General features: G+C 45.0%; 1 protein-coding gene across 1 annotated transcript; it reads left to right on the top strand.

Annotated features, from left to right (window-relative positions):
* The first annotated feature begins 34,794 nt into the window (after nt 1-34,794).
* Nucleotides 34,795-118,007, top strand: TNR (tenascin R). The gene is made up of 21 exons (XM_065874042.1): nt 34,795-35,293; nt 37,184-37,660; nt 45,451-45,714; nt 49,006-49,121; nt 51,345-51,495; nt 56,882-57,151; nt 62,572-62,757; nt 74,759-74,848; nt 75,932-76,195; nt 76,807-77,076; nt 78,304-78,423; nt 79,337-79,483; nt 82,046-82,165; nt 84,728-84,871; nt 85,542-85,672; nt 86,572-86,704; nt 105,742-105,893; nt 107,324-107,420; nt 112,006-112,167; nt 116,777-116,940; nt 117,888-118,007. The coding sequence occupies exons 1-21, from the start codon at nt 34,795-34,797 to the stop codon at nt 118,005-118,007; spliced, it is 4,077 nt and encodes a 1,358-aa protein (XP_065730114.1).
* Nucleotides 118,008-144,179: the final 26,172 nt, after the last annotated feature.

Below are 144,179 nucleotides of genomic sequence, written 5' to 3'. Positions count from 1 at the left end.
GGAAGATCCCACATGCCGCGGAGCGGCTGGGCCCATGAGCCATGGCCGCTGAGCCTGCGCGTCCAGAGCCTGTGCTCTGCAACGGGAGAGGCCACAACAGTGAGAGGCCCGCGTACCACAAAAAAAAAAAAACCAACTAATAAAAAAATAGAGAAAACACAGAAATTGATCGTGTCTCCTAACAGGCATTGTAAGAATCATAGCAGAGACCATCGTCTTGAAGTCCCAGGGGTTTTGATTGACAAAAGCACTGGGACTTTTTGCTTTGATGTTTTATAGAGAATGTATTTTCTACATTCCAAAAGTTTGACTTGGATTATGAAGAGGCAGAGCGGGAGGGACTGGCTGCTGAAAGCATCTGCCAACAACAGGGACTGGGAAGAAAGCAGGATGATGAATGGTTTAAGAACGATGCCTTCCTCCCACTCAGTCAAAAAAAAAAAGGGAGCAGGAATAAAATAAAAAGGGATGGTGGGAGGAGAAGGAGGGAGAAGAAGCAGACAATCTACAGAGAAGCAGGCGGAAGACCAGAAAGGAGAGGAACCAAATTCACTGTTGGTGCAGGTCTCTGAGAGGAGCCAGTGCTCTCTCCTCCCCACTCTCTCCGCACCCACCCTGCACCCTCTCCATGACACCACTACTTTCAGAAGATGCAAGAAACCCAGCTGAAGTGTTTCCTGGGTTTATGCTGCAGGGAGCAGCAGAGGGAGGTTTTGAGCCTCCGGAACACACACACATACACAGACACATAAACACACACAGACACACAGCAAACGTCTGGGGCACCCACACACCCTGAGTGCCAGGGGTGGGGGCTGGTCCCGCTAGATGTCTTAAGGGCTGTCATTTCTCTCCTTCCCCCAGCTCACTGTGATGGCCAGGTCTCTTGCTCTGGGCACCAAGACTGACTGGGCAAGTGTTTTTCTTTCTTTGCTTTTTTATTGCATAAATAATTCAGTATATTATAACCTGAATAACATTTTCATGGCAAAAAAGAAATTACAGTTAAGCAAAAGGAAAAATAATTAAAATCCCGCCATCCAGAGATGCTCACTATTAATAATTTGTGTGTATGTGAATGTCTACCTATAGATCTATGCAAATTAGGTATATTTTTATAGCAATACAGTTTCCAACTGGTTTTACAGTCAGATTGGGAAGGACTATAGCCATAAGTTAGACTATGTCACCAGTAATTACAAGGCTGCCCTTAATTCAGGAATTTCTATATAGTCCCATAAAGATAAAATAAAGGAAAAATCATAGCCATCTTGTGGCTGGACGAATGTACCTCAGGGGAAAGAAGGGACGGAGCCCAGCTTCTGACCCAAGGATACAGTGCAGACCAGGCCAGACTCTGAGCTCTGGTCCTGATGCTGGGATGCCCTGGGTGCCAGTGTCAGGCCCAGCGGGGCCGAGCTGTCATTCTCTCCCTGTTGCCTGCAGACCCAGGACTTGGTTCATTTCCAAGTATGTGCAATGCCTTCTTGTAAAATGCCCTGAGTTAGAAACCCTCCTCTCAGGATCAGAGAGCTCTGCACTGGGGAGCAGAAGGGGGAAAGTTGATCCCTAAGACAGTGAGAGCCCCAACTCTTTAGACCCCCAGAAGCTTGAGATCAACATCCCACCACAGTCTTAGAGACCCGTGTGAAAAGACTTGAAAAGCCAGGCACACAGGAAACATGTGCTCCCCATAATGGTTCAGATGAAATTATATTGTCCAGAACATTTTAAAAGCAAGCAGCTTATTTCAAACAGGGGCACACAGAGGCTACTGATGTGCACTGTGAAAACTCAATAGAGGAGAACATCTAATGAAAACAGATAAAACATACCACTGCAATCACAGGTCAGGCATGAATGATCAACCTCGGGGAGCTTTCTATCCGTTCTGAGGACTATGGATTGAGTCTCTGGTACACAGTTTGCCAGATACTGGTTCTCCATTTCATGTGAGAGAGGTTGAAGCAGGAAATGTTTTTATTTCTTCTTTAAATACATACTGTAATTGCCAGTCCACAATGACTAAACGTTATTATCCATCTGTTGGTTGTTCAAGGACCTGTAATCAGTAAACCTTAGCAGGTTCACGCCACCTTCTGTAGCACAGTGGCTGGGGCATGTACACCCAGGTAAAGTACTGAGAATTTGTTACTGAACATTTTTATAGAGACAAGGAAATGAAAACAGCCTTGAACAGGTTTAAAACTTCTGCTCAAAATTTTTTGATGAATTCTCACTGCAATCAGAATAGAATGTAAACTCTTTCGTTTGGTTTATAAGGCCTCCCATGATCTGGCCCCCTACTCTGGTGTCATATCTATCGCTTCCTGACCTTCTCTGCATCAGACATCTTGCTCTTCAAGAGTCTTCAAAGGTGTCAAGTTCTTTTCCAACTCAGGGCCTTTGCACATGCTTTCCCCTCTCCCTGAGCCATTCATCTCTGCTCCCACACTCTCTGCCTGACTTTCTCTTTCTCTTTCTTCAAGTCCCAGTTTAAATATCACCTCCTCAGTGAGGTCTTCCCTGAATGCCTTTTCTTAAGTAGCTTCTACCTGCCCACCAATATCATCTCAGCATCCTGTTGGTCTCCTCTAGGTCCCTGCTTGCAGTTTAGAGTGGTTTAGTTGTGAGTTTACATGCCAGGACTATGTCTCTCCCAGGGATGGCAGAGATTGTGTCTGTATTATTTACCACCATAATTCTAACAATAAGATGGATGGGTGGATGAACCATGCTATTTGCTGCTATTTGTTATTTTGGGGATGTAATGTGTAAATGGCAGATTTGAGTCAGGACCTATGACACAGTCACAGGGATTAGAGTCCAGGAAGCTCTGCCCACAGACCCAGAGGTAAGGCACCCAGGGGTGGACCAGCTGTACTTCGTGTCTCCCCCATTGCACCTGTCAATGTGGGCCTCTCTTTTGCCATGCACCCAAATTTCCCTTAGCCCTTCAAAATCCTTAGCTCTTTTAAGTCCCCATCAAGTCGCATTTCCTCCTTTAAAAAGGTTCTAGGTTCCTCAGTCAGAAAATCAAGAGACTCCTTAACACCCTTCTTCATGTTACAGGGCTCCTTCCTATCCCTCTAACAATCATGGCCCTAACTCTCAATTCACTACTTGTGTTCTGTCTCTATCAGGCACCTTGGCTTTGTATGCTGGTTGTGATTTTCCTACCAGATGATAAGTATTTTGATTAGAGTCTCTGATTCTGGTGCCTCGCTATCCTGAGAGTTCTAGCTGTAGTGGACGCAGACCTCCCCCGCCCCAGACGAATCCTAATGCTCTCCCATGGGCTTGTGGTTTCACGAATCCCTCTGCCTCAAGCTCCAGTCAATGAGGGATTCCGGTTTTTTCAAAGTTTCCTTTGAAGAGGAGTGCCCCTCAAAAAATCAACGCCCAAACAGAACATTTATAGGGACAGTAAAACTTCCTGAAGGTTTTGGAAACCGCAAAGAAATAAATCATATCTCAATTCCTGGAGCAATCAATCTCAGAACCCATCTATTTGCATTCCTTTCTACCCGATTCCTTTCCAACTATCCATCCAGACTCCATAATCTTTCCTTAGGGTCCTCTTTTCCTTTAGTTCCCACCTCTCCTTTTCCCCCTCTTTCTCGGAACCAAAACAATTCTCCTTGTCTCTGGCAGAGAAAAGTAGTGATTATCTACGGAAGCTGAAACACGCATTAGGGGTGTCTCACACTCCACTCCAGGCTCAACATAGCAAAGCCTTTTTAAAATGTCTCACCTCAGCTTATGATCTTGCTTCAATATCCTCCACCATCTCTTCCAAAATGCCAAGCACACAGTAGGTGATAGAAAAGACTTGCTGAACATTGACTGGAGGACCTGGTTGACCTGGGGGGTCCTGGGGGGTGAAGCGTAAATATCATGAACGCTTGGTAGTGATAGAACATTCTAGGCTAGCATTCATGTCCCTGATCCTCCTGGTGTGAAAAGTAAGAGTTCCCTTTTCCAAAACCATAAGGGCAGTGCCATCCAGAGACAGGAAATCCATAGTTCAAATTAAAATAAGGTGGCAATAAAGTGACACACAAATACCCAGTTGTAAACGTGGAAGGGACTTAACTTAAGCAAAAGGGCACAGCTTTTCTATTGCAGCATAATGGAAAGGCGTTTTACTACACTGGCAATTGGGAAAAAAGTCAAATGACTTTATGAGGCTTTTTCTAAATTACCTTTATTAATGCATGTAATATTTTTGAAAAATTATGCTACAGAGTAAATGTTCCATTGAGCTACAAGTTGCCTGCAGGAATGTGTTTGAAATATACATGGCGAATATGTTACTATCTTTACAACTCATTTCACACTGACTTCACCCTTCTGAAACCAAACTAGCACTGAGTACTTGGAAAGGTATGGGTATTTTACAACAAAGTATACAGCATGGGTAAATTTGCAGATCCTGGAAATACACCAATTGTCAGAGTGTGAGAACGTATTTGGGAGTTTTCTCTTAGGACTTCTTTTCCCAGATCCCTTCATCTTTCTGATATGTAGACATTTACTTTTAAAAACTCTTCCAGCTGATTTGAATAAATGTGTTTTGGGGCAGCTGACAGGGCTTTTCGTATTTATTGTACTTTTTAACGCTTGGAAACAGAAGATCTAATGGCTGAGGTGTGCCAGGAAGGATGCGGGTGAAAGCTTTTGCCTCTTTCCTCTGGTCGTTCTGTATGCATCTATCTTGATAGACAGTACATCTAGTTATGGTCCAGGGATTCCAAACACAACCTCTCTTCACCTCTGTAGTTGGCTCTGAGACCACCCTCTCACTTTGAATGTGCTAGTAATCCAGCCAATATAATTTCAGAGCCTAGGATTCAACATCAGTGTTTCAACCCAGATCTCTCCCGCCTTACAGCCTGTCGTGAGGCATGACCCCTGAGCTACTCCCTGCCTTCATTCACTTTCATCTTGTTTCTGCTTAAGTCTCCAATCACTTTCGTGGTTCTAAGTCAAACTGATGGGAGTCATCTTGTCCTAATTTATGAGGCTATTTTACATATCCTGCTGCTTGCTATTCACAGTGAATTCTATAAACTGGTTGGAGAAGGAGAAGGGAGAGGGGAAAAAAAACAAGAGTAAAATAAGATGTAAAAAAAGGTAGGTCAGTGAGGCAAACTAAAATTGACTGCAGTGCTTTACCTCGTGGATTCCTCCAGAGCTCCCACTTCAGAGAGGAAAAACATGCCGCCTCTCTGCAGACTGAAGCTACAACATCCCCGAGAAGCCACCATCAGCCAACGGATGTCAGGCTTTGCCCCTCTGTTCCCACTGCAGCTAGTTCCAGACTAGGAAGACTTCCAAATGCAAAATATGTCACATTTAGACATAACTTTTAAATTCTGTTTTTTAGTCATTCACACTCCCTTTCCTTGCTTATCTAACCCGCACCTTGGTTTTTCGATTCATTTTAGAAGCCCTTCTTCATATTCTTCTTTGGCAGGGTGATAGTGTATTAGAAGTATTTGGATCAAGTCACTGATGAGTAGCTGGTTGGAAATCATCAGCTAGGAAGGGGAACCAGGACCTTCCGCAGCCAGTGTTAGGGCTGGTGGATGAGATGTAGTGATTTCCCTAGTGTAGCTCAAGGGGTTACCTTGAGGTCCCCTTCTCTCACCATAGCTCCTCCACTGGCCTCTCATGGACCTGCCTTCCCACAGTCCTTTGAAAGTCAGTATATTTCTACAGCTGGCAGAATGTTGCCCATGGCTATTACAAGGAAGAACAATGATCTAAGATGCGTTTATCTAATATATAATAATTGATAATGTCTAAATTGGTTTAATTTTTAAGTATGTATATGTAACATACATGTAATATATATGTGTATATAGAAGTAAATATATTTACATATAGTATATGAATATGCACACAAATTTTTGATCAAAAAGCATTTTGTTTCTCCCATGGTATCCCATCTTCTCATCTTATACTATGCCAGCAAGTGTTCTGACCACACAAACAGCACAAAACTAGAGTGGTGTTTCATTTCCCAGATAAGCAGAAAACGCCAAGTCACTGGATAGAGCTTAATCCATCCACCATGTGGTGATACCAACCATGTGCTAGGCACCATGTTAATTCCTAGGGACACAGAAGTGAATAAGATCCATGCCTTGGTCTTCCCTGGTGGCGCAGTGGTTGAGAGTCCGCCTGCCGATACAGGGGACGCGGGTTCGTGCCCTGGTCCGGGAAGATCCCACATGCCGTGAAGCGGCTGGGCCCGTGAGCCATGGCCGCTGAGCCTGCACATCTGGAGCCTGTGCTCCGCAATGGGAGAGGCCACAACAGTGAGAGGCCCGCGTACAGCAAAAATAAATAAATAAAAAGATCCATGCCTTTACCTTCACTCTCAGCTGATGACCTGCTTCTTTGAGAAATGCAAGCAATCAGAAGAGAAATTCTATCCCCTCCCACTTTCCCATTTACCAACCCACTTGCTTTTACTCTGCCTTCCCTCCAGTGAGTAGGCTCTTACCTAAATCCAGCTCTCTCCGTTTGAATACTGGATCTCATCCTCTCTTGCCCACTTAAGGACACTAGTCCACTGAACATCCTCTCTATTCTGCATCATCTATTTTCCTCTGCTTTGACGTCACTTATGACTTCCACATTGCCAAATCCAATGGTCAATTCTCAGTTCTCATCTTACGGGATAGATTCACAGCTCTTAACACAATTGAATCCTCCCTGCTCCTTGAAACACTGTCTTCCCTTGGTATGGATGAGTCCACTCTCTCTTGGCTCTCCTTGTGCCTCAGTAGGTCCTCTTTCTCATTCATCCTTGCTGGTTCCTCATCATTAATTACATCTCTAAATGTCAGTGCACCCTCTGCTTCCATCCTTGGAATCCCCTTCTCCTCATACACTCACTCCATCCATTTCCATGAATATTCACTGATAACTTTCAAATATATATCTCTAGTCTAACATCTTCCGTGAATTATAGACACTTATATCCAACTTCCTTCTCAGTATGACCTCTTGGAGTTCTAATAGTGACCGCTAACTTTATATATCCCCAAATGAACCTCCATGCTCTAAACCTGGTCCTTCCTGGCCTTTTCCATCCTAGTTAATTGCGTTGCCATCCTTCTATTTGCATAGAGCAAAAATCTTGGTGCTATCTTTCACTCTTTATTTCTCTCACTTACCATATTCAATCCATCAGGAAACTCCATTAGTTCCTCCTTCAAAATGTTACATAAGTCACATCATGTCACTCCTCTGCTCATAACCCTCCAATGGTTCCCCATCCTACCCAGAGAAAACCTGCCGTCCTAACTGTGGCTTCCAAGGCTCTACATAATGGGCACTGCTTTCAGACACTTCTGACTCTATCTCCTATCACTCTCCTTCTCACTTGCCTTCATACTATTCTCAGAATACACAAATATAATCCCACCTCAGGATCTTTGCACTTGCTGGTCTCTCTGACTAGAATGCTTCTCCTCTACATATCTGCATGGTTTGTCCCACCACTTCCTTCAAGTCTCTGACTAAATATTTCTCATAAGAGGTGTCCTTAGACCTCCTAGCACCACTTTACTATCCATGTTTACTCTATTTGAACTTTCCTTATAGCACTTATCATACTTGGTATAGTATATTTATATATCTCTTTTCTCTCTTCCACCCCTGGGGTGTAAGTTCCTTGGGAGCTACTTTGTTCATTGCAATGTCCCCATTACATAAAACATACTAGATACTCAATAAATACAGATCAGTGAACAGAATTACAAGCTCAGTCCTTGCCCTTAAGGAGCTCATAGTCTAGCAGAGCAGCCAGAAATATAAAAATACACTCACAAGGCAATGTAGGAGGTCAATGACAGAAAGCTCTGGAAGCAAAAAAGAGACACAACTACTACCCCAAATTGGGGAAGATCATAGAAAGCATCCTGGAAGAGGTGATAATCAGAGTATTAAAATTAAGGAGGAGTCAGCTAGGTGAGATACCTTGGTGGAGAGAGAGTAACGAATGGGAAGCACCATCAAGAGCTTTTAGGCAGAGGGTCAGTGGGAGCAAATCCAGAGAACTCAGAAACTCTGTGCTACATGCCAGAACATGGTAGGAACCAGAAAAGGTAGAAACATATTCCTAAGTATAAACCAAGAGGACAGGAGTGGCAAGAGATGAGGTTGGAGACCGAAAGAGAGTCATATCATGGAGCACCTTCAATGCCCAGTTAATGAGCTTGGGATGTAGATGACAGTGAGACATTTCAAGGTTATATGCAGAGGTATGATGGCGTTATTCACTCAGGAACTCAATAAACTTCTTTTGAATTAATATGGGCAACGTGCCAACTGCTGGGCAAATGGCACTGCGGTCACAGTTATGGTCCAGTAGGGATGTCAGTGAGCAGCTACAGTGTAGGCAGGAATGGAGTACGATCTGAGCCAGATCACCTCCCCAGCAACATGGAGGATGGCTGGGAGGGAAACACACAGGAAGGAGTGAAAGATCAGCTGGAGGACTCATATTCCAATTCAGGCAAGAGATGATAAATTATCTAACCCAGGGAAGGAACAGTGTTCTCAGAAACAGTTGACACCCCGTATGTTGTGATCATAAAAGGTAGAGTTTATCTGGAATCTTCACTCCTCTTCCAGTACTTCATCTAACACCTGCTCTCTGGAAATGGATGTATGTTACCTCACAGGCTGCCAGAACCTTCCTGGGAAACCAGCACGTAGATGAATCTTGAAAATTCAGTCTGGCTACATCCTGAGAATTTCACATGCTGCTTCTCTGGGACCACACACTGAGACACTTTGCAAGAAAATTTAACAGAAAACAGATGGCAAATGTCGTGGGGCCTCACACAACAGAGGAAGCAAAGGAGTAAACCCAGAAATGAAGCGCTAGGAACAGAGTTCCTAGAGCAGGCAAGGAAGTGGTCACCTGCCCTCTGCCCCTTGACTTGGTACGACTGGGAGGGGTACTGACCTCCTGCAGGAGCAACTCCCGTCTCTGTGACCCAGTGGATGGGTTGGTTCTTAGACTGATGGATGATTTGTCCCACATCCTTTCCTTCTGTTCCTTCACTCTGAATATTCTTTGAGCTCATTACAACAGCTCAGAATGAACACTCTAAATTTAGACCCAAACTATTGCATGTTTCCAAGGGAACTGTAAATTACTTTGTGAATGTACATACAACACAGCCAGCAAAATCTGCTTGATGAAGCCCTCTCTTACATTCAATGTCTGAAGGTGCCTCATCAATTGTTGCCCTGTCCAGGCTCCTGGACAGCTGACAGCCTCAGACAGATTGTCTTTGCTTCCCCATAGGACATTTCTCTAGGACACTCTGCTGTGGGTACAAGGGACTCAAACCTTCAGCTGCTACAATTCCAAACTCCCCAAAGTTCTACATTGTGCCTGTGAAGGGTGTGTTGGATGGACTACAGTCAGGGATGCTCCATTGTTTGTGACGAGCCATCTAATATGAGAATGACCAGACTGCCCCTTAAAGCCTCGTGTCCTACCTGATAGTGAAGAGAGAAGGGTCAATGACCTAGGAGGGGTTAATGGAGCACGGGAAACAGTTTTTGGTGAGGTTAGTGGATCATTTAGGACTGAGTTCAGCTATGGGACAGAGACTGGAAATAACAATGGCTAAAACTTAAAACTTTATTTCTCTGTCACATATAAAAAGTCCAGAGACATCCAGTCCAGGGCTAGTATAGCAGACACACAGTGTCATCATGAACCTAGACTCCTTCTATCTTCTCTCTACACTTCTTATTGTGTAGTTTCCATCCTCAAGTTCACTGCATGGTTCAAGACGGCTTCTGGAGCTCCAGCTGTCAGGTCCATGCTCCAGTCAACGGAAGAAGGAAGGTGGAAGGGCAAGAAGGATGCAATTCTCAGTGGCTCAGCTTCCTTTGGGCAACTTTTCCAGACTTCCACACAACACTATGCTTACATCTCACTGGCCCTACCTTGATTACCTGGCCACTCCTAGCAAGAAAGATTGGGAAATATAGCCTTTTAGTTGGATGCAATATGGCCCCATATAATATTATGTGTTTGCCACTAAGAGAGAAGAGGAAAATGAAAACTGGGTGGAATCCAGCAGTCTCGGTTACGGTTAGGTTGTAATCATATGAGGAGCAGAGGACCCTAGCCCCTAACCTGATATCATGGAACCTAAAATAACAGCAAATTCTCCGCAGAGGGAATGAGTCCAAGAAGCATGGAAGGATTGACAGGAGAGGAAGGAAAGAAAGAATGATCAAGGAGGGAAGGAAATGGAAATGAAAGGAAGAAGGGGAAAAAGGAGACTAGAAAAGAGAGCTGGAAATCAGAAAAAAAGGAGAAACAAAAGAGGGTTAAAGAAAGGAGGAAAAGGAAAATGTAACCCAGGTGTTTCATGGTGCCTCCAGTTTCCATTTTTAGGAATGACTTTTAATACCAGGTAAGTTTTGGCTTCCTCTTTCGCAAACCTAGGGTCTTCTTCTGTGCCTTCCTAGGAGTAGGGCTCCCTGCTTCTGCTTGTAACCATAGATGTTCCAGCCCCTTCTCCTGCAATGCCTAGGAAATGGGGCCAGCCAGGTTCCTCTATCTCTGTCCTTGACCGTAAGCTTTCACCAAACCAAGCACCCCAGTACCCGATGTACATACTCGGGGTTTATTCCTATAGCATCAGGCACACCTCCAGTGTGGAAGTTGCTGCTACCTTAGACAGCCCCTTCTGGACTGGCCTCTGCAACATGGTGTTCTCTGTGATTGCCTCCTTCACCCAGGACATGTAGCCCCTGGGTAAAGAATCCCAGTCAGCCACCCAGCCCCTCTCCAGCCCTCCACACAGCAGGAGGCTCATCCACATTCCTCTTTGCATCTTGCCAGTTGAGGCAACGATGTGTTAAGCTTTGGCAGAGGGCACTGGTATTCTCACCTCCATCAGTAGCCTGCAGAGGGAGAGACAGATTAAGGTCCATAGACAAGGGGATGTGGATGCCCAGTGAGGGCTGAAGACTGACTGATGCCCTTACTAGGTTGCCTATCGAGTAATCACCTTTCACAGAGGCAAGCTTTGGTTTTCCTCAGCTTTTGACCCTGCCCTTTAGGAATAGAAGACCACCATCACGGTCTTGACCCCTTTCTATGATTGTTCTGAGAGGCATTGATTCTTTACTGCTCTGCCTGAGGCCGGGCCCCAGTACAAGAGAAACATCACAGCAGAAGCCCTCCTGGCCACTTGAGAGGAAAAGCACCCATACTGATTAAATTATTTTTATTCTGGACCTTCCTAGAACCTAAAGCACTGGGTGGAGGCTAGTTCATCCCCCAGTGGAAGGAAGGGAAGAGGAGAAGGGAGGATGTCGCCTATGGTATCACCATAGTTAGAACATAGAACGTTCTGTAGAACAGAGACTGAGATCTTACATCTATTTTATATTACCCTCAATACCAACACAGTGCTCTCCTCACATGGTAGACAGTTGATAATACCTGTTAAATAAACATATGAGAAAATGTCTATTTTCTCAGCTCCACATAGCTGAGACGCAAACCTTAAATTTTTTTTTAAATAACAAGTTAATATGAAAAACTTCCTAGGAAAAGGTTCAGGTTCTGATTTTTCTCCTGACTGATTCATTCCTCCCTAAACGTCCATTTGGTACAGGTCCCCAAATGAAAAGGCAGTTTTGAGGATGTCCGAGGCTGAATGTCACACAGATGATTATGCAAAAATGCAGGCTGCTCCCTGGGCTCTGTGGGGAGCTGTGAACGATTCAGTGCCTGGAATAGGTACTTATATGAGGAAAAAGCAGATGATGAGGTCAAATGTCTCCCCCAGTTCATATCTATACCTGCAAAATAAGGATGCCCAGATTGGGCCCAAGAGAGACTCCAAAATACTTAGAGTGGCACTAAAACAAAATGTTCCTTCTCCTCATCAAAAATGATGTTTTCTTCACTCCAAAATATGAAAGAACTCATTATTGCAGTCACAATTTCCCTTTAAATACTGATGTTTCACTGGGTCCTCTTCTCTATACAGTAGATATAAACAACTTTTATCTAAAGACTGTGAAAGGGAAGTAAAGAAGAAATTTGAAGGATTCCAATGAAAAACATGGTTCTCTGCTGGGTTTAAAGGAAAACTCTGAGGGTGCATCGAGGAGGAAGATTGTACAGTGGAAAGAACATAGAGCCAGGCGTCAGGAGACCTGCTTTCTAATCTCAGATCTACCACTGAGAATCGGGTTGCTTCTTCTCCGGTCAAACGGAAAGATCTAAAGGGAGCTCTAAACCCTGCTGATGCCACTTGGAGTCTGTACCCATTGGAAGTACAAGGAGATGGGAGTGAGGAGTACGGGAAACTGTTCTAGAACATGATGTAATCTCAGCCACTAGAATGATCCTTTTAGCCTGAGATAGGAGGTTACAAATATTCTAAGACTTTTGTCTAATTCTTGCTTCAGGAACCCTGACTTAATTCCTTCTTCAGAAGTTATTTCCTAAAGGCTGTCCAAGTTGCCATTCAACTACCTGCCCACCAGTTTCTTTCTCACTTTTGCTACTATTATGACTACCATGACTTTTGTTGTTAGTTAATTTCCTCAGCCTCTATACAGAGCCAACTCTAAACAAAGTTAGCTGAAAAGCTGGTGTCTCAGTAGAATTAGTTGTCTGACCCATGCATTGGGGTTTCAGCAACCAGCTGTGTTGAATCACTGCTACTTTCTTCCCCACCAAACGATGACTGACCCAGGGCTAGAAAGTAGGTTTTCTCTCACACACAGATTCCACCCTTCTTGTAGAGTTGCATGAAGTCCCGTGTTAAGAAGGCTGGCAGGAGAGCGCATCATGATCAGTTGGCAATGTCTGCCATGAGGGAAGAAGACAGAAGTCATGACATACATGCCACTTATTTGCTGTCCCTGGGCCCCAAGCTCTTGCACGACCAACCTGTGCCTTCATGGAGATGAAACTACAATGGTGAGGACTCCACTCCTCCAGTGACAAAATCTTTCCTCAACCAGTGACCTCATACAACAGTCTCCGCCCATCGTCCAAAACAGAGCTCCCAGCTCCTACCCCTTTTCTCCAGTTCCAACCTGTGCTCTAAGTTCTTGAGAAGCATTTTACAAAGAGTATTTCTGTAATATTAACCCTAGAAGATGCTACTAAAAGAAGGACTTTTGATCTGACATTTGGGAAATGTCACATGCTAAATATAGCTAACATTTTCATCTAAGAGTTATTGAGTATTCATCATGTCACAAATTTTGATTTAAGTGCTTTGCATGTTTTAGTTGATTCTCACAACAACCGTATCACAATGTCCATTTTACAGATGAGGAAACTGAGGCAAGAGAGGTCACACAACTAGCAAATATTGGAGCCAAGTTTCAATCTGGCAATCCAAATCTAGAATCCATTCTTTTAACCATTACATTATGTTGCCTCCCATTTCTGTATCTATCTACCTTTATACTGTGTATCTTTATCTACATATATACTATAAATCTATACTTACCTCTACATCTATATCTATCTTCATGACTCACAAATCACATCAGCATGTTAAAGGCTCTTAAAATTCCTTCCATAAAGAAATTTATTTAACTCTGTTTAAGTGATTTCTAAATTAATTTGACACAAGAAGCCCCCTACCGACACTTTTTTCCCCATCTTTGCTTAGCTTCTACTAACAACTCATGATGTAGAATGTTCTAGAGCACCAAGAAAATATGCTTTTGAGGGTTTTCTGAAGGAAGGATGAGAATCTTGAATCCTAGACTCACTCTTTGCTTAATTTACCATTGTTAGTGATATTAGTATACAATATTAGACCAACATTAGTATAACCGAATGACTCAAAAATCCATAAGAGAGTTATCCAATTTTTCAGGTCCTAAATGAGTTTAAAGGGAGTTAGTAAATGTAGAGAACAGAATGGACTCCAACCCTGAATTCCCAAAGAAATTTTTAAGTAATTGATGATCCATGAAAAACAGGTCAGTCAAGTCAAGCCAAGAACAAACTAATATAGATGGTGAGCATTTCCACCTACATAAAATGAGAATAGTGTGGGATGGCACAAAAAGCTTGAAATTCGGACTAGAGATTTTCATTTGAGCCCCAATTCAACCAATACCTAGAACTTTATTCCTTCTTATAAGCTCAACATATAATATTGTGTCTGGTAGATGCTCAAAAGAAATGTATGTTGACTCAAATGAATGTTTGATATTGAACAATTTTCTTAACCTTCCTGAGCCTTTGTTTGCTCATGTATAAAATGAAGAAGATAATAGGGATTTCAGCTTCCAGGGTTGCTGTGAAAATTCAATCAGATGATGTATTTGTGAGTGTTAATTTTAAAGGCTGATGTATATGTCGGCTGCAAGCGCTGTCATCATCAACAATAATAAACTTAGTTGGATCTGAAGCATAGCCATCCCAGTTTACATCAGCTCTCTCAGCCAGGTCTCCACCTGAGTCACACCCTGAGTAGGGGACGCTGGGTAGTGGCAGGCTTACAGGGAGAAGAAAGCCCCTGGTACAGAAAGAGTTAAAAGAAAGGCCACTAGGGACAAAGCAGGGACAATCCCTATGCAAATCACCTTCTGGCTCTGAGTAAAAGAGCCCCCCGAAAAACACTTAGATGCTGAGACATTGGTTTATACTTGATACACAGTAACTGTTCAATAATGGTTTGTTGAATTCAGCTAACTTTACACCTTAAGGTTTACTTAGGAGATAGAATGGTGTCCTCCTGAACATCCTCCTTGAATGTCTCCCCAAACTACACAAAAGATAGGATTTCTAATAATAAATCCAGATACCAAGCCCAAATCCATTCTGTTGCAATGTATTTCTTGGTGCTGGAGCAGAGGTGCCTGGAAAATGCAGCTTCCAAAATATATATATATGTTGCCAGGACCTCACACACCTGTAAACACCAGGATAAACACTTGATTCTTCTTCCTGAAGTATCCTCTAAACTTGGCCAGAAGGGGAGCAGCCCCATGTGACTATCGAGCACTTGCTGAAATGTGGCTAGTCCAAATTGAGATGTGCTATGAGCATCAAGTACATACTGGATTTCAGAAACAGTATTAAAAAAAGGAAAATAACTTGTTAACAATGTTTAATACTGATTACATGTTGAAATCGTAATATTTTATCTATGGAAAACATATTACCAAAATTAATTTCACCTGCTTATCTTTGCCTTTTTAGTGCGGCTAACTAGAAACTTTTAAATTACATACGTGACTCGCATTAGTGACTTGCCTTATACTTTTATTGGACAGTACTGCTCTAAAGCAATGATTTCTAGATTGTGGGTTGTGTATTAGTGGAGCATGAAACCAGTTTAGTGGGTTACAACCCATTCTTCCTTAATGAAGGAGAATAGAATATATATTCTATAATAGATTGGATTGAAACAGTCAAAATAGTAAGTATTGTTTTGTGAAATTTGGTTCCAATTTTATATGTATATAGAATTTATGCATGATGCATTGAGTTACAAGGTAAGAAATATTTTTCACTGCCAATGGAGTAAAAAAAGTGTTCCAACACCCCTTTTGTAAGTTATATAAGATGAGACAGTACTTCCTTCGATCAGAATGTTCTAGCATAAAAACAAAGGCTATACGACTGGTATCTGACTAGGGAGATTGAGCAATGAGTTGGGTCGATGCAGCAATTTTTAAGTTCTGCTTATGGAAACCTCACAGCCTCTCCTGATGCAGTAAAGCGGGAAAGAAGGGCACCTGCACTGCCCATTAGTCCACCTCTGTGAGTCATATTAGTACAGAGGCCTGAGGAGAAAGCAGCTGAGCACTGCCCTGTGACTCCCTGAGGGCTCCTGGGGCCCTGGCACATCAAGGCAGGGGGCAAACAGCATCCAAGTACCCCGAGGAGCAGGAAGTAATGCCCACTCAAAGGCAAATTAGACCTTGTGTTACTAGTTTATCCATCGAGGTCTGCTCTTTCCTTCAGCCTATCCCAGCATGACCGGAGAAGGTTCCTCTCCAGGCTAGTCAGGGAATCCAAAACTCAAAGACCTCTTCCCTCCAGGTAGTTAAATTAGAAAAATGCAACCCACCCTGCACTTCCCAGAGACTGAGCCTCAGTGATCTCTGCAGGCTCCCAAGGCAGCACTCTCTGGAAGTCAAAGGCCAGCTCCGGGTTGATTTAAGACCCCACAGCAGCAAGGTGATGAGCTGTGCTTTGAACAACCTCACTGGTGGCAGAGGCTGAGGTCCACCCTGGGGCTGGTCCTGACCTCACCCCAGTGATGCAAGTTCATAAGCTGCAGCTCCCTGCATTGTAACAGCTGCTCAACCCCAACTCTGCCCCAGGAGTCTCAGCCCTGGGAAGAAGGGTCAGAGGCCTCCTATGTTCTCAGGCCCCAGTCCATGGGGGTGCTGACAAAAGGCTTGTCTTTGCAAATTCAGTGGCCGTAGGTAATATGTAAGGAGAAAGGATGCAAACACATCCCATTGCTGCCGGCTGCCCTTTATCCTGCCCAGTGGTTGTCACCAAAGGCCATTTTCATAGCTAATGAGGACACTACTTCAGGAACTGACATCACAGGTTTCAAAAAGTTCCTGAAGCTCTTTCTGAGCACAATTCCATCTTGGCCAGCAGCTTCTGTCTTGCACGCAAACTTGGCCGCTGGCCCTTCCTAACTCGCTCTGATGGAACCTAGCGGTGCAGGGTGGTGCGCGGGAACTGAGGGATTTCACCCACACCCATCGTGTCTGCTCTGTGCTCCGGGCACACCCACCCTGCTGAAACTTCTCTTCTCCAGAGCTTCAGGTCCACCTGCCTGAGTGCCCTGCTGTTCAGATCGGTCAGAAACCACAGAGTCGGGAGTCACCCTGCTCTCCCTCAGGACACCCTAATAGACCTCGTTCTTTATTCCGATCTGGACCGATACGCAATGTCCCCCACAAGAGCCGTGCATTCAGACACGATTCTGCACGCGTCTTAATGAGGAGGACTGTGCAGAGGAAACTAGTCACCCTGTCAACACTTGCCCAGGCTCCCAACGAACAGAGAAATGTGCTTGTTGCCAGGGGAGGAGGGAAAAATACAAAAGCTGCTCCCGGAGTGAGATCCGCCTAGCCGCCCCCTTACTCCCTGGCCAGGCCTGGCCCCTGCCTTACCTGTATAACCCTGCAGCCTGGCAGCTGATACGGACCCGAGTTGGCCTGAGACCTACCTTCTGAGCCTGCCTGAACTGTCACTGGGTGGTGCTTACCCAAGAAATTTATTTGTTTAAAGTCAATTCTAATAGTATTCCATCCCAATTATGTGAATAAACACAGAAAAAAAATTGGGGAAAAATAAACCAAAACACTAGTGGCTTTCACTGGGTCAAGTTATTAAAAATTCAACCTGTATGTTCTGATTAGTTTATAATGAATATGCGTTTTACTTCCAATCAGAAAAAAAAAATTTTTTTTTTAAGGAGATTTGGCACAGGTCTCGCTGCTAGTTGGAGAACCCAGGACTGCCGATCGCTTTCTTTTTTCTCTCTTTTTTTCTTTAGAGAAACACTTTATTTATTTATGGCTGCGTTGGGTATTCATTGCTGCACGCGGGCTTTCTCTAGTTGCGGCGAGCGGGGGCTGCTCTTCACTGTGGTGCACAGGCTTCTCACTGCGGTGGCTTCTCCTGCTGTGAAGCACGGGCTCTAGGCGCCACGGGCTTCAGTAGCTGTGGCATGTGGGCTCAGTAGTTGTGGCTTGCGGGCTCTAGGGCACAGGCTCAGTAGTTGTGGCGCACGGGCTTAGCTGCTCCGCGGCATGTGGGATCCTCCAGGACCCAGGGCTCGAACCCGTGTCCCCTGCATTTGCAGGCAGATTCTTAACCATGGCGCCACCAGGAAATTAAAATTTTTTTTAATAGAGAATTGTTGGTTTGCTTTAGGTCATTGGTGTGGGTATTGTAACTCCCAAGGCTTATGGTGTTGGCCGGCACACACCCAGCTTTACACCCTGTGACACGTGGGATTTGCATCCTGGTTCTGTTGATGTGTCTCCTCTTCTTTAGTTTCTGACTCTGGTGGCTTTGATCCAGCTCTGTGACTTTCAGTTGACCCTGGCTATGCCCTGGATACAACACATTGTCCACCCTAGTGTCTTGTCCAGCTCAGTACAGCCCCACCTTGGCCTCGGACCCCAAAGTTGGCCTCCCAGGCCCCATGTCTGGTTGCTGTAATCAGGTGAATAGCTTTTGATCCCTGGTGTCCCTCTGGTTTCTTAGAGTCCAGTTTCAGGGTGCAAACTCAGCCTAGGAACACCCATAGAATAATTCAGAAATCCTTGTGATTCTTAGGGGATTGAGTTCTCTTTTTACATTCGAATCAACCCAACTCTGGAAAGCAGACAATTCCCTGGGGGTTGTTGATCATCTACATGAAGTGATGGTCCTTCTCTATACTTGTGGGTCAAGAAGACACACCACAAATGCCACCATGGGATCTGTCACTCTTCACCACCTGAGCATCCTCAGTTCCACTCAATCCAACAATTACCAACTTAGCAACAAGCGAGGACTCATCATCCTGCTCGTGCCCCCTCTAAATGCTGGGGCTGAGGGAAGACTGAGAAGGAACTACAATTCCGTGGTTGGATGTCAAATAACAAAACTCTGATCCATGCAGAAATGGAGACCACGTGCTTCTTTATTTGTCATACGTTAGTGATGCTGAGACCTTCCCACTGATTATGTGCCACTTCATAGATGATACAATATTCCGCCCCCCTGGACATAATTCTTTTTTTTTTGTAATTGAAGTATAGTTGACTTACAGTGTTGTGTTCATTTCTGCCATGCAGCAAAGTACATATATATACATTCTTTTTCATATTCTTTTCCATGATGGTTTACCACAGGATATTGAATATAGCTCCCTGTGCTATACAGTAGGACCTCGTTGTTTATCCATTCTCTACATAATAGTTTACATCTGCTAACCCCAAACTCCCAATCCATCCCTCCCCCACCTTCTTCCCCCTTGGCAACCACAGGTCTGTTCTCTATGCAGGACACAATTCTTAAACCTCCTCCTGACAATGAGGGTCTAAAAGGCTGAGAGCAGTACCTAGGAGAAGATTCATTTGGAGAGAGCAGTATTTTCACATAGACTTGATTCTCACTATAAATAATTCCCACTTCGCAGGTAGTCAGAGCAGCCTCCTGACTTGCTCAAGCTCAGAAAGCTTGAATAAATAAAATTGAATACATGAAATAAATGAAAATGGCAGGAGACCCAGAGAGATGTTGTCTTCAAGGCAGGGCCCTGCCCCCTAGGCAATGACCCCTCTCTAAAACCTCCCTGAGGTGGCCCTCTGGAGAGGACCGTCTGTGACCTGGCTCACAGCCCAAAACCTTCATCAATCCGAGGGCAAAGGAGGCCACAAAGCACTCCTTCACTTCTGAGAAGAATCAAGTAAATCCATGAGAAACTGACAGGGACTGAGTAATCAGAGAAACCAGCCTTTCAGTGAAGATGGACGGGTAGCAGGTAAAGACAATTAGGGGGTGTGAACGGTCTGACAGGTACCAAGGTCAATAATAAGAAACAACGTGACAGGCAGCAGTAATCAAACTAAGTGTGCGGGGAAGACTGCAATCCTGAAGCTATCAGCAAGGAAGCCTGGAAGGGGGTGGGCAGGACATTTATCGCCCTAACAATAAACCGTGCTGATGGCCAGCAGCACAGTGCGTCCTCGGTCCTACTGGGGTCACCTCACACACTCCCAGCAGCAGTTCTCCTGGCTAACACTGCAGAGAGGAACGTTTCAGAAACTTTGGCAGCAGGAAAAACCAGTTTGTGGGGATATGCAGACACCTGAGTAGGTAAGGTTGGCTGGAAATATATCACAGGTTTGTGTATGTATGTATTTGGAGAGAGAGAGAATCTACTAGACTCCAGGATCTGTGCTATATGCTGGGACCAAAGACAAGTAGATTATACACCTGCCCTCTAGGGACTCTCTGTTGGTGGGGGGTGGGGGTGGGGAACAACTTTGCAGGTAACTATTGTGATAAGTGTAATAACAAGTTCTGTTGGAGCTCAGAGAGGGAGATTATTGTCACAAATTCTTTCTCATATGGAGGCTTCCAGACACACTGGATGCATCCCTTGACAAAAAAAAATTGAATCTTGGTGCCCTTGCTTAAATGCTTTGTGATTTTAGACAAGTCACTTAAACTCTCTGTGACTCAGTTTCCTCATCTGTAAAATGGGGACAAGTATGGTTGCTGTGGGGATTGAGTTAATATGTAATGCCCTTGGATGAGTGCCTGGAGTATGCCTGGGATATGCAGGTATCAGTCAGAAAAAGCCACTCCTTTCCTTCATAGAACAATCCTGCACACACATTGCAATGCGGTCAATTGCACAAATCCTGGGTCATGCAGTTATGCGTGAAGGTGAAGGTGGTGGGGATTTTACCTTCCTAATCAAAAGCAGCTGGTTTGGACAAACCCAGCCACCAGTCCCACATGCTCAGTCTTCAAAGAAAAGCCCAGCGATCTTGCTATTTTGGAGAAAGGCAATACATACTCATTGTTGATTTACAAAAAGACAACACTCAGAATGGGAGAAAATATTTGCAAATGAGTCAATGGACAAAGGATTAATCTCCATATATATAAATAGATCATACAGCTGAATATTAAAAAAAACAAACAACCCAATCAAAAATGGGCAGAAGACCTAAATAGACATTTCTCCAAAGAAAACATACAGGTGGCCAAGAAGCACATGAAAAGCTGCTCAACATCACTAATCATTAGACAAATGCAAATCAAAACTACAATGAGGTATCACCTCACACCAGTTAGAATGGGCATCATCAGAAAATATACAAACAACAAATACTGGAGAGGGTGTGGAGAAAAGGGAACCCTCTCGCACTGTTGGTGGGAATGTAAATTGATACAGCCACTGTGGAGAACAGTATGGAGGTTCCCTAAAAAACTAAAAATTCAATTACCATAGGACTCAGCAATCCCACTACTGGGCATATACCCAGAGAAAACCATAATTCAAAAAGAGTCATGTAACACAACGTTCACTGCAGCACTATTTACAATAGCCAGGACATGGAAGCAACCTAAATGCCCATCAACAGATGAATGGATAAAGAAGATGTGGTACATATATACAATGGAATATTGCTCAGCCATAAAAAGGAACGAAATTGGGTCATTTGTAGAGACGTGGATGGACCTAGAGGCTGTCATACAGAGTGAAGTAAGTCAGAAAGAGAAAAACAAATATCGTATATTAACGGCATCTATGTGGAATCTAGAAAAATGGTACAGATGAACCGGTTTGCAAGGCAGAAATAGAGACACAGATGTAGAGAACAAATGTCTGGACACCAAGGGGAGAAAGCGGGGCAGGGGGTGGTGGCGGGATGAATTGGGAGATTGCGATTGACATATATACACTAATATGTATAAAATAGATAACTAATAAGAACCTGCTGTATAAAAAATAAAAGAAACTTTTAAAGTTAAAAAAAAATGTGGGTTCGTCTTGTTGATCAAAAGTTTGTTTCATTCTAGACATTAGGCTCTAGACTAATGAAGGTATAATATTCCAGAACAGTAGGAAGGCACGTCATTGCCTACTTCAAAATTATCTTCAAATACAGGATAAAGCATGGAAAATTCTCCGAGCTGGCTTGGGAAACAGGTCACCTGTGTTGGGCTTCTCATTCATTCAGTGAATCAGGCTGGTGTCTTGCTCAGCAGGGGGAACTCTTTCATAAAATGATTTCCCTGCAGGAATCCTGTTTGATAATGCAAACTAGGATCAAAGGGATAGGTTTTACGAACTCCAGAGAAAGGATTCGCTCTTGAGTTGTTACTGGGGAATCTGAGAGCCCCTTGGGGTATAGTCCTCCAACCCTCAAGAAGGAGAGTTGTTGAGTAAATCCAGAGAGAAACAGAAAGGTTCCCTGTGCCCTGACCATCTTGGGCTCCTCCCTCTCTCTCCTCTGACCCTGGGCTGCCAGACCCCATCCCACACCCAGCCCTATGGCCAAGAGTCAATGGCTGCACCCCCAAACCCCTACCCCAGCAAAGTGCTCGTTAAAGCCTCTATACATGGCCAAAGAGTTGAAAAAGTATAAGGCTGGAACTATTTTTTAACTCAGAGAAACACATTCTTGCTGAGGAATACATAAGCCCGTGCCTTTATCATTATTATTTTTTAATGTCACTGTACTTTTCCAGTGTCCCCATCAGAAAAACAAACTCAAGAAGATGTGAGTCAAATTCCTTTTAACACTGTAAAGTTCTCAGAGACAAACTTCTCAAGTTTTCCTCAGAAAATCTGATTTCTTTAATACCAGCTTTATGGCATGTTATTCATAGGAATAAGCCTCAGTGTACTCATCTGTAATGTGGGGTAGTATACCCACCTTACATACTTTACAAAATTCATAGAACAATCAATCGAGACTACGCTTATGAAAACGTCTTGAAAACTATAATGAGCTCTGCAGATGCCAGGTGTACTCTGACTCATTTTAGTGCTTTTCAACAGGGGAAAGGTAGAAAGATCAATGTGAGGAAAAAAATGTTGAAACCTTTTACAGGCGATGAAAATTATTCTCTGCTACAGCATGAAACCGCACTGAACCATGTCCACTGTTAGGTTAGTTGAAGGCTGTTGTTAAAATGAAAATGTGACTGTTATTTATGGTTTAAGGCCTACCTCTTTCGAAACAGGTTTTCAGAAGGTGTTAATTTATTGCCAACACTGTATCTTGTATTACTTTGGCATTTGACTATTGAGGGAATGAGGCACAGAGGACCGGTACGTTTTAAGCAGAGTTGGGGCCAGAGGAAATGTCTGGGGTAAACAGCCCTTCCCAGGAAGGCAGGCCCCTGTGGAGACCTGCACGAATGAGCACTAGACAGCCACGGGTCAGTCAGTGAGGACACTGCACCCAGACCGTCTGGGGTTAGTAGCAGCTGAGCTGTTGCCACCCTTAAGCCCCAAAGAAGGTGAAGGGAGTTGGCAGAGAGGTTACCAGAACCTGGAAAGAGAGTCAGTCCTATGAAAAGGTCACCTTGAGAGAAACTACGCCCTTCAGCTGAGGGACACAACCAGCGGGTGACCTCCCAGGAAGGAAGTCAGGACCCCACTCCCCTCTGGCTGGAGCTGCAGCTCCCCTACTGGGGATCTCCTTTAGCTGAATGGGAAGCTCTCTAGGAAAAGAGATCAGGTCCAAGAAGAAAAGGATGGAGAGAGGGTCTGGAGGGGCAAAGGGAGAACTCCAACTGTGTGTGCAGGAGAGGAAGGCGGGCCCAGGCAGTGCGCACAGAGGCTGGGGAGGGAGGAGAGTTGCTCTGGGGAAGGAGAACTCCCATCAGAGAAGAGGGCGCCATGCACAAGTTATTTCAGGCATCAACCCCAGCCCACCAGGGACATTCTGCATCCTCTTTTGGGCTGTTCTGTACCCTAAATGGATCATACGTGGACTTGGGAACCCTCAAAACCGTGCTTTGCTCACCAAAGCCTGGCTACATTCAGAGCCAACTCAGTGCTGTCTGCGTTCTCAATTTGTCAGAAAGGCAGCTGCTTGGAGCTAAATGGTCAATTCTTATCTTTATTCAGATTGAAAACATTTAAAAAGCCCAAAACTGTACAATACATATCCTGGATTTAGCAGTTAATAAAACAACATTTGAATTCTACTGGAGCCCCCTTTTAACAACAATGAACAAAGGTGACGCAGTATAACTTAATGGAGAGCAAAATGCATTTTGTCAAGACAGAGAGTGAGAGAAAAGGAGTTTAAGAAATTATGTACCCTGAAAAACCACTCTCTAAAGTAATAAGCAAGGCTAATCCAGGCCTTACTGACTGAATAACTACAAAATAAGATAAACGACAAGCAAAAAAAAAAAATCTTTTGAGTTTTTCAGATTAGAATTCATCTCTGGGGCCAACTGCAACTGCAGATATTAAAGGATTTCTTTAATCATGTCACGCCCTGCTTAAAAAACACTGAGGCTCCACCAGCCCACAGAATACAGAGGAAATTTCTAAAGATGCCAATCAAGGCTCTCTGACGTCTTCTTAGTCCCCTCAATCCTGAACACACACAAACACCCCAGGAACTGTGCCCTTCTTCCTCACTCACTTTACTGCCTTTTCCCCTGTCTCCTCCTTTCAAAATCTTTCTAATTCTTCAAGACCCAGCTCAAAGGCTACATCGATGGAAAACATCGAGATTTCTCTAGAGAGTCTTACAGTTGAAATGATTCCTTCTGCTGGGCTCCCAGAAGAATTTCTCCATACCTGGGATATGCTACTTATCATGGTTTGCTATTTATTCTCGTAATGTAAATACCTTCCTCCTAGTTATACAGGGAGTTACCTGAGATTTCTCTAGCTCACCCCGACATCTCGAATGGAACGTAGCCCAGTTCCTGCCATGCAATCAGTGTGCTTCTGCATTTAATTAAACAGGCTGTGCTCCATATACCAGTACCGTTGGAGCTTCCTCAAATTTCAAAACGCTATTTCATGCACTAGAAAATAGAATTCATCTGTGTGTAGTCTTTGGGTCAGAGTGGTGCTCTTCCATGCTCGAGAACACATTGATAATTTGCACAATAAAGTAAATAACTCCTCTAGACCTCTAGAGCTAAACGTTCGTAAGTTGCCACCTCCAACATACATGTTATCTGGAGAAGTTAATGGATATCAGATATTAAAGCAATTATTCAGTTCCTGATAGAAGGACCAAATCCAATGTAGTTATGTCATATAATTGGAAACTGCATGAATCTGATATTTGAACCTGTCATTAGGTACTTTTAGAGCAGATGAATTATCTGGTCTTCTGGATGTGGGTGAATATAATTTCTACAGGTAACTACTCCCAAGATTTGTTTGTTTCTAAAGGGTTTCAATGTCCAAGTAATCAAGCAAACACTTCCTACATTTATAGTTATAATTAATTAGAAGTTCTGAGCCCATGTTTATAAATCGGCCTGGCCCCGAGTTGGCCTCCTGGACATAAAGCCCTGGAAGCACTACTAAGACATGACCAGCTCCCTTACCTCAGGCACACACAGGGCATGTAGGGATTATTTTCATACATTTTCATAACATAGTTTTAATTGATTTTAAACCTTCGTGAAGACTGAAGGTAGTCCCTTCAGAGGCAGAACTTCCTTGCATTTGGCCTTGATGCTTCAATCAACTCTGCTTATGCTGTGCCCTTTACCCCCCCTCCTCACCCACTCCCCACAACTCGTATCTACCTTTCCAACACCACCCCTCCATGTGGACTGGGACACCACCCCTTCAGGAAGCCTCTTCTGGTCACCTGTCCCACACTGTGAGGGGCATCTATTAAACTTAAAGTAAGTGACTAATAATACAAAAGGACAGCCTTGCCTTGTCGTTCAGTTTCACGTGTATGAGTCTAGTCTTCTCAGCTAGATTATAAGCCCCATGAGGGCAGAGACCACTTTTTATATTCTAAACCAATTTCTCCATCTGTTCTAATGAGTATCTTGGGCAAGGAAAAAAAAAAAGCATCAATTTGGGCTGCAGTCTGAGTGGTCATCTTTCTTAGAAGAAACTTTGCCTTGCAGTTTTATTAAATGTAAAGAAAAGAAAGATGAAAAGCAGGATGATGACTATTCAAGAAGAGTGACTGAACAGCAAACGGTGACATGCTATTCTCCCAGCTTGAGAAACACAGATGAAAAATAGATATTAATGATAGCAAAAGGTCAGGCTCTTAGAAGAATCTCTGAACCAAAATGGTGGAGATTAATTAGGAATTCATTTTTTATATCCTACCTACTTCCAAAGGACAAAGGTGGCTGACGGAGGGAGGTTGTGGCATCTACGAATGAACTGAGAGTCTGGAAATATGACTCAGGATTTAGTTTGGCTCTAACTCACTGTGTGTAACTGGAAAAATCACTCCCATACTTTGAGCCTTATCTATAAAACTGGAATAATCCCATTGCCCATTATGAAGATTAAATAGGTCTCTGTATATATGACTCTCTCTCTCTCTCTCTCTCTCTCTCTCTCTCTCCATATATATATATATATATATATATATATATATATATATACACACACACACATACATATATAACTATATATATATATGTGTGTGGTTATATATATACGTTTGTATATAGTCAAATGCTCTACAGATGTTAAGAATTCTCTGGGATCTATAGACATTGGATAAATTCTCACCTCAATGGGATCTCTATTTACCAAAAATCATGGGGAAACCTGGAGGTAGACTGTCAACCTTAGCTGCCGCAGAAGGAAGCAGAGGCCCCCAGCAGTAACACTTGCCCAGCCTCTCCCCTTAGACTGTAAAGCAGGAATTCAAACCTGGATGGCCTCACCCTCACTTCCAATCGGAAGATTATATTACTCCTTTGATGTTATTCCCTTGATGGATCTTGAGGACCCCACTTTTCAGATGAAGAAGGAACTGCTCTGCGAGGCCAGGTCAGTTGGAATTCTCAAAGACAGCACAAGACAGAGCCAGAGGACAAGACCAGAAGCCAGATTCCTCCACCCAGCCAATGCGGTTTCTCTATCCCGCAGGGACACACACACACACAAATATACTGGGCTGACCCACTTGTGCCAAAAAATGAGTGTGGCTCCATCACTTTCTGAACCAAAGACCCTTCCGGCAGATCCCACCTGGAGGCACGTCAAGGGACGTGGTCCTGGAGCAGGGGTGAGGCGGCCAGTCCTGGGGGGAGGTGACGCCCCAGCCTGGCCTTGCATCTCCTCCCGCGCGTCTTTCTTGACAGCTCTGGGCCAGCCACCGAGTCCTGTCTGCAGGGAGTTTTCTGCCCTCGGGTTCTTTTCAGAAACCTGACATGCCCAATAAAGGCCTAGGGCTGATGGAGACAAGCGGGCCCTGAGTCCTCCCAGCAGCCCTGACGCTGCCTCCTGACGCTGCCTCCTGACGCTGACACAATGGGGCCGGCAGTAATCACATTACACCCTCGTCTTTCATAATTACCCTCTTTCTCCAAGTGACAGAGCATCCCAACAGCAGGCAGGGAACTATTTTTAAACTAATTCTAACTAAAAAAAAAAAAAAGAGTGTCATTTTTTTTCACAGATATGGTTCTGGTTTATAAAATCACCCCCAGGGACAGCGTGGGGTGTAAGGTTGGCAGAAGCTAGAAAATCTAAACAAAGCACTGGCTGCTCACCTCTCCTTGCCCGACCCCCCCGCCCCCCCGACAACCTAGACACTCATTTCTTTTCTTTCTTTTTCTGAAGCTCCTCTACCTGTGTTTGTCTCGTTCACTCCCTCTCTGGCTCTAAGAGAAAATAAAAAGGAGAAAACACAAAGGCAGAGCTTCAACGTGAGTGACTTGTGGCTCTTTCTGTCCCTCGTCGTCCCCTCCCCCTCCTCCCTCCCGCCCCACATCCCACCCTCCTGAGACCACTTCTCCCCTCCTCCCAGCCTGCATAAAGGTGATGGCTCCCAGAACATTTTTCTGTAACAGTAGCAAAGCCCTTCAACGTGAAGAAACGAAGCCAGGAGAAGGCATGTGGAGGGGGGCAAGGGAAAGAAAAGCCACTGAAGGACAACTTTAGCTGGGGCAAGACTTGGCCGGGCCCGGGTGACCCGCACTCTCCCCGCAGGCCGCCCGGGGGGACGAGCGCAGACCCTAGCAGCACGGCACCACCTGGGCCTGGAGGCCCGTCCAGCTGTCCACTCGCCTCTTACACATGACCTGGAGACCCCTGTGCTGCCCGCCATGATAATTATATTGATAAGGAGGCTGGAGTGGAGGAAATGAATCAATGGCACTGCACGGATTTCCTGAGTATCGATCTATCGAATTGCTGCAACTTGCTTGCACTTTGATTTGGAGGGTCATTAGCTACCTGTCTTGCTTACAACTGTCAGTGTACCATTGAACCCTGAGTGTATTATCTGTCCCTCAGGTTTATGTTTTCTCCCTCTACCTGTAGAACTCTGTCTGTTGCTCTCGCCAGCCTGGCGCTCTGCCATATTTTTCTTCTCCATCTTCTCAGGTTTCTCCTCCTCTTCCCCTCTCTCACCACCACTTCATCCTCTGACTGGCCTGTTTTGCTTCTATCCTGGAGTCTTACAGCTCTAGTCGGATGACTCATCTGAGAAACAGGAAGAGAGTGAGGGAGGAGAGGGGCTCTGCTGGTCCCCTCCAGCCTCCAACGTTGCTTTTGGTGACAGAGATTTTGCAGCTAGCTTAGAGGTGCAGCCACCACTTCACACCAAAGCCAGAGCAAGCAGGACCCCTCTAAAGGCGACAAACACATCAACGTCGTGTTCTTGGATATGCCACAGGATTAAAACAGGCCTTCCTCATAGGAAGTTGCAAAAATCTGCCCAGCAGCATCGCTGAAGAGTGCCACGGAAAGGGGCCCGCCTGCAGAACAGTCGGTATTCCTTGTGATCCAGAGGAACAGGTGGTGGAAGTAGAGAATGAAGCCCGAAAGGGAAGCTTTCAGGGACACAAGAAAGAAAAGCCACTTTGAAATAATTATTAAGTGACATGAGCTTAGCAAAACTAAGAGCACATTTATTAAGTAGGCATTAAATAACCATGAGTTTCATTCCCCTTCCCCCTCCAGCAGGCTTCAGATGAAATGAGAAAAATGAAGCCTCCCATGCCATTCACCCCACCCCCTCTGACTGCCTGCCTTCAGAAAGCATCCTCAGCCATATGCAAATGGAGAGAAGCAGAGAGGTCAGCGGTGTGGTTAACAATGGCTTGTGACTGAGCCTGCTGGGGACAAGCCAAAGGGAGCTCAGAGAAGTGAATGAAGCCGGCAGGGGCCAGGGCAAGCCCTGGTTTCCTGTAGCTGCTGGCTGGAGGGGAACCGTCCTAGGAAAGGACAAGCGTAAAAAATGTCTCCTGATCCCTCTAGGATCAAGGTTTACTTGCTTAGAGTTGTTCTTGACTCACTGGGACACAGTGGAGGCTGGGCACTTTTAAATAAAAAGCCAGCAGACAAGCCTTCCCTCCAGGGTAAGAGGCTAAAGCAATATCGGGGGTAGTAGCCGGGATTGGCGGAGAAAACATTAAGCGAAAAGTCATCGCTGTCAGGAGGTCCTAAATCTGATCCAGGGGGAGGAGGGTGTTGATTTGTAAGAGCTCTAAGTCTTTTCATGAGAGCGCTATGTGGCTGCTAATTAAAGCTGGCTGAAAACAGCAGTTAAGAGGACAGACTATGGCCAGCAAGATCTGGGCTCAGTCCTGGCTCCTGCGCTCATTAGCTGTGCAGTCTTGGTCACATTCCTTGGCCTTTCCTGAAGTTCATTTTCCTTGTCTCCAATAATGGAACTTGAAAGAGGACCTACCATCATGGTGAAATCACCACAGAGCCCTGCTGGTTGTTTACAGCAGGTCTGATTTATGGATGCCCCCTTCTGATTGGTTGTCGCCTGAGCCATACCAGTTGCTAAATATCTTTGCTCCTAAATATCACTCCTCCTAGCTTATAGGGTTGTTGTCAGGAATGAATGAAGTACTGTAAGGAAAATGCTTAGCTTGGTGCCCGGTAAATACTCAGTTTGCTATTGTTATGTATTGTGGATTGAATTGTGTCCCACAAAGAAGATAATGTTGAAGTTCTAACCCCCAGTACCTCAGAATGTGACCTTATTTGGAAATCGGGTCATCGTAGATGTAATTAGTTAAGACGAGGTCATATTGGCGTGATGGGCCCCTAATCCAAGATGACTGATGTCCTTGAAGGAAGATGGCCCCGTGAAGACACAGAGACACAGGCAGAGCGCAATGTGAGGATGGAGGCAGAGACTGGAGTGATGCATCTACTAGCCAAGGAATGCCAAGCATTGCCCGCCATCACCAGAAACTAGGAGAGAGGCATGAAATAGATTTTCCTTCAGAGCCTCAGAAGGGGTTAACCCTGATGACATATTGGTTTTGGCCTTCTATTCCAGTCTCCAGAACTGTGAGAGAATAGAGTTCTATAGCTTTAAGCTACCCAGTTTGTGGTAACTTGTTATGGCAGCCCTAGGAAACGAATACAATATTATAGTGGGTAGACTCCTCAAAGGACACATAAGACCCTGAATTCATAAAGTAACAGGAAAGAGAAAACCTTAATGTTCATTTTAGTCCACTCTCTGATGTGATGCCTGAAAGCCCATCTTCAACATTCTCACTAAGTAGTCTTGTGGCTTGTGCTTGAACACCTCCAGTGACCAGGAACTCACTACCTACCATGACAACCCAATAGCTCTGACTATTATAAAAGCTATTCTTTACATGGAGCCAAAATCTGTTTCCCTGTAGATTCCCCCATTTGGGGGAAATTCCCTCCCTTGGACCTTTTGCTGTATAAAAGTCCAATCCCATAGCATTTAACAGCCCTTCAAATACTTGAATTCCTTGAATAAGCCATATCCGTACACAGGTCAGAGTTTTAGCAAATGCAATTCCTTTTGTCTATAATGAACTTCTGTCTTCTCTACTTAAAGAGTCATCTATTAAAACCCAGTTCAGTATTATCTTCTGATACACTAGATTATGCTGTAGGAAAAATCTGTGCTTCAAAACCAAAAGTTTATTTCTCTCTCATGCACTACACACCTGCTGTATGCAGCCAGGGCACCCTTTATCATGGTCACTCAGGGACCCAGACTGAGAAAGCAGCCACCATCCTGAGCATTGCCAGTCACCATGGATGGGAAAGAGAAAGCTCTGGGGGGTCTCCCGTCAGCAATGAATGCCCCCTCCCAGAAGTGACCCACATCACTTCCTCTCACAACCATCGGCCAGTACTAGTGACATGGCCTCACCTAACCAACAGGGGGCCGGAAAACACAGCCCTGGAGAATGTAGTCCTACCACATGTCTGGAAAGCCAGGCCAGAAATACTTGGCAAACAGGACTGACGATTACCCCACACCCTCTGCGTAGCTTCCCCTGCTGCCCCAGGCAAAGTTGCCGTGTCACCTCCAGCCCTCTAGGGACATTTTGTGTGTTTTTTGGTCATGATAATGATCACATTGCATTGTAATTATATTTACTTGTGTTTCCATCTCTTTCATGAGGCTGAGAGTTTCTCAATGACAAGAACTAGATCATCATAAACATTTAATATGTGGATGCATTTGAGAGCAATGACTGTATAGCCACAGTAAGAGCCCAAGTCCTTACAGTGGTTCACAGGCCTTCTCTGACCTGGCCCCCACTCCTTCTCTGATCTCATCTCCCCACATCTGCTCCCTCATTCACTCGCCTCCAGTCTCACTGTCACTCAAACTCACCAGGCTGGCTCCTGCCTCAGAGCCCTCACCCTTGCCGTTCCCTGTGCCTGGAATGCACTTCCTCAGCCGTCTGCTAAGCCCACCCCTCACTTCCTTCAGGTCTCTGCTCAGTGGTCACCTCATTAGACAAGCTTTCCCTGGCTGGGCTCTACAAAATATCCATGTGACTTCCCTGTCCTGGTACCTCCTCTGCTCCCTTCTTTTCTTTTCCTCCACAGCAGTTACCACTTGCTGACACAACACACACAAGTGAATGTTACATCATCATATATTAAATACCATATAATATGCATTATATCATACATTATACATGACATACAGAATTATTGTGGGTATTTATGTATTGTATGTCCTCCCCCTCCCACCCTCTCCCCCGCCACACACACACTTAAATATAACTTCTGTGAATAAAGGAACCAGCATATAGTAGGTATTCAATAAGTATCTGTCAAAGGAATGAATGATAAAGGAACGATAGCTCTGGGGTTGTCACTTCTCTGGACAAAAATGCTAAGTTCCTCCCTCTCCTACAACAAGATTTTGAGTACCTTCAGCACCCTCTCCACCCAGAAGTAATCAATGACAAGCGCAGTACAGAGCAAAACAGTCCCCTGCACATCCTAGTCTGTAATTTCAATTAATAAAGCCTGAGTCTGTAAATCAACTATACTTCAGTCAATCAGTCAATCAGTCAATCAGTCAATAAATCCTGAGTCTAAAAAAGGTTTTGGAGGTTACAAAAATCACACTGTTGACTAATTCATAGTCAGTTTGGTTATTGACTAAAATCTTGTGTTTTTCACACATAAAACTATATACTTTTCTCTCCACATATAATTTTATAGTTGTTGCTTTGGACTGGTGTGGAACCTAACATTTTTCCCTTTTAATTTTCCTGTCACTTGTCTTCCTTTTCATTTACAATGTCAATTATTCTTTCACTTATTTATTGAGTGCCTGTTCTGTGCAAAAAGTTCTGTTAAGTGCTATGGGTGCTACATGATAATTTTATGATTCCCAGAAAACAAAAAAACAACCAACTATTCAGCAATATCAACATGGATCAGACAAACCAACTTTAGTTTAGCAAGTGAGATGGCTAAGGCTCCTTAGCCTTCAATGTAAATGTAAGTGTAAATGATTTATATCAGAGCCATTCCTGGGAAACTTTCAATGACATAAGGGCAGAGTGCCACTCCAAGGATGAAACGCCTAGAGCAGCTGAAAATGGGAAGGCAAGTAATACCTCAGATAGAGAGGCTTGGAAAGAGCTCACAGTCATGAGAGAAATTTGGTTCAGACATGTCACTCCATGTGTCCCCAAGGTTGATTTACCTCATCTGATGTAACCAGTGGATCACCACCTCTCCCATCACTCCAAGAACCTCACTCTTCTTTGAACAAGGGTATGCTAAGGTTGGGCTTTCCAGCTGTCAAATGATGGAAGAGACTTCTCACATGTGCCAGTGATTTCAGGGTAGTCCTGGGATAGGGGAAGAACCAGGCAGTCTGGCTCCAGAGTCCAGAATCTTAATAGCTCTATTCTGTTCTGCTTCTTCTTCATATTGGGAACAAAGATTTTAGTCCAATATATAATATAAAGACTGAGTCATAAGACATGGTTTCCAAAATAGTCACTAATACAGATTACTCCTAATATAATCATCCCTCAGAAATTGTCCAATTGAACTGAAATTGAAGAAAATAGTGAATAACTTGAGGATAATGGAAAGAGATTAAATGAGTTGGAGAATGATTGAACCTTGTGCTCACAGGGCATTTACTCATTAATTCATCTGTTTAACCATCTTCCATGTATCTACTCACTTACTCATTCAACAGCCACAGTACAGAACACTTTTGCTGTCCTAGACACACATCAAATACTGCGAATAAGATGTGGTCTGACCTAAATTGACTTAGCAGTTCGGGGCCAGTGGGGGGAGGCAGGGGACGAAGCTGGTGGGGGGGCAGGAGCAGACAAAGGAAACCCACAGTCTAGTGTGGCAAATGCTGTCAGAGGGGCTTTATAAGGAGTGAGAGATAAATTTAACCTGTGCTGGGCATGCTCCTTAGCCTCCTGAGGGAACAGGAAGAAAAAGATGAGAGGAGAATGCTTCGTGGAGGAAGGAACACTGGATCTGGCCCTAGCAAAATTTTCTAATCTCAATATTCTTGGGAAGATCCTATAACGAACACAATTTCCATCAGAGACAACAGAACATTGAACGTGCTTATCAAGACAAGCACTGGAGCATAGCAGTTAAGAACACAGGTTTTGAAGTCAGACCTGCATTCAAATTTTAAGCTTTCTAGGCAGAATTCACTCCATTACAAGATGGGGATAATCATAACATCCCATCATAGGTTTGTTCTAAGGGTCCAGTAAGATCCCCCGTGAGGTGTACAGCGCAGTCTGTACACAGGACACATTCAGTTGATGTTAGCTGTTGCTTATCGCCTTCTTCCCAAATTCACATTTACTCTCACTCTGTTCCTTTGCCCTTAATCTTCTTAGCTCTAACATTACCTTTAGAACCAAAATTTGTAAGCCTCTTTTCTCTTTTACACAGGGAATACAGAAGAAATATAATTTCTGTAAAACTGATTTGCATTACAGGAAATTTATCGTTCTCCATGGGTCTTGGTGACTAGGTAACCAGTAGAGGAGCTAATACATTATTTTAGCAATTTAAACAGGACCTCGGAAGAAAGGCACCCTGTGATCACAAAGCACTGGGACTATACTAATGAGAACGTTAAAAGAAAGTTCGGCTCACACAGTCCCAGATAATCACAAATGTACCTAAGGATTATTAACAACCACAGTTACCTGGAACTATATTATCTGCCTGGTTGGTTATTCTAAAGTCAACGTGTATTTGAACAGATGAGCTTAGAGGAGTTAATAAGTTATCTTGAAGTGGCTGGCGGGACCCCTTCATTATAAATATCTGGCGAAATATGAGGGTATGCCTAAGGCTCCATGGTACCCTTCATCTTAATTCTCACTCAGAAGTGAAAGGATGCTCTGAGTTCTCCTTGGAGGACGAGGCTAGCCACAGTGCCCCTGCCCCGAGTCCTCACATGTCCTCTTTGTTGGAAGCATTTGCCCACTGTGGAGGCCAGACTCATGTGCTCTCGATAAGCCTTTTGGGAAATCAAAATGCCCTTCTGCAGAAGCAGAGTCCACTTTCAGGGGTTCACTCCTCTAGGGAACAAAAAGCTCTGGGCTTTCATGACCCTGGTAGTCACTTCCCAACCTTCCCCTTGAAATCCTCACTGCTTTCCTTTAGCTTTGTAGGACTGTGCACAGCGTGGTGCCCAAGCGCAGGTCTCAGAGGCCATCTCGTTCGTTCCTTGGTTTCTCTTGAAAATTTCCACAACTCCATGCTTTCTGCTGCAGGCCGGTCTTGAACCCAGCACTCTGCTGAGAGGATGGGGGCAGACGGGGAAACAGTGGTCTTGAAGAACATGCTCATTGGCGTCAACCTGATCCTTCTGGGCTCCATGCTCAAGCCCTCGGAGTGTCAGCTGGAGGTCACCACGGAAAGGGTCCAGAGACAGGCGGTGGAGGAGGAAGGAGGCGCTGACAGCTACAATACATCCGGCAAAGAGCAGCCGGTGGTCTTCAACCACGTGTACAACATTAACGTGCCCCTGGACAGCCTCTGCTCCTCGGGGCTGGAGGCCTCGGCCGAGCAGGAGGTGAGTGCCGAAGACGAGGTGCTGACAGAGTACACGGGCCAGACCTCGGACCACGCGAGCCAGGTCACCTTCACCCACAGGATCAACCTCCCCAAAAAGGCCTGCCCATGCGCCAGCTCTGCCCAGGTGCTGCAGGAGCTGCTGAGCCGGATCGAGATGCTGGAGAGGGAGGTGTCAGTGCTTCGGGACCAGTGCACCAGCAACTGTTGCCAGCAAAGTGCGGCCACAGGTAGAGTCTGGGAGTCTGCAGCCGGTCTCAGGAGGGAGGGAGGGCGCTGAGCGGAGAGGGAGAATGAGTGAGCGCGAGCCACCACTCCCCTCGAGACCTGGCTCCTCTTCACACAGAGGGAAAGAAGCGCCCCAGTCTGTAGCTCTCTGTTCAGACGTCTCTAAGATCTAAATGTGGTCCTTCCCAGGGGATTTGGCGTAGGGATTCTCTACAGCGCATAGTCAGTTTGAAATACATTAACCCGATTTGGGGGGGATGAGTCAGGTAATGATACATCGGTTCAGCACAGCAACTTCTGTGGTGAGCAGGGAATTTGACGTCTGTCTTCATTCATCTTGGGTTTTCACAGGCTGTTGAATTGATATCTATCCATGTTAACCTGAGGGACTAGAGAATTCAGGCGCTCTGTTCACTCCATCTCAGTCTTTCTCCCATCTGAGTAAATGATAGTCATTATAGTCTCAGAGGACTTGGCCCCATCTTCTCCAGCAAGATGGAAGTTTCAGCCCCTGCCCCCTCCACGAACGCATGTGGATGCACATGCCCGTGCATGCACACACCCACTCACAGAGCTTATTACAACCCCCTCCCCTCCGAAGGCTGAGTATCCAGGACTTATACCTCTAGTCTCACCCACCCCCTGACTAGTAACACTTACCAATGACTATCTTGACCTCCCTGGGAGAAGTCAGAGCCAGACTTCCTGACTTCAAATCCTAGCTCTGCTACTTACTAGCTTGTGACTTAAGCAAATTGCATAACCCATGACTTCCTTTCTCCATTGACAAATGGTGACAGACTAGAACATCAGGAGTTATTACATATAAAAGCCTCCATTCAGATGAAAGCCTGGCTTCTAGTAGGGACCTCACATGCAATAGCTGTTATCAGCTGACCCCCAATGAGCAGAAAGTGTGTCCCTTTTTGTGCCCAGCTCCTCTCACCCAAAAGGTACCTTCAACCCATGAAATTCATTCTTTAACAAGAGGACTGTGTCTTCCTTACTATCTTGGGTTCAAGCTTTTACCTTTTATCGTGGTTTAAATTAACCACTATAGTTATAGCATGGTAAGGGCTAGGGCAGGAGATATGCATAGAATCCTAAAAAGATCACAGCCAACAGTCACCAAATGAGACAAGTTCTGGGAAGCCTTTGAAGTGACCCTAGTGCTAAGCTGTGATGGATGAGCAGAGTTAGTTAGATGGCAGGAAGGAGAGGGAGTGGGATGTGGCTGCAGCGCATGTGACCTTGTCCTGCATCACAGGCCTGGTACTCAGCATACAAGCCCTCAGATCCCCTTCCGTCCCCATAGCCAGCACCTGGGCGTCTTGGTCAGGGGCTGTCCTTGGGCTGTAAGAACCTCTTTGGCCTGCCCCAGGGAGACAATGGACATTTATACCCTCCAAGGACAGCCTTTCGTCCCAGTTGAGGTGTGGCTTACACTGTGTCCAGAAGACCCTGCAGGACTGAACCCAAGTGACACCCCCAGGACTTTGCCTGATAACGTGTCTGGCTTGGGCTCCAACCTCCTGAGTCTCCCCTTCTCCCTGACAGGTTTTTCCTGGGAGCACTTCCCAGTAAGTCACTATCATCTGAATTCTCATCTAAAGTCTGATTCTAGGGAGCCCAAGCCAAGACACACTGAAGGTGAGCCCCTGCAGGATGAGGGACCTGATCTCACTCATCGTCGCCCCCAGTGCTGTGCCAGACACAGCCCCTATTAGATGAAAACATTCATGAAGTCAATGATGTACCAAACTAGCTTGAGCTTAATTCTCGGCAACACAAATCTGATCAGAGAGTGAGGAGAGGTCTCTGCCCACCCCTCCCATACCCCATTTACAGGAGGTTCCACTGCTGCCCTTTGACTTTCTCCTTGGCCATTCCAGGACAACTGGATTATATCCCTCACTGCAGTGGCCACGGCAACTTTAGCCTCGAGTCCTGTGGCTGCATCTGCGATCAAGGCTGGTTTGGCAAGAACTGCTCGGAGCCCTACTGCCCCCTAGGCTGCTCCAGTCGGGGCGTGTGTGTGGATGGCCAGTGCATCTGTGACAGCGAGTATAGCGGCGACGACTGCTCAGAGCTCCGGTGCCCGACAGACTGCAGCTCCCGGGGGCTGTGCGTGGACGGGGAGTGTGTCTGTGAAGAGGCCTACACTGGCGAGGGCTGCAGCGAGCTGAGGTGCCCTGGGGACTGTTCGGGGAAGGGGAGATGTACCAACGGTACCTGCCTGTGCCAGGACGGCTACACTGGTGAGGACTGCGGCCAGCAGCGGTGTCTGAACGCCTGCAGTGGGCGAGGACACTGCCAGGAGGGGATCTGCTTCTGTGAAGAGGGCTACCAGGGCCCTGACTGCTCAGCAGGTAGGGAGGGGAGCTCGGCGGGGCCTTTGTCAAGGGTGGTCCAGCAAACTGGCCGGAGGTGGGAAGAGAGATGGGAGGGAAGGTGAATTTTAGGCCGAAGAATTCCCAACTGGGTCATGTACACTTGCTTTCCAAGACAGCTGATTTCTTGAGTCAATCACAATTGACGAGGCAGATTTAAGGGGGGGAAGGGTGGAAACCAGAAAAGGTCAAGTTCAGGATGAAAGCTGAATCTTACCCCAAGACTGGAACAAAGTCAATGGTAATGACGGTGACAGCATTTCACTGTCCTTGAGATGGAAGAAAGCGGAGAGTCAGACCATAGCACCACCTTAGGCAAGGGACCACTCTAACTCAGCGGGCTTCCCAGAGCTCCACCCGCTCCAGAATATCCCCCTTGCCTGTTGCCATAGTCTGGGGACACGTCCTTTCACAGTGCTAGGGCATGCAATGGGGGTTAGTCTGTGATAGTCAGACTAGCAGGGCACTCTGGCACCCTGGCTATTTTAGAGCTTGCATATTGCAAAGTGTTATTAATTTTTGAAATCATCTAGTGTCCACATGGATAAAAGTATTTATAGGCAAGGAATTACTTGTCACTAGGAATAAACTACTAAAGGCATCGAGCAACAACGCACGTTCTAACTATTAGTACAGCATATTAAAAGGTCACGAGTCGCTTTGTTCCAGATGACATAGCAAATTGGAACCAACCCCATATGTGTCTGCACCATGGAAACCAATCCAAAGGTGACGTCCCAAAAGGAGGACCTAAATCTATCAGTGGGAAAATGCCAATATCTCACTGGAGATCATTTTCTTTTGCCTAAAATCGGATTATTGTCACTATCTCACCGTTATTGCTCATCTTCTGACTACATCAGTGACTCTCACTGATAAATTTGTGCTTTAAACGTACAGATTGAGTGATTGATCTTGATCTTTTCCATCTGTAGTTCAGTCTGTAACAGTGGCTCAGAGAGCTCACTGGAAAAATTGAAAATAAAAAATAATAACAAACGAACATTGTTAAGCTTTCTGATGGGTTGATTCTAGGAATTTTCTGATCAACCTTCTGACCTTGGTTTAAGGGGGAAATCCCGGGAGGCCAGCTTCACAAGCCTTTTCTTCTTGAGCATCATCAATGATGCCCACCTAGGTACCAGACCAGTCAGACAAGTCTCCTGCACCTGCAACTTCAACCTAAAATTTTTTAAAAGATCGATGGCAACAACTAAAAGATAAACAACAACCCACTGCTTAGGAAAAAAAAATATTTTCACGTTCTTCTATTTTTTTTCCACAGTCAATGATTTCATTTAGCCTCCTCATTTTGTTTACTGAATACCTTACTGAAAATATAAATAGCTGTTATACCAGTTGTTCAGACGGAAAAGTCAAGCAGAAGTCAAGCTTCGTATTTCTGAATCCAAAGTCCTAGGTAATTGCTGGGAAGAGGAGGCTGAAGCATGATCCTATTCCCACCCACAGGACGAGGCTCCATGAGGCCCCAATCAGAGGATGCTAAGGGTCCATTTGGGCCCTTTTCTATGTACGGCTATTCTGTAGTTCACATCCTTCTTAATAAAATTGATCTTCGTTGGGTTGTACATACTTCTCATGTTCTTGACCCTCCTTTTCCACAGGGATGGGTTCATTTGCAAACAGAATCTTAATCTGATCCAGGGTCCAAACTGAACTGGAGATAAGCCCTTCTGGTCACTCAGGGAAGACTCAGGAGCTGCTAGCATAACTACAACTGGGTTGAGCCCAAACCATGAGCACGTTACCTCCAACACGTTACCTCTGTGCTGTTTGAGGAAGACTTCTGGACGCCCAGATAAATTACTTTACAGGTTCCCAAAGCATGTGAGGAGGGACAGTTGCATAATCTCCATCTGTTTCTATAGCAACCATGGAGCCACCACTGATTCAGCAGGTGCTGCTCTCAAGGCTTTCTTGTCTTTTAAACCAAATGCCATGGGTTTTTTCCAGAGAAGTAACTAGGTCATTATCTAAAGTGCTACTTCACTTGCTCTTTGTGAGAAGGCTCTAGGAGAGGGGCTGCTTATCCACTGCTTGACTTTTCTGGCCAGATGCACCCACTCCAGCATTACTGCTCCCCTCGCCAACAGCAGTGAGGAGAGGAAAGAAGAGAACGGGTAAGGTGAAAACATGGAGAGCCACAAAATGCACTTCTCCACAGGTCATTCTTTTCTCTCTGGCAAGGGCATGGAAAATGGCTGCCCATTGTGTGGACTTCATTCTGAGGCTCCTTAGGCCGCTAGAGCTTAAATACAATTGAATAGAGTTGACAAGGCCACTCTATTTGACTACCAGCCTTGATCGTTCTCATAGTGGGCCATGGGACCAGATCTCAACCTTTCTGCCTCTGTTCTCTGGCCCGGTAAAGACAATAGAACAAAAAAATTCATGAATATGAGCACTTAAAACAGGCTTTGAAAGAAGCTACTCTGGGCTTCTCATTTTACAAATTGAAAAAAAGCAGCAGCCCTGAGAGACAGGAAGATTTTTCCACAGCCAGGCAGCTAATTAATGGCAGATCAAAAATAAGAACGCTGGTCTCCTACCAACTTCTAGCACTCTTTAATCCTCCCTGGGATGCTAAGTAGAGTGGAATCAGAAAATAAAAATTTTGAAAGCCACATACACAAAGAAATAGTCTTTTGACATGAAAGCTGAGCTCTGTCAAATGATAAAAAATATTAGGTGTTGGAGACGGGGTAAGGAAGCACGTCCAACCATTTGTCCACGCCTGCCCCCAGGGAAGGAGGTTTGGCCACAACTCCCTGCAAAGCAACAGGATGAAAGAACAACCAGAGCAGGGGCTTGAAACAATCCAGAAAGCCGTTCCCTGGACTTCAGTCAGACCTGCAGAGATTCATCACCATCAGCCTCTGCGTCTGCTAGCACTGCGGCCAGCCCAACCTTTGGCACCTGAAATCACTCGCTCCTCCGAGCGAGACACTTCATGGAACTAATTCCAACTGCTCTCACCACATATGTGCAAAATTGATGCAAGATCTAAAAAGTAAACAGCATGGCATCTTTGCAGATAAGCAACTCTAATTCCTCAAGCCGCAGTTTACTCCTTTTTAACTGCCTGCTCTTCCCCAAGTTCCCAACTTGGAGCCCCAAAGAAAGTAATACTAAGAATAATTCGCAGCCCCCGCCCCACACACTAAATTCCTTGAATCAAGGCATACGGCTCTTTTACAGTTTGCTTTCTAGCAATACCATTTCATTTTATAAGAATTACTGACACTCAATGTACACAGCTGCTGCTAAGTTATAGGGTGAAAGGTGATGGTCTCCTCCTTGGAGCCACCGCCCTCAAGAATGCTTCTTCCACAATCGACACCATTGCTTCTTTCTCATCATTACCACCACCAGGCTCAGGTCTCAAGATAAAAAACTTGCCAAGTGAAGTTGTCAAGATGAAAAAATCCTTCTGCACCTGTTTTTTACTTTAAAATCCCCAAATGCTCTGCTTGGATCATTCTCCTTCGTCGTGATTAGCTTTATTTTCTGGAGAAAGGCACTAAAAATGAATACACTGACTTGTCCCAAATGCCCTAAGAATTGCTGGTGACTTGAAATTTGGAATGGCTGTTTCTGTCACCATGACAGGAGGGGTCCCACACAGGAAACTTGGAATCAGTGTGTTGAATAACAAAAGGCAGGCCCTAGAGAAGCTTTCTTTCTTTTTTTTTTTTTCTTGTTGTTGTGCTTTTGTTTTATTTATTTATTTTTTAACATCTTTATTGGAGTATAATTGCTTTACATTGTTGTGTTAGTTGATGCTGTATAACAAAGTGAATCAGCCATACGTATACATATATCCCCATGTCCCCTCCCTCTTGCGTCTCCCTCCCACCCTCCCTATCCCACCCCTCTAGGTGGTCACATGCACCGACCGGATCTCCCTGTGCTATGCAGCTGCTTCCCACTAGCTATCTATATTACATTTGGTAGTGTATATATGTCCATGCCACTCTCTCACTTCATCCCAGCTTACCCTTCCCCCTCCCCGTGTCCTCAAGTCCATTCTCTGTGTCTGCATCTTTACTCCTGTTCAGCCCCTAGGTTCTTCAGAACTTTTTTTTTTTTTTTTAGATTCCATATATATGTGTTAGCAAACGGTATTTGTTTTTCTCTTTCTGACTTACTTCACTCTGTATGATAGACTCTAGGTCCATCCACCTCACTACAAATAACTCAATTTTGTTTGTTTTTATGGCTGAGTAATATTCCATTGTATATATGCCACATCTTCTTTATCCATCCATCTGTTGATGGACACTTAGGTTGCTTCCATGTCCTGGCTATTGTAAATAGTGCTGCAATGAACATTGTGGTACATGACTTATTGAATTATGGTGTTCTCAGGGTATATGCCCAGTAGCGGGATTGCTGGGTCATATGACAGTTCTATTTTTAGTTTTTTAAGGAACCTCCATACTGTTCTCCATAGTGGCTCTATCAATTTACATTCCCACCAGCAGTGCAAGAGTGTTCCCTTTTCTCCACATCCTCTCCAGCATCTATTGTTTATAAATTTTTTGGATGAATGGCCATTCTGACTGGCATGAGGTGATACCTCATTGTAGTTTTGATTTGCATTTCTCTAATGATTAGTGATGTTAAGCATTCTTTCATGTGTTTGTTGGCAGTCTGTATATCTTCTTTGGAAAAAATGTCTATTTAGGTCTTCTGCCCATTTTTGGATTGGGTTGTTTGTTTTTTGATATTGAGCTGCATGAGCTGCTTGTATATTTTGGAGATTAATCCTTTGTCAGTTGCTTCATTTGCAAATATTTTCTCCCATTCTGAGGGTTGTCTTTTCATCTTGTTTATGGTTTCCTTTGCTGTGCAAAAGTTTTTATGTTTCATTAGGTCCCACTTGTTTATTTTTGTTTTTATTTCCATTTCTCTAAGAGGTGGGTCAAAAAGGATCTTGCTGTGATGTATGTCATAGAGTGTTCTGCCTATGTTTTCCTCTAAGAGATTTATAGTGTCTGCCCTTACATTTAGGTCTTTAATCCATTTTTAGCTTATTTTTGTGTATGGTGTTAGGGAGTGTTCTAATTTCATTCTTTTACATGTAGCTGTCCAGTTTTCCCAGCATCACTTATTGAAGAGGCTGTCTTTTCTCCATTGTATATTCTTGCTTCCTTTATCAGAGATAAGGTGACCGTATGTGCATGGGTTTATCTCTGGGCTTTCTATCCTGTTCCATTGATCTATCTTTCTGTTTTTGTGCCAGTACCATACTGTCTTGATTACTGTAGGTTTGTAGTATAGTCTGAAGTCAGGGAGCCTGATTCCTCCAGCTCTGTTTTTCTTTCTCAAGATTGCTTTGGCTATTTGGGGTCTTTTGTGTTTCCATACAAATTGTGAAATTTTAGAGAATCCTTCTTAAAAGAAGTTTCTTACCTCTAGGATAAGCACCAGTCTGGAACTGGTATCCTAAATGATAGTCTGAATTATTCACTGATGTAGTTTATTTTTGAGGGCTGTGTATAAATGAAGGAAAGCATCTGGTACAATCAGTGACCCATCCTACAAATTGTAGGGGAAAGAACACATTAAGCATAGATCTTGGTTTGATAATCAGTTCAGCTATGACCCAACTCCCTTACTTTTGGCAAGTCCTTTAGCCTGGGTCTCAGTTTCTCCATTTGTTAAGTTGGGATAATTATATCTACCCAATCTACCTCATAGAGCTGCAATTAAAGGGTTTTTTTTTAAAGTCTAGTTAGATGGTTTATCTAAACATGTTTTATAGACTGAAATGTTACGCAAATGTAAAGTGGTATTGTACACTGGCTTAGAGATTCTAGAAGCACTGTGCCTGGGTTCAAATCCTAGCTTCTGTGTTTGCTGATTCTGTGACTCCGTTTTCTTCTCTATAAAACAGGGGTAAAAATAGTACCAATTCCATAGTGTTGGTGAGAGGGTGAAATAAGAAAATCTATGTCAGAATGTATAGCATTGTCCTTGGTGCATAATAAATGCTCTATATAACCATGCAAAATACTGATAGGTTCTATATACCAACTCTTCTTTCCCTGGTCCAGGAGTCATCTGGTATGCATTATACAGGCTACCCCAAAGATCTTAGTGCAATTCAAAGCTTTCATCATGCCAGAGTTAGAAATGATATATGCTTATAAACTATCATTTGAAAGTGTGATTATTTAAATTTCATGTACATTCATCTAGTTTTATAAATTAAAAAAAATAAATTAAAAATTTTTTTGTTCTGGTCAACATTTGCCATCTTTAATCAGAGGAAGCTCTGCTATCTAGATTGTTTTATACCATTCACAGTTTGGGGCAAAAGCAATCAAAGCATATGCCCAACATTGTAAATATATGTTCCTAATTTCCATCTTATGAGTCCTCATTTACACCTCTGCCAAGAATTTGAGGCTGAGCACCACAGGGAGCGCAGGCACCTTCTTTTCACATGGCCCTGTGACTAACAGCTGCCTCAGTCCTCTGCTCTTGTAAAGGTGAAAGAGTGAGAATTCTCAGAGGAGAAATTCAATACCAGTGACAACTTTTAAACTAAACAAAGCCTCCACTGCATATAAATTTATAAGTTAATTATGACTATTTAAATACTGGCCTGACCTTCGAGTTAATCTATGGGCAGGTCCAATTACAGGTATACTGGCGTTAATCCTAATTGATCTTAAAGTTTCAGTCATTTAATACCCCCACTACTGGTGAATCTTCACTTCCCAAGGGAACCATACATGAAAGGCTATTTCAATGAGGTTTAATTTTTGGTGATTCTCTGAATAGCATTTGAAAAGTAGAACAAGAGAGAAAAGCAAAGCCCTCAAGAATGCTCCTTTCTCATCATCCCCAAAATCAAGGCTAATAAAAATTTGTTTAACACGAGTTACATTTCTTTCAAAACGTAAACGGTCTCCTTTTAACACGGAAAATAAAGTGTTATCGAATGTCTTCATTAGTCCATGGTATCTAGGATTTACTGTTTTGGCTTCTTGTATTTTGCAAGATAACCAGGAATAAGCCTTTATTTCCACTTGCCAAATCAAATACTGGCTCCCAGGGTAATCTGGTAACAATAATCTATTAAACTACCAAAAATATTAGCCAGTGTATGCTGTTAAATATCTAACAACTAGATCTCTGAGGGAAAAAATAAAAAGCCCCACTTTGTAGCATTTGCCAACTTCCATGGTGTAAATACTCCCTCTGTGGCCAATTTCAAACTACCAACATGAAGTCACTAAATGTAGAGCTGGAAACAGCTGTGCATTAGCACACAATTACATAGTATTTCTACCAGAGAGATACAACACATGTAAATTGACTCAAGGGCATAGATAATAGTAAAATGTAGTGAAGTAATTTGCCGGTGATGAGTTTGGAGTATTCATAATTTTGTGTTTAAGATAATTTTACTGAATTGTAAGTTAATATTGAATACAATTTAATCTTTAATAATGACTATTTAAAACTGTCTTGCAAAATTCGACAATCAACTTTCCTGAGCCAGTAGAAGCCGGCTCCAGCACACCACTAACTCATGGCCCTATAGGGATGGGAGTACTGAGCACAGAAAAGATAAGAACCTGCCTGCAAAGGGAATTACCAATCACTCAAAGGCAATGAGCTGAGCAGAATATACAGACAGGGCATGTGGGGTGAGATGTGAGGAAGGAAGTTGGGTCCAGGATGGGGAAGGCAGTCCTCTGAGCTCATGCTATCTGTGTATTGCCTCCTGGTAGTTGCCCCTCCAGAGGACTTGCGAGTGGCTGGTATCAGCGACAGGTCCATTGAGCTGGAATGGGACGGGCCGATGGCAGTGACGGAATATGTGATCTCTTACCAGCCGATGGCCCTGGGGGGCCTCCAGCTCCAGCAGCGGGTGCCTGGAGATTGGAGTGGTGTCACCATCTCGGAGCTGGAGCCAGGTCTCACCTACAACATCAGCGTCTACGCTGTCATTAGCAACATCCTCAGCCTTCCCATCACGGCCAAGGTGGCCACCCGTACGTACCATTTCCCCATCCTGTTTCATTCTTCTTTTCTCCTACAGGAGATCATGGGCATTCATGATAGTAGGGTCTTTTCTTAATTCTTCAGGGATGCCTGCAATAATCATTACTCTTGAGGGGAAGGGCTTCCAACGTGACCCACTTAGGAAAGGGTACCTCATTAAAAAGGCACTTCCAAAAATGAGTTTCCAAATCTAGGCAACCCCTATCAATTATAGAACCAAAAGGACAAAAAGTACTTTAATTATTGAGTTCTGACTTGTTATAAGCTAGTCTGATTAGAAGTCAAGGAAAGTATGAGACTTATATAGACTTCAAATCTAGTTAGAGACTAGAAACCAGGAGATATGAAATAGGATGTATAATAAGCAAGTGTAAATGGTATGTTATAGATGGTAAGTGTATAACAGAGTGGAAAAAAACTCTTATTTAAAACCACAACTGAAAACTCCCACCTCTCCTCATAGCATATTTCTTCGTGATCATTTATTTAGTAAAATATCCTGATAGTCCATTTTTATTATAAACGTTGAGGCTCTAAAGCATCGTCTAGAAAGACAATGGGGTAAGAGAGAGACAGACAGACACAGAGAGCAAGCTAAACTCTTCTCCATGAGAAATGGAAGTGTTCTATTTATAACAGAGAAACTGCTATAGGTATGTATCTATATTTTGTATGTTTATTTAAGCACAGAAAATTTTTTAAAAATTGTATGCCAACTATTAACATTGACTACATCAAAGAGCAGAATAAGAAAGAGATGGGAAGGGGCTGCTATTTAGTTTTCTTTTCACACCTCCGAATTCTTCAATTATCTTTCCAACACCACTTGTCCAGCTCTCAAATGCCAGCTGGGTGTCCAACAATCCAGTTCAATTCAGTTCAATATCTATCCACCTGGAGTTAGCATCAGATCCCACAAGCTAAGTCCTCAGTCTCACAGGGCCTCCACGTCAGTTGCCATCACAAGTCCCAGGTTGTCACCAGGACTTCTGACTGACCAGCTATAAATTTAAGGAGTTCCCACAACCCCTGCTTACTTTTGGTAATTCCTTAGAACTCACAGAGCTTTACTCTCTATTACCAGTTTCTTATAAAGGATACAACTCAGGAACAACCAAATGGAAGACATGCATAGGGTGAAGTATGGGGTGTGGAGTTTCCACGTTCTTTCTGGACAAGCACCCTTCTCAGTACCTCCATGTGTTCACCCACCCAGAAGCCCTCTGAACCCCGTCGTTTAGGGTTTTTTTAATGGAGGTTTCATTACACAGGCATGATTGACGAAACCACTAGCCATTGGTGATTAACTCAAGTCAGCCCCTTTCCCCTCCCTGGAGGTTGGGAGGTGGGGCTGAAAGTTCCAACCCTCTCTCTAAATCATGCCTGGGTTTTTCTGCAGACCAGCTATCTAGGAGGTCCCAACTACCAGTTATCTCATAATCATACAAAAGACACTCTTATCACTCTGGGAATTCCTAGGGTTTTGGGAGCTGTGTGCCAGGACAAAGACCAAATACTTATTTTTTATTACATAATGCAGAGAATTTAGCAGTAGCAGGAAATGGGAACAAGATGTGACCATGAAACATAAGCCCCTGGGTTGGTAAATGGGACTTATCACCAAATATGGGATGAGAGATCTGAGCCCATTTTATGTAGCTCTTAAATGACAAGATGGTATCTGGGTAACAAATGTCATGAAAGTTCAGAATAAGAAGAGGTTGAAGTAGGAAGAGTTGGCTTTGAAGTCTCCATGGAGGCCCAGGGACTTGAGTTATGCTTTGAAGGAAGTAAGCATAGGGGCAAGCAGAGGGAAAAGGATTTAAGAAGTCATTTTGTCCCCTTGCTTTTCAGGTGACAAAGATCCTGTTATAATATTGGACTCCCCCTATGAATGCTGCCTTTTTTTTTAATATGCCTGTAATTATCACTGTTTATATTTGACCTTTTTCTTCAACTCCTCTCGTGCCTGAGAACTAATTTAAAATATTTGCAATGATTGGGTAGAGAGGCAGGTCACCATCTGCCGCTTTTCCCACCTTGCTCCAGGATGGGTCAGCTCAGCAAGAGCCTGGCCCGACTCCCAGGCGTCTCTTCTCTGATCCACGTGCACATGCCGTGACGAGGTTTCCATCTCCCATGGCCTTTATTACACCAATTCAGGGCATCCCCTCAGGCAAGCTCCCAGGTGACAAGGACAGAATCATGTAAGCTCCCCTGACACGCCTTCAAGTGGGTTCAGAATCAGCCCTGCCTTTCACCAAGAAGCGTGAGGAAGCTTCCAAACAGGAAGGATGAGAATCTGTCAATTTTCCAATGGGAATATCCCAGGAGAGGCACAGCTGAAATGGGAGCAGGCTCGCTGGAGAACTGAGAAAAGTCGTGCTGTCGTATTTCAGGGCTGGTAATTGGGACTCCATTAGGACAAGCATACTTCCACCTGTGCCTGTGCGTGTGCATGTGTGTGTGCGTGTGCGTGTGTGTGTGTTGTTGGGGAGGGGTCCGGGGGGAGGGTGTAGGGAATGGAAAAAGAGGGAGATAAGCAGAGGAACTAAAAACGAGATACATGAGGCAAAGGTGAGTGAAGGAGAGAAGGGAGAGAGAATGAAGGAACAGCTGGAGAAAAGAAGCAGCTAGTGGAGTGAGAGTGAAAACCCCAGTATCTACTACTGTCCCTTGATCATGCCCTTGCTTTGCTTGTATACATGAAATGGAAATTTCAGACCATCCTAGACGATTTGAGCTAAACAAGATATTCTTAGGGCACATCACGTGATCGAGAAAAGCATTCCAGACTATATTCTGAAGTTGGCTTCCTCCACGTCTTTCATTACTCTCTGTGCCACGGTTTCCTGGGTGTGAAATGGAAACAGTGATGTTAGCCTTTATATTGTCTCTCAGGAACCGTTAAAGCCTCTGAAGACAGTGTCCAGTTTCTCTGAAAAAGGCATTATGTTAAATGCCAAGATTTACCACCTTAGTAAGGAAAGGAAAGTGTGTTTTTTTATTTTAATAGTAACCTATTATGTAACAGAAAGCATAAAAAAGTATTTATTAGGTTATGTTTGTTAACTTTATTCATATCTTCGCCCACACTGAGTGCCAAGACCACAGTGACATGGGCTGATCCCTTACCTGGAACCCACCACCTCTGTAATGAGATTGGGATAGCCTGCCCATCACACGCCATCGCACCCATGGCGTGGAGGGAGCCCCAGGTAATGCTCTCTGCCCCTGCCAGGGAGAGCCATGACATGGTCACCCACATTGCTGTGTTCCAGATCTCTCCACTCCTCAAGGGCTACGATTCAAGACAATCACAGAGACCACCGTGGAGGTGCAGTGGGAGCCCTTCTCATTCTCCTTCGATGGGTGGGAGATCAGCTTCATTCCAAAGGTAACCCCCACCTGTCAGACTGCCGAACAGCCTTATTTGGGGTATTCATACCCTCAACTTGGAATCGGGGCAGCAAAAAAGGCACTCCCCCCAATCTCTCTCTCCATGCCATCAGGACACAAAGGGGCATTTTGTGGGTATATAGACTACAGAACATTTCTTTCATAAAGGCTTGGTAAGGACTGAGTAATGGCCCTGAGCCTGGCACCTGAGTCTTGGATGACAAGAGAAGCGGAAGCAGCCACCAGCCCCAGCTCTCTGCTCAGAAAGCTCTAGGGTTTAGCAAGCTGTCATTTTAGCAAGTCTGAAAACTGAGACCTTCAAAAAGTTGGGGCGTCTCTTTAGGACATAAGAAAAGCCAAACTGAATCGGTCTTATGATCAACCCACAGCTTCCTCCTGTGCCGACAGATGCCCCCAAAAGTCAGCTTGCATGGCTTCAGTCTCTAAAGGTCAGAGATGTAACACAAAAACACCTTTCATAACCTATTCATTGAGAAAATTTTCCCTTAAGCAAATTATATTATTAGTCTTTGAGTTAAAAATTATCCTAAGATTCCTTTCCATTCATCAAAGCAGTATTTTATTTTATTAACCCTAAAACTACTTTTCTAAGTTGCCAGAGGCACCTGACTAGTTCTAGTTTTCCAGGATTTATTAACACCACTGATGGTTTCCCTAACTATACCACTCATAAGGGTATAATGTTTAATCATAGTCCTTTCCTCTGTCTTCATCTTTCAATATCAAAGAGGATTTTTTCAGTCATTCATCAGACTTAATGACAGATGACACATTTTTGGCCGATGAGACTATGATTTCACCATTGTTTTACTTCAAAATTCTTAGAGGCATGGACTGTTGGGACTGATGACCCTTCATTTTATATCTAGTTTGTTTAGTTTATAAAGACTAAGACTCAGTGAACTTAAATGATTTCAGACAGCTAGTTGGTGGCAGGCTTAAAAGAAGAATTGGGTCTCCACTTCCTATTCCAGGGCTCTGTCCACTTCTCTTATGTGGATATAGTCATGCCACGGCAAGCTAAATACATCGAAGCAGACATTCTCTACACATACGTTCTTCTATGTCTTATATGCATTAAAATGGCCAGTAAAGTATGGTGAGCAATTGGATTTATAACAGGGTGGAGAGAATCATGTCACTCTGCCACTCAGGCAGGAAAAAAACCAAAGCCAGGTTTGCCTGTTTTATATCCGATATGTAAAACTCTAAGAGTGGGGCTAGCCAGGGCATGCCAAGGTCAAATATACAGCCACAGAGAATAGCTGTATCATCTGTAGGTTGAGGCCAGTGGGAGGTCACGCTGATTTATAAAAGTGTGGCTATAAATTACATAGTAGGGCACTCCAGGTGACATGAACAGAGACCAAAGAATAGTGGAGAAGTGCAGTGCCACAAAAAAGAGCCCTCTTGTCGCCTCCATTTCCAGAGGCACACAGAGAAAATGTATAATAATAGGCAAACAGACAGACAGATAGGTGGGTAGAAAGATACAAAATCCTGGACCCAGCATCATCAAGTTGATCTTTTTCATTTCCTCTTCCACCAAATTGCCTCTTTCTTCTCTCCTTTGTATTATTCTTTGTTCTACCCCTTTTCTCTTCCTTGTGCTTCACAGCTGGTTGTGTCACAGATTCCTAACTCATCTGGGTAATAAGACAATGACAGACTTGCAGCCAGTGTAACACCATGAGAAACTCCAGATACAGAAAAATAATAGCTCCGGCTCATTAAAAAACTGGGAATGTCTTAGTTTGAAACATGTTGTCATGTACGTAAAGATGTTTACACACATACATACACAACTAGACTCTTCTAAATAGCCAAGGGCATGCTCACCACGATAAATGCCAAAAACTCTCATAGATGGTAAGCATCAGACATTTCATTTTTGGCAAGAGCCAATCTACATCACCTCATGACTAATTTTTATTGGCAAACTCAGTAGACTCAGGAGAGGCCAAAGAAATGTTCTTGAAAATTGGTTCTCCGTTTGCCAAATCCTCATAGAGTGGTGGCATTCTTCTTGATCCTGCTGGGAGTCATTCCTGGCCCCAGACCCTCAGCTGTCAGCCTGGAGGGCAGAGAAGTGGTCCCCATCTTTAATTCACAGTCAGTGTCCCACACATTTCCCTCCCATTGATTTCCTCTTTTGCTTTCTCTGCTTCTCCCTTCCCCCCTCCCCACCCCTGCCCTGCAGAACAATGAAGGAGGGGTGATTGCCCAGCTCCCCAGTGATGTGACATCCTTCAACCAGACGGGATTAAAGCCTGGGGAGGAATATACTGTCAATGTGGTGGCTCTGAAAGAGCAAGCCCGGAGCCCCCCTACCTCGGCCAGCGTCTCCACTGGTGAGTGCCCCCAACCTTTCACTTTATAGCTAACCATTAGGTCACTCAGGAAAAACTGCAGATGCACCCAGGAAGTAGAGAGACAAAGGGGTGCTAGGATTTCTCCCACAGCTGAGATTAATTTGGGTACCTGGAGACGGAGCTACTCGACCAGATGCTTGGCTGAACATCTTCCTTATCCTTGCAAGCACAAAACTCTGGAAGAGTATTCTACGGGGAAATTCTTTGTTAGGATCTCCAGTGTATGTCTTCTGATCTTACTCATTAAGAGGCCTTGTTTGTCAGCCCCTAGTATCTTGAGCTTTGGAGCCAGCAAGGGCTAATTCACTCTTATTTATTGTGAGATTTGCAGAAAGTCATTTGACCTTCCCAAACCTTGATTCATTTGACAATGATGAACTTCATAGAAATGACATGAGGATTAAATCAGATAAAGCACACAAAGTGATTAGCACTGTGTCAATGACAGTGAGTGCTCGATAGCTTGTGTGTATACATACACTCAGAGAACACTTTTAGAAGTGAGAGCGGGAAATGTCGTTCAAAACCAGTAATTGTGGGTTGGGTCACTGTTCAAGGTGATGACTTAAGTTGATTATTATTTCATCCCCACAGTTCCTCTCATGCAAGACCATTATGTTTCTAGGTTTGATTAATTAACTGTATCGCATTTCGCTTTATTGTTTCCTCAGCTGACAAAGGATGCTGTAAATTAACAATTATGATGCATGTGTGTGTGCCCTCAGCTAACAAAGGATGCTGTAAATTAACAGTTATGATACATGTGTGTGTGCCCTCACCAAGAATTTCTCAGAAGTTATAAATAGCTTCTGGTATCATTTTTGGCCCTCATTTTATTGATGGGAGAGTTGAAACTCGAAGGTTAAGCAATGGTCCCTGTTAGTAACAGAGACTGAGGTAGGCGAATATTGGTACAGCTTTATTTTTCATAAACAGAAACTGACACCTAAGAAAACCAGTCATGAGTGCAGGACAAAGGCCAAGTTGGCCAGAAAAGGGAATCACAACACTATATAATGAGCCCATGTTTATGGATTAGTGATTCATACTTTGTTAATTGGATCCAAACTAAACAGCATCAGGTGCTGAGGCTTATGCTCAGTCTAGAAAACACTGGTTTAAAACTACTGTGGCATTAGATTATGCTCCATTAGAGCACCAGTTTTCCATGGCCACGCCTCAAGGCAAGGAGGAAGTGGAGATGCAGGTCTCTAATTACTCCCACTCCCATGCCCCTCACACCCTCCAACCGAGGCATTTCCACTTTTGTCTGTTTTATATTTTGTACAATCATTTAAGATTTTGTTCTTTTAAAAAAGAATATTAGCAAAAAAAAAAAAAAAAAGAATATTAGCCCCCTCCTCCCCAAAAGGCTTTAAAACCCACTATACTAATCCAAATACATTTCAGAAGAAACTCTATTAGCCCTAAAGTCTAAAAGTACTCTGGACACCAGTGTCCAAGAATCTCTCCACACACCAGTGGCCGGAGTTTTTCCCCAGTTCTGCTTCCCAAGGTTATGCTGGACCCTGAAGGGTTGATTTGGTAACATGTGTAGATTCTCCTCTTCTGATACGGAATGTTTCAGGGTCCCCAAATCACTTCTGTGATTTGATATTAAGAAAGTATTAGTAGGAAAAAAAAAAAAAAAGCTAGAAGGAGATGGTTCATGAGAGGGCAGAGAAGAACATTACAGAGGGAGGACGCTTTTCTTCCAAAGTACTGACAGCACTTAGAGAAGACAGTCCAACTCTGCTTTAGTCTTCTACTTAAAACCACATTTTGACAACATTTGCAGTATTTTTTGGTTTGGAATTTCCTTAAGATTAAAATTAAAAGTTCCAGATCTAGTCATCTGTGGTAAAGCCAGGCAGAATTTTTTTCAATTAAGAAAAAAACTCCTAGTTCATATTTTGGGATTGTGTACAGAATTACGAAGAAATGGAAAGACAAATATTTATTCCAGTTTACTTTTTGAGTAGGATGTGTGTTTGTTTAAAAATTAGGCCCTAAGTTGAAAGTAAGCTGATACCTCCTTGACTGGAATGGGACATGGTTACCCAATGGCCAACTGAAGGGCCGAATCCAAGGACGGCTGCAGAAAAGATGGTTGGCTCCCAGCCCTGTCTGCTGTTTTTAAGAAACGATTGTTTAATTATTTCCCTCCGCTAATGTCTGACCCACACCAACCCCCTGCTGCTAAGCTCTGAGTCCTCATCAGGCACGCAGGCTGGCTTCTTCCAGGCAGGCCATTTTGGGAATTCAAATTACAAGACCTCCTGCAGCCAGAGTCCTCGGTGCTACACAGTCACATTTTAATATGAGCAATCATTATGATTAGGATTTGGGGACTTAAAAGAGCTGATGGACAAAAGCCTTACATGGTCATCTGAGTTTTGGTGACATCTTTTTTTTTTTTTTCAAGAAGCTCCAATTCATTGAAATGCTTCACTTTCTTTCTTATGCATATAGAGAGTCATCTATTTACTTCATTTACTCAACACCCATTTACTGAGTGTCTACTATGTTTCAAGCACTATGCTTATTTAGCAGTTAGGAGATAATTTTCTCCATCTCATTATTAAATTAAATAGAATTAAAAAGGCCCAAGTTACCTAAAACCACTAAATACAGCATGCAGAAAAGAAAACATCTGGATATATTCTGTTAAATCTCATTATTACTCCAAATATGAAAAACAGAACTTCACTTTCACTCCAAACCAGGTGGCACCAAAACCAAAATGGTCTGGTGATTTTCATTTTGGCTGGTGCCAGACCAAAACTCCTAAGCTGCTTAATAGAGAACAGGACTGGGCTACACCCAGAAAGAGGGTGGGGTACCCAGCGAAAGGCCCAACTCGGAAAGAGAGAGAGGATCCAAGTCAGGCTGAGACAGTCCTGAGGGAGACACTCCATTCTGGAGACAGACGAGGAGGTGGTCCAGTGCAGACTGGTTAAAAAAAACAGAAAACAGTCTTCGTCAAGACTCTCTGGTAACAAGGGAAAAACACTTTCTTAAACTAGCTGTAGCAAAAAAGATAATTTACTGGAAGGACACAGAGTGTCTTATGAAACCCCAGGGCCAGAAATGCATCTGAGTCTCACAAAAGACTTGAACCACAAAATGGACAGTCAAGAACCGAGTTATTCTCTATACCTTTCTAGAAGCGCCACAAGGTCACTCACTTCTGCTTCTCTGTGTATTTGCTCCTAAAATTCTGCACCCAGTTCCAGTATGTGTGTGACTGGGGGAGGGGTTCCCCACACCAAGCAATTCTCTGCAACACCAGCTGGGTGTCCTACCATTCAACTCAATTTCAACACATCTACCTGGAGAGAGCATCGGATTCCACAGGTTGGAGGGCTCAGTCCCACAAGACTACCCTCCACTTCAGATGCCAATCACGAGCCCAGGTTGTCACCCGTGCTCCTGACTGACCAGCTACAGATTGGAGGTTCCTACAACCCCTCCTTGGGTTTGATTAATTTGCTAGAGAAGCTCATATAACTCATGAGGAAACTCATTTTCTCACTGAATTACTGGTTTATCACAAAGGATATTAAAGGATACAAATCAACAGCCAGATGAAGAGATACATAGGTGAGGTCCTGAACAAAGGAGCTTCTGCTCCTGTGGAATTTGGGGCCCATGGCAGTGGCACATGGAAGCATTCTGGTTCCCCAACCTGGACGCTCTCCAAACCCAGTCCTGTTGGATTTTTATGGAGGCTTCATTACATAGGCATGATTGATGGACTGACCAGATGTCAGGGGTGGGACTGAAAGTTCCAACCCTCTAATCACCTGGTTGGGTCCCTTGGCAACCAGCTTTCTCCCTCACTTCATTAACATAACAAAAGACAACCTGATTACTCTCATCACTTAGAAAATTCCCCGGGTTTTAGGAGCTCTGCGCTAAGAAGGGAAAACCAAATATGTATTTGTTAAAAAGTCATCTTTTCCCCTTTCTCCTCTTCTCTTTCTCTCTCTGTCTCTCTGTCTCTCTGTCTCTCTGTCTCTGTCTCTCTCTCTCTCTCTCTGTCTCTGTCTCTCTCTCTCTCTCTCTCTCTCTCTCTCTCTCTCTCTCGCTCGCTCTGTTCTGTCTCTCTGTCGCTCTCTCCCCAGAGCACATGTTTTCTATTTATTTGTGAATATGGTAGAGAATGGCCAGACCAGCCCTGGCTCTACATGGTCCAAAACCAGCTAACCAGAGAGCCAGAGTCTGTGGTTCCAGTTCCAAATCCTTGAAGAATATTAATATTAATGTTAATCAGCCCCAGCTAGAGGGATGTAGTCCATAATAAATGCAAACATGGAAGCCGGGCCAGATCTTTTTAGAAGGTAACGAGTAATTCAAAGGAGGGCACATCAGCCATCCAGACACACCATGAGGAGTTGAGAACACCATTTTCTATTCTACTCACTAAGCCCTTTCTATTTCCCTTCTACATTCTCTCACCTTGCCCCACCGCCACCATCATCTAATTCAACATGAACAGGACCCCAAGTGGGTGCTGGAACCAGGGTGGTAGGACCCCTAGGAAACCAACCAGCTTTTCCTAGGTAACACCATCCCACAATGGTGTTCCCTTCAGGTGCTCAGTGCCAGAGGCCAGGACTCACGAGGGACACATGCTGAATAACGTGGAGGGACTGTGTGTGACTGCAGTGGCCTCCTGGCTCAGGAATACGCAAGAACCGGTGGGGAAAAAATAGCCCACAAGAGGCTGTTCCAAAACAGAGATCCTTGTTTTTACAGAAGAGCAAGTTTCCCCAGAAGGCATATTTCATATCCACAAATACAAATGTCTGTTGGGTTTTTGACTGTCTTAGCAGCTGGTTGACTGAGTTGTCGGTACAGCTGAGCAGGGACATCTTCTGGATACTCGTGATGCCCTCACTGGCAACCAAGTTGGAAGTCTCAGATATCTAGATAGGGCTGCTAATTTCATAGGTCTTTCCTTGGGGCTCACAGAATGTGAGAGCTGGGCACACACGAGAACACAGTTCTCTGTTGTCTGTCCCATAACCTCCTGACAGAACAGTGCTGGCCCTCTCAAGCCAGTAAGTGCCCTTCCCCTGCCTCAACTGGGAAGTGCCAATCCTAAAAACCACAGCCCCGTGACAGCAAGATTCAGGGGACCTAAGATCCAGTGTCTGTTCCCCCACTGAAAAACCATGTGTCCTCAGGAAATAGATTTTATCTCACTGTGTCTCAATTTCCCCATCTGTAAAATGAGATGATAATACCTATTCTCTCTCTGACCAACCAGGCTAATGTAAGGAGGAAAGGAAAGGAAAGAGCTTAAGTCAGAGGCTCACTTCTCAAACTTTTTTTTTTTCTATTGGATCCTTCTCATCAGTCATTGATGGGCCCACGCACATCCTGGTTCGAGATGTCTCCGACACTGTAGCCTTCGTGGAGTGGACCCCACCTCGAGCCAAAGTCGATTTCATTCTCTTGAAGTACGGCTTGGTGGGCGGGGAAGGTGGGAAGACCACCTTCCGACTGCAGCCTCCCCTGAGCCAGTACTCGGTACAGGCCCTGCGGCCCGGCTCCCAATACGAAGTGTGGGTCAGCGCAGTCCGTGGAAACAACGAGAGCGAGTCCACCACCACCCAGTTCACAACAGGTGAGGCTGTAGGTGGGGGGGGGCGGGGGGGGGGGGAGCAGAGCCTGAGGAGGGGAGAGGGTGCTGAGCCAGCTGGTATCCTCACGGCAAGAAGGGCATCCAGGGAGAGAGATGACGTGTGCTTGGGCATCCACGTATCACAGACACTGCGAGAAGGAAGCGAGAGGATTCAGGGCATCCCGGTGAGGTCACATCTCAGGGCAGAGGAGCGCACAGCACCAGTGGATGGGAGAGCTGGGTTCCTGTCCTACCTCTGCTGCCAGCCAGATCTGTGACTTGACAGAAGTCTCTTCCCCTCAGGTTTCAGGTTTCTCCTTTATAAAATGAAAAGTTTGTCCTGAAGTCACTTGACATCCCCATCGGTAGCCCAAAGGGAAATTTTGTGAGGGTTCAGTACCCCTTCCTGGAGTCACTTTATTGCAGTTTGCCGAAAATGGCTGTAATGACTGCATAAATCCACAGTGACTACACCAGCACGATGGCGCCCCTTGGAGTTGTGCAAAGCCGGGCCTGCATGCCTGGAAGCAGGCCTTCCACCTGAGAGTCTGTGACTCATCCTGCCGTTTGTGGGCACCGGCAAGAAGGCTAATGTAGACCCGGCTCCAATAGTCGGGAAAGGCCAGACCTCACGACCTACTCCCTGGCTCTCTAGGAGCCCATCAGGCCAACCAGCTAGTGGACAAGTAGGTCAGGCACCATCCAAAGACAGGCTCCCTGGCACTCTCACTGGGTGATCGGGGGCTGTGATCCGACAGTGAGTCTCTGTCTAACCCAGATACCCAGTCTCGGCCTCTCTGCCCTGTTGGGGGGCAGCAGGGGGGTGGTCACACATCAAGGAATGTCTCTGACAACTCCCCAGTTGTTGCAGAGATCAAAGGAGACTGCCGGCTTCTGTAAGATCTAAGAACCAGCCTCTCCTGATGGGGTGAAGTAGGAGAATCACTAATCCAGGCATCCTACATTGAGTGGTGACCTAAGAGTCTGTCACGGGATGGGGTAAGCCAGCCGAGGGGCTGCAGGGAGGGTCAATAAACAGCACCATTACCCTCCACCTGTGTTTAAAATCAGCCGATAAATAAGGCAAAGAGTAAGACAGATGGAGGCCAAAATATCCCCTAGATTGGAGCATGTAGCTTAGTGTTGGATGGGCTTGCCAACGGATGGACCCTGTGGACCTGGGCAAGACCCCCATCTGGCGGAAGCTGTGGGGCTACGCAGGTTAGGGCTTACAGCACAGAGGAACAAGCAGAGGCCGGTCCCCATGTGCAGACGGCTCCCATAAGAGAGGGTAGCAGGAGGGCCGTGCCCGGGCCTGCTACAAAACTCACCATGGAAGCAAGTCCGTCTTCCCCAGCAGAAGAAAGAGGAAGGCCGGGAATCTCATAATGGGTTTCCCTCCACCCCAGAGGAAACATTCCCTGTTACAAGGGAGCAAGCACAGACACTGACGAAACAGAGAAGGCAGCTTGATTCTGAAAGAGGCCCTCTCAGGTTTGCTCTCCAGCCCCTGTGCTAGACTCCACCCCAGCCAGGGGTCGCTGGTCAGATGTTTTACTGAACACACGTTGGGATCCCCAGTGACTGTGCATATGTCTTTAAAATAAAGGGACTACATTCTGTCCATTTCTCTTGCCGTCTTTTCCCACACTGAACCAAAACTGCTCAGGGCCTCACACACAAGCTCCCTTCTTGGTGAATTCAAGGTCAGCCCTGCCCACCCCCCAGCCTTCGCACCCCCAGGACACGGTCTGCTCTGGTGCTGGGACCTCCTGAGGGCCATGAGTCCTGCATTCTTTTTTAATTTCAACACAGTTTTTGTATGAAAAGTGGTTTCTTTGTGATTTACTCAGATAAGGAGTTTGAAGAGGCAGAAAATGAGACGAGAGCTCTCCAGCAGCAGGACGGAAAGCATAATTCTTGATGTTTACGTCAACGAGATGGAAGCAGGACTGGCTGGTGGCCCAGGAAAATTCCAATCGAGACAATTACATTCTGCCTCCTAGAAGCTCCCCCTGAGTTTCCGTTCGTTGCGTGATTCTCTGTTTGCGGTTGCCTGGAGGATGGGCAGCTGCTAGGTGGCTACCTTCTGCAGGCAGCAGCAGCCCGCACCTCCAAGCTGCCCCCCTCTGCCCGAAGCGGATGAGGGGGCAACAGGGTGGGGTGCGTTGCCGCGGACAGCTTTGCAGCCCAGCTTTCAAGGCCTGGGGTTGGCAGGTGCTGGCTGAATGACGAGAAGGTGCCTGGACCCTCACGGCAGGGCCCTCAGTCATTTCAGAGCTCTGCTTAAATTCAAATTAGCCAAAGTGCTTTTCCAGGTGATGGCTTCAACACTAGGAGCGCACTAATTGCACAGGCAATTAAAATGGGGATTTGCTTTCTGCGTGGTGAGCAGATTTGTCTGGGTCTTAGAGCCGCTCTGAAAAAGGAAAGCACCGATGGAAGCCCACTAAGGCCAATGGTTAGAGAGAAGGCAGCCCAGGGAAACCCGGAGACCAGTCTCCCGAACCTCCCTGCCCTCCGTAGCTCTGGTTGCAGTTGCCCTCATGGGGGCATTCCCGGGACTCTTTTGGTGGATCCTTTGGCAAACCACTGGAGAGAAGCACGGAACAGATTCTCCCTGACAGCCCTTGGAAGGGAGCCAACACGTTGATCTCAGACTTCCAGTTTGTGAGATAATACATTTCTATCCTTGAAGCCACCCAGTGTGTGGCCCTTGGTGGTGGCAGCCTCAGGAAATGCAACAAAGGCCCAAGTCACAACAGTTGGAGCTCCCACCTGCTGGGCAGGGACTGTACTCCGGGATTCTCCAGGAAATGCCTCCACAAGTTCCACCTGGATGGCCCTTGTCAGCCAGCCAAGACCAGCTGCCCTCAGTCAAAGCTGTTCTTTTCTCTGTACCACCTGGCCCCAAGCATCCTCAAAGTCCCCAGCTGGAATATTTAACAAGACTTTTCCAAAGGCTTTGAGGGAGCAGACAAGACAGAGAACTGACAGTATTCATTCAGCCACCTCACATGTGCTTAATGAACACCTAGTAGGTGCCAAGCACTGTCCTAGGCAGTGAGGATGCAGAATAAACAAGATAGACAAGATCCCAGTTCACATGAGTTACGTTCCAGGGGGGGAAACTAAATAAGGAAGAAGAAAAGAAACATATGGGATCATTTCAATCACGAGGATTATGCTAAAAAAATGAAATGGATGATATAGAGGGAGTAGTCAGAAAGGCCTCTCTGAGGAGCTAAAGTTTTAACCAAGACCTAAGTGACCTCAGTCATGTGAGGGTCTGGGGAAGAGCGTTCCAGGCAAACGTACCAACCAGTGCAAGAGCCCTGGGGTGAGAATAAGCTTGCTGTGATTCAGGAGTAGGAGAAAGGCAGTGCAGCTGGAGCACGGTAAGGGTAGAATGTTCCAAGGTGCCACCTGAGAAGCAGGCAGGGCCAGATCACGTAGAGCCCCACCACAATTAGGAGTTCGTAATAGGAAGCAGCAGAAAGTTTTCAGCAGAACTGCTTGATTTAATTTATGTTTTAGAGGTGAGAGTCTACAGCTGCAGCCTCTCCACAGGGCCCCCACTGGACACCTGGCTTTACCTTGCCCCTAGCTTTCTGGTGTGTTGCAGAGACCAGCACAGCTCCCACTTGCCAGGGTGCCCTTCAGCTGCGCCTCCTAGAGGTCAGGCTTCAAGACCTAGGGGGAGCAAACCATTTCACTCCACCCCAGTCCTAAGACACCTGCCTTCTCCAGCCCTCATTCTCAGGATTGATCTCCTTGGGGATCATTGACATTGGAAACGTCCAGTCCCTTCAGGGGAAACACTGCCGCCTATCCACAGGGCACAGGTCCTAAGGCCAAAAAAGCAAAAACCAAATCCATAGTCTAACAAACATTTCCCAGGTCTGGGGTCTTTAGTTGTGAAGTGCAGTAGGTAAATACAAGACTCAGCCTGAACCTTAAGTGAATCTCTTTTTGCTCCAGTTCCATTCAGGCCACACACACCCCAAGCCCCACCCAGTCCTTTGCCAGCCTCTCCTCCCACGTGAGATTTAGGGATCTGCAGCCCAGAGCATTCCTCCTACATACCCCCTCTACTCAAGCTCCTCTTTCCATCCAACTGCTCGAGAAATCCCACACACAGCACGTGGATAATGCACAGTTTCCAGCATGCTAAACCCACACTGAGTAAGGAAACGTTTCTCAGAAAAATAAGCTGCAGAGGCATAAATCTGCTAAAAGATTCAGCCAATTTACATCACTAAACAGAACACTTCTCACTCTGCAGCAGCTGCACTCAGATTGATTCACAACAGTCCCATCTTCTGAAAGAACAATGGGTGGAGACTTGCCTGGCGTTTGCAAATTAAAACAGTCCACTTGAGGTTTTCCCAGAACAAATGGCTGGTCCACTCCAAAGTTAAATTCAAGTCTCAAAGTCAAGACCTATTTGGAACTTTTTAAGTGGCAGGTTGTCAAGACAGCACCTTCTTATCCTGTAAGTTGTTTATGTTGTTTCTGCCCAAATAAGCCTGAAGAGATGACCAGTCCTGGAAGAGAGAACCAGCCCCCCACAACTGCGGAAAAGACCCCAATGCCAATGGTCTTTTCATTGTTGTGGAATTCTTGGAACCCCAAGGAGCAAGCATTGGGGGCGCCAGATTGTTGGAACTCAGGGAGAGCTTAGGAGGCACCAGGAAGCCAGCCCAGGACTTGGGCACCTAATTTTGTACCAGGCACCATGCTACTCACTTCTACATGCATTGTCTAATTTGTACAACTCCCTGAAAAGGCAGTATTATTAGTCCATTTTACAGAGGTGGCCATCAAGACCCAGTGAGATGAAGACTTGCCCACGGTCCCATTACAATAAGAGTCGGAGGTAGGGCTCAAACTGAGACCTGACTCTAAAGCTGACTGATTTCCAATACATCACATCCCCTCTCTATATGCAAAACTTTCAGCAGTTGTCTATGCAAGTAAATCCAGGGGAAGGCATCTTATACTTCAAAATCTTGCAGTCAATCCTCTGCTTTTTGCTCAGTGATCAAATTTGAAATCATTTCATCTTGATCACTTGGATGCCATCCCTGATTTCCACTTCCCAGGGTTTCTCTTGCTTAGTCTCAACCTTATGATACTAACTGGCTCATTCTTCAATTTCTAGAACACCACTAGAACTCCTGAATGGGAATGGGGGACGTGTGAAGCGTGTTGATATCTAACTCCCGAGTAAAACTCTCCAACCTGCCCACGTAATCTGTCATGGCCAACCTGGCAGACCAAAAGCCGAGGGGCAGCCCCTGGGTTCACTCAAACGTGAGGCAGAGGGTCATGGACTCTCACCCCAAAGCCTGTTCAAGTTCAAGATGCGTGACAAATGCACATTATCCTGTGTGACGTTGGTGATATCTGGATTTCTTTAGAGATTGACGCCCCCAAGAACCTGCGGCTTGGTTCCCGCACAGCAACCAGCCTTGACCTTGAGTGGGACAACAGTGAAGCAGAGGTTCAGGAGTACAAGATTGTGTACAGCACCTTGGCAGGCGAGCAGTACCATGAGCTGCTGGTCCCCAAGAGCATCGGTCCAACCACCAGAGCCACGCTCACAGGTAAGTAAGGTCCTGGGGGCATGGCAGTTCCTGAGTCCATACCCTCCCAGCTCTCTCCCCGGCCATCCAACCCCACATCCAACCGTCGCCAAATCCCATTGACTTAATCCCTCAAGTACCTATCACATACATCTGCTGTTCTCCATTGCACTGCCATCACCTGGTCTAAGCTACTACCATATCTTGTCTTCGCCACTGCGATAACCTCCCCACTTTCTCTCCCCTCTGCTCTCCTCTCCTCTTCACTCCATCAGTTATCTTTTCAAAATACATTTCCAGGGCTTCCCTGGTGGCACAGTGGTTGAGAGTCCGCCTGCCGATGCAGGGGACACGGGTTCGTGCCCTGGTCCGGGAAGATCCCACATGCCGCGGAGCAGCTGGGCCCATGAGCCATGGCCGCCGAGCCTGCGCATCCGGAGCCTGTGCTCCACAATGGGAGAAGCCGCGACAGTGAGAGGCCCGTGTACCGCCAAAAAAAAAAAAAATACATTTCTGATTATGCCATCCCATTTTGCAGCCATTTCAGGGACTCTGACTGCTCTTGGGATAAACTCCAAACCCTTGCACGGCCTTGGTTTCCTTACCATCTTCTCCAGTCTCCTCTCCCTCCCGCGTTCCCTGGTGCCCCCTGTGCTCCAGGCGCACAAGTCTACTTTTTTCAGTTCCTCAAACACCTTCTCCCTCCTGCCACAGCGCTTGGCACACGCTGTCCCCTCTGCCTGCCAGCCTCTCCCACCACCCTCTTTACCTCGTGACGTCTGCTTCCCTTCCAGCTCTCAGTTCACCTGTCACTTCTCTGGAACCCTCCCTGGTCCCCAGGCGAGGTCAGGTCATCCTGTCTGGCAGCCTCATCTTACTGGTTACCACTCACAGCACTCCTCAAGTTATCATTGTACGCTTGTGGGTGTGATTATTGGATTGTCAGTCTCCATCTTAGACTAAACTCTGTGAAAGGGGGACCACATTTGGTTTCACTCATCAGGACGCCCCAGCGTTCAGCACAGCATCTAGCACTTACAGGTCCTGGATAAGTGATGAACGAATGAATAAACGCATGCATGAATGATGAGAGAAACTGCACATGCTCACTATGACTGGGGCATAGGCTACAAGAGGCCAGTGATACGGTAAGAGCCTGGTTATGCCTTATGTACCCTATAAAGAGTGTGAGTGGAGGGTTGTTGAGAGGTCTGAAACAAGATGATGCAATGACCAGATTTGGGCAGCTACAGTGTGGAGAACAGGCGGGAGGAGGACAAGGCCAAAGGCAGGGAGAGGTCAGGAGGCTGCACGGAGTCAAAGAGAGAGATAATGGTGGTATGAACTAAGACGATGACCCAGGTCACCGTGACGCTTGGCTGGGGAGCATTCCGGGTCCCCATGAGGATGTGGTGTACAACCAGTGCTCCTCCTGGGGCCTTAGACACACCCGCCAGGAAAACCTACCTGCTGGACTTTGCTGAAAGGTAGATGGCTGGAAATGTGGGGCACAGTTTTCAGATGGAGACTGTGCAAAGCAGCCATGGACCAGGGGCCACCAGTATGCTCGCAGAGACTTTGTTTATCCTGTGTCTTGGCTTCTTGCAAAAGCATTAGTAGACAAGAGATCCACACAGAAGAGTGCGTACAGTAAACAAGGGCAGTGTAATCAAATCTGTTTTCCTCCTGAACTGAAATCCCAGACCACGTTGCCAAATGAGGCCAGTTAAAGTAAATATAATAAATGTTTTTTCCAAACAGACGCACTCCTGAAACACAGCAAGGAGATGGAAAGATATGCTGACCAAGCAGGTTAATGGGGGTGAATTAAACATAGCAGGAACAGACCATCTGGCACAGAGCCTTTACAGAGAGCTGGAGACATTCACAAAAATTAAGCTAAACAAAAAACCCTGCAGTGATACAGGAGGGAACTGGTTCTAGGTGCAGCCCATCTCTGCCCAGAGCTGCAGGCTGCTTTGGCAATTAGCAATTTTACAAAGATGGTGGCTAGTTGTTTGGATGGAGGACACACTTTAAAATCATGAGATATAGAAAAGAACTCAGTCACATCCTACTAATAATCATCCTATTATTTCCCATTACCGGGGGTAGGGGGCGGGGAAGAAGAGTCTACATCCATTTGATCATCTCTGTCATTCCAGGCACCTTCATATAGTTTTAGCTTATTTAATCTTCACAACAACAACTCATGAGGGACAGGTGAACTAAAATATTGCCTGCCGTATCAGTAAACAAAGGATGTCACAGCCATCGGCCATCACATCATAGGCGCCCCAGTCAGCATCTCCATTTTACGGATGAGGAAATTGAGACTCAGGGATTTTGGAAACTTGCCCGAGTTCACAAAGCTAGCAAGGGGGCTGTGACTCAAAGGCAGTTCTGAATTCTAGTCAAAAGTCCCCATCCCTTTTCATGGCTGCTCCTACTAAAGAAGTAACATGAAAGGAACAGTCAAATCTTGCAGACTTACAAGGAATGGAAAGGTTATTAGTGAGGAGTGAGCTCAGATAGGTTGATTTTTTTAATATTTGAATTGGGCTTATGAAATAAAATTATAAATATATATTACACATAATTATCCCAGGGAGCTCACTGCTGGGAAGATTTATAAAGGCAAATAGCCTTATGTGATTTAAAAAGGGATTATAGGAATGTAAGGAAATCAAGTATATCTGTACTTGCTGAGATGCAGATTACAAGGATTGCTGGCACTCTCGCTGTGGTAGCTGGGGAAAAAGAAGGAAGGACCTGGAAGGAAGGAAGGCAAAAAGAGCGAGAAGTTTGACCCCAGCTCTAAATAGTTGTGTTTTCTCCCTCATTCTCCAACTTGGATGCTAAAGAGGAGAGTTTTTTCAGCTTCCGAGACTTGTTTTTGCTTTGGGGGGGTTTTGTTTGTTTGTTTTTAGTTCCAAACAAGTTATTTGCTTGTATATATAAAACAAGACCCTGGACTCAGTGGGAAGGGCATTCCAGGCTTATCTGAAGCGATTCCTCCCTGGCCAGAAAGAGTATGAAGGACTAGAAACTTCAGCTGTCCCCACGCTCCTTACCCCCAGTCAAAAATAACCGCAACCTTAGCAAGAAGGTACCATTCTCTCTTGTCTCAGTTTTATTTGAATGCTCGGTCCTGTGGGATATGTTAAGAGCTGGGACTCTAGACTCTGTATCTAGGCCCAGTTACTCACTGTGTGATTTGGAGCCATTGACTCGACCTTTCTAAGCCTCTGTTTCATCATTGGTAAAAGGGGAATAATGCCACTTACCTCATAGTGTTTGACGGGGCTTTAATGAGATCATGTACCGAAGGAGTTTGAGACCATTCTTCTAACATAGCAAAGTACTCAATACGTGGATGATGGTGATGATGATGGTGGGGGGAAGGAGGGGCGGGAGAGGAGGAGAAATAAGGAGGCAGAGGAGAAGGTCTGTGAGCTAACGGATGCTTTGGGACGATCCCCTGTAATAAGTGTGGCACAGAGTAGAGACCCTGCTTCTCAAAGTGGGGTCCAGCGGCAAGGGCATCACCCCAGGAGATGTCAGAGCCCTCTGCCCCTAGATCTGTGGAATCAGAGCCTGCATTTTACAAGCCCCTCAGGGGATTTGTGTGCACGTTAATGGTCAAGAAGCACTCACTTAGAGCATGGTTTCTGAAGTCACCCACTCAGGCTTGAGACCAACTTCACTGATGTGCATCTTTGGGCAAATTTCTTCAATTTCTGTGCTTCCGCTTCCTGGTCTGAAGGACATCATGTCTACCTCATAGGTTGTTGGGAGGAGTCAATGAACTCATATATATTTATATATCTGAGCACTGGTACATAGAAAACCTTCAATAGCCATTTGACCTTTTATCAGCCTGGATCTCTGGCAACCTGGCCTCTCCCAGGCAGAACTTCACATACCCTTTATTCTCACAGTCAGCGACTCCAAGTCCTTCAAGTCCTATGGAATCTGTACTGGATACTCCTTGCAGAAGCCCTTGTCTCTGCAGCCACCACTTACCCCTTCGCTGTGGAATGCAAGCCCTTCCTGACTCTGGGGCTCAGAGTCACACGGTGGGCTCACCGCACCCCACTGCATCCTCCATCATGTACCTCCCCCTTTGCAACACAGAGACCAGGCTGGGGCACAGAATACCAACCATTTCTTTTCCATTATTCTCTCTAGGCAATGCCCAGCAAATTCCCTCTGGAGTGTGAATTTGTTTCTCAACAACAGACTCAGTGTCTGCAATGATTTTTTTCTCTGCTCTGGTGGCTTCTGCATCCTTAATGATAAAGTCTTTTTTTAGGCTCAGCCTCTCAGCCTGGACCACGTCTGCTTGGCCTGTGAACCATATCTGGAGTCCCAAAGGGGTCCCTGAGTGTTATGTACCTTACAGGCTCACCAAGGTCCCTCTAGGTTAGAACCAGAAGCATGTACCAGGGACTGGCACCATCACTGTTTTCTGAGTAGCAGTGAAAAACCATAAACCATACAGAAAACTCCTAGTGGAGGGACAGAGGGAGGAAGGGAGGGAGGAGGAAAGGAGGGAAATTTTCATTCTTTGACTGGAATTTGATTCAAAAAACAAACAAAAAACCAAAACCCTGCCTGTGACCAATGCAAATTATAAACACTGCCCTGGTCTCTGTCTGAGGGGACTCCACTAACCTGTCATCAGAAAAGCCTGTGCCTTCGGTGTTTTGCGAACAGGGGAAAGGGGTTTGTCTTCAGTCATCTACGGTCTCTTGCCTGGTCCTCCCTCAGGAACAGGAGCCCACACTTGAGGACCCCTGTGGTCAGGAGAAGGGCAAAAGAAACTGGCCCGTATGGCCACGTGAGCACTGGGCTCTAACCCCGCTCCGGGGCCCGGTCATCACGTCCCTCACCCACTCGATGGGGCGCCCCCTACACACCTCGTGATGATGCTTCCCAATCAGCTGCCTCTCTGCACAGCGACTACCTGGATCTCCAGTCAACAAGGTGCTAATCAGAAAACTCATCACCAGGGCTTAGGAAGCCCAGAGGCTTGAAGATTCCTACAGACTTCATGGTGCAACAATGGACCTGCAGCCAGCCACACACGACACCCCCCCACACACACATACTTGCACAAGGCTGCTGTGTGCAAGCATGCCCCAGTCAGGCCCTGTGAATTGCCACCTTCCAGGCCTCTGGTTGCTGGGGACAGGAAACCGAGGCCTCTACCAAATCCCTCATCGTCTCCTTGGGGCTTAAATGGAGATCTCGTGGTGAGAAGGTGGGCTCCGCGAGGTGCTTGTCCACAGGAAGATTTTCCATGGAGAAATCCGAGACCCCCAGAGGAGTCCAGCTAGCAAATCAGTGCTGACCGAGGCACTTGACGTTCACTTCACCCTGTCTGCACTCCCTGACATGCCAGGGCACAAGCTCCGGACCGAGTGCCAGACCTTCAATGCCCTGCAGGCTCCTCTAAGGAGGAGGAGTCAGGCAATGGGCCCGGGGCCTGGGCCAGATGGTGCTCATCCTGCTTTGGGCGAAGTCACAGTGACCCCAAGTGGTCACTTTGGTAAGGCACCCTCTGAGCACAGCGCCACCTTCCAGGGGCTGCAGAGACCCAAGCAGAAGAGAGGCGATAAGGGGCAGTGGCTTCCAGGCCGTCCTCCTCCTCACAGATGGCATGTAGGGGCATCTGTCCCCTTATTTGCATTAAAGGGCTGGTGCAAGGGAACCAAGAGTAAAGCCAGGTGGGAATTTTTCCGTTTCTGCTTTGACTTCTTCAGCAGCGAATGCTTGTTTACAGTAAAGACCCGGACATGGGATGTTCCTGTAGGACAGGGGGTGAAGACCCACGTTCCTCATTAATCCCACTGGCAACAAGAAAGTTGCATCTGAGAACAGTCCTTGGTGTTATGATTTTCTTTTTAAATATAAGTTTGTAGGACCAGTCCCTTCCTTAAAGTCAGCATAGAATCTTCTCTTGATGCTCGAACATCATCCCCACCCAAAAAGTGGGGAGATGTCCTCCAAAGCCTGACTCATTCGGGGAACCCTGGAGAAGCATCTGCCATTCCCCAAGAATATCAGAATGCGGGGCCTGGGAGCTTACATCTCAGTACATTGAAAAGTAGATTGTTGCCTATCTGGTATGATTTTAGGGGTTCCCAGAAGATTCTCTGTCTCCAAATATCTCCCCATCTATGAAACGTCTGGTACCCAAATTCCCTGCTGGAAATTTCCCTATGAGGGGCCCTACATTAGGTCCCTGGTTTTCCTGAGTTCTTTTACCAGATATACCTTTGCATATGTTATTCCCTCAGCCTGCCCTTTCCCCAACCAAATGTCCCCTGATCCTTCAAAATCCAGCTCAGATATTCTCTCATAGAAGTCTTCCCAAAACTACCGTTGCCCCCGCCATGCTGCTTCTATACATCATATTTTTTTTTTCACTATACGACATACTGTATTAAAAAAATCAGATCTTGACCCAAAGACCTAAGAGTCTACTGAGGAGACCAGCAAGAAAGCTAACAATAACAACACAACAGCATGATTGTGATAAAAACTAAGAGACTGACTGCAAGCTCCTTGGGGACAGGGTCATCAGTTTGCCCTTCCCTTTGAAGGCAGATGTCCTTCCAATGCACTGGAGCAGCGATCCCCAACCTTTTTGGCACCAGGGGCCAGTTTCGTGGAAGGCAATTTTTCCAAGGACGATGGGTGGGGGGGATGCTGCAGGCGGTAATGCAAGCGATGGGGAGTGATGGTGAGCCGCAGATGACGCCTCGCTGGCTCGCCCGCCGCTCACATCCTGCTGTGCGGCCCGGTTCCTAACAGGCCGCAGACCAGTAGGGGTCTGCAGCCCAGGGGTTGGGGACCCCTGCACTAGAGACAACCAAATCCCAAACCCCAGTTTGCTAGACTTGAACTTCACAGATATTGTGGAGATGAGTCCAGGAATTCAGAGACGGAAAGGGTCCATCCTTCTGCATGGCCATCTGAACCTAATCAAGCCTGCAGACCCCAGGTGTATTGTTTATGTTTCTGCTGGCAAGACACAGCAATCTCAGTTTCCTGGGCCTCCTTCTCCCACTGTTTTCCTGCTAGCAGCAGGAAGCATGAAGAATAGGTTTCCTAACAGAGGGAAGTGAGTCATCCTATCTTTATCACCCACCCACAGTCCTTGCAGCGCAGGTGAGAATCTGCTAGTTCCTCTTGCTCTCTAGCTCTAATTAATCTCTTCCTGCTCACTACGTCCCATCCTACCGATCAGAAAATTCCACACCTCCGTCGTCCCTCAACCTTTCCTAATCTTGGCTAGCTTTCAAGGTTCAAGTCCCTTCTCTAGAAAGCCTTCTCTGGCTACTCCAGCCCATGCTGATCTCATCCCCACTCTGAAATGGTTTTCTTAGTTAGCAGCCCATGGTGTAGTGCAAAATCACCTTCAAATTCCAATGTGCTTACTCCACTCCCCTCTCCTAGCCTGTAAGACTCTTAGGGACAGGGACCATGCTATGATGTGTCAGAAAGAACAATGAACCTGGGTTCTAAACCCAGTTTTATTGTATATTATCTTTGTGACCTTGGTCAAGAAATGGACTTCTCTGATCCTCTGTTTACCCATGAGTAAGGCCCTCCTGGCAGAGCTGCAGGGGAAAACGAGGTAACAGGTATGAATCGCTAAGAAACTAAAGTTAATAATAGACCTCCTGGCCACCAGACACTTAAAATTCTCTTTTGATTTTTATCCCTCCTTTCTTCCCTCTCTTTTTTCTTCATTATTCTTCTAGATTACTGCATGCAGCTCATTGCTTGGCATATTATGGGTACTCAGTAAGTAATTAATTTCCTTCTTCAGTACAGATTTCTTTTTATCTCATTAAGGACAAGGGTGATTCCATTCAGCTCACCCTGGTATCCCCAGTATACAACGTGTGCCTGGCACAAAGGACACCCTCAGTAATGTCTGTTGAGTGAATGAACTGTGTGCTTTGGGAATTCAAAGAAGAATGGATATGCAGTGAAAGAGTCGAGAAAAGCATCACCCTCTAAGCTGAACAAAGGAAGTTCTATAAGGGATGCAGAGCGGTGGTTTCCTATGAGCTGAATTTTCTGAGCTATTGTTAAGAAAGGGAACAGAGCCATTCATAGGCTACTACTTGCAGGAGCTGGATGGAAAGATAAAGTGAGCATTGGTAGAGAGCAAGGGGTCTTTAAAAAGTGAGAAATCCCTAGGAGTCCTCCAAGTGCTGATATATAAGTGTACTGGGTATGCCTCAGATACGCATTTTCTTTTCCAGCAGAGGTGTATTTTACCTGCTGGCAAAGAGCAACAATTCACGTGTAGCACAGGAAGAAAGCTGCTGAAAATCAAAGGAAGCGGCAGGCAGGAACCTATAAGCAAGTCTCACTTCCACATCACCTAGACAGAAAGCCTGGGAAGAGAGTACTTTAAATTCTGCTCTGCACTTTTCTGGGAGAAGATGATTCCGTTGTAAATTATTGAACATTTCATTTAAGCTTCATAAATAAGAAAGTCGGGTGAAAACGTTACATGGTAGATCCGTTTGGCAACATGTAATTTCTGTCTTCCTCCCTCGATCTGTCACCCTTCATCTACGTCGGAAAATTTCTACTTCATCATAGACAATTGAAGGTCTCAATCAGTTGTCTGAGAAAAGCAGTTTATGTCCCAAAGGTAATCTAATTTCTCCAACCAAGGATGTACCTGGGACTCGCTGAACATACTGACAGATATAAATGTGTACTTTGAATGGATGTGGGGTGTTGCAATCACCCAACTCATTCTAGTGATAGGTACTCGGCCCAGCCAGGGGCCAGCTCCTCACTGACACCGGGACTCCCTAAATCACTGGTTCCATCAGAGCCAACAGGCTAAGCTTCAGCAAGCTGACAAGAGGTGTGCCGAGGACCAACCTGTACCTTCCTGGGGCTCACCAAAAAACAACTCGAAATCCTGGAATAGTTCTCTGAGCAAGGTAATAATACTATGAGCTACGATCACAGTGGGCCAGGCACCATTCTTCACACACATTGGTTCACTTAATCCTCACGACGACCCTCTGAGATAGATACTAATATTCTTCCCATTCTACAGAAACTGAAGCTCAAAGATGTGAAGTAATCAGTTACACGTGTAGAAAGCGGCAGAGCCTGAATATTAATGTAAGTACGGCAGACCTCAAAGTCAAAGTTGACCTCCACCAGTATTGACACTTTAGAGAAAGAAAGAACTAAAGGTTAGGAAATGAATGGAGCTGGTTTGAGAAGGGAAAAAGAGGGCTGATTCTAACACATTCTGTCCAGAGAGCCTGGTCAGTAAGGCCTGGGAGGTTCTGCCGTACCGGAGCACGAGGGATTCACCGCACAGGCTGTACTGAAAGCCACAATGAGGAGGGAGTGCAGAACCCTCTGGTTACCAGGCAGCATTCACCTTCCTTAATCCAAGTGGCTGTTAAGGAAAGGTTGCTCAATGCATTTCCTGTCAAAATCATTCCTATTACCTCAGGGCTCCTGGGGAAGTCACAGCTGCTCCGGGGAGGGGATGAAATGAGGGGAAGGATAAGGCATTCAGTCCTAAAAGCCCTGAACCCTGAGGCCAGAAGCCTGGGGATCATCTCCAGCTGGTCACAGACTTACTCTTTGCCATAGTTTCTTTTTATAAAGAAATAACTACTGATTTGAATAGTGTCCCCCCCCCTCCAACCCCCTCCCCCCAAAAATATCCATTTCCACCTGAAACCTGTGAATGTGACCTTATTCGGAACGAGGATCTTTACAGATGAAATCAAGTTAAGATGAGGGTGGGCCCTAAATACAATGTGACCAGTGTCTTCAAAAGATTAGGAGAAGACACAGACACACAGGGAGAAGGCCATGTGTTATGGACTAAATGTCTGTGTCCCTCCCCGCAAATTCGTATATTGTAATCCTCATTCCCAATGTGAAATGGGGGCCTATGCGAGGTGACTAGGTCATGAGGGTGGAGCCCTCATAAATGGGACTAGTGACCTTATAAGAGAGACCTCAGAGAGTTTTCTTGCTCTTTCGCTGTATGAGAACACAGTGAGAAGATGGTCTATGAACCAGGAAGCTGGGGCTCAACAGACATCAAATCTGCTGGTGCCTTGATCTTGAACTTCTCAGCCTCCAGAACTGTGGGAAACAAATATGTATTGTTTAAGTTGCCTGGCCTATAGCAGTCCAAAGAGACTAAGACACCACGTACCAACAGAGGAGAGGCAGAGCCTGGAGTGACGCAGCTGTAAGCCAAGAAATACCGAGGATTGCCAGCAACTACCAGTAGCTAGGAAGAGGCAAGGAAAGATTCCCCCCATAAAGTCTTTGGAAGGAGCACGGGCTTACCAACACCTTGATTTTGGCCCTCTGGACACCAGAACTGCGAGAGAATACATTTCTGTTGTTTTTAAGTCACCCAGCTTGTCGTCCTTTGTCATGGCAGCCACAGGAAATTAATGCAGATGGTGAAAGGGATCCCCAATCCACTTTCCTCACAAGGTTGTGAGGAAAACAACAGTCAAAATACAGTCAGGCATTTTGAAAAGAACAAATGTTATATAAATGCAGGACAGCATGATCATCGGCCTTGGTTCTGTCGAGCCCACAAAGGGCCCCAAAGAGAGCCTCCCAGAGGGACTCAGGCAGACAACGAGGGGCCCTACAGGTGATAATCTGATCTTGTTGCATATTCCTGCAGCTCCAGTCCTAATAAATGAGGGTGAGTTTGATGCGGGTTTGGTACTACAATAAAGACTCCCAATGATGCCCACATTCTACGCCCTGGAACGTGTGACTATGTTATCTTACATGGCAAAAAGGAAAGTACAGATGTAATTAGGTTAAGGATCTTAAGATGGGGAGAACAGCCTGTCCTATCCAGGTGGGGGCCAATGTAATCACCAGGGTCCTTATAAGACGGAGGAGAAGATGGGACCACGGAAGCAGAGCTCAGAGAGAAAAACAGATTTGAAAATGTTACACCACTGACTTTGAAGATGGGTTATGGGGACACAAGCCAAGGGATGCAGGCAACCTCTAGAAGCTACAAAAGGCGAAGAAACAAATTCTTTCCTAGAGCCTCCAGAAGGAACACAGCCCTGCTGAACCATTTCAGACTTCAGACCTCCTGAACTATAAAATAATAGATGTGTGTTGTTTTGAGCCACTGGGTTGTGGTAATTTGTTGCAACAGAAATAGGAAATTAATATACCAGTCAAACGAGTTAATCTGAAAATGAATGTGGGAAAGGGTAGGGAGACATCCCAAATAATTCTAGGTCCTTTATACTGAACCCTAAAGAATTTCCCCCTGTAGTTGGGCAGTTTTTTTCATTTTCTCCAGCTTCCTCAGGTCCCCCAGAAGTCATCCTAACATTGAATCCACAGCTTTGAGTGCCCTTGGTAGGGAGCCCACAGCAACAGGGCTTCTGCATGCCCCTACATTAAAGGCCTGACAGCCCTGTGCTCAGCGAGACAGTCCATCCACAGTTGCTCCCCAGAAAGGATGCAAACGTCCCCACGTGGCCTCAGTCCCTGTCTATAAAAGGTACAGCTTGGTCTTCATCCACAATGTTCAAGAAATGCTTTAAAGGCTTATGTCCACACAGTCCTTCTCGATTACGCACTCCCCCGATTCACAATGTAAGCAAGAAATCCCTTCACCAGTTGTAGCCAACCTGAGACTCTAAGTACCTCAGTGAGACCTTCCACAGCAGAGCACAGTTCTGAAGGTCACTGACAAGGGCAGCCTCACTGCCCTCCCGAGGAGACCAGCAGCAAGAAGGAAGCTCTGCACTGATCAGTTCGTCCTGTTGACTTGGTATGGATTTCCTAAGTGGTGAAATTGGGATTTCCTAATAGGTAAAAATAGGAGTGGATTCGGGAAGGATTAAACACAAGATTGGAACAAGAACCTAAGGTCATTTGCTTCCCTCCATCCAGCCTTCCCCATCCCTGACACACACGGAATAATGTCTGTTTCTACATCTACCAACAGATCTGGTGCCTGGCACTGAGTATGGAATTGGAATATCCGCCATCATGAACTCACAGCAAAGCGTACCAGCCACCATGAATGCCAGGACTGGTGAGTAGGAAGATTGCTGTGGAAGGAGACCGGGACAGTCTGCAAGCCTGAGGGGTCATGGAAGCTTAGCCCAGCAAGGACTGGTCAGAAGGCAATGCCTCCTAGTGAACAGGTCCCTGGGTGATGAACACCATCTACCGGCAGCTTTTTGATTCCCTGTGCCTACTCTCTGACATCTGACATGCAGGATGGACTCCCACCCTCTCCCCACAGATCTGCACGTGGTCCCCCACAGTCTGAAGGGCTGCCCACAGCTGTGGAGAACGGAGGTGGAAAACCCCAAATAAGTGGGAGTTGTAGCAAGTCATATTCCCTTCTAGATCACCCCACAGCAGGCAGAATGTGGGACTCTTCACCGTGTAGGACAGAAGCCCTCAGAAAAGCCACAGGCTGAAGGTCTAGACATGGAAACAACCCATTCAATCTAAGGGCAATGGAGAAGTCCACTGAGACCCTTGCTATTCTGGATCCAGCAGTTTTGCTTCCAAATCCCGGGCAAATTCCAAAGTCACTTTAGTAACGTAAGTACAGGCAGCCTGGGCTGGGCTGGGGATTTTGAACCAATCCCTGTCCCAAGGTTGTCCAGCATAGACCACCTCTCTAGAGAACCACATGGACATGGGTCCCCAGGAGTCGTCAGACCTTGTTGCCTGCACAACCATGGCCAGGTCAGTCAAAATGGCACCAGGAACAGAGGTAGCTACGGTTGCCAGGAATGGCATATCCCTACTTGATGGTGGTACCTGTTTTGCCCTGGTTGGTTTACTGAGAAAGGCTGGGAGAAAATGATTACAGAGAGCTTACAAATCAGCAGCCAGCTCTGTCCCAGAGGTGGGTGTATTCCAGTGGTGTTAGAGTTACTAATGCCTTTCTGCAGATTATTCATCTATATGCCAAGCCCCCGGCCATCTTTCAAAGGAAAGGTGCTTAACGAAGTGTGAGATAAGTGTCAGCAGTGACAAGCCAATTTTCATGGTCAGCAGACCCGCTGATAGCTTAGAAATCCACAGGAGGTCCAATTCCAATAAATACTGGCCCTCGTGTGGAACTTATGTAAAATAGGCCCCTTATGTTGATCCACAGAACTTGACAGTCCTCGAGACCTCATGGTGACAGCCTCCTCAGAAACCTCCATCTCCCTCATCTGGACCAAGGCCAGCGGCCCCATTGACCACTACCGAATCACATTCACCCCATCCTCTGGGATCGCCTCCGAAGTCACTGTGCCCAAGGACAGGACCTCGTACACACTGACAGATCTAGAGCCCGGGGCAGAGTACATCATTTCAATCACAGCTGAGAGGGGTCGGCAGCAGAGCTTGGAGTCCACGGTGGATGCCTTCACAGGTACCAGGACAGCAGAAATCTCGGCTGGGTTCAGGGATCAACGGATCTTAGTGTGAGAAGGTCATCTAGGCAACCCACTCTTCCAATGTCCCATATCCTTTAGAGAAAGGAAGAATGTAGGCAGAGAAAGAAGAGATAGAGGAGAAACTAATAAATACCTCAAGAGAGAATGGTTGGAGGTGAAGGGGGTGATGAACAAGGCTACCTGCGTGCCTGAAATTTTGTATCTGGTTTCCTATAGGTTGCACACAGTGGTTGATTCTGTTCATAGTTCCTTGCCTGCACAAAATCAGTGGGCATTCTGAGGATCCATGGGATCCTGTTAAATTCCTTCCAGGATAGAGGTTTTAAATCCTAGATCAATATTATGAATAACTCAGAGGTAATGCTGGTTTTATACTGCTGAGGGCATTCATTTTTCAGTGTAATGCTTGGAGAAAGGAGAGTAGACAGGACAGGAGAGTGAGACTGTGGAAGCTCTGGGTCAACAGGTGAAGGCATAGCCCTTATGTGCGAGGAACGGAGATCTCTTCAGTCAGATGCCTCTTCTATCCCAGTGGCCCCACCACCTCATGTGGATTTCAGAACCATCCATGTCCTCTGCTTTGCAGGCTTCCGCCCCATCTCCCATTTGCACTTTTCTCACGTGACCTCCTCCAGTGTGAACATCACCTGGAGTGACCCATCCCCTCCAGCAGACAGACTCATTCTGAACTACAGCCCCCGGGATGAAGAGGAAGAGACGATGGAGGTCTCTCTGGATGCCACCAAGAGGCATGCTGTCCTGACGGGCCTACAGCCAGCCACCGAGTACATTGTGAACTTGGTGGCAGTCCATGGCACAGTGACCTCTGAGCCCATCATGGGCTCCATCACCACAGGTGAGGCTGATGGAGTTGACAGCAGGTGGTGAGGGGGTTCCCACAGTAGCCTTCAACAAGTCAATGAAATTTACAAGGAGAAACACCCAAGGAGTAAGGGACCACCTCATTTATCAAGAGAGCGTCTATGAGTTGTTCTGAAACAGCCACCTCTTCCAGGGCCGCACAAAATGTATAAGATGGGAAACTTCCATTTATACTTCCATTATACTTCCATTTATACATTTATACATTTATACATAGGATGGACTCAATGTCTTGAGGAGGCCAGGCCTTTAATGCATTGGTCCAGATGTCTTCCCACTACCAACTTAGGAGAAAGCCCTGGAGAGAGCTAGTCTCCATGAGGAAACCCTTCTACAGTGAGGAGACATCTGTTCCTATTCTGGAGTGCCATCTCTTGACTGCCCAGTCAGTTCACTGATGTGAATGATGCTTCCTCAGGATCATCTGCGACTAGCATGCAACCATACAGGGACCTGGTGCTCTGAGAATGGGGTGATCTGCATGTTGTTTGGAAAACACAGGTACTCTCAGCTGAACTGGATCACTTGTTTCTCATCCTTCTCATCTATAATCACAAATATGAGTGTGCATGTGGGTGAGGACATGTGTGTTTGGGTGGTTTCCTACATACTTACAAGAATTCATAAACCGAACAAGTGGATTAAACACTCAGCTGGTTTTGACCCTGCAATCTTCCAGTAGTCAGAAAAAACAAAGTATACCGTCTAAATAAAATACAGTTTAGGGAAGTGGATTTGTTCTGGACTTGTGCTCTGAAATCCCTCTACAGTCAAGAGCAATTTTTCCAAATTGAACAAAAGGCGGCTGCTTAACAGAGATAGAGAGAGAGTTGGGTTTGTCCAAGAGAAGCTGCCCCAGAGAGAATGACCATTACTCCCAGTTCAAAATAAGACATACAAACTTAAAGGCAATTTCCCAGTTGGCCTACATATAGGTAACAGTTGCTGCACAGGCACAGACCTTGACAGCTTGACGTCATGTTGTTAAAATATTCTCCAGGAGCATGACACTGGCCAGTCCTATGAGGTTTCAAGAGAGACTTCAGCCTGATCATGGTTTTAAGGTTGCCCTAGTATAAAGTAAGGTCTTGTCTGCCTCTGGGACACCAATAGCTCTTGGTCCACATAAAACCAAAAATAGGAATTTGTTTTTCACACTGTGCTTCCTGTCTTTTTCCCATAACCACCCGGGGCCTTGTAGGAATTGATCCCCCCAAAGACATCACAATCAGCAATGTGACCAAGGACTCAGTTATGGTCTCCTGGAGCCCTCCTGTTGCGTCTTTTGATTACTACCGAGTATCATATCGGCCAACACAAGGTAATAAAGTTCCTTGGTTTCTCAAAGATGAATGGGATTTGGAGCTGGATGAAGACTGTTATGGGAGAACTAGCGTATCCCAGGGGATATCACCCTCCTGCCTGCAATTTCCTTCCTCTCTGCAGCATGCTGCATCAGAATGAGAGTGGGTTGATGAGGAGCAGCCAAGGAATCCAGAACTCACCAACTCCTCCCACAAAAGGCTTGATTACATTCACTCAAAAAGCAGGCCCTTCGCCAGTAGAGTGAACCATGGTAATCGGTCGCCATTATCCAGACAGTGTAGCAAGAAACAAAGAACTCTAAAAGAGTCTACCAAGAGCCAGGGTCACATGCACTTTTCTGAGAGAATTAAAGTCCAAGGCTAAACACCCCAGGGGATGCCTAAAGACACCACAGAGCCAGATGGAGTCTTGGAGGGAACCACAGTGACGGTGGTCCTATTATGGCCACTCCAGCCAAGTTAGGAGTCAGAAGAAGTTGGCCCAGACCTCACCTGCATCCTAACAGTTCTTGCTGGTGCATGTGGAATTGTTAATGAAGTAGAGGAGTACAATCACTTCCAGTGAGGGGGTGGGATAATTTTCCAGACTATCCTGTCTCTGGGCTGCATGGACCACTCTTTTCTGCCATTCCCTCTATACTGCTTTAAGACTAGTTTGTTAGAAAACCACCTAATAAACAGGTTTTTTTTCCTTTGCTCCTGGGATCCTATAAAACGAGGGGGTGGGATCAGCATGCAAGGTCTCTTCAAGTTCCAACATTCCCAGCCTCCCCATCCCCCAACTGGGTGCTGAGCCTTGCACCCATATTGGCTTCATGAAAGAAAGAGTGCCACCAGGAGCTCCTGTATTATGAGCTGCGTATATACGGGATCCACTGAACTTGAACTGTGGTTTCTGTTCTTCCTTAGTGGGACGGCTGGACAGCTCGGTGGTGCCCAACACAGTGACAGAATTCACCATCAGCAAGCTGTACCCAGCTACCGAATATGAAATCAGCCTCAACAGCGTGCGGGGCAGGGAGGAGAGTGAGCGGATCTGCACTCTTGTGCACACAGGTGGGCATGTCTCCCTATGGCGGGCCAAGTCGGGACCCTGGCTGAGGACCTGCGACCAACAAAAGAGGGAAAGAGTGAAGTTGTCCCGGCTAATGCAGAGGACACTGAACCTGGGATCCCAGGCTCCTCTCCTGGGTGCTCCTCTGACTCATTGTTATGTAAAACAATTTGCAATGTTCTCCCCTTTGACCTCCTCTGTAACACCAGCAGTTTAGAGAGACACCTTCTAAGAGTCTTACTGGTTTAGGTCAGACATTTTCATGGAACTTCCAGTATGAAAAGGAACCTTCCAAAGACTCATGACAGAATGAATTCCACAACAGGCATCTGATTCATCCCGTCTAATTGTTAAAAAGACTCAGACAAGGAAACTTTACCTTAGAGAAAAAAACAAAAGGGGGCTGTTATTCCAGTAATGACCCTTGGGGTCACGAAACTCCTCATCCTATGTGACCAGAAACCACCAAGTAGCTGCATTTGTTCTTGCTTTATGCTCCAGGGAGGAGGAAGGAGGCGCTTTTCTGTAGAAAAATGATGGGCCAGAGGACAGGGCTCTGGCAGCAGCTCCCCTGCTCTCCTTCTCTGACCCCTCAGCCAGCCCATCATGCAAAACTAGGAAAGATTTGCTGTGGAAGACACAAGAGGGAACAGCCAAAGTTTCCTGTTGCAACCCCAGACCTAACTCTCCATGAGGCTATCGTTCCTGTAGCACACAGGAAAACATGCAGCTTGCCTCATGAGGAAAACGCCTGGATTTCCTGAGGCTGCTTACTTCCCTCAGAGAATCGTATTTTCTGAACGAGGGCAACTTGGAATTCCTCACTGCTTCTGTAGATACACTCACTAGCCCAGAAAGAACATCCCTGTGGCCATGGCCAAAGAAACATTCCTTCAGAAACTCAAAAAATTATTCATCTAAAGACCCCACAGGATGTTCTAATCTTCCCTAATCTCCTTCCATGCCTATGACTACAGATAACGCAGCCATGTTTTTGGTTTAATCTTACCCTTTCTATCAAGTTATCTGTGACCATTAAAGTATCTACTGATATTGACCTGAAGTGATGTCCATTGAATAAAACAAGCCCCTGCCCACCCCCCATACTTTCCTCGAAGTCTTAGAAATCATGTTAAAGAAATTAGGGTTTTTCTCAGTGAGGACAATAAAATGGACTTCAAGAGCCTCCTACCCCGGAAGTAAAGGAGAACAACAATTCAGGTCAAAAACTCATTCCTTGGGTTCTTGGTCACAAGCAAGTCTCTCTAACGCAGGTATTCAGTAGTGCACCAACCCAAACTGTCCTCCTTCAAGTTTAGGCAGAGCTATTTTGGCAACTCCCAATAACCAGATTACTCACAGAAATGTTTTATTTTGTTGTTTTAATATGATGTCTATGATTTTATAACTTTTGGCAATGAGTACTCCTCAGAGTCTCATGGTCAATCTCAGAGAGGTCAAGCTAATTGTAGTCTCATAAGATGTTTCTTCTTCTTTGTTTCTTTTCAGTAAGGTTGCATTCGAAGACCTTGTTCAAGGCACAGATTATGGATACAATTCAGATGTTAAAATTGTAAACACACTTTATGGTTGTTTCTTTGAAATAAAAGACATAGACAAGCGATAAGAACCTTCAGTCAGAGAACAGGAGCAGATCAACAGCATATCTTGGTCCCCAAAAGTAAATTCCATGACACGTAGGGTGAGCTGATGCCTAAACTACTGTAATAACCTGCATTTCTAAGATAAATCCCAACTTTATGGAAAGGAGGCACAGTAAGGAAACAAACGCATGGAGCATAGGCAAGTGAGAATAAGAACATGGTGCTATGATGAGCAACCTCTGTTCCTCAACAGGCACTCCTGGCTTTAAGCCTGGACAAAGTCCCTTGACTCTCTATGCCACAAAAAGGATCCCCAGGACTCAGTACAGAGTCAGCCTCGTTAAGTAGCAAAGCAAGAATTCAGCAATCAGATCTGACCTTAAAGGCAACCTGAGTCCCATTCTTCATTCCACAAGTATTTACTGAGTAACTTCTAAGTTCCAGGTGCTGGGGTTACTCCCTGACTTCGTGGAACTCCCACCATACTTCCTGACGTTCGTCAACAGAGACTGTTCCACAAGGCATGCCCCTTGTATTTATCAAAGAACAAAGAGGCTGGGAAGCATATTAGCTCATTAACTGGAAATATAATAGTTTCTACAGCATGTTCTTAGTTTCTCCATCTAGGTTTAAATATCTAAAACACAACATCCATACCTTGGACACCCCCGTAACACCTGACAGCCTTCTGCACATAAGAAGTTAATGAATGAATTAAAAAGGAAGATCTGAGGGCAATTAGGGGAGCACGGGGTGCTTGAGAGGAAGGAGGAACGGGAGAAGGGGAAGGGGCTGATGGAATCAGAAGGGGAGAAAGGAAAGAGGTCCTCACTCACTTCATTATTTTGTATAGTGCAACAGCAGACATGCATCCTGGGTGAAACTACAGGAGACGGTTCTCTGCTCTTCCATCCTGCAGTTCCTCTTACCTTTACCTGATATTTTCCCGTACTGTTTCAGCCATGGACAATCCTGTGGATCTGACTGCTACCAACATCACTCCAACAGAAGCTCTGCTGCAGTGGAAGGCACCAGTGAGTGAAGTGGAGAACTACGTCATTGTTCTCACACACTTTGCAGGTGGGTGTCTGCGGTTCTAGGCATCAGGGGGGAACGGCGGGGATTGGGGCTGAAGGCTAGTGTGAAAGTAAAAAAAAACCAAAACATTTTATCCATCTGAGAGAAAACTGGGAATTTTCCTGCTTTAATTTCACCATAAAGCCCTCAAGATAGCCCCCAAACTCTGTGAACTGTATCAACTATGAGAATTGAGAAAGCTGAATCTAAAAGGTATAAGAAGGGTATGTGACCAAGAGGAAAACAAAAACAGAGACAGCACTTGGAAGACAAAACTCAGAACTTGCCCCAAAATGCTGCAGGCAAGAAAGCTGACTTTTCTAGATATTCACAGAGCGAACAAAACACTAAAGGACCATCCATGGTAACAGGTGACAAAGGATTCAGAGCTACTAAGCTCTTCTGTTGCTTTGATCTTCTCTACTCATATCCATCCCAAAAGGTTGAGCCCACAGGAAATCTTGAGTTGCACCGTCTTCTTCACCTTACTTGTTCACCTTAACGCTATTTGAAGTTGAACAGAGAAGCCCAAAGCAAAACAGTGTTGAGTAATTCAAGTTCCTAAGCCAAGGAAAATTATTTCCCTGCCTAAATTATACATGTGCTCACAGAATATTGTGGGTTATAGGCAGGAATCCAGAGAACAAAGATACCAGAAGAGAGAAGGCAGGCAGATGTCTTAATTTTCAAAAATGACAGATTAAGTCAATTCTGTAAGCTGAAAAGTAAACTGATTGTCAAAGCTTGGGAAAGTAAAAACCAAAACAGACTATTAAATAAGCTGGAAGGGAATCAGTGATTACTACATACCAGCACAGGTTCACTAAGTATGAGTTTCACCAAAACCACTTTATGTCCTTTTTTTTTAATCGGCAAGTCTGAGAGCACATTAGTATCTCAGCAAGGCATTACAAAGACCCACTTACCACTTAGATGGAAAAATACATGGTGGACCACATTTGGAGTTACATAGCTGATTGAATGATTGACCCTCCTCAGAGAATGAGTATCATTACTATGGATACATCCTAACCTCCCTGTGTGCATGCAAAAGCCACTTCAACCCCTACCACTCCTCCTTGCACGTTATGACCCTGCATTTCTTAATTCTCACCTGCCTTCTCAAACCACCGTGCACATGCTCTTTCCTCTACCAGGAAACGCTCTCCCTACTTATCTGCCTAGTAAACCCATCCTTTAAGCCTTAGTTTCAACACTATCTCCATTATTCCCCTAAGGCAGTCAGATGCACCTGCTCACAGATACGAAGCACAGAGCTCCATCATAGCCATTAATTTCCATTCATTCAACAACTACTTTTGCTGCCCTCCCATGTGCCATGCACTCTCTAAGGCTATAATGATTCAGAGACCAAACATGAGTTCTTGTCTTTGCAGAACTCACTTCTGGTGATGATGCAGGCAAGTAAAGAGTTACAACCCAACGTGGGCAGTGTCAGGATTTGGGCAAGCACAACACACCAGTGTGCCACCTCTGATGGGCCACTGTGATTTGGGGTGAAGGTGTTGAGGGGAAGAAAGAAGGCAGATCTTAGATAAAGTTAAAGACAAAGAGAATAGGAGAAGAAGGGGCGTTCCAAGGAGAACAGTACCCTGTATGGAGAGAGAGAGTGGGGAGTTTGAGGAACTGCTGTAGTGATGCTGACTGTTGGCAGCATATGCAAAGGTAGATACTAACGAAATAGAGCCATTATGTGAGCTCTTCCAAAAGGCAAAACTGTGATCAACAGAAGCCAAATTCACGTATATTTTAATAAACGGAAACAGTGGCCCAAAACTCAGTCAACAAGGCAAAATGCAGTAGAAATGAATGCAAAGCTCTTCCCATGGGTGCAAAAAATCAACTAAAACCAACTACACAAGGTAAGGCTGGGGAGTGGGTTATAAACAAGATCTCTGATGAATAATAATCTCAGCATGTGATAACAATATCCCATGACTGCCTCAAAACCTATGGATTAATATACATAATTGGCACAAATAGAAGCAGAGACTGACCCTGTTTCTTCCATTGTCAGTACAATGAAAACTGACAATGTACTGACGTTACAGTGTATTGTAATGAAACAATCTCAATGCTTGTTTTCAGTTCTCTTCTGAGTTTTGTATTTCAGCAGGGACACTGATAGACTGCTACTCGTTTAGAGAAAGGTAGCCAGGATTGTGACAGTTTTAGAATCATCACATACATATAATGGGGACCGGGGGCTGAATTTTCTCAGTCTAGAAGAGAGAAGACTTGACTAGGAAGGGTGGGGGGCAGGAAGAGGTCAGGTAGACAAAGGATTTGGTTTATCCTTGTAACTCCAGAGACCCGAGTAGAAGTTATACTTATATTTGGCCTCCAAATAATTTCTCAATTAAGATGCAAAACAAGAAGAGAGGGGAGCTTTGTATGGAATAAAATGCTAAGCTCAATAACCTCGAAAAGATTTTTTCCAAAATTCTCTAATATTGCATCTTTATGAAATGCCTTTGGATTTGATAGGTCTTTCCTAAGTTGAAGAGCCTTATTCATTCCTTATCCATAACCATCTGATTTCAGTTGCTGGAGAGACCATCCTGGTTGATGGAGACCGTGAGGAATTCCAGCTTGTTGACCTGCTTCCTAGGACCCACTATACCGTCACTATGTATGCCGCCAGTGGGCCTCTCACCAGTGGCGCGATCAGCACCAACTTCTCTACCCGTGAGTACATGGTCAGCTTCATATCTAGTATCCTGAGAGGCTTTTATTGATCCTGAAAATGATCAGTTTCCATGTGCTCAACTAGATTATAGTCTATAGGTTTTGGACATTGCAGCTGTGAGCTATCCTTATTTTAGTTAACTGCCGCCCAAATGCCAGTGAAAGTGAGTTGCAGCTCTCTTCCTGGGTCTGGCTGACAGCAGTACAACCAGGCCAACAGAGGCCAGTACTGAGAATGCATCTGGCCCGGAAAAATCTGACAGATACTAAAGAGCTTAATATTGGGGAGGGAGTTGCTGGGTACGGTCATGGCCAGGAGAACAGTAGACAACGGTATAGATGTGGGAATGTTATATGTTCAAGAGTGAACTCACACACATGCAGGTTTAACAAGGTCATGATTTCAGACCTAGAGGGTCAGATCGGAAGATATCACATCTAGGCCCGGAGGGTCAGGTGAGGGAAGGGGGAAGAGCTGCAGGAATGATCATGACATGACGATTACCTTCTGACCCAGGACTGCCCTTTAGGCTCCTGTCCAAGCTAGAACCGGGGTTAGCATGTGAGCAGCCCAGAGACCACATAGATAGACAGACTGATCTACATGCCTGGAATCAAAGAGGAAGGAGATAGAGGGGCAGGCACTACTGGCGTTTTCTCCTCTCTTCAGTCCTGGACGCTCCTGCCAATCTGACAGCAAGCGAAGTCACCAGACAAAGTGCCCTGATCTCCTGGCAGCCTCCCAGAGCAGAGACTGAGAATTACATCTTGACCTACAAATCCACTGATGGAAGCCGCAAGGTGAGATTTTTCTGGAAAGGGGAAAGACCGTTGGTGTCCAGCAATCCACGAGGGAACAAGCTAGGTTTGCCACTATGGATACCTAGCGTGCTGTTGAGGAAAGAGCCCTCATCTGCAAGCCAGCGATTTGGGTGCTAGTCTTGCCTCCACTACTACTCTCCATACAAGTTGAGGCAAAGCACTCAACCTCTCTGAGCCTCAGTTTCTTCTCTAGGTAATGGGGGCATCTACCCTGCCACTTCACTTAGGTGTGGGGATGCGACCAATATGATGACGCACCAGCTTCCAAGGCAATATAAGTACACAGTAGTGGAACGGTTTTTCACTAACAGGGCCAAGCAAACATGAGCTGGATACCAAGCTGGACAGTCTCATATGCCTCTAGATAAGCATTATAAAGGCTACATCTATATAGCCCGCAATAGAGATGACAAATCTCGGTTTTAGGTGACCAGTTGAAACAGTTCACCTAGAGCACGGGTTGTCAAATTTGTGTTAACAGTGGAATCCTTTTTAAAAGTGAAATCATATTCAGAAGCCAAATACAGAGAATAGATTTAAGTAGAGCTAGTCTGTTGGATGTGGAAGAGGGAAGCCTGGGTTCCTGCATCTCAGGGCTCCAGGAGGCCCTGTGCAATCCGAAAACCACTGGGTTCAATAATGCCGGGCCTGAGTTTCTCCCAATATGCATCCGTGAGATAGGAGCTGGCCTCAGTCTCACATAGGAGCTGTTTTCCCTGCTTACTGGAACGGTTTCCTTCTTACATAATGTGGGATGGAGAGGATAAAAATGGCCACTGCAATACCGACCTTGGGGTCTGAACTTCCCTTCCCCACTGCCCTCCACGGTGACCCCTCTGCTCAGCCCTTTCCACCTCCCGCCTCCGCTTATCCCACAGGAGCTGATTGTGGATGCGGAGGACACGTGGATACGACTGGAGGGCCTGTCTGAGAGCACAGACTACACGGTGCTCCTGCAGGCGGCCCAGGACACCGAGCGGAGCGGCATCACCTCCACCGCCTTCACCACAGGTGAGAGATTTCCTGCCGCCCTGATGCCTTCTCCTCCCCTGGGTGGCGTCTGGCTCCTCGGCTGCCTCTGCTGAGACTTGGCCAGGGAGGAGCCCATCAGAGAAACTCAACTGCCTCTTCCTGCAAAGGATAATAATTATTCCCTCCACTCCTGCCTTCCAAGGCCCTGCCAGGAACCTCTCACTACCAAGGCAACCACAGGAGCCAGCAGTGCAAAGTCCTGGTACACCTGCACCAACTAAATGCACCAAGTAAGAGAGCAGGCTCCTGTTTAGATTTTCTGCAAGGGTCTTTCCAGCACAGTTGGTCCTTCCCTCCTTCCTTCCTCTGCTGCCTGTAATCAGATTCACCTAGTAAAAGTCACAGGAGTAAAGCCCTAATATTAAAACTGTGGTTCTTCTCCACACACAAAGCACTTTTGCATTTCTATGGTCTCAACTCATCCTTATAACAACTGGTGAGAAGGGCCTTATTATCCCCATTTCATCTCAGATGATGAAACTCAGGTGCATGGAGATCAAATAACTTACATGGTAGTAAGTGGCTGGGTCAGAACTTGAACCAAGGTCTTCTCCTTCTAAATCCAGCATTCTTCCTGCTTTCCCTCATTTAAGTATCAGCAGAAGATACTGGAAATGCCCTTAAGGGATAAGGGTGTCCTAATGTGTACAACAGGAAATAAACTAACACCTGACCTTCGAGAGCTATCTGACAGGCACTGCTGTTCTAACTGCATTACGTGTACTATTTAATTCTCATGACAGCCTGTGAGGTATGTTCTAGTATCCTTATTTACAGATGAGGAAATTGGGCCACAGAGAGGTGAGGTAACTCACTTAAGATCCCACAGCTCTCAAGTAGGAGACCTGGGATTGACCCCCAGTTGTTCTGCCTCTGGGGTCTGTGCTGTTAACAACCCTTTCTAACACTTCCCACGGTACCTCTCTACAGTCTGTAATGTGGGACTGCCCAGTCCAGACCTTGAATTCTCTCCCCCTCCCATGTTCGGAGGGGGTTGGCTCTACACAGTGTGGGGCAAGTGTAGGCATGTTCCTTATCCCGAGACACACTTCTGCCTGCCGTCTTAGAGCACCAGGGTGATTGGATTGCTGTCCACACCCCAGAGCCCATCCTCCCATCACCAGAGAGAAGTGACAGAAATTCCCCCATCCCTACCCAGGTGCCTCCCCGACTAGACTTGTTCTGAATAACAAAGCAGGACACTGGATCAAATACATTAAAACATCGCTAGTGATTCTTTAGGGTAGTGAGATTATGAATGAGTCCCCTTTTTCTTTCTGTTTTATACTTTTCAATATCTTGCAAAGTGTCAACAATGAGCACATTAATCAGAAAAATAATTTTTAATTAAAAAATAAAAATAAACCTTGCTCACACAACCAAGAAATGAGTCCAAGATGGGTCCTTGACAAGTGGAATCTGGAGGACACTTGATCTCTTTTATGGGCTGAAGTCGGTTACACTCACACTCCATGACCTTTCTAGGGGTATCTTATCTCAGAACCAAGGCATCACCCTCTTCTTGGTCAAGCTCTTCCCTGCACATTCACAGGTTAATTAAAGGGTCCTCTAGGCTTTCCTTTCCTAAGCCACCACTCTAAGACCCATGGATTGGAGATTTTTCACTGAATTAAAATTTTCCTTCCCCTAAAACAAATACAGATGACAGGAACATAAACAGAGCCCCTGATCTGCATATTTATTAGGTCTAAACTAATCATTTCATTCCAAAAATGCATGGGTTTCAAGGCTTGCTCAGTGTAGTATGAGCTTTCAATTCCCATCCTGGTAACGCCACAGCTAGTCGTTGTGAGCAGGACGGCAATACGCCTGAGGTTTCTGCAGTATCTTGCAGCTGTGCCTTGCTCCAGGTCTGCCTGGGCTGTAAAATATGCCAGCTTCTGTGCCCACCGCTGGCCTCTCTTAGACGAAGCTGCCTCCAGCGGGTGTGCAATAGTTAGAATCCCAAATCCAGCTGGGGGCCCAGCAAGATCCAATAAACAGAGGGTTGACAATTCGTGGAAATCTGGGGAAGAGCCCAGGGGAGTGGCTTTGTTCGGAGGACAGCACAGGGGGACCATCAGGATGTATTTAGGTATTTCTTCGTTTGTTTGTATGAGACTTCAACTGACACTGGGCGACTTCAGCATGACCAATACCCCTCGGAAAGGAGAACACTGAAGAGCCCACTTGCCTGTACCATCAATGTAAGTTACTGCCCGAGTTGCTCCAAGCAGTTTGGGGAATCAGAGAAGGACTTGCTACTACAACTACAGTGGTACATGGCAAAGATGGGTCCACGTTTAGAAGTTTTCACATAGTTTTACTGGAAAGCTCAAATTTAAATCTCAATCACTGATGCACACCAAACCCTGCTGGCTTTGTCTTAGAGATTTACCAAAACCCCCTGAACTGACCAGTTACAGAACTGAAAAGTTCAGGGACAGAAGTAATGCATGTGACATCACCTTGCACAAAGCCTGGCACATAGCAGACATAATAAACGGTGGTTGAGTGGAATAGTTAAATCCCAGCTGCAGAGCACAGAAGAGGGGTTTCTGGTTAAAGAAAGCTCTAGGAGGAGAGGATTCTCAGTATCCTTCAAAGGGAAGACACAGGCAAAAAGGTACTGCCTGCAGGGTATGATGCCCAGCGTCCCTCTGATTGCAGGCTCTTTCTGCCACCCCACATGCAAATTTCCCTGAATAAATTACACAAAGCCTACAGAGTCATCTGCGTGTCAATATTAATGAGTCCTCATTGCCTGTGCCACGCCCTCCCCCTTTTCTACCCCCATCCTCCAATTGCCCCACCAAAAAAGCAAATTTTATTAAAGGAGAAGAGAGTATAAGGGTACCAGCTTCCTAAGTATGGGGGTGGAGATGTCCTCAAGAAGAGGATTGGGGTTTACTTGATAGGTGGCATGAACTAGACTCCTTTACAAGGAGTCTGGGAAAAGAGAGGCTTCCGGCACCTGGGCGCCCAGGTGTTTCTCATCCCAGAACTCCCCTGTCTGCCCGTATATCTCCTGAGATGCCCTGAGAGTGGGCTTCCTCTGGGAAGAGAGGTTGGGGCAGCAGCGCCTCAGGTCTGATTCTGCTCTTCTCTGAGCACCCCCAACACTCAGCACATCCCAAACCATCCTCTTCCTGCCCCTCCATCAGGACCAGCGTTTATTCCCTTCACACCTCTGAAGCCACATAGTGTACCCTGCAAGCTCCGTCTGCAGGATCCTGTCACTTGCTTAAAAGAGAGAGAGAGAGAGGAAAAGAGAAAGAAACAAAAACAAAGAGCAGAGTATCTTCCCTTACTCGAAAGATTGGAGGCCTGCTGGCCTGAACCCCATGAATCACTCCTGCTAGGCAAGAGGGCTGAGGAACACCAGAGCATCCTATGTTATGGCAAACCAGGGCTGATGGATTTAGAGGCTAATTTCATTCTAATAACTGACATCCTTTCTGACTTCACTGACAGTACCTGAGCTTTCCACTTATCAGCATCCTATTCTTAGGACAGGCTGATCTCAGCTGATCTTTCTAAGCATTTTTCATGTTGTGTCTTAGGGAACAAAAGAGCTTAAAGCTGGACCCCAAAGTGGCCTCCAGCCATTGACAAGCCCTCATCTTGTCCTGGGTGGGCCAAGTAAAGAGACTCATTTCAAGTAGATGCCTACTTAAGGGTCTAGAAAAAAGTTGAGATGTTACAAAACATAAAATAAAAGAGAGAGAGACAAAAGGGAAGAACTGGCTCCCACAAAACCTCAAAAAACTCCTTTGATCAAGATGTCTCCCCTTGTTGCATTCCTGCCATATAACATAAGCCCATTTCATTTTTTCCATCATGTTAATAGCTTCCTGTCCTCTTGTCTCTGGTGTTTGCACAAGACTCTGGGGGGAATTAAATATAAGTAGTATGGAAGAGAAAAAAAAATATGGACACATTATTTATAATTTACTGTCGCCTGAAATTTCATTCAAGGTCTACTTGTCTTTTAGAAACATGAATATAAATGAGGAAACAAATATTCCCCACAGAGCAACAGGGACTTTGTGAAATGATCTTCTGAGAAGCCAATTTCGTTGTCTATTTTAATACTATAAGAAGCAAACAAGGCGCTCGCTAAAGCTTGTCCTCCGAGACAGTGAATACAATAAAACTGGTTGTCTTGACCTTGAGGTCAAGCGAAGACAATCATTTTCGGAAGCCCCCAGAGATGGGTAATGAGAAGTTTTCTTTATTGCCTGTGCTTCCGTCCCTGCTCTTCCAAAGCCAGGCTGAGCTGCTCTCTGGGGCTTTTAAGGAAAACTCCGGGAGTGTACTCTAACACAAGCTTCAGTTTTTGAGGTTGTGAAAATTAAGGAAAATGGGCAAACCCTAGGTTCTGGAACAATAGGTGGTGGACCATGCAAGTCCACATAGTTATCAATGGGCAAGGAAAGCCTGATGACCACTGTTCATTACAATCTACTCCTATATACGCCACACTTCCCCGCACCAGAGTAGGGAACTGAAGGGGCTTCTCTCCGCTCCACTACTTAGAAACAGCTCTGAGCAGAGCTGAGTAAACAGCTCTGAGTAAACTTCACTGAGACAAGCAAACCCCTAAAAGGAGAGGCCCACCTTCTCCTTTGTCCATCAGGGTTCCTGTGCTAGATAAGTATTAGCTATTATTATTTGAACTTTTGAAGTCTTTCTTAAAAAAATCTTTCCCTTGCCTGTAGGACACAAACATATTTTTCTATATATCCTTCTATTCACTTACTGGATTTATTTGTATATCTAGTCTATTTTGTACACAGTATTAAGTAGGGATACAGTGAGCCAATTTCCCCAGCATCTTCTACTGAATAGTCCATCTATTCTCCACTGATTTGTGGCGCTGTATTGTATACTAAATTCCCATATATACATGGCTCTGTCTCTGAACTCCTATTCTATTCCACGCTCTATTTATCTGTTCTTTTGCCAACACTACGCTGTGCTTTTTTTAACCTCCCCCAACGTTTAATGTTTTTGACACCATATTCTACATCTTTTTGTTTTGTGTATCCCTTAACTACTTATTGTGAATATAGGTGATTTTACTACTTTTGTCTTTTAAACTTCCTACTAGCTTTATAAGTGGTTGATCTACTACCTTTACTGTATGTTTGCCTTTACCAGTGAGATTTTTCCTTTTGTAATTTTCATGTTTCTAATAATGGTCTTTTCCTTTCTACTTAAAGAAGTCTCTTAACATGTCCTGTAATGCCAGTTTGGTGGTGCTGAACTCTTTTAGCTTTTGTTTGTCCATAAAATTCTTTATCTCGCCTTCAAATCAGTAAGATAGGCCTGCTGGATAGACTATGGTCGTAGGTTCTTCCCTTTTATCACTTTGAATATATCACGCTACACCCTCTGGCTTGAAAAGCTTCTACTGAAAAGTCAGCTGAAAGTCTCATGGGAGTCCCCTTGTATGAAACTAGTTTCTTTTCACTTGCTGCTTTTAAAATTCTTTCTCTTTAATTTTTGCCATTTTAATTATAAAGTGTCTTGATGTGGACCTTTGGGCTCATCTTGTCTGGAACCCTGTCCTTCCTGAACTTGGATGTCTCTTTCCTTTCCCAGGTTAGGAAAGTTTTCAGCTATTATTTCTTCAAATAAGTTCTTTGCCCCCTTTTCTCTCTTTTCTCCTTCTGGGACCCCAATAACGTGAATGTTAGTACACTTAATGTCGTTCCAGAGGTCTCTTAAACTATCCTCGTTTTCTTAAATTATTTTTCTTTTTTCTGTTCAGCTTGGGTAATTTCCACTACTCTGTCTTCCAGTTCTCTGATCTGTTCCTCTGTATCATCTAATCCACTGTTGATTTCTTTTAGTGTTTGTTTTTTTTTTTTTAATTTAGTTATTGTATTCTTTAGTTCTGTTTGGGTCTTCTTTATATTTTCTAACTCTTTGTCAAACTCCTCACTGTATTCATTCATTCTCCTGAGTTCATCAACCATCTTTATGATTGTTACCTTGAACTCTACTGGGCAGATTGCTTATCTCCACTTTGTTTAGTTCTTTTGAGGTTTTGTCTTGTTCTTTCATTGGAACATACTCCTATGTCTTCTAATTTTACCTCATTCTCTATTTTCATTTCTACGTATTAAGTAGGTCAGTTATGTTTCCCATCTCGGACTGGTAGCCTTATGTAGGAGATGTCCTATGGGGCCCAGCAGCACACTGCTCTCTGGTCACCAGAGCTATAAACTCTAGAAGTTCCCCCTACGTGGGCTGTGTGGGCCCTTCTGTTGTGGCAGGGCTGACTATTGTGGGTATGCTCGTAGGTGGGACTGGCCTCTGGCATGGTTGGCTGCCTGGCCCTGACCCATGTGGCGGTTGCTGGCCCATGGTGGACAGGGCCAGGTTCTGGCGAGGCTAGCTGTGTAGTCCAGGGGATCCAAGGCTAGTGCCAGACCACTGGTGGGCGGGTAAGCCCCTGGTGCTAATAGGCTAGAAGGAGGATTCCAAAATGGCACTTGCCAGCATCAGTGTCCTTGTTGTAGGACAGGCTCCTCAAAATGCCTGCCACCAACATCTCTGTCCCCAGGGGGCATCCCAGTTGCCTCCTGCCTCTTTGGGAGGCTCTCCAAGATAAGCAAGTGGGTCTGATCCAGGCTTCGTTCAAATTCCTGCCTCTGCACTGGGACTCACTTGCCACTATCTCCCCCCATCGCAGACCCTGGCCTCAACTGGGGTGGTCAGGAAAGGCCTCTCTTTGAGCTGAGACATTTCAGCCAGGAGTTGCAAGATGAGAGTGAAGTACACAAGAAAAGCATTCCAAGCCTAGAGAAGAGTAATTACTACAACTCTAGGGAGGAATAACTTTGCCATGTTCAACAGATTAAAAGAAAGCCAGGAAACTGGCTCAAGATGGCGGAGCAGAAGGACATGCTCTCAGTCCCTCTTGCGAGAGCAGTGAAATCACAACTAACTGCTGAACAATCATCTATAGGAAGACACTGGAACTCACCACAAGAGATACCCCACATCCAAAGACAAAGGAGAAGCCACAGTGAGATGGTAGGAGGGGCGCTATCACAATAAAATCAAATCCCATAACTGCTGGGTGGGTGACTCACAAACTGGAGAACAATTTTACCACAGAAGTCCACCCACTGGACTGAAGGTTCTGAGCCCCACGTCAGGCTTCCCAATCTTGGGTTCTGGCAATGGGAGGAGGAATTCCCAGAGAACCAGACTTTGAAGGCTAGTGGGATTTGCTTGCAGGACTTAGACTGGACCAGGGGAAACAGAGACTCCACTCCTGGAGGGCACACTCAAAGTACTGTGCACATCAGGACCAAGGGGGAAGGAGCAGTGACCCCATAGGAGACTGAACCATATCTACCAGCAAGTGTTGGAGGGTCTCCTGCAGAAGCAGGGGGTGGCTGTGGCTCACCACAGGGACAAGGACACTGGCAGCAGAAGCTCTGGGAAGAACTCCTTGGCATAAGCCCTCCTGGAGTCTGCCATTAGTCCCACCAAAGAGCCTGTAGCTTCCAGTGCTGGGTCTCCTCAGGCCAAACAACCAACAGGGAGGGAACTCAGCCCTAGCCATCAGCAGACAAGCAGATTAAAGTTTTACTGAGCTCTGTCTACCAGAGCAACACCCAGCTCTACCCACCACCAGTCCCTCCCATCAGGAAGCTTGCATAAGCCTCTTACATAGCCTCATCCACCAGAGGGCAGAAAGCAGAAGCAAGAAGAACTACAATTCTGCAGCCTGCGGAATGAAAACCACATATAGACAAAATGAAAAGGCAGAGGACGATGTACTAGTTGAAGGAACAAGATAAAACCCCAGAAAAAAAGAACTAAATGAAGTGGAGGTAGGCAGCCTTCCAGAAAATGAATTCAGTATAATGATAGTGAAGATGATCCAGGACATCGGAAAAAGAATGGAGGCAAAGATCGAGAAGATGCAAGAAATGTTTAACAAAGACCTAGAAGAATTAAAGAAGAAACACCTAGAAGAATTAAACAACAAACAAACAGAGATGAACAATACAATAAATTAAATGAAAAATACACTAGAAGGAATCAATAGCAGAATAACTGAGGCAGAAGAACAGATAAATGACCTAGAAGACAGACTGATGGAATTCACTGCAGCAGAACAAAATAAAGAAAACAGAATGAAAAGAAGTGAAGACAGCATAAAAGACCTCTGGGACAACATTAAACGCACCAACATTCGCATTACAGGTGTTCCAGAAGGAGAAGAGAGAGAGAAAGGACCCAAGAAAATATTTGAAGAGATTATAGTTGAAAACTTCCCTAACATGGGAAAGGAAATAGCCACCCAAGTCCAGGAAGTGCAGAGGGTCCCATACAGGATAAATCCAATGAGAAACAGACCAAGACACATAGTAATGAAATTGGCAAAAATTAAAGACAAAGAAAAATTATTGAAAGCAGCAAGGGAAACATGACAAATAACATACAAGGGAACTCCCATAAGGTTAACAGCTCATTTCTCAGCTGAAACTCTACAAGCAAGAAGGGAGTGGCATGATAAACTTACAGTGATGAAAGGGAAGAACCTACAACCAAGATTACTCTAGCCAGCAAGGATCTCATTCAGATTCAATGGAGAAATCAAAAGCTTTACAGACAAGCAAAAGCTAAGAGAATTCAGCACCACCAAACCAGCTCTACAACAAATGCTACAGGAACTTCTCTAAGTGGGCGACAAAAGAGAAGAAGAGGACCTACAAAAACAAACCCAAAACAATTAAGAAAATGGTAATAGGAACATACATATTGATAATTACCTTAAATGTGAATGCATTAAATGCTCCAACCAAATGACACAATAGACCAGATAGATTTAATTGATATTTATAGAACATTCCATCCAAAAACAGCAGATTACACTTTCGTCTCAAGTGCACATGGAACATTCTCCAGGATAGATCACATATTGGATCACAAATCAAGCCTTGGTAAAATTAAGAAATTTGGAATCATATCAAGGATCTTTTCCAACCACAACACTATAAGATTAGAAGTAAATTACAGGGAAAAATACATAAGAAACACAAACATATGGAGGCTAAACAATACGTTACTAAATAATCAAGAGACCACTGAAGAAATCAAAGAGGAGATCAAAACATACCTAGAGACTAAGCCTGTGCACCACAACTACTGAGCCTGCGCTCTACAGCCTGTAAGCCACAATTACTGAGCCCGTGCGCCTAGAGCCCATGCTCCGCCAGAAGAGAAGCCACGGCAATGAGAAGCTTGCGCACAGCAACAAAGACCCAACGCAGCCAAATGACAATGAAAACACAATGATCCAAAACCTATGGGATGCAGCAAAAGCAGTTCAAAGGGGAAGGTTATAGCAATACAATCCTGCCTCAAGAAACACGTCAAATAAACAATCTAACCTTACACCTAAGAAACTAGGGAAAGAAGAACAAACAAAACCCAAAGTTAGTAGAAGGAAAGAAATCATAAAGATCAGAGCAGAAATAAATGAAATAGAAACAAAGAAAACAATAGTAAAGATCAATAAAACTAAAAGCTGGTTCTTTGAGAAGATAAACAAAATTGATAAACCTTTAGCCAGACTCATCAAGAAAAAGGAGAGGACTCAAATCAGTAAAACTAGAAATGAAAAAGGAGAAGGTACAACGGACACCACAGAAATACAAAACATCATAAGAGACTACTACAAGCAACTCTATGCCAATAAAATGGACACCTGGAAGAAATGGACAAATTCTTAGAAAGGTATAACCTTCCAAGACTGAACCAGGAAGAAACAGAAAATATGAACAGACCAATCACAAGTAATGAAATTGAAACTGTGATTAAAAATCTTCTAACATGGGCTTCCCTGGTGACCCAGTGGTTAAGAATCTGCCTGCCAATGCAGGGGACACGGGTTCAAACCCTGGTCTGGGAAGATCCCACATGCCGCGGAGCAACTAAGCCCATGCACCACAACTACTGAGCGTGTGCTCTAGAGCCTGTGAGCCACAACTACTGAGCCTGTGCACCTAGAGCCCATGCTCCGCCACAAGAGAAGCCACGGCAATGAGAAGCCTGCACACAGCAACAAAGACCTAACGCAGCCAAAAACAAATAAAAATGAATAAATTAAAAAAAAATCTTCCAACAAAGAGAAGTCCAGGACCAGATGGCTTCACAGGTGAATTCTATCAAACATTTAGAGAAGAGCTAACACCCATCCTTCTCAAACTCTTCCAAAATAGTGCAGAGAAAGGAACACTCCTAAACTCATTCTACGAGGCCACCATCACCCTGATACCAAAACCAGACAGAGATACTACAAAAAAAGAAAATTACAAACCAATATGACTGATGAATATAGATTCAAAAATCCTCAACAAAATACTAGCAAACCAAATCCAACAACACATTAAAAGGATCATATACCATGATCAAGTGGGATTTATCCCAGGGATGCAAGCCTTCTTCAATATACACAAATCAATCAATGTGATACACCATATTAAAAAACTGAAGAAAAAAAGCCACATGATCATCTCCATAGATGCAGAAAAAACTTTTGACAAAATTCAACACTCATTTACGATAAAAACTCTCCAGAAAGTGGGCATAGAGGGAAGCTACCTCAACATAATAAAGGCCATATATGACAAACCCACAGCAAACATCATTCTCAAAGGTGAAAAAGTGAAAGCATTTCCTCTAAGATCAGGAACAAGACAAGGATATCCACTCTAGCCACTATTATTCAACATAGTTCTGGAAGTCCTAGCCATGGCAATCAGAGAAGAAAAAGAAATAAAAGGAATACAAATTGGAAAAGAAGGAATCAAACTATCACTGTTTGCAGATACATAGATAACCCTAAAGATGCCACCAGAAAACTACTAGCGCTAATCAATGAATTTGGTAAAGTTGCAGGATACAAAATTAATGCACAGAAATCTCTTGCGTTCCTATACGCTAACAATGAAAGATCAGAAAGAGAAACTAAGGAAACAATCCCACTCACCATTGTAACAAAAAGAATAAAATACCTAGGAATGAACCTACCTAAGGAGGTAAGAGACCTGTACTCAGAATACTGTGACACTGATGAAAGAAATCAAAGATGACACTAACAGATGGAGAGATATACCTCGTTCTTGGATTGGAAGAATCAATATTGTGAAAATGACTATACTACCCAAAGCAATCTACAGATTCAATGCAATCCCTATCAAATTACCAATGGCAATTTTTACAGAACTAGAACAAAAAATATTAAAATTTGTATGGAGACACAAAAGACCCCGAATAGCCAAAGCAATCTTCAGGGAAAAAAACAGAGCTGGAGGAATCAGACTCCCTGGCTTCAAACTATACTACAAAGCTACAGTAATCAAGACAATATGGTACTGGCACAAAAACAGAAATACGGATCAATTATACAGGATAGAAAGCCCAGAGATAAACCCACACACCTATGGTCAACTAATCTATGACAAAGGAGGCAAGAATATACAATGGAGAAAAGACAGTCTCTTCAATAAGTGGTGCTGGGACAACTGGACAGCTACATGTAAAAGGATGAAATTAGAACACTCCCTAATACCATACACAAAAATAAACTCAAAACGGATTAGGGCTTCCCTGGTGGTGTAGTGGCTGAGAGTCCGCCTGCTGATGCAGGGGACATGGGTTCGTGCCCTGGTCCGGGAAGATCCCATATGCCGCGGAGTGGCTGGGCCCATGAGCCATGGCCGCTGAGCCTGCACGTTCGGAGCCTGTGCTCCGCAACGGGAGAGGCCACAACAGTGAGAGGCCCGCATACCACAAAAAAAAAAAAAAAAAATGGATTAAAGACCTAAATGTAAGCCCAGACATTATAAAACTCTTAGAGGAAAACATAGGAAGAACACTCTTTGACATAAATCACAGCAATATCTTTTTTGACCCACCTCCTAGAGTAATGGAAATTAAAACAAAAATAAACAAATGGAACTTAATGAAACAATAGCTTTTGCACAGCAAAGGAAACTATAAAGAAGATGAAAAGACTACTCTCAGAATGGGAGAAAATATTTGCAAACAAATCAACAGACAAAGGATTAATCTCCAAAATATACAAGCAGCTCACGCGCTCAATATTAGAAAAACAAACAACCTAATCAAAAAATGGGCAGAAGACCTAAATAGACATTTCTCCAAGGAAGACATACAGGTGGCCAAGAGGCACAAGAAAAGCTGCTCAACATCACCAATTATGAGAGAAATGCAAATCAAAACTACAATGAGGTATCACCTCACACCAGTTAGAAGGGGCATCATCAGAAAATCTACAAACAACAAATGCTGGAGAGGGTGTGGAGAAAAGGGAACCCTCCTGCACTGTTGGTAGGAATATAAATTGATACAGCCACTATGGAGAACAGTATGGAGGTTCCTTAAAAAACTAAAAATACAATTACCATGTGACCCAGCAATCCCACTACTGGGCATATACCCAGAGAAAACCATAATTCCAAAAGACACATGCACCCCAAAGTTCATTGCAGCACTATGTACAATAGCCAGGTCATGGAAGCAACCTAAATGCCCATTGACAGACAGACAAATGGATAAAAAAGATGTGGTACATATATACAATGGAATATTACTCAGCCATAAAAAGGAACGAAATTGGGTCATTTGTAGTGGATGACCTAGAGACTGTCATACAGAGTGAAGTAAGTCAGAAAGAGAGAAACAAATATCATATATTAACACATATATGTGGAATCTAGAAAAATGGTACAGATGAACCAGTTTGCAAGGCAGAAATAGAGACACAGTTGTAGAGAACAAATGTACGGACACCATGGGGGGAAGGCAGGACAGGGAGTGGTGGCAGTGGTGGTGGGATGAACTGGGAGATTGGGATTGACATATATACACTAATATGTATGAAATAGATAACTAATAAGAACCTGCTGTAAAAAAAATAATAAAATAAAATTTTTAAAAATATTGGCAACATTACCAAAAAATTAATTAATTAATTAAAAAAATAAAAGAAAGCCAGTGAAAAAGTGGGAGGAGTGCAAGGCAGAGTCAGAGCATGCAGGAAGTTACAGGATGTGTTCGGGACTTCAGTTCTTATTCTAATTGCAGGAAGCCATTGCAATCGGAGCTGTTGCACTGGAGAATTTTCAGCAAGTGAGAAAAAGGATGAGATAGTATCACATGTACATTATTGAAAGATTACTCTGGTTAAAATATGGAGAATTGATGCAAGTGGAGCCAGAATAGCAAGAAGAGACCAAGTAGGAGGCTTTACCATAACCCAACCCTCTCCTTGCCATATTAAATCAAGAGACACAGAGAGGGGACAGGCTGGAAGCTACCAGTCTGTGATCAATTAATCTGCCATGGAATTGGGTCTCCTGATATAAGTAAATCCAAGGAATAGTCAGGTAAATTCGAAGGAAAGATTTGGAAGCCTGTTGCATCTGTCCTTTGTGGGTAGAAGGCGGGTGGTCTGCCGTGCTTAAGACCTTCCTCAGCAACCCTGCTTAAGATAGAGACACTCAAGCTGTCTACTGCTCAGTTAATTCTATGTTTCCATTGACTCCTTAAAGACTGTTGTTATCTCTCTACCTTGATTCCTACTGCTACCTCCTGAATGGGGTCTTACCTCCACTCTCACCCTCATCTAATCTGTTCTCTACACTACAGTGAGAATGATCTTTCTAAAAACTTGAGCTTAAAGTCCATCAGGACTCTTCATCCTGTTTCCTTCAGGAGAAGGTCCACCTCCTTAAATGGCATGATCCAGTCCCTCTTATCTCCCCAAAACTCTTCCTTATCCATCCAACCCAGCTCTTCCTCTTGTTTCCTAGCTAAACCTGCAGTTTCCTATATAGGCCATGTTTTGCACAGACCTAGAACACCTCTCTTCCACCAATTTGTGGTTAACTTCTACATCAGTTCCTAAATTAAGAAGCACTTTCTGATTAGCATTTGCTAATTTCTGCCCCATACCAGGCTCCATCACTCACCCTATCCTCACCAGCCAGAGAATTCATTGCATGCCCACTCCCATGTTTTGATACCTCCCTATGTTTATCTCTTTTCCAGAGTACTTAGGACTTGGGGTTATATTGTTCTATTTCTTCCACCAGAGTGTCAGCAACCTGAAAGATGGAACTGTGTCTTTTTCTTCTTTGTATTCCAATCTGTTAGCCCAGTATTTAGACCCCCAACAGACACTTCCTATATGTTTGTTGAATAAATACACAAAAGAATGAACAGGTACATGAACTGGAAGATGCTGTGAAGGAGGCTAAGGTGGTAGGTTTGACAGCCCATGTGGACTAAACAGATAACTTTTCCCTGTCCACAGCTTCAGACTCACTCCCCAAGCCCTGCTACCCACAAACCCACTGCTGTGAAAAAAATGTAAGTGTGGGTGGCCAGAGGTGGTCTCACCTGTGCTAGTGTGGAGCAGCACCCTTTTCTCTGCAGTTGCAGAGAGACTTGCTGAGGTTGTTCTCAGAGAGAAACACTGATATCATGGTTTCGGTCCTGATGCTAAGGCCATTAAGAGTGGGCAGTGGGCAGACACTTTCTAAAGCCATTAACTCTTTAAAGACCACATTCAAGAACACAAAGCAAGTAAGGGACAGAAAGAGTCTCTCCCTTCACTCCCAGCTGGCTGGGGGCTCTCCATTTGCACTGTGTGTCGTATAGCTCACTTCCCTCTACTCAGCATTCAGCCTCCAGATGCCCAACCCAAACCAATTTCTGAGCAATTCTTCCAGTGAGTGTCCCGGCCCTGTTGAGCTCCCAATTATATCTAGAGATGCTTAACCATGAGACATTTCAGTGTACCGATCACTTGGCATTGCTTTCCTGTTAACTTGGTAATCATCACAGCCTGCATTAAAAACAAACAAACAAACAAAAAAAGCAGGGGGGCGGGGGAAAAGAAGCCTCTTTGTCAGGCCAGACCGTAGTAATTGTATCAAAGGAGAAGGGAAGAAAAGCCTTCCAGTTTTTCTCTTCATCCTAAAATTTCTGCCTTGGGAAAAATTACTGGGATGATCTATGTTAGGATTAAAGGTGAGTTTTTGATGATATTAGATGGGATAACATCCAGAGAGCTAGGGATGCCTGAAAACTGCCCTATCTCTTAAAAATGTATGAAGTCACAGTATACACGCAATGAATAAAGCAGACTGGGAATCAGTGTATTCTTTATTATTAGCTAAGTCTGAGTCCAATAACCCCAGAGGAGAACCTAATGCTAAAAACTGGAACACAAGGCTTGAACTCAACGATAGAGTCTCGTATCCCCTCTCACTCAATTTACATCTTGGGACCAGCCCACTCAAGACATGCTTACTGAGAAAGAGAGAGGGAAGGAAAGGGAGAGAGAAGGAAAAGGAGAAAGGGAAAGAAAATAAGGAAAGAGCGGAAGGAGGGGGAGAGACAGACAGACAGACACTCGGTCTATTTATCTACCCTGCCATATGGATCTCAGCAGGGAAAACAGACCATCACACCCCTTGGGGCACAGTCTAGGTAACCAGCTCCACCTCCGCACTCTCTGAGGAGAGGGAAAAATACTGGAGAAAGAGTGGAGTTCAAGTCCAGCTGGTCTTCAGGCTCATCCGAAGAGCTCTGGTGAAACACTGATTCCTGACACTTACCCCCCAGCATTCTGATTCAGCAGATCTGCTGCAGAACCCAGGAACCTGAATTTTAATAGTCCCTGGCTTGGGAACAGTTAGTGAGCCTACTTCCTCTCATCAGATGAAAAGGAATAATGATCATGGATTGGTGGTATGAGGTAAAACTTTTACAGTGTTAAGGGTCGGAGGCGGGTGGAGAAGAGTGGTTTCACGATAAATGTCACCTCCAAGTTCCCAAGATGTGAATATTGCCGCTGCGGATATTCTGCATGAGAAAAATGCTTTTGATCATCTTTCCATTAATGCCACAGACTAAATTATGATAAGTGGAATCTCTAAACCACCAGGTGGCCTTGCCATTTGTCAAAGGTAAGGCAAGCACACCCAGCAACTATGCATCAGTCCCACACACGTCTGGTGAGTGTCTCCACCGACCAGTCCAACGTGAAGGCTCAGAAGGAAGAAAACACGACCCCTTCTCTCCCAAGGTGCACTCTGAGACCTTCATCCCATCAGAACTTTTTTTTTTTTTTTTTTGCGGTACGCGGGCCTCTCACTGTTGTGGCCTTCCCCGTTGCGGAGCACAGGCTCCGGACGCGCAGGCTCAGTGGCCATGGCTCATGGGCCCAGCCGCTCCGTGGCATGTGGGATCTTCCCGGACCGGGGTATGAACCCGTGTCCCCTGCATCGGCAGGCGGACTCTCAACCACTGCGCCACCAGGGAAGCCCCCATCAGAACTTTTGACACTCCTTAGGTCACACTTTTTTCTTAAGTTGATTTTATTCCCGTTTTCTGACTTTATAAAAATGGATCCCTTTTAAAAAAATTTTTTTTTTATTGAGGTACAGTTGCTTTACAATGTTGTTAGTTTCTGCTGTACAGTGAAGTGAATCAGCTATGTGTGTACATATATCCCCTCCCTCTTGGACCTCCCACCCTCCCCCATCCCACCCATCTCGGTCACCACGGAGCACAGAGCTGAGCTCCCTGCGCTATACAGCAGGTTCCCACTGGCTACCTATTTTACACATGGCATATGACCACCCTTCAGATATTTAAAAACTTCTCTCCTCCAGAGCAAACCATCTCATTTTCCTATATTTGTTTTTGGTAGTTCTACCTTTAAAGCAACTAATACGTTTGAGCCTTTAGAAAGTATCTGTAATAGAAAAATTAAATAATTGATCTTATCAATGTGAAGAAGCCTGTATAAGATTATTTATTTGTCTGTTCTAAAGTTTCATTTGGTTTTGTATGTGTATTTGGATGAGGTTGTCGTTTTGAGGTTTGGGAGAAGATGTTCTGTGGGGGACATGTTGGATATTGGGAAGAAATTTGGGGTTCTGGCCCCTTTACGGCACTGAGTTGATTCAGGAGAAAGGGCTATTAGCGCATAAGGTAGGAGAGAGCTGAAGACCAAGCATGTTTTGTATTGATCTAAAATGAGAAACTCAGGCAGTGAGAAAAGAGGGGAGAAAGGAAGACAGACAGGATGGTTGCTCCAAAGATCCGCTAGAGAATGGCCTGGAAGCCAGGAAATAATCACTGTGCTCCCAAAGCAACAGGGAGAGAGAAAGCACTCACCCACACCTACCCCTGAAACGTAATTGGACCCTCTAGGAACAGGTGGGATCAGGAACTCTACCGAGATCTAGGACAGGCTGGAGAGCTTTTCTGCAGCTATTAAGGAAATAGGTTTTGAGAGGGTTAATATATTTAATGTGAACATAGAACTTTTTGAGGTAACTTTAACCTCTGGGGCTTTATATGCTTATAAGATAAATATAGATTTTAGTTAATCATTTGCCATCTGGACAAATATAGATCCAGTAAACTGAATCATAAGTTATATCCCCTGTTTTAGTAAAGTTCAAGAAGCACTTGACTCAGGGTCTGAAAACTTGAGTTCAAGTGAACAGAGGAAGTCATGCGATCTTTCTGAGTACAGCTTCCTTCCCTGTAAAATAAGACTTCAATCTATAACAATCTGCCTTCCTCTCATGTTTCTTGCAAGAATTAAATGGAAATAAAAGCACACTTGGTAAAATACTAGTTCTATAGGAATATATTGTTATTCCCTGGTGTATGCCTGAAGCAGGCGGTGCCTTGTTCTAAACTACCTGAAATGCGAGCGACCCTTGACCATGGTGTGCAAGCAAGCTGGACCGTCCTTGTGCAAGAGGAGTTAACACATCTCCAAGAGGGGCCTTGCATAAAGTCTACCGAACCCCTACAACCTCCCCCTAACACAGGATGCTTCAGTGAGGTTGCTATGCTACCTCCCTTGTGTGACATTATGCTGCCACTTGCTCTGGCCCACCGGCTGACTCTCCAAGGGCCCCCCGCCCCCAGCTCTGTCACACCTGCAGTGCACGAGCTCTGCCACTAGGGGGCACTGTAGGTCCCGTGAAGTCCCTACCCCACCTCTCTTCCTAGCTCTTCAAGGATGCAGAACCACATCAACTGCACCACGCTTTCCATTGACCCAGAGATCATATATTTACAGAGCACCCAAACCACTTTTCCTCCCGTGCCAAGCTCTGCCTTACTTGCTCCATCAGCTCCTGCAGTCCAGCAGAGCTCCTCCCATGGGACCTCTGCTTTCTGGCTTGCCTCTTAAGCATTAAAATCTGCCCTGAAGCTAAACTCTTCAAGACACATGATTTAAGCCTTTCTTTCAGCTAATTAGATATTGTTCTACAAATAGGGCTGTTCTCTCTGAAAGATGAGCAGCAATTTATTTCCTCTGCCCTCTCCTTAAACTTAAACTGAACTGTAAACCATGGCCATTTGATTGTTTAGTGCAATCAGGAGATTATTTTGCAGGAGGAATAGATATCCATCTTCTTGATAACGCTAAACTAAGCTTGTTTGGGCACTCCGGCAGACAGCTGTGCTTAATCCCCCTTGTTCTTTTGAAAGGTGGACTCTGCGGTGTTTTAATGTGCTCCATGCTTCTGTAATCATCGCCTAAGTAACCAATTACTAACATACCTTCACCCTTGGTGGAGGAATATTTTTATTATCCCCATCTTTCTGATAAAAAGATGATGCCAGGAAGTCAGGCTATTTGCCTAAGCTAAACAAGTAGGTGAATGGGGGAGCCACACAGTGAACACAGCTCTTTGGTCCTCAGATCCTGTAGAACTGTATACTGCCTGATAAACCCAACATCAGTTGAAAAGAGGGAATGCAAGATGATGCAGGATTCATACACAGATTCAGTGAGGATTTCTTACAGTTCTTGATGAAGTACCGTGAGACCTTCTAAACTGTTCTCTGATCCAAGGGGCTCTTATGCATAGTGGGAGGAAGGACCCTTTCTGGAAATTGCCTCTTTTCTTGTGCAGGGGGCCGGGTCTTCCCTCATCCTCAAGACTGTGCCCAGCATTTGATGAACGGAGACACTCTGAGCGGGGTTTACACCATCTTCCTCAACGGAGAGCTAAGCCGGAAGTTACAGGTGTACTGTGATATGACGACCGACGGGGGTGGCTGGATTGTGAGTACCTGCGGCTGTTCTCCCTGCCCACCAGCATCGTCGATGCTTCAGTCCACCTGGCTCAGCACCCATCCATCTACACTTCACCATCCTCTGGCCATCCTTTCACCCACTCCCCTCATGCCCAACCTGGGGCTCTGCATTGTCCTCAGGGCCTTGCTCAGCAGCCCATAGGTTTGGTGAGGCAGAGGAAGGAATAAGAATATTGAGGCTGCAGTGGCCCAGCCCAGTGAGGGAGCCCCAGGAAAACTGCTCCTTCTGTGGGCATAGCTCATGCATGAGGGAAAGGGAGTAGTGGCTCAGAGAGGCCCAGGGGTCTTGCCTGATGGAGACTGCGGAAATAATAAAGAAAGAGAGGAGATGAGTCCCCTGCAGGAGGAGGTGAGTCTCTATGGGGAGATGATTAGGATCTTTCTATTGGAGAATTACATATGGCGGAGCAGATGAGGGGAAGAACCCGGATAGCCCCCTCTAGTTACCAAGGCCACCCCCATCCCCATCCTTCCCTGGCCTCTCTGGTTCTTCCCCAGAGCTGTCCTAGCCTTCAGGGAGGAGAAGTGGTGGGGAAAAGAGAGACACCATTTCCTGTCACCACCCTCCTCCCATGTGTGATAGGGCAGTACAGAAAGAAGAGGAAGGGCAGCCTGGCGAATGGCCTCACACATCAGTACAGGCCACTACACAGATGGGCGAGTTCCGGCAGCCCCGCCTGAAAGCGGAGCAGCATTAGCTCAGTCAGGGCAGATGGAAACCCAGCCCCTCCACCCACCCTCCTCCTGCGGATCCCTCCTCCAGCACCAACACACAGCGCTGGATTTTTCACAGTGCAAAATGGATAGTTGTTGAATGGAGTTAAATGGTGGCTGTGCTCGTAACAGCCACTCTCGGGAAGCATTTTCTTTTATGTTTCTGACATATTTGTGCCTTCTTCTTAAAGCCTAATTGGAAATTGAAGTCGAGGCTGATGTATTGGAGGGTAAATGAAATTAGCACTTAAACAGCTCGGGAGGTGAATGATATGCAATTGCTTTGCCTGAAATAGGATGATGACAGCTCCTAGCTGATCTGAAGTTGGTCCCATTCTTCTGGTGAGAAATGCTTTCTACTGCATTCTGTGGTGCAAAAAGATTAATTTGAGAGTCAAGCCTATTTCCCTTGACTAGTTGGGGGCTTCATATCCTTTCTACGTTGCAGGGGTGCAAATGAGTGTCAACATTACACCCTGGCCTATTCATCAAGCACCCCTGCGCTTCAGAGAAGGGCTCTGAGCATCTCCTACGACTGCTGTGCAAATACCGAGCTCCGTACTGCAGTGGTGCTTAATCTGAGAATCTTTGTCACTGCAGATATAAAACCCAGTTATGGCAGTTTTACTCGTTAGAGTTTATTTTCCTTAGCATTTTCTTCATTTCCCCTCTTTCTCTTCACAGGTATTCCAGAGGCGGCAGAATGGCCAAACTGATTTTTTCCGGAAATGGGCTGAGTACCGCGTTGGCTTCGGGAACCTGGAGGATGAGTTTTGGCTGGGTAACGCCTCCTTTTTGTTTCCCTTGGAATGCAGCTCCAGTTCTCTGTCCATCTTTCTCCTCTCTGTGTCCATCTGGGATTATCAGAAACCCTGTGTCCGTTGAGAAGCTGACAGCTCGTGAATTGCTTTCAGTACCTCTTGCTCTGTTAGGCTCCACTATTGATCTGTTTCTATCTAGTTGTGGTGCTTTCCTCTTTGCTCTGTCTCTTCCCATCCTCATTAATAGTCTCTTACTGATGGGTCTTGACATGAGGCAACTTTTACAAAGGGAGAGAGCTGCCTGGTGAGGGGAGGGGGCAGAGGGAGCAACAGGATGGTTGGTCATCTCTCAGAAGCCAGACACCAGCCAGCCAGCCCGCAGGTCGGAACAGAAATGAGACAGTCACTCGGCTCTAGTTCCTTGGAAGAATGTTATTACTGACTTGGGACGGGAAGGGAAAAAACGAAAATGACATTAGAGGTGACCGGCAATTTCCTAGAGGTCTGACACAAGCAGGAGGTGTAGCTTGAGAACTGAACTAGTGTGAGAAGGTAAACACACACCTGACCCAGGCAGATGGCAGTGAAGCCAATCCTAGAAAGCAGTAAATTAATTTTTCCCTGCATCTCCCTCTTGGTTGGATTTTCACAGTGATTATAAAGGAAGGCAGGGGAAAGGTGGATATCTGTATTCTGTATTCGTGGTCTCCTCTCTCTCTCCCCTGTCACTATCCCGCTTAGCCTCAACATCTTTCTCCTGGACGCTCATATAACAACCCCTCACTGGCCTTCCTGCCTCCTGGACCACCCATTGTCCACATGGCCAGGAGAATCATCTCCCTCATACCCAAATCTGAGCAACGGCTATAACCCCATTTGTGGAGCTTTTAAACCACTCCCCATCACCAGCACATGAAGACTAAACACCTTGGCTGTGGTACAAGGCCCTCGTCTTGGGCCTGCGTCCCACCTCCAAGAGCACTGCTGCTCTTCCCTGCACCCCGCAACCGACACCAGACCCCAAGCACTTTTTTTTATGGAAGTATAGTTGATTTACAATGTTTCAGGTGTAGAGCAAAGTGACTCAGTGTTTTATATATATATATATATATATATATATATATATATATACACACACACACACATACACACACTTTTTAAGATTCTTTTCCATTATAGGTTATTACAAGATATTAAATATAGTTCCCTGTGCTATAAGTAAGTCCTGTTGTTCATCTATTTATATATAGTAGTGTGTATCTGTTAATCCCAAATTCCCAATTTATCCCTCCCCACCCCAAACTCCAAACCCTTACAATCACTAATGTTTCCTCTGCAAGGAACGCTCTGCCATCCAACTCTCCTCGTCCCCCGTACACCTTGCTGTGCTCTGTGCGTATTCAAAGGCCCAGCTAACCTCTTCTTCCTCCATAGGACCTATCCTACCCATTTTTCTCACCCTTTGCCTGTGGGAGAATTAGCTACTTTCTCTTCTGTGGTCCAAATCAGTGTCCATTTTCCTTTCTGTCTCTCTTGACTATACTACGTAAACTTCTTTCAGGGCTGGGACCAAACCATATTCATTTTTAACCTCATTACCTATCACAGTGGCCGGGGATAGTAGGTACCTAAAGTGTAGATAACAATCAATCAATCAATCAATCAATTAATAAGAATTTATTGAGTGCCTATTAGATGCCCAGATCTGTATTTGCTGTTGAATATAATAAAAAATATAAGGTAAAAATCACATTAAAACATTGAAAGAGAAGTCAAGTAAATAGGAAAATATCCTTACCTTCTAAGAGTTTACAAACAGCTTGGGAGATAAGTATAAAGCACAGGAATCAATGCGCCCATAGCAGACAGTGCTCATGTTTCCCAAACCTCAGCTACAGTACACCCCGTTCACAGTTTTTTACCATATCTGGAAAATATCTGAACTATCGCGCACTTGAATTTTCTACATCTCGCTTGTTTTTTTAAAGGAATCTACTGTTTTGTGAAAGAAACTTTACAGCAGTGCCAAAAATGGAAAGCTAGTCACCATGTGCCATAAATAAAAGGGAGTCTCAAAAATAAATGCAATGAAAAGAAAACAGTATACATATTATTAAATGCCAGTTGTTGCTGTGCTGGCGGTACTAAAAATGGAGATTAGAAAGTGTTGGGTGGAAACCACAAAGTACGAGAGTTACCGTTAGGATCAGGGTTAAGGTTTCCCCTTAATCTATTAAGAAAAAGAGAGAATTTGGAAATATCTTTCTCCCTACCTGTCCAAAGTTATTTAGTCCTTATTGCCCAAATACTTCTCACGTCATCAGAGATGCCCTCCCACATTGGGAAACACTGTACGTGAGCTACTGACAAGAAGGCCGCAGGTACTCAGAGAAGGAAGAGTCAGCTTCCTGGAGAAGGCATTGGGGGATGAGTAAGAAGAACGCAGGAGGGAAGCACACAAGAAAAGAGGGAAGGCAGGGATCCTTCTGACATGTGCAAACGGGACAATGGAAAAACCATCCAACCAGAGCAAAGATGCAGCTCAGGGAAAGAAGAAAATGAGGTAAGGTGCGTTGAACAGAGGCGTGTTGTGGTACCTAAAGTGGGGAAGAGAAGGTTTGACTCAATGCCATAGGTAATAGGGAGCCGGGGAGGGCTCTTAAATAGAAGCCCGGCCTGGTGATGTGTAGATCGGTGACAATACTCAGGTTAGGGGTAACACTCTGACCCATGGTTTATGTTGTAAGTTGAGTTCCCTAGAAGCAAAGCCTGAGACAGGGGTTCTTGTTCAAGTGATTTATCAGTGGGGTGCTCTCAGAAGGGGAATGAGGGAAATAGCATAGAGCAGGGGGGAAAAATGCAACAGTGTGATCTTGGTGGGAGATTAGGTTCAGTCTGATCCTCAGGGAAGCTCTGGAGCATAAACTGCTCCTCAGATTGGCCCCCAGTGGGGCAAGGGGGCTGGGATTTGGTACCTCCTCATCAGGTATTGATGGAGGTCTGCCCCAAGGCATGGGGGAGGGAGCAGGTAACTTCCAGAGCAGAGCAACTCCTGTTCGGTCAAGGGCAATGATCCAAGAAGGAGGCAGCTGTGAGTTGTTGGCAGCTGGGGGTTATGTCCACTGTCCAATTAAAGGGCATCTGGACTGTCTGTGATCTAACCAAACTCTCCAGATGTGTGCTGGCTCCTATTTCCACTTGCCTTTGAAGGATCATTCTTCCCCCTCTGACAATTCTCTCTTCTCTCTACTTCTTCATTGAGTTTTCCCCTATACATCTTATACTAGAAAACATGCTGTAACATCTCCCTTCTTCAAAATAAAAACAGTAAAAAATTTAAAAATAAAGGGCATCCGGGCAGGGCACCGCCAGGATCCACCATATCCGCACAAGCACAAGCCTAGGGTAAGAGCAACCCGGCACGCAACACATAGCAGACAGCTTTCAACATATAACTAACATAAAGCTTGAACTCTCAAACAGGATAGGGAAACAGAGAGATCGAGGTGACCCTCAGCCAGTCATTTCACTTCTCTGGACTTCAGCCTCCTTTTCCACAACACAAAGAGACTAGCCTAAGTAATCTCTAGATTCCTTTCCACCTCTGCAAATTTTTTATTCTAAGTCATGGTGTACTCTGATAGATATCAAATGTCACAGTAAAGCAAGAGGACCCCAGTTCAGTAAGCAGGTAGGAATCAGGAGGACTCAGAGATCACCAGCAATGCAAGGGGAGTGGTTCAAAGTATGGGCAGGTAGTCAGAATCAGAAAGTCCCAGAGCACAGCCATCCAGGGCAGAGAGACAAGAAAATACATATGAGAAAATATCACCAAGGAAGAGCTGGGCTCTGCCTCACTCTGGACTCATGGGGTCTGCACCTTACAAGAATCTATTAGACCAAGGCCTGGGAAGCTTAGAGGCCAAGGAGAGAGTGGGTGAGGGAGGGTAACTGCCCAGAAAGACGAGTGAAGACGTAGCAGTGCAAGATATAGCAAGTAGATTAGAGAGAAAAGAACTGGAGTTAGGAGACAGGTGACAATATTCTCTGACCCAGTTATGGGAGCCTCAGGAGGGCTAGAGGCTGAGAGAACAAAGGGCAGTGTAATTAATGGTGGACGGAACCCCCTCCCAGGCTACTAGGAGATGGTAGGATATCCTGGACCCCGAGGGCCTACTGTGAATTACTCTGATCAGTGTTTCTACCTCTTGCTTCCTATCACTCACACCAAAGAATTCACACCCATGTGATGCCTCTTGCCATCTTCAACTAACACCATGGTTTGGAGTGGGAGGTGGCGGGGGACAGGGCCTGGAATCCCGAGGCTCAGGGCTTGTCCGGTACTGGGTCATGACTAGATGGTAGGACCCCTGAGCTGACCTGCGGTGGGAACTCATCGGCAGGACTGGTCTGGTCTTTTTGCAGGAGGAAATTCAGTCTGGTAGGATCTGTTTGATAACAACGTGGGAAGGACTGAAGGCAAAAGCAATGCCAGTACCCCTCCTCTTTCCCAGAACACCTGTTTTGAGGCCACAGTCACATTTTGCTTCCCATTTCCAAAGCCACTGAGGCCAGGCTGACTGCGTTCTCTGCTCTCCTCCACAGGGCTGGACAACATACACGGGATCACGTCCCAGGGCCGCTACGAGCTGCGCATAGACATGCGTGACGGCCAGGACGCCGCCTTCGCCTACTACGACAAGTTCTCTGTCGAGGGCAGCAGAAGCCTGTACAAGCTCCGCATAGGAGGCTACAACGGCACTGCAGGTACCTTGGCCCTGAGCAGCCCCCCAAGGGCAGTGGGCGTGCAGCAGGACCGGGCCCCATGTTCTAGGCCTGAGCTGCAGAATTCCCCGCTAGCCAAGGAGGAGGGCAGAGGGCTGGCGCACTGCCTCTGGTCCACGCTGCCCCTCACCACTCAGGTGACCTGAAATCAATTTCTCAGGACTTCAGCTTCCTCATCTGGAAAATCTTAATAATGATGCCTGTCCTAGTTCACAGAGCAGTCAGGAAAAAAATGTGATAAATAGAGCGAAAGTGTTTTTAAAGTTAACAAAAAATAGTACAACGTGAGGGTGAAGGATTATTTTTCTTGTCTAGATTAATCAACATAGGCTCTTATCCAGTGACAGTATAATCATCTATTGTCCGGTAGAAATCTCCCCTGTAATGACATCTAGGAAAACCATCTTTGAACTAATAGAAATAAGACAGATCCCCCCCATTCTGAGCTCTACTCCCCTCCATCAGAAGTCACCATAACACCTCCATCAAGGAACACACAACAGCTCCTAAATGTTCCCCATGGGCCACATTCCTTTTCATTCCTCCACGAGAACCCCATACATGGTCACGTTTTCTGTACAGATTTTTATGGCACTTCCACTAAGTAGACCGAAACCATCTCTATAAGCTCTGTTGCATTAATAGTTTTATCAGAACATAGTATCCAGTCTGCTTCTTAGCCTTTGCCAATCTATTTCCAGGGTTCTCTTATAGCACATTTCCTAAAACCTGTTTGGTACATGGAGTTATTGGTCCTTTCATTAACTCCAATTATAGGGCTAAATGCTAGGATATAAATTTAGCAACATTTTTATAACTCTTGGAACTAAGAAGATCATCCAAGTGTTGCCTCTCCAACGACTGCATCTGCTCAGTTATTTCTCTGCTCAGCCAGGTACTGTTACTCCAAAGAGAAGACACACTTTCCCCTGTTGTTTGTCATATGGGAGATCATTCCCAATGGCAATCAGACCTGCCCGAAGTGCCCCAACAAAAGATCCAATTTACCATACTTTGGGCATAAAATAGCCATTGAAATGGAGTGTATTAAACAAAATATCAGACTAAATCATTGCAAAAATAACCTGATACCAACCACTCCCTAAGATTAGAATCGTGCCTGCAGAAAAGCAGTTCTTATTTCTCCCACAGAAAAATAAGCAAGCCCTCCCACTTCCTTACACGGCCTCCTTCCCTCCCCCCACTTCACCTGCTCCAGGCCTATGCTCTTACCTGTCTAACTTGGTAAGAGTTAGACAGCTGCTGCAGCCTCCGTTGCAGCTCTATCTCTCTACTGGGCCCCATGGAGGTCATAACTGTTGGACTGCGTTCTACTGTCATGTCTCAGAGGCAAGTCCCACCAACAATTTGGCCAATCATCATAAATTAATTGCAGTCTGACCTCTTATGTCATATATTCAGTCCATCTTCTTCAAAAGATGAGAAACTAGGCTTATGTAGGCTGCCCCCTTCTCTGGGCAACTTCACACAATGGTTGTTCTTTCCAGGTTGGAAGGTCTCCAGGGAGGAAAAGCCCATCCTCTCTCTGGCATTTACTATTGCCCAAGTTCCCTGGCCTTTATCTTATATGTTGCTCATTTTTACTGGCCCTTCTGGCAACAATCCATCCCCATGGCCTCCAATTCCAAGTTCAGCCCCTTCTCCCATCTCCATTGTTCTCAAAGGCTACAAAAATCCAAGTCTCTAACCAGGACTCTAATTGGATTAGAACTGAAAATTCCAAGTCAAGTTATCAATAAAAGGTTGTTGAGCAACCCCTAAAAGTTCATTGTGTGAATTGTGAGGACTCAAAAGAAGCATAAGACATGACCTCTGCAAGAACTAAACATCCATTTACAAAAACAGACCATTAAGAAGCAACTCACCACAAAATGAATGGTACTCACTCCCAGTTTACCGGGCATTCAGAGAAGGGGGTTCTGGGTGGTTGAAAAAGGCTTCATGAAGGCAGTGGCGTTTGACTGGGATCCTGATGGTAAAGGAAACATTCCAGGGAAGGAAAATCCTAGGAGAAAAATCACAAAAGGAGCAGTTACCATGGAGGGAGGGAAAGTGCAAAGGGCCTGGCTGTCTAGGACAGGGTGTGAGTTCAGAAAGAATAAAAAGAAAGTGGGTGGAGCCAAGCCCTGAAGAGCCTTAAAACGGAGGGGGCAGAGGAGTTCTGTCTTAACATGGTGGGCAGTGGGGAGCCACGGTGGGTCCTGAGTGACACAATGGATGTGGGGTTTTAGGAAGATCAAGGTGACAGCCATAAATAGGATAAAGTAAATCTGAGTGAAGAACAGAGACCAGCTGGAGCTGCTGCATTAATCCTGGTAGGAGATCATAGGAGACTTGACTGATGTTAGAAATTAAGAGAAAAGTACAAATCTGAACAGCAGTTTGAGAGAGAAAAACCAAGACTTAGATAATGTACTGAATATATGAGGTGGATATACGAAGCAGAAATGGGAGGGGGAGCCAGATTTGGGAAGGGGACATAGACCAACATCAGGATCGTATCTGAGAAAGCAGAAAGCAACATCAGAGTGGAAGTGGGAGAGAACTGTTCCAAGGGAGTAATGAGGTCAGCTTCTAGACTACAGGGAGACAAGCAGGAGATGAGAAGGTAGGAACGTGGGTAGAGACAACATAGGGAATTGATGGTAAAGAAAGGGTCTTTAGAGAGTAGGATTAATTCAAGATTTTTTAAGACAAAGGATATGAGTATGAGTTAGGGTGAGAGGAGATGAAAACCCTAATATATATATATATAAAGAAAGGAAAAAATAAGAAATCTTTTCTGCCTTCTCCAGGACCTGGAAGACATGGGAAAGAATGAGTTGCAGGTAGTGGGATTAGCTCTGGGTGGACACAAAGCCTGGTTTTTTAGAGACTTGGAGGGGGAAATGAAAAAGATGGGATAGAAATAATGACATATGGACTTAGGGACCCAACTGGCCTGAAGGAATCAGGCTTCCCCATAAAACAAAGATCATCTTCCTAAGAGTTAAGTTGTGGCCAGAAGCACTTGGAGGCATTGAGTGGCCACTGTGAGTGTGGACTCGGAAGCCACAGGATCAGAACTATGACCTATCCTGGCTTAAAGTGACCTCAGAAGCATCTAAGACAACACTCAATCAGTAGTGTGAGCCCCTTCACAACATTTCGAACCACAAATCCTGCCAAAAGTTTGGCCAGTAGGTATAAATTAATTATGGTTTGATACCTCACCTCAAATACTCAATTCATATGAGTCCCCTGCATAACATCCCAACAAAAGAACACCCAGCCTCTAAGAATAGAGATCTCTCCATATCTCCAAATAGTATATACTACTTATAAACAGCTCTAATATTTAGCTAATTTCTCCTCATATATTTAGCCCAAATATGCCACCTTGCAGTCTCTACCTACTGATCCTCATACTTTCTCAGAGTTTTTGTTTTGGGGGGGGGATTGTTTGTTTGTTTACTCAATAGTCCATCAAATATTTGGAGTCAGTGATAATGGACACTGTCTCCCCCTTCAAGCCTGCTCTTCCCCAAGATACAGCCCTGGTTTCCCCAACCACTTCTCCTCTGACATGGTTAGGATTTTCTTATCATCCTGTTTCCTATGGACAGGAACTCTAGTTAGCTAATGTCCCTTTTCACATGTGGCCCCAAGTTCTGAACAGGGGGATATTGGGTGTGAGCTGACTGGGCCTGATGAGCCACGGAGAAAGCCAGGCTGTACGGTGTCTGACTCGGACTGGCCCAGGTTACCATGGCTCATCACTGTCTCCTCTGAGACAAAAGGAGCCGTGAATGTCTGTGTCCCAGTGCTGGCCTGAAAGAAACAGATGGGGATGGTGAGGTGGAGCTGAGTGGACAGAGTTCTGAGCAGAAGGCCAGGGCAATGAGGCACAGTAAGTCCCCTACAGACAAACGAGTTCCATTCCGAGAGCGCATTCGTAACTTCCATTTGTTCATTAAGTCCAACAAAGTTAGCCTAGGTACCCAACTAACACAATCGGCTATATAGTACTGTACTATAACAGGTTTATAATACTTTTCACACAAATAATACATAAAAAGCAAACACACACAAAAATAAACATTTTTAACTTTACAGGACAGTACCTTGAAAAGTACAGTACAACAGCTGGCATACAGGGGCTGGCATCGAGGGAACAGGCAAGAAATAAAGATACTGTTCTACCGTACTCTATACAGTACAAAGTACACAAAAGCACAACTACTTGGAGAGGATGCACGCATGTGACAATGTGCGCCAGACACGTGAACTAACTTACGTGACTGGACGTGCAAACACAGGTTCGCATCTTTGAAAGTTTGCAACTTGAAGGTTCATATGTAGGGGACTTACTGTAATGAGCTGGGGAGAGCAGCACGGAAGTAGTGGACCCAAGGGGTAGGTGGAGTAAGAGCTCAGTGCAGCCAGGCTGAGGAGCCAGATAGGAACCAAGAGGTGAGTGGAAGGTCTCTTAAGCGGACGCCAGGTTTGTTGGGCATGGGTCAAATGTCCAGAACATCCTGACAAAAGAACAACAGGTTGGACGGCCTCATGAATGTGTCTTTTTTTCCAGGGGACTCCCTCAGCTATCATCAGGGCCGCCCTTTCTCCACAGAGGACAGAGACAATGATGTTGCAGTTACCAACTGTGCCATGTCATACAAGGGGGCTTGGTGGTATAAGAACTGCCACCGGACCAACCTCAACGGGAAATACGGGGAGTCCAGGCACAGCCAGGTGGGTGAAGTTCTGCCGCTGCATGAATGACCCAGAGCCATGCAGCCCACGTCCCTTGGCTTTATGTTCTAAGCACACAGGTGGGTCTTATATTTCCCTTTTAAAAAGATACACTCAGAGTGTTGAGAAAGGACTCCCATAAAGAGTAAAGTAATGCAGACACTGGGATAAGAGCAGAACAGAGTCGAAGCCAGGGGAAGAAAAGGGAGGCACCTGGACTCAGGAGCTGGAACTCACCCAGAGAAGCCTTTGACAACCAGTCAAGTCCCATTTCATTTCCTCATCTAGCATATCCCATGAAAAGCTTATCAAGCTCGGGGACAGCTTCAGAGGCTCAGCTTCATCCAAAGAAGTGTCCTAGGAAGGGAGAGATCAGAAATAGCAGTGTAAATGGGACTGTCTTTCCCCATCAGAGACCACAAGTCCATAGGCTGGGTTGGGTGACAGGGTGACCAACTGGGCCAACTGGGACCTCTCCAATTTTAGCACTGAAAGGCTAGCGGCCAGGGCACCCCTTAGTCCTGGGCAAACCAAGACGGATGGTCACCTGATAGGTGAAAACCACCTGACTCTCCCATCAGGAGTGAGCAGTCAAACACAGTTATGCTCTTCGAAATGCTTCTATACTGTTGGGAATTTGAAATTCAGTACTAGTTACTGGTGCGTGCAAATCCTGAAACCAAAACCAGAAAGCCAGCAATAAGGAATGACCTGCAACACATTCCCATTATAGACCCAGGCCACTGGCAATGTCTAAAGAGAAAAGCTAGAAAAAAATCTCTGCTCTCTTGCCCTTTTTGGGAACTCAGCCTCAAGCTTCACGTTAATGGAAAATGACTAAATGCACATCTTGGATTCTCCACTCTCATCATCCTCTATCTTTTCAAGCTGGCAGTTCCGTTGAGGGGGTAGGGGTGATCGGACATGCTTCTCTTTCTCCTTCCCAGGGGATCAACTGGTACCATTGGAAAGGCCATGAGTTCTCCATCCCCTTCGTGGAAATGAAGATGCGCCCCTACAGCCACCGTCTCATGGCGGGGAGGAAACGGCGGTCCTTGCAGTTCTAAGCAGTGGGCGGCTGCGAGCCAACTGACCTTTTCTGTCATTTGTTTGTATTTTATAATATGAAACAAGGGGTGGGGGACATAGTAATGCTTTGCAACATATTAAGAGCATTTGAAGGAAGCAGGATGTAGCAGGAATCAGCAGCTCATGGTTTCTGCTGCCCCCGGGCCTGACCCTCTGTCTCCATGCTCTCTCCTACCCCGTCATCCTTAACCTACCCCTCTTTTCCCACCAAGGAGGAAAAGTGAGACGTTTTCTTAAAAGACCAATTCAAAGGCAAATCCTGGAGTCAGACTCTGTGACGGTGACAGGCACGTGTCTTCTTTCCTGCCCTCCTTCTGAGATGCCCTTCACTTCCAGGTATTGCGCTCTGGTCACTGCCTTGGCCAGGTTCTCACCCCAGCCCAGAGAAGAGGCCTCAGCAAGAAAGCTTTGCCAACAAGTCCCCTTAAAAGGAAACAGATTAACCTCACCCCGTCCCAACAACCCAAGGCCTAACGGGCCAAAGATTCTCATCTGACACTCTTACCAGCCAAGTGTCCTCTGTCACCTTTCAAGAGTAGTGGCCTCTTTTCCAGCCAACCCATCCTTTGCCCACTTCCATCCTAACCCTTAGACCCCCTACGGCCCCACAAGCGCAACCACTGTTTTGGATTCTAGCTCCCAAGGTGTTGCCTGCCCCTGGCCTGGGCTGCATAGCAGCTGTGTACCTAGGGGTCATAAGTCCCTGCCCCTCCCTTGGGTCACAGACAGCAACTTTCTTTGAAGATGGGAGGGGGAGATAGTTGTGGTTTGTAGCACTTTGGGGTCAGGCATGGAGGAAAGGACAGAAGAAATAGAAATCAGGGTCCCCGCCATTGAGATGACCAGTTCCATTGGGAACATGGATCTCACTTAGCTCCATTTTCTCTATTTCTGGTCCTATTTGTCATGGATTTTTTTTTTTCCTGAATTGCAAACGAAAGGCCTCATTCCTTTCTTCAGCCAGGCTCTCCTTGGGGATGGGGGGCGGGGGCGGTGCTTAATAAGAGTCAGAAGAAGTTATATGACCAGCCAGCCATTCCCCTGACTGATAATCCTTGGGAAGAGGTGGAATTTTAGGGGTTTGGTTTCAGTTTTCTCCTCTTTTTTCGTCCTGTGAGAAACAGGAATGACCTCCTTAATGAGGTGAGCTCATGAGAAGCCTTTCTCCATCTTCTTTTATTATTCTGCCTTTGAGAGGAAAAATGAAAAGTGCCAACGGAAATAACATCTAGAAATCCAAAGGTGAAGAGGGGAGGAGTGCGGGCCTACCTCCCATTTTATGAGATGTGCTCTCTTCACTGGCATGATTTGATTTTTAAACCCAAGAGAGCTGTAGGCTCTAAAAGCCATGACCCTTCAACTTCTCCAATCAAATGTCAGCTGCAAGCATCCCTGCAGCATCTGCCAAAATCCAAGCGCGGTCTCCCCAGCTGCCTTTTCCCTTTCCTCTCCTTTTCCTTAAGGCCCCAATTCTGTTTTTTGTAATGCCCACATTTAGTCAAACTGGGGCATCCTGGGCCTTTCCCAACCGATCACGGGATGAGCCTGAGAGTTGGAAATTTTCTAATGGAAACATCCACAATCTAACCAGGCTCTGTTAACCAGGAAAGGAGAGTCCCTCAGACTGACAACCACACTTCTGAGGTTATGAGGATGGAGTCAGCTGCCACTTGCATTCTCCCTTTAGCAGACCCTCAAGGCCTTGCTCACTGCCGTGGTGTGGATGTGACTGCCGGACCAGTGTTGGACACAGAGGTTCCATTTCTCAGTTCACCATGGGCTTCAAAAAACTAGGGGAAGGAAGAAGAAACAGAAACAATCCTTTCAAGAAACCTGTTGATTAAATAAGATTTAGATAGGGAGCGGGACACCAATGAACAGTAGGAAGCATGTTGAAGGAGGAACCTGGCGTCTCAGGAATAGGCCCAGCTCTGCCACTTTGTTGGCACTATGACATCAGGACAGTTGTTTCACCTCTCAGGGCCTCAGTTTCCTCACCTATTGAAAGAAAGTTTAGACTAGAATGGTTTCCCTTTCAGTTTTGACAGTCAGTAAGGCTAGTCTTTGACCTGAAAATGGAAATTGGCATTGGTGAGAGAGCACAATTAAGTAACCAAAATTCACCAGAAGCCCTGCTTTATGAAAGACAGAAAGAGAGAGAGAGACAGAGAGAAGGAAGGAAGGAAGGGAGGGAGGAAGGAAGGAAGGGAGGAAGGAAGGGAGGGAGGGAGGGAGGGAGAGAGAGAGAGAAAGAGAGAGAAAGAGAAAGAAAGAAAGAAAGGAAGGAAGAAAGGAAGGAAGGAAGGAAGGAAGGAAGGAAGGAAGGAAGGAAGGAAGGAGGAAGGAAGGAAGAAAGAAAGAAGGAAGGAAAGAAAGAAAGAAAAAGAAAGAATCAGAAGTCATCCATCAAATATACACACAAGTGTGTGGCACACACACGCACACACACACACACACACACACACACAAAGAAAACATTGCAGAAAAGACTGTGCCAAATAAGTGGCTGCACTCATTTTGTCCATAAAAGCAGAACCCAGGGACCTAGTTCCAGTACAGCCCACCTCATCAAGGGAACTGAAATGGGAAAAGATCATGAGTCTCCATGCTGTCAATTCAGGTGAAAGCCAAGAAACATCAGTGGAAACCAAAATCTGTCTTTTATTGGAACCATTCTACCCTATGGAACATTTTTATAAATAATAGCAGCAGCATTGCCTAGATTCATGTTAAAGAATTTTAAGGCTAGAAAGGAACTTCAAAGATTAGCTCACCCAACATTCTAGAAAAGGATTTATAGATTCCTTTTATTAAGTAGAGTGATTTTCTCACAAATTTTCACCATTTTTAAGAGACACTCTGCCCCATTACCTCCCCAAGGCCCATGGTCAACTTGACTCAAAGCTTCATAACTAGACTCATGCATTCCTGCTTATCCTGTTCCTCCAAGTACCCGTGCTCTTCCCAAGGGTGGATCCAGTAAGCGATACTCACAAACCACTCACCCTCACACACCAAAGTTTCCCTCAAGCGGCTCAGAGGGAATAGAAGTGGACTCTGGTCAGAGGCAGTGAAACTGCAGACACATCAGGATGTGTATTTAGGAAAAAAAAAAAAAAAAAACAAACCCTACCACCAATGACTGCAATATACTCACTGCCTAGACCTAACATCCAGACAGTTGCTTGTTTTTGCATTTCCCCATCAGATAATTTCCAACACAGTAAACTCACATTCTCCAGGCTTGTATCTGGAAGGTGAAGGGGCGGGGGTAGGGGGGAGATGACAAATCTGTGGAAAATTCCTGCTGGCCTTTAGAAAGATTTAACTGGAGGAGGGAGACTTGCTAAGTGTGACCACTGGGGCATTTACCATCCCCAGTCACCTCCTGACAGTGGGGTTGAGGATACCCAGTGCCTCCAGGTTTTCAGGAGAACTCATTCCAAACCAGGACCCAGGAAAACTGGCCAACTGATTTGTAAAAGAAACAACAACAAAATGGCAGCAAGAAAATGCAAAGCAAACTTCCAGAAATAGTTAAATCCGCCCTACCCTTCACCTACCAGCTCCCACTGCACTCCTCATGGAGTAGCAAGATACCCAACACCTGAGCCCTCCCACCTGGGAAGCAACCAGCTCTCTGCACAGTGAAGCTGTTATTTCAAAGACAAACCTGAAGAACCAAGGTTGCCAATGAGCTCAATGCCAAACCAAACAATCCTTAATCACATTTATACCTTCAAAATCCAGTCCCAGAACTGAGCTGTAGATTAAGGGACAAAAGGTCATTGTGGAATTTTTTCAAAGAGCCCTTTTAAAAGTATCAGTTGAGAGAGGGTTTATGAGTTCTTCTTTGTCCTCTCCTCTAGAAGATAAATGGAACCTGTGAGAACAGTGGGTGCACCAAGCCGAGGGGGTTGAAATAGACTAGCTGGTGGCCTGGATCTGCAAATACCCCTTGGGCATGAAAACATTTTTCTTCTTCTTCTTTAACCTCCACCCAGAATTTCAGGAAAGGTGGAGCCACTCAACTCAAGATATGTGATTTTCTACGCTTGCTTTCTTATCACCAGACTCCTACTCAATCTAATCCCTTACTTCCATTTCTTTCCCTCCAAAGGGGGCCCTATACTTGGATCTCACTGTCCATTCTTAAAACTTTGATAAGGAACCTCAGAAAGATTCACACTTCAGTTTCAATAATCCCAAGAGGGTGGGGTAATCTGTTTTCACTTGCCTCAAACTTGCCATGGCTGCAAGAAGGGCCCTGGGACCTCAGAGGGCTGGAGTGGATCTGTGAAGTTTAGGAGTCTGCCTCTTGCACAAAGCTCCAGACACCGAGAGCTGCTGACTCAGTTCTGCATAGCCTCCCTGGGTGGTCTGTTTTCCCCCCAGCAACAATAACAGAGAGGTTCTTTGCTCTGAGGAAAGGTGAGTCACGTGGCCCAGCCACAGAGGGACTGGCTTCTGCACTGTACCTATAGCCTCTCTCTGGCTCCACCTTAGGGTCTGTTGGCCAAGACCCTGAAGATCTTTGACTAAACGCTTCCCTAAACCTTTGTTTCTTCCATAACCCAACCCCACACAGATGGGATAAGGTTTCCCTCAGCAATACTGGCACTACCAAGCCAAAGGAGTACTCAAAGGCCAAATGGAAACCTCTAAAAACGAGTAAGGGAAAAACTCTAGGATAAAGAATGTGTTGGTGTAGATTCAGGTCCAATTTGAAAGAATGGGTCTGGTTCATCCTAACTGTGTCCGCACTGGATTTACTGAAGTCCATTCTGGGCTCTTCAAGCTTTGAGAAACAGCTGGGAAGAAAAAAAATTAAATGTAAAATACAAAATAACATAAAAAAGAAGCTGATGGGTCATTGGAGACAAAAAGCAAGCTTTCTACAGATGGTCCCCCAGTAAAAAAAAAAAAAAAAATACAGAGACCAGGCGCGAGGAGCCCTGGTAAAGGGACCAGCATTAGTTCCTTGAGTTCTAGCCCCCGACCTCCCCACAGAGCTCCTGTCAGTTCACCCACTTCACCAAACGAAGGCACAGAAATGAGAAGCGGAAGGACTTTCTTTGCTTGCTCAACCAATCTGCCCGGACCTCGCTCTCTCTTCACAGCAGCCACAAGCCCGATTTGCCATCTCCAGCATTTCTGATTCCTTTTTCAAGGTCACCCCTTGCCTGAAGCATGACTTCACTGCACCTGCAGCACTTCATTGCTCAAACGTCCTTGGCAAACCTTGCAATGTTTGGACAGTGTTGCATTTTCTCCACACCGGAAATCCTCCCTCCTTCCCCAAGCTTAATAAGGCTATTGCGGGGCATCCAAATAACACAGCTCTTGTTCCTCAGAAAACCCCTGTCTGCTGTTAACTTCATAAAACAGCTCCTCATTGTTGACTGTGAAGCTGGGCTGATGCTAAATTTCCAGTTCATTTAAGCCTTCTGGTCTCACGGGCTCAGCTCTCCCAGGTACTGGCACTGGCTCATTGGCATCAGGGGATCATGGGAGGCAGTGCAAACATCCCAGGAGGCCTGGAACACTGAAGCCAGGAGAGAGGGTGTGGGCCCAGGTGCATGGCCAGGAGGCAAATGCATGGATGAGAACTATTGTTTTCTTCCCATCGCTGGTTCGGCAGCCCACAGGAAGACCCTGCGTTCTTTATTAACATCTTGTCCTTGACACTAATAAGCTCAACACAGCCTCCAAAAGGCAAATATGGGAACCTTCAGAGCTGGAAGGGACTCTGAAAATCATCTAACCCATCCCCCTCGTTTCATTCTCCAGGAAACTGAGGCCCAGAAAGGTTAGGCAACTTGCCCAAGTTCACCCAGTAACAGAGCTGAGATCAGATCTGGCATATCTTTTTCATTTTTTCTCTCCCCAAATGAAGACTAAGAGAAATGGTATTTATTGCATACCTACTATTTTCCAGATACTGTGCTAGGAGCTTGACATCTATTACTTTGTTAAATCTTCACCACACTGTTAAATCTTCACCACACCCTGGCTCAAGTTTAATCACTTTACAGATGAGAGAACAGAAGAACAGGAAGGTTAAGTAACACGCCCAAAGTCACACAGCTGCTAAGTAGAGCCATTATTGGAAGCTCTCTGTCTAACTAAAGTCCATGCTTTTGCTGCTTCATGAGGCTGCAGCCCTTTAAATTTATTTAGCCAAGTGGCCACCATCTTGGATTTACTAATATTCTCACAAAGGGGCTTCAAACGCCACTTCCTCTCTCCTCTCTGTCTTTTAAGAAAAGGGAGTTCTTGCATAGTTTTTGCCACATACTCCAGGGGGCATTCAACCTCACCATCAGAAGTAAGAAACATCCTGGCAACTTTTTCCTTTTCCTCTTTTTTTTAATTTGGGAGGTGAAGGAGAGGGTCACAGTGGGTTGGGAAGGGAAGATAAAGACCAGAACACAAACACTATTTCCCCCACCCCACTTCTTGGAGAATATGCAGCCTCTGTCTCATCCAACATTAGAAGAGTGAGAAATTCCAGAATCATTCTTCTCAAACTGAGGCAGAAGACGTGGCCAGGATTGAGGAGGGGGATGCCCCCAGAATAAGCATGGCACGTGTTCCTGGAGTGTCAGTTTTACTCTTGAATTTGGGAGGAAAAGGATTATATTATTCATGTATTCAAAGCAATGCAGATGGCATCAAATGCAGAAATGCCAAGAATTTTTAGGCTAAGACCTGTAAGTTATAGACTGACTTGGGCTCCCTCCTCCTAGACTCTCAGGGGTACTAGGACCTTCATGGTTCTTTGCAGGGACATATGAGTGGAAACTTTTGAGGAATGAGGCTAGAAGAAGGCAGGAGACAAATTACTTTTGTTCATTCCCTGGTTTCTTTACCCTTCTCCCTTCCTGCTCCCACCTCCCAGTGGGCAGGGGGCCTCAGAGGGCAGTGACTATAATCTCAGCTCTCTTTGCTACTTTGGGGAACTTAGAAGGCAACTAGTACTTGGTAACTTGCATTTTTCACTGCCTGGCCCAAACTCCAGAAACGAGCCCCTGTCTCTTATTTGAACAACATTTATATGTAAAGGAATACGTGTCCTGGGAGAGATCTCTGCATTTTATGGTCCTCTCCCATGTAGGGGCTGCTTGGGCAGCAGTGACCTCTGTGTTAGATGCAGCAGCCACCACAGTTTCCAAAAACATGTCAGTCAAGAAAGTGCTCCCCTGCCAACTCTCTGTCCCCACCCATGACCTCCCTGATGCCTAGACTCGCACCACGGCCCCACAGACCAAGGTTCACAAGCTATTGCTAACACATAGACTCCCCCTTCCTATCATTCCACACACCCATCCCATCATTCCAACCTCAAAGACACTCCAGGCCCACAGGAATTCCCAGGTACCCTAAGCAAGTCACCGTGACTTTGAGGGAGCTGCTACCTGGGGCTCGGCAGCTGGAACCCACCCTGGTGGTCTCTAGACTGTTGTTCTGAGAAATCATAAACACCAAATCCTCCAGTCCCTCCAAATTTGAGTTTGTCGTTTTAACTTTTAACAAGCCTTTTCAGGTAAAAATAACAAAGACCAGTTTACTCACTTTGTAGCTACAATGTGCCTGGAAAAGCATTTACTTAAAAGAAAGACTGGAAGGAAGAAAAAAAACAAGAGGAAATGGAGTACACACTCCTCAGGCAATGCACACTTAAATGAACTAAAATAACGTTAAAAGCAGACAGAGGAAGTGAGAGGACTCACCCATTTCCCCCATCTTTCCATGGCACTGTAGCTCAAAGACTGGAATCTCCACTTGTTAACCATTGTTAACTAGTATTTTTAGTCCTGGTTGCTTTTAGCCTCTGTATAGTTCCTTTTTTAAACACATTTTCTATACGTTAATAAAAGATCCTGAAGGAATGATGTGCTTCTGCTGAGTCCTGTGGGGAATCTCGGAGGTGCACCTTTCTTCCCGACAGGCCAGCCTTCTCCTCTGCTCCGGCCCCTCCCCCGCCCCTCAAGTGTTCACCCATCACTTCCGTCAAAGTATCTTCTTTGCATCACCCTCTTGGGTAGTGAAGGGGTACCTGGACCCAATCCCATCATGTATGTGGAAGCTTCCCCACACCAACAAATGATTCTCAAACACTATCGACCTGGAATAGAATCAGGTGAAGGGCTCAGTCCCGGGAGACCGACCTCCGCTTCAGACACCAGTCTCAAGACCAGGTTGTGACCTGTGCCTCTGGTTGGCAGCTACAAATTGGAGGTTCCAAGACCCCCTCCTTGGGTTTGATTAATTTGCCAGAGCGGCTCACAGAACTCAGAGAAACATTTTCCTTACTAGATCACTGGTTTATTATAATAGGATATAACTCAGAAACAGCCAGATAGAAGAGATGCATAGGACAAGTCATGGGGAAAGGGGCACGGAGTTTTCATGCCCTCCCCAGGCACACCGCTCTCCCCAAATCTCCACCTGTTCACCAACCTGGAAGCTCTCCGAACCCTGTCCTTTTAGCTTTTTATTACATAGGTATGATTGATTAAATCATTGGCCATTGGTGACTGTTCCAACCTCCAGCCTCTCTCTCTCCCCTCCCTGGAGGTCAGGAGGTGGGACTGAAATTTCCAACGCTCTAATCGTGTGGTTGGTTCTCTTGGCAACCAGCCCCCATCCTTACGTGCTTCCAAAGGTCACCTCATTCACATAACGAAAGACACCTTTATCACTTCTCAACTTTTAGGAAATCCCAAGGGTTTTGGGAGCTGTGCGCCAGGAACGGTGGATGAAGACAACCATGTATTTATTATAAATCACAATAACACAGGTAGGCTGATCTCATTCCCAATGTCTTGCTACTCCATCTGTGTTTCTTGCCTCCCCTGTTCCTATTCTCTCATTATAGCCTCGTTATCTCTACCTCCTTCTCCCCACCTCCTCCTCCTCTAACCTTTCTTCGTCTCTCTCTCTCTCTTTCTTCCTTCCCTATCTCCCACTCACCTTGAATTCTCCATCTCACCCTTTGCATTTATCATCAGGAAATGTCACTGCTGGGTGGCAGCCTCTGCTGGATGCCCCAGCATCACCCAGACTGGTCCTGTCTATGATTCTGAGCCCTTGATCAGCCACAAAGACTGACTCATTACCCAGCTCCCTCAAGCCTGCAGTGCCCAGTGGTAGCCAGATCGCCAAGGCTCTAGTGCCATCTATGGGCACCGGTGGAGAACATCTAACAGGCCCAGCTCGCTGGGCCTGCTTCCCATTGGCTCAGTCAGTCTCCAGCTCCTCGTGACCAGCTGCCTCTCAGACTTGGTTACCTGGGATAACACCGTCTCTTTCTCTCCCTTGAAACTAGTCCCAGTGCACACTGTCAGATCAACTCTAACCTCCAGGTAACACTAGGTGAGACCCAGCAAGGTAATAGCCCCAAGAGGGGGGGTCATGAGGGGAACGTCCATGCAGTTCAGTTCTACAGGCATGTAGAGCCAGGAAGTACAGAGATGACTGTGACAGAGCACGGTAGGCGCCATAAACCCAGACAGGCTCTTCCCCAGCTGGCTGGGGCAGGGATGCGGGGGGACTACCTGAGGAGGTCAACCTGGCCGGGTCTCACAAAAGTAGGCATTAGCCGAGGGAAAGATGAGTAGGGAACAGCATGAATGAGAGTCAGAGGGCATGAAACAGCAGGGCCAGGAGTGGTGAGTATTCATGTTGGCCTGGCTCCCTGGGGCCCTGAACGGGAGTTTGATGACAGAGCTGCTCACAGGGACAGACTGAGCATTATGAAATCCCAAGGCCGACAGGGAGAGACTTTTCTCCACATCCCCATATTAAAAGGGAGACATAGAGCGTACTTTTAAAAAGGGACAGATTCCCAGCCTTGGAAATAATTTTTTTTTAAGTTTATTCCTCTTAGGAATAAACCTTTTCTAAGCACCAGCAGGCCTCTCCTCAACCCTGTGGCTGTGTGAGAAACATGGACAAAAATTCCAGCTTCCAATCACATGACAATCTCCCACAGAAGGCACCCTACTCGAAAGGGGGCAGAACACTTTTCTTAGCCTTTCCCTGTGCCTCTTTTCCTCAAAAGCAGATTTCCGTAATATCAGACAAGAGAGGCCCTTTTTTTAAAAAAAAAAATCACATTTCCTGGTCCTATTTTAAATAAGCCACCCCGAAACCCATATGTCAGGATTATGTTACCAGAGGAGTGACCTTTGTAATATTCAGATAAAACCCATCCCCTGAATCTCATCCTGCGTGTATCTGGGAAAAGGAAACTAAAGGGTTATCATGGAACTCAAAGGCATTTCAGGAATTAGTATTTATTCCTGAGGTGCCTGAATGCTAACGTTATGTTCTAACTTAAATGAGTATAATTCACCCATTGCTTAAGACCTCTGGGCGCATTTACAACCATCTGAATACAGATTTAATCAGTGCTGTGTTGTGGGAACGAAGAACTGCCACGGGTAAAATTAAAAGTGGATTATTAAGCAAGATAAATGTTAACAGCATTAACAGTCAGTGCAATTACCAAGAACCCGACCTAAACACAGTAGCGTCTTCTCTCCCTTCTCTTTACTCCCAGCAGTGACTTCTTTGCCAGTTAGCAGTAAGACATCATCGCAGAGTAAGAGCCCATGGGGCCTGTATCTCTCCTCTCATGTGATATGTACAATAGTCTCCATTGCCCAGGCTTTCAAGGAACATGAACTGGACTCGTAAATCTACACATAACTTCATCTCTTATTCCTCTTCCCTCATCTCACCATCTGCGCTCAATGGGCACCTGCTATGGACCAGACCCAACGCTGGCCCTGCATATGCAGAGATGAAAGGGCTGCCTCTCCCTTGAAGAGATTTCACCTCTTTTTGCCTCTTTCTGCTTCTGTCCACTGGTACCAAACTCCCTACTCCCCAATCAATGTTCCACACATACGTGAGTGAAGACCCTTGATTCAAAGGTTTTAAAATAAAACAGAGTAAGTTTTCCAAATTGATGTTTATGTGTCCATGAGGAATTGGAAAGAGATATACAGTAATAGAATTCAGTCAATTAGGATGAGGGTTGTCATTTCAAAACTGACAAGCTTTTTTTAACTCAGACACATTTCAAACACTAAGAAATGTGGCAATTAAGGAAAGTTCTTGAATCCAAAAAGCTAACAGAACCTTCTCAAAGGACTGATTACTATAGAATCTTCCTTGGGAGGGGGAAGGGGGAAGAGGGCATCAGAAAATGTTCTGGTACTTTCGGATGTGGATGCCCTTTAATGCCTTAAGTAAGGATTGCTATGCTCATTCATGGCTTGTGTAAAAGCTTTGGGTCTGCTCTTCATGACAAACAATATGCCCTTTAGAGGTTTCTGGGAAATGAGTATAAATTACAAGAAATGCAGTGGCAATTATGAAAATTCAATATGCTAGCTGTACAGGAAATTTAAAGATACAAGGAAAACAGAAAGAACTCTGAGGGAATGTGTAAATTATGTCTGTGTGTAGGCAATACCTGGCGTGATCTGTGACCCATACTCCTTTTTATGACTCTTTCTCCCACATAAATAAAACCCACCGTGTGATAACAAAAACTTGTATTTACAACCAAAGCTACACTGAAACAATGAGCAGCAATGACGACCTGGATTGCTATTAAAGGCAACTCAGCTGACTTACTGACTTAGATGAGCGAGGGATCACTGAGAAGGTCAAGGTGGAACCACCTGCCCTCCCCCAGCTCCATCATGTACCATTTAGAGACTCTGAGAGACATTTGTATAAATCTACCTTTGACCCCTTTTTCTCCCACCAAAGAAATGACCTGAATTTTAACTCAGTTTGAAATGCCCATGTTTGCTATAGGGCAGGGTTTCAATACAGCAGTGCAATTGACATTTTGGTCAGATAATTCTTTGTTGCAGGGAACTGTCTTGTGCATTGTAGAATATTTAGGAGTATCTGTGGTCTCTACTCACCAAACTCCAGTAGGACCACCACCCCCTCCAAAAATATCTCCAGACATTGCCAAATGCCCCCTCAGGAGCAAAACATCACCTTCAGTTGACAGCCACTGTCTAGGGAGATGTATCACAAAAGAAGATGACTTCAATCTCAGCTTCACTGAAGCAACATTTTCAGAAGCTTCAGCCAGTCCATCTCAGTCCAAAAGACAAAAGAGTCACCCAAATTGAACACTGCTGTAGATTTTCTATTGAATTTCTTTTGATATAATTTATAAATGTTTGAAAAGCATATATCTGTTTTAGTTTCATTTTGTTGTAATTACTCTGGGTATTTTTGTGGTATAAGGTTAGATTCCAAGGCAGCAAGTAGAATTTATAAGATGGTGCTTGCTGAAAATGATAGTATGACTTACATGGTTCAATTTGTCATGGCTCTCCAGGACTCAATTAAGTTTCAAATCTAGGGTCACTAGGAAATTAGACCTATGGCTCTGTTACTCCACATGAAGGACAATAATAAATGGTATTGATTGTCTAAGATCCCCAGATACTTCTCAATCTCATATGTCCTGAAGGTTTCTTAAGCACAAAGAAATCAAGCGAGAGTTGGGCAGCAAAGACAGGAGGAGGGAAGGCTTTGCCCCAAAATTCTACTTAGGTCCAGGATTCTGGTCAAATAAGCAAGGAAGGACAGTATCATTGCCTATGTTCCCCCAGAAGAATGTGTACATTAAAGTCACTTGCCTAAGAGGGTGCTCTGTGATGTTAGGGAAAGCAAAAGGCTGAGACCCCCAGCAAGGGAGAACTTTAATTGTGTCACAAGAATAGAAATGGAGCAAAAGGGAAAAATAGATAGCTGTCCATGAAAGAAATCTACTGCAGCACGTGGCAGAGAAGCACACCTACCATTAAACCCTTTCCCCAGCTCACCCTCCCAAAGAAGCTCTTCCAGAACAGGAAGGTGGATGCAAGGAGGGATGTCATTTTTACGTCCAGATTTTTCAGAGGAGTCACCATGTTGATTTTTCTTTCCTAGTGCCCCAGCCACGCCTGTAGAGCCACTTGGCCTAGTTTTGTACTTAGAAAACGCAGCCACCATGGTAGATCTCTGTAATGTTATGTTACTTGTAAAGGTCATCTGGGCTCAGGAGAGTATCAACATGCAAGTGTGACTAACAGCTCTCTTGGTCAAATGGGACAGGTCTGGTTCAGTCTCTCAAGAGATTCTGATGAGGTCCCTTTCCTACAGGGATGGGCACAGCCACAGAGCTCACAGCAAGGGAGGAAAATGTGGGGTTCACATCTTGGTACCGAAGGAGATGTGCTGCTCTGCATCATGGTCTTTTCCACCACAGAGTTTTCTTCCAGATCAAGAGCCACTGAAGCAGCTCAAAAAGTGCTTCTCCCACTAGGGTCTGGCTTTATCAGATTGCCAGACCATTTGTTTCTCTTCCAAGTCCAAGCCACTCTGAAGGGTCAGCCCTCCAGTTTGGTGAAGTAGAAAGCATATTTTCTTTCCATAGGCTTGGAGGGGACTGGGAAGGGATTGGGAAATTACCAGTGAAAAGAGTATCCCCCTCATCTGTGAGCTCCTTGAGGGAAGAGCCTGGGTTTTCCATTTCTATTCCCAAAATTTAGCCCAGCCCTCTGTATGGACTCAACATAGAATTGATGTAAACAGAATCGAATCAATCCTATCTTATGTCTATAAAAGAGACTCAAAAAAAAAAAAAAAAGAGACTCAATTAACAGCTTTAATTATGTTAAAATTCAGGATAGATCCCTAAAATAGCATACTTTGAGACTACTTGAGGAACAGAGGAAAGAATGCTGGATATTAGGTCAGAGGCCTATGTGATCGAACTATTTCTGCCACTTACTGGTAACATGCCCTAGGGTAAGTCCCTTTGCCTCTCTGAAGCTTAGTGTCCTTATCTCTAAAATGGGAATAAGAATAGCTGTCTTCCTACTTCAACAGACTACTGTGAGAGGCAAACTTTAAAATGTGCAGAAAATACTTTCAAGTAGGTATCCTCACTACTGGAAATGCGATAACTTGGTGAAGGTATAACAATGTTGAAAATCATGCTTAAACCTCAAATATCTTCCCAGCAGCGTTATGATCTAAACTTCCACTAGCCTAGTTCCCTAAAGCAACTTATTGCCTTAAAATAATGCCCTGGGAAAAATAAGAGCATCAGCTTGCTATCATGGGTGAGCCGATGGCCACCTGAGAACCGGAGGGGGCAAAAAGATGAAAAGCCAGAGAACAAGGAACAGAGGACACAAGAGTGGAACAAAGCAGCCACAGCTGAGGTCAGCCCCACCGCTGACTCTTCGGGTGGAGAGAGGTGAAGAGGATCAGGCTACGTTGAAAGCCAACCCAGTATGTTCCAGAGCTACTGCCTAAGGACAGTCTGGTTCCATCTCATTCCCCCACCAGACGCTACCCTGGGACATAGAATCAGGACCAGGGAGACCCTAGCAGGCACTCAGCAGTCACCAGAGATGCTTAATAGCACTCTTTTGGATGTGTGGGTCAGGGCTGCTCACTGAGACCCTGTATTTATCAAAACTCCTCCCAGAAGACCACACCTGGTTGTGGTTGAAACCTGCTGGGCTCAAGCATCAGCCCCCCAAAGGGCATGCTTCACTAGCACAGATGATGACTTCTAGGGAGGGGGTTCCTGTCTGGCTTTTGAGGAGCTGTGGACTTCAGTTTCATTGAGTGAGGAGTCTGGGGCTAGAGCTGAAATACTCAAGGGACGGAGAGGCTGAGCACTGCCGTCAGCCCCACTACGTTCCCCCAACATGGGGGTCAGACCCTTAGCCCCGCTCCTACATAAACATGAAACACATGTTTGAAGAATATTCACTTGAAAAGGCCATTATTCTGGATGCCCATGTCTGAACCCAACCTTGCCCTCAACTTTGCTAAGAAACCTCACATAGGACTTCCCTGGCGGTCCAGTGGTTAAGACTCTGTGCTCTCAATGCAGGGGGCACAGGTTCAATCCCTGGTCGGGGAAGTTCCACATGCCACACGGCACAGCACAAAAAAAAAGAAGAAGAAAGAAACCCCACATAGGAAAGAGTATGTGTTTCTGCTCCTCAGAATGGACCCCAAACTTCCCACTGACAGAAGCTTGGTCTCTCAGAGAAGGCCCTTGCCTGACCCCTGTCCCAACCCACCCCGGGAGCTGGGCACTCATCTCTCCCCCACTTCCCCCTCCAGCTATGGAATGGGGACCACAGCTTGTCACAACCCAGCTCTGATTCTCCCTGGTGCTATAGGGCAGCAGTCCCCAACCTTTTTGGCACCAGGGACCGGTTTCACGGAAGACAATTTTTCCACAGACGATGGGGAGCTGCAGATGAAGCTTCGCTCGCTTGCCTGCGGCTCACCTCCTGCTGTGCAGCCTGGTTCCTAACAGGCCGAGGACTAGTACCGGTCCGTGTCCCCAGGGGTTGGGGACCCCTGCTATGGGGGCAAAGGGCTCAGAGCTACTTTCAGAGCCACTCATCTGTCCCAGGTCCTGACTTAAAAAAAGAAGAGGAACAGAAATTACCACGCTCACGCTGAGTCCTCAGTTTCCGCTTATACCCAGGGGCACAGACAAATCTGTAGTTCATCGAGCCAGTTGTTTTCACTCTGGTGGTGTCATATGGACTGTGACAGATATGCTGAGGCACTGGAGCCTCTCTGCTGCCATTTTCCCCTGCCAAGGCACGCTATTGCATGCTGATAGCAAGAGCACATCTCCCCAGGCAGGGAGCCCGCTGCCCATGAGACCCCGCAGGGCAGAGAGGAAGACCGTGTCCTTCAATGCAGTTTCTCATCTGAGCCCTCCCAAGCATGCCTCACCTAGAGCATTCATTCACTCGTTCTTTCACTTGTTTGTGTATTCATTCATTCACTCATTCAACAAACAGTCATTGAACACTCCCTGTCTGCCCTCACTGTGCAAGGAACTGGTGGAAAGCCAGGGCCGCTGGAGCTCAGATGGATGGTGAGTGGGTAACAAAGATGCAGCTGTGAAGGAGGGCAGGACCTCACCAGACAGAGCCTTGCAAGACACACAGGAATTATGATCTCTTTTATGAGTAGTGGGAAGCCACGGGGGCGGGGGGGAGCTCTAAACAGGAGAGTGAGATGATCATACATGCATTTAAAAGAGTTGGCTGTGGGCTTCCCAGCTCTCACTTTCCTCCCACCCAGTTCCCAGAGCTCGGGGGCCAGGCAGGGATGGAGCAGAGACGCTCCAGCCGGGCCAGCCTGCCCCTTCTCTCTCAGAGCCCTGGCATCCCTGCCTCAGCCTGCTTGAAGCAACCGTCTCCTTTGAGAACACTTGAAAAAGCCCCTTGCCCCTCAGAAGCTTTTCCTGTCAACAGCTTTTCTTTCCTGGCATGGAACTCATCGCAGTCTCCTTCACAATCCCCTGAGGTCGGAGGCTGTGCTGAACAGCAAAGAAAAACACTACCTGACACAACAAAGGTTCTCAATAGATATTTGTTGAATAAATAAATGAACGGGGGACTTCCCTGGTGGCACAGTGGTTAAGAATCCACCTGCCAATGCAGGGGACACGGGTTTGAGCCCTGGTCCGTGAAGATCCCACATGCTGCGAAGCAACTAAGCCCGTGCATCACAACTACTGAGCCTGTACTCTACAGCCTGTGAGCCACAACTACTGAGCCTGCATTCTAGAGACCGTGTGCCACAACTACTGAAGCCCACGCACTTAGAGGCCGTGCTCAGCAACAAGAGAAGCCACCGCAATGAGAAGCCTGCACACTGCAACGAAGAGTAGCCCCTGCTTGCCGTAACTAGAGAAAGCCCATGTGCAGCAACAAAGACCCAATGCGGCCAAAAACAAATAAATAAATAAATTTATTTATTTAAAAAAATAAAATAAATGAATGGTTCAGGCTATAAGTGCTCTAGTTCTTCAGAAAAAGAGAGCCTTCATTATGTGCTGGGTATAGGTGACCACCAAAATACAACCTAATTGGTCCCCGAATGATGGTCAAGTCTATTCTATATGCCACTCCTGCAAAACAGCTTTCAGCTTTCTTCTGAAGTTGGTTGTTTTGCCAATCATTTATCTTCCTTTTCTATTTTACTGTGCCAATTCCTAAGTCTTATAAGGTAGAAAAGTGTCTTGACCAAGTTGTTGTTTGACTCAGAAGCCTGTTTCTCTACTTAATAAATCAGCTCAAGACCAAAAAAAAAAAATAATAAAAAAATAAAAGAGTTGGCTGTGGCTGTCGTATAAATGACTAGGGGATGCACAAGATTTGGGGGGGGAAAGTCAGGAGTGGTTCAGATGAGAAATTAGGATAGCTTGGGCTCATGTGGCTTTAGCAGAGTTGGGGAGATAGACATAGTCAAGAGATGTTTAGGGCGTAAATTGACAGAACTCAAACGGGCGGATGAGGGACACTGAGGTCACAAAGATGGCCTAAAAGACTCTGGATGGCATGACTGGATGGGCAGTGGCCACGCAGGAAGGGAGAAGGCACTAGGTGAGAGTCAAAGGCAGGAACTCCATTTTGCATGTCAGATAGAGGTGCTCTGAGATATCCAAGCAAGAGGGCAGCAGCATGTATAGGCCTACAGTTCAAGGAGAGGCCTGATTTAGAGATATTTGGGGATCACATATTCAGGGCCAGCTTCATGGACATGTGACCTGTGCAGTCACACAAGGCCCTACACTTAGAAGAGCCCCACTCTTGGTCTAATGCTCTGCTGTCATCATCTTGAAATTTTGAACAAGGGGATCCACATTTTTATTTTGCATAAAGTCCAGCAAATTGTAAAGCTGGTCCTGAACATGTATCCTGATATCAAGAAGGATACTGAGAGTAATTGAAGCTGCAGACATGGATTCATTTGTTCATTGCACAAATATGTACTGAGAACTCAGTGTGTTCCAGGTATTGTTCTGTGCACTGGGGATACAGCAGAGAACAAAAGAGACAAAAAATATCTGCCCTCCTGGACCTTATAGCATGGTAGATGGAGAAAATCAGCAAACAAGATAAATTAGTCTAATACATAGTATGTGAAATGGTAATAAGCCTCTGAAGATAAAGAAATAAATAAGGGGGATGTATTAGTTTTCTCACACTGCCATAGCAAAATATCACAGGCTGGGTGGCTTAAATAACAGAAATTTATTTTCCATTAAAAAATAAATATATAAGGCTGGGGAAAGCCTCAATGAGAAAATGACATTTGAATAACATCCCATGAAAAAGGTGAGGAAGCAAGCCATGAGGATATCTGGAAATAAAGTGTTCCAAGCGGAAAGAGTGGCAAGTACAAAGACCCTGAGGTCTTTGCTCACGCTCTAGATGCACCAGTGAGGCTGATGGAGAGTAGCAGGAAATGAGATCAGCTCAGCAGTGGGAGGCCGTTTAGAGAACAGCCCTGGCCGAGAGAAATAGCATGAGAGCCACATCTATAGTTTTCAACTTTCTAGTGGCCTAGAAAGGTAAAATAGATTTAACAATATATTACTTAAACCAATATATCCAAAATACTATTTTCAACATGTAAGCTAAAAGAATTTATTTAAAAGATGTTCGATTCCTTTTTCTACTCTTATCTCCAAACTCTGGTATATATATATATATATATATATTTTTTTTTTTTTTTTTTTTTTTTTTTTTCAGTACGCAGACCTCTCACTCTTGTGGCCTCTCCCATTGCAGAGCACAGGCTCTGGATGCGCAGGCTCAGCGGCTGTGGCTCATGGGCCCAGCCGCTCCGCGGCATGTGGGACCTTCCCGGGCCAGGGCATGAACCCGTGTCCCCTGCATTGGCAGGTGGACTCTCAACCACTGTGCCACCAGGGAAGCCCTCTGATATATATTTTACACTTATAACACATCTCAGTTTGGATGCTAAATTTCCATCAGGCATATGTAACCTGTGTTATAGGCTGAATTATATTCCCCCCAAATTCATATGCTGAAGCCCTAACCACCAGTACTTGTTAGGGCGGGGCGAGGGAGCAGGCTGTCCTGTGCATTGTAGCATTTTGGGATATTTAGCACCAGCCCTGGCCTCTACTCACTAGATACCAGTTGCGCACATACACGCATGCACACACCCCAGTTTTGACAACCAAAACTGTCCCCTGGGGGTAAAATCATCCCCTGCCCCTTGAAAATCACTGCTGTAAGGACAGGGCACAGTGGTTCAGGCCTAAGCCAAGTGGCACAACCCTATCCCGGCCCACAGTTAGTGGTTCATGGTGAACACAGTCCCAATTCAGTTCCAGAAAATTGGGACAAACATTTTTTGGCAGCTTCCCGGAATAAAACTCTCACTCCCTCTGAATTATGGGGTATATGGATGAAATTCTTGGGACCAGTGCATCCTTTTTTTCTCCATGAAAAAAGTCAGGCTCAGAATGAACCTAACACCACATGAGGCTAAACAGACACTGAAAGAAACTGGGTTCTGATTACACAGTTAAGTTTCAGAATCCAGTCAGACCTGGATTTGTGAATACATCCTCTTTTTTTTCAGTTCCAGTTGGGTTTTCTGTTATTTGATACTAAAAGAATTTTAACCTATAAAATATGGTAAGTAGGTTCATGACATTTAGGCCCCAGCAAATTTTTTATTTATTTTATTTATTTATTTTTGGCTGTGTTGGGCCTACGTTGCTGTGCACGGGTTTTCTCTAGTTGCGGTGAGTGGGGGCCACCCTTCATTGAGGTGCGCAGGCCTCTCATTGCAGTGGCTTCTCTTGTTGCGGAGCACAGGCTCTAGGTGTGCGGGCTTCAGCAGTTGTGACACACGGGTCCAGTAGTTGTGGCGCACAGGCTTAGTTGCTCTGCGGCATGTTGGATCTTCCCAGACCAGTGCTTGAACCATGTACCCTGCATTGGCAGTTGGATTCTTAACCACTGTGCCACCAGGGAAGCCCCCCAGTAAATTTTTGACTCAGTCTAACAAATACCTACCATCACTTCTAGTTTTGAAAAAAAAATTAGAAAAGTTGAAATTGCCTCTTTCCATCTCTGACCTCAACTACGTCCATCCCCAAAGTAATGTCAGTTGTATACTCAAATGGATAATGTCAAAAGAGTTCCATCAGATAGCCTCCATCAAAATGTCCTGGATTCCCAGCTCATCCAAATGGTCCTGAGAGACCCCCATATAGCAGAAGAGAAAGACAACTGGACACTTAAATTCTAGATGTTTATATTATTGCCTTGCTGTCAACATTGGGGAAATCACCCATCCAGAGCAACTGTTGTCAAAACTGTAGTCCAGAGATCCTCAAGTGTCCATGAGTCCTTTTCAGGGGACCCTAAAAATCCAAACGCTTTTTATAAGAAAACTAAGATAATATTTACCTTTTTCATTGCACTAACATTTGCACTGATGGTAGTAAAACTGCAGGCGCCTTAGCACAAGTTAAGGCAATGGCAACAAACTATACTCATAGCTGTATTTTTTCCTCACAGTAAAAAAAAGAAAAGTCACTTTCACTTAAGAATGTCCTTGACGGGGACTTCCCTGGTGGCACAGTGGTTAAGAATCTGCCTGCCAGTGCAGGGGACACGGGTTCGAGCCCTGGTCTGGGAAGATCCCATGTGCTGCGGAGCAACTAAGGCCGTGCACCACAACCACTGAGCCTGTGCTCTAGAGCCCGCGAGCCGCAACTGCTGAGCCTGCGTTCCACAACTACTGAAACCTGAGCGCCTAGAGCCCGTGCTCTGCAATGAGACGCCACTGCAATGAGAAGCCTGCTCTCCACAACTAGAGAAAGCCTGCACACAGCGATGAAAACCCAACGCAGCCAAAAATAATAAATAAATAATTTTTTAAAAAAGTCCTTGACGAAAAAGTTAAAATTATTAATTTTATTGCACCTTGATCCTCAGTGCATGTCTTTTTAATTCTGTGTGACTAAATGGGAAGAATTCATAAAGCACTTCTGCAGCACACCCAAGTACAATAACTGTCTAAAAGAAAAGAACTTGTGCAATTATTTGAGTCACCAGCTGAACTAGTTGTTTTTTTCACAGAATGCCATTTTTACTTGAAAGAACATCTGACAGACCAACTACAGAATTTCAGACTTTGGCAGAACTTTACTTAAAAATGAGCCAAGGGAGCCTGTCATTTTGAGGAAAACAACTGACACTATTAGTAGCTAGTGATAAAAATTGAGCTCTCAAGAGAAAATCAGAATTTTGAAAAACTTGTATCCACCATGCTGAGCCTGACAGCTCCCCAATACTTAAGAACATTGCAGATGAGATCAGCAGTGATGCTTTAAAATGTGATTGTTTGATTTTGTATAATAAAATATGTCAAATTTGAAATATCTCCATAACTCATTGAATGGTTTTTCTATTATATTTATGTTTTCTATTATGTTATTTTCCTATTGAGCTTAGAAGTTATTTTTATGTATTCTAGATAGTAAGCATTTGTCAGTTACATGCATTTCAAACATCTTCTTGCACTCCATTGCTTGTTTTTCCACTCGTTTATGGTGTCTTTGATAAAGAGAGTTTCTGATTTCAATGTAATCGGATTTATCAATCTTTCCCTTAATAGTTAATGGTTGTTGGTCTTGTTTTCTGAGACATGAATATATTCTCCTGTGTTATCTGTGGTTTTATCTTTTACATTTAGGTTTTTAATCTACCTGGAATTTTTTATTAGGTAGAATTATATGAAATTGCCTATGTTTGACTGTTTTTCACCTACAAGATAATAGTTCTCTATGGCTCAACACAATATATGATATAAGGCAGGGATATATTTTCATTTTTTTCCATATGAATAAAAATTTTCCCAGTACTATGTATTTAAAAGTCTATCCTTGCCCACTGATCTGCAAAGCCACCTTTCTAATATAGGACTTTTTGTCTATCCCAGACCCAATACCACATCATCTTAATTATTATGGCTTTAAAATAACTTGATATCTGTAGGGCAAGACCTCTCACCTTGTGCCTTTTCTTCAATAGGCTTTGGTTATTCTTGACTTTTTGCACTTTCAAATAAACTTTAGAATCAGTTTGTCAACTTCCACCAAAAAATCGGTATTTTTCTTGGAATTACATTGACTCTGCACATTAATTTGGAAGAATGGGCCTCTTCACAGGTTGAGTTCTATAGCTAGTGGACACAGAATATCTCTCAACTTATTATATCTTCTTTAATGTCTCTCAGTAAAGGATTATCATTTTCTTCTTAAGAGGTTTTACACATCTTTCATTGGATTTACTGCCAGGTACTTTTTGGCTCTGAGATTTGATTTCACTGTACTTACAAGCAAATGTTGGCCTATCATTGTTTCATGAATGCTGATAGAAGACAGGAGACTCCTGTAGAAATGAAAACTCCTATTACTCCCAACAAGAAGCATGTGAATTGGTTTTCCTTAATCCAAGTCCCATGAAGGAGCCCAGATGGAGTCTATCCATGTAGTGGGTTTGCCTTATGGTTAAGGATCACTGAGTTTGAGAAAACCATTATTTTATTGTAAGCAATAAGCGAGTTTGCTCTTTGTCCCAAAGGAAGACATTATTTCATCCCTCAAGAACTCTCGATGCAAAAACAACCTTAAGATCAGGCTCATGTAAGAGTTGTTAGGACAATGCATTCTTGACATATCCAACAAAACATACAGGAGTATGAAAGACTCCTGGAGGAGGATCTCCCAACAGTATTTCCCATAACCTTGTAAAAATTTCATTTTTCGTCTGTGGCTGATATAGAGAAATATAATTGAATTTTGCACATTAATTTACTATCTAACAATCTTACTAAACTCATTAATTCTAATAACTTATCCTTGGATTCTAAAGGATTTTTACAAATAAACTCATAGTATGTTTGAATAATGAAATGTTTTCTTTTAATTCAAACTTTGTGGTATCTTTTATTCTTTTCTTTTTTCCTGCTGTATTTCACTGGCTAAAATGTTTCACTGGCTAAACTAGAGTGATGTTGAGAGAAGTGATGATGGTACTCTTATCTCATTCTTTATCTCAAAGACAAAGCTATTAATGTTTTACCATTATAAGTGATGCTCTCTCTAGTCCTCTTCCCCTATTTCTGCCAGTATCCTTTATGAAATTAAATAATTCCTTTCTATTTCCAGGCTGCTGAGCATTTATAATAAATGGATAACAATTTTCTGCATCTATTAAAATTATTGCATGATTTCCCTCCATCCATCTAGTAATGTTATAACAACCTTAATTTTCTAATGTTAAAACCTTGCTTTATTGAGATAAACTCAACTTTGTCTTTATATATTATCATTTTTATACACTGTTAAATTTGATTTAGCCTTTCTTTTTGCTTCTGTTGGCATTTGAAGTATAAACTCTCCAAGTACTGCTTTAGCTTCACCTCACACATTTTGATTGGCAGTACTTTTTATTATCATTCAGTTTAAAATATTCTCTAATTTCTATAAACATTTCTTCTTTGAACCAATTATTTAGTAGTGTGTTTTCCGATTCTAAACATACTTTTAAAATTACCATTTTATCATTGATTCCTTCTTAGTTGGATCGAACTGAGAAGACCCAATCTACGTTATTCAGCCCTTTTAAATTTGTGAGGGTTTGCTTTATGGCTCAGCATACAGCCAATTTTTTGGTAAATATTCTGTATATTTTGAAAAAATGCATATCCCAGTCAAGTCAATTATACGTGTCCGTTAAATCAAATTTTTTTCATCATGTTGTTCAAATATTCTATATTCCTACTGATATTTTTATCTGCTTGTTCAATCAATTACTGAGAAAGGGGAATTAAAATGACCCACTATGATTGTGGATTTGTCTATTTCTCCTTATGGTTAGTATTACTTGCCTGAATATTTATAAGTTTTGTTACTAAGGTACACATAATTTTAAATTATACCTTTTTGGTGAATTAAACTTTTTTGTGTGAAGTAATCATCCATAACACTAGTAAGGATTTGGGCTTAAAGTCTATATTTTCTGATCTTAAAATAATTGCACCAGCTTCCTTTTGGTTAGATTTTGGCCAATATATTTTTTTCACTCTTTTTTTCTGTTCACTCTTTCTACATCTTTTTATTTTAGATGTTTCTTTTATTAATAGAACATAGTTGTTTTTGTATTTCACCCAATCAGACCACCTTTTTTCTCTTAACTGTAGCACTTATTCCTTTTTACGTTATTAATAGACTTTTTTTTAAGTTTTAGATTTACAGAAAAATTGCAAAGATCCTGCAGAGAGTTTTCATATATCCCACACCCAGTTGCCCCTATTGTTAACACTGGTACATTTTACATTCATGTGGTACACTTGTTATAATTGATGAACCAATATTGATAGATTATTATTAACTGAAGTCAGATATCCTTAGTTTTTACCTAACACCTTTTTTCTGTTCCAGGATACCACATTACATTTCGTTATAATTTTTTCTCAGCTTCTCTTCGCTGTGATCGTTTCTCAGGCTTGTCCGAGTTTTGATGACCTTGACAGTGTTGAGAAGTACTGATCTAGTGTTTTGTAGAATGTCTCTCAATTGGGATTTGTATGATGTTTTTCTCGTGATTATCCTGGGGTAGTTTGTTTTGGAGAGGAATACCACAGAGGTGAAGTGCCATTTTTTATCACATCAGATCAAGGGTACATACCATCAACATGACTTACTACTGTTGACATTTACCTTGATCACTTGACTGAGACAATTTAATCAGATTTCTCCAGTATAAAGTTACTCTTCCCCCTCCCCCATCTATACTGTATTCTTTGGAGGGAAGTCACTATGTGCCATCCATGCTTAAGGAGTAGAGACTCATGTGTCACCTCCTTGAGTGTAGAGTAGCTACATAAATTATTTAAAATGTTCCTGTATAGGAGAAATCTCTCTTCTATCCCATTCATTTATTTATTCTATCCTTTATTTATGTCAATACAGACTCATGGATATTTGTTTATAGTTTGGGTTATAAACCAATATTACTTTATTTCTTGCTCAAAGTGCTCCAGCTATGGCCACTGGGAGCTCTTTCAGTTGACTCCTGTGCCCTTTTGATCTATGTACATCAGTATGAGGTGTTTGTTTGCTTGTCCGTTTTTTGAGCATTTCCTTACTTTCTAACACTGTAAGATGCTCCCAGCTCATCTTGTAGATTTCCTTCCCCAGTCCTAGAATCAACCATTTCTCCAAGGAGTCTGCTTCCTTTTACTGGATTAATGGTATTACAAACCAAATCTGGGCACTAGGTATGCTCATTACTACTAGGGTGTTATTTCTTTTAAGCCCTTTCAGCTGATAAAACAAAGAAATATACTGTATATGTGTGTATTTTAACCAGTGTTAATGGTATGTCACCATTTGTATTTATATTAGGTTAGAAATTAATTCTTACTAATGTCTTCAACTCTAATCCATTACCAAGTGAATGATTCTAGCCTCTTCCCCATGCTTATTGGTAAACTCCTATTCCACCAGTGAGAAACCAGGCTCCTACCATCTGCTATCATGTACTTAATCCTTCAATTCCAGCATGCACGTATAGCAGTATCAGAATTTCTTTTTTTTTAAATTAATTTATTTATTTTTGGCTGAGTTGGGTCTTCGTCGCCGCGCGCAGGCTTTCTCTAGCTGCAGCGAGCCAGGGCTACTCTTCCTTGCAATGTGCAGGCTTCTCATTGCGGTGGCTTCTCTTGTTGCGGAGCACGGGCTCTAGGTGTACGGGCTTCAGTAGTTGTGGCACATGGGCTCAGTAGTTGTGGCTTGCGGGCTGTAGAGCGCAGGCTCAGTAGTTGTGGCACACAGGCCCAGTTGCTCTGCAACATGTGGGATCTTCCTGGGCCAGGGATCAAACCCATGTCCCCTGCACTGGCAGGCAGACTCTCAACCACGGCACCACCAGGGAAGTCCCAGCAGTATCGGAATTTCTAAACTGTACCTCCACGGGAAGCAACTTTATCAACTAAAATACAGTGCTTATGTTCAGTTGCTTTTGCCTTTAGTCTTACAGATTCCACTCATTTCCAAAGTGACTTAGGTCAGCACATTTTCCCCCATCCTCTTCAGTGAGATCTTTTTAAATACCCTTGTGATACAGTTATATTCTATTGCCATAGTTTGGATTTTTTCCTGGGATCCCCCAGACTCCTAAATGATTTTTTTTAATTTGCACGCATTGAGATTCAGTGCTTATGTTGTAAAG

Source organism: Phocoena phocoena, chromosome 1 (genome assembly GCF_963924675.1).
Source record: "Phocoena phocoena chromosome 1, mPhoPho1.1, whole genome shotgun sequence".
NCBI lineage: Eukaryota > Metazoa > Chordata > Mammalia > Artiodactyla > Phocoenidae > Phocoena > Phocoena phocoena.
Note: the sequence above shows the minus strand (reverse complement) of the source record. Positions and strands in the feature narration are given on the sequence as shown.

What these genes read in the sequence shown, in the direction of transcription:
- TNR (XM_065874042.1), top strand. Translation starts at nt 34,795, where the DNA reads ATGGGGGCAGACGGGGAAACAGTGGTCTTGAAGAACATGCTCATTGGC. An exon ending in CTCGGCCAGCGTCTCCACTG is followed by an intron (nt 51,496 to 56,881) that starts GTGAGTGCCCCC and finishes CCTTCTCATCAG; the next exon opens with TCATTGATGGGCCCACGCAC. An exon ending in CACCATGAATGCCAGGACTG is followed by an intron (nt 74,849 to 75,931) that starts GTGAGTAGGAAG and finishes GTTGATCCACAG; the next exon opens with AACTTGACAGTCCTCGAGAC.